At 43.9% G+C, this 142,095-nt stretch overlaps 4 protein-coding genes and 1 long non-coding RNA gene across 10 annotated transcripts; 3 read left to right on the forward strand and 2 right to left on the reverse strand.

The window, feature by feature from the left end:
- Window positions 1–22,639: 22,639 nt before the first annotated feature.
- LOC104142031 (uncharacterized) lies at window positions 22,640–30,635 on the reverse strand. 3 transcript variants are annotated; one of them, XR_011136437.1, is made up of 4 exons: window positions 30,481–30,635; window positions 25,079–25,199; window positions 23,993–24,237; window positions 22,640–23,107 (listed from the first exon to the last, which is right to left on the reverse strand). It is a non-coding gene; the product is annotated as an uncharacterized lncRNA (long non-coding RNA). The 3 variants fall into 3 exon arrangements; XR_011136438.1 differs by having other exon boundaries at window positions 23,993–24,218; window positions 30,481–30,617; XR_011136436.1 differs by lacking the exon at window positions 22,640–23,107 and having other exon boundaries at window positions 23,386–24,237; window positions 30,481–30,631.
- On the forward strand, window positions 30,573–94,892 carry RANBP3 (RAN binding protein 3). 4 transcript variants are annotated; one of them, XM_068920419.1, is made up of 18 exons: window positions 30,573–30,861; window positions 48,054–48,109; window positions 58,759–58,962; window positions 64,987–65,023; window positions 65,113–65,199; window positions 71,171–71,242; window positions 72,506–72,571; window positions 74,102–74,194; window positions 75,420–75,523; window positions 80,740–80,859; window positions 81,475–81,578; window positions 87,063–87,141; window positions 88,057–88,159; window positions 89,101–89,210; window positions 89,940–90,060; window positions 90,765–90,907; window positions 92,646–92,826; window positions 93,499–94,892. In XM_068920419.1, the coding sequence occupies exons 1-18, from the start codon at window positions 30,840–30,842 to the stop codon at window positions 93,540–93,542; spliced, it is 1,746 nt and encodes a 581-aa protein (XP_068776520.1). In that variant the 5' UTR covers window positions 30,573–30,839; the 3' UTR covers window positions 93,543–94,892. The 4 variants fall into 4 exon arrangements, with proteins under 4 accessions (XP_068776520.1, XP_068776521.1, XP_068776519.1 ...); XM_068920418.1 differs by having other exon boundaries at window positions 30,737–30,861; window positions 89,086–89,210; XM_068920420.1 differs by lacking the exon at window positions 58,759–58,962 and having other exon boundaries at window positions 30,707–30,861; window positions 89,086–89,210.
- A 5,058-nt stretch (window positions 94,893–99,950) lies between these two features.
- Window positions 99,951–104,138, reverse strand: VMAC (vimentin type intermediate filament associated coiled-coil protein). Its single transcript, XM_068920422.1, has 2 exons — window positions 103,933–104,138; window positions 99,951–103,827 (listed from the first exon to the last, which is right to left on the reverse strand). The coding sequence occupies exons 1-2, from the start codon at window positions 104,121–104,123 to the stop codon at window positions 103,551–103,553; spliced, it is 468 nt and encodes a 155-aa protein (XP_068776523.1). The 5' UTR covers window positions 104,124–104,138; the 3' UTR covers window positions 99,951–103,550.
- A 5-nt stretch (window positions 104,139–104,143) lies between these two features.
- On the forward strand, window positions 104,144–108,641 carry NDUFA11 (NADH:ubiquinone oxidoreductase subunit A11). Its single transcript, XM_068920423.1, has 4 exons — window positions 104,144–104,303; window positions 104,754–104,846; window positions 107,249–107,371; window positions 108,447–108,641. The coding sequence occupies exons 1-4, from the start codon at window positions 104,222–104,224 to the stop codon at window positions 108,557–108,559; spliced, it is 411 nt and encodes a 136-aa protein (XP_068776524.1). The 5' UTR covers window positions 104,144–104,221; the 3' UTR covers window positions 108,560–108,641.
- Window positions 108,642–117,292: 8,651 nt separating this feature from the next.
- KLHL33 (kelch like family member 33) lies at window positions 117,293–121,437 on the forward strand. The gene is made up of 4 exons (XM_009671719.2): window positions 117,293–117,844; window positions 118,173–119,106; window positions 119,477–119,647; window positions 120,265–121,437. The coding sequence occupies exons 1-4, from the start codon at window positions 117,325–117,327 to the stop codon at window positions 120,839–120,841; spliced, it is 2,202 nt and encodes a 733-aa protein (XP_009670014.2). The 5' UTR covers window positions 117,293–117,324; the 3' UTR covers window positions 120,842–121,437.
- The last annotated feature ends 20,658 nt before the right edge of the window (window positions 121,438–142,095 follow it).

A 142,095-nucleotide genomic window follows, 5' to 3' on the forward strand; every position in this document is an offset into this window, starting at 1 on the left:
TTTTACTCTTTGTCCAGAGCTGGCTGAGAAAGGAAGAGGTGAAGTGAGTGGTCTGGACCTTGGATACAGAGCAGCAGTCTAAAGCTATTGAGGAGCTAAAGAGCTCCGTTCCCTCAAGACAGAGTTACCTGACACCCTCACAGACATTTTTTTCTGGTTAGAACAATTCCTTGAGGAATCAACTCCACAATGAACTAAAACCCCTGAGTCTCTCCTCCTTCCGCAAGTACCAGGCACACTTTATCATCCACAACACACAGAGGGCACGTGGTGCTCTAAATCTTTAACAACAGGTAAGAAGGAAACTTCTTCACAATGTCATCTTTGTGAGAGGAAGTGAGAAAAGACCTAACAACTGCTTCTCACCTCACTTAATGACCTTATAAAGGGTGCTCTAGTGCCATCCCTGCACAGCTATTTGCTACTGAAGGTAGAGGGGGGGCTTACTGATATGGAGAAACAGCCCAAAATAGCTTTTGCAAATCAGCTCACTGGTGATTTTCTCACAAAGTCCTGTTCAAAATGATTTAAGCTATTCTTATAAGTAGTCTAAAAATGTCGATATAGGGTTGGGGCAGTTCTTTTTGCACCCACTCCTTTTTAAACATGCCCTCAGCCTGTATTTCAGCCCAACTTGTAAAGGCTGCTGTCCTAAATGAGTTAAGTTCTGTGCACGGGACTCTCGAGACCGATTTTTACACAGGTTTGTGTCTCTCTAAAAGAGAAATTTGCAGGACGAATAGAACAACGACTTCTTTATCATCTGTTTGTCTTTTAAAAAAGACATTGATTATTTATTTGATCTTTAAAAAAAGAAACACCTAAAGATAGGTTAAGTATTGATTCGTAATATAATGATAAGGAAAACCCCACACTTGAATCTCTGTTAGCATGCAGTTATGGCACATTCCGATTGCTATATACAGCTGGGATGAGACATTCAGACTGCAGGGACAAGTCAGAAAACCCTTAGGAGATGGTTGTATCCACCATCACATGATCTTCACTGCCTTCCAAAAAGCACTTATTGTGTTAGCATTCTGAAAGAGCTCAGTTAGTCTGAACTGCTGAAAAAATGTTAGGCAGTATGCTGTAATGAATCATCCACCTTTTCTTCAATGACAGTGCAGCAAGCACAAGAGGAGGTGCCAACAGTCACAGGTGTGAGTGTGTGCTCCACTACCACCTGAGCATGCTGACAGTTGGGGGGATGTGCATGACCTGTCCTTAATAGGAACATGGATGTTTTATTCAGGGAGGATAGAAAGACATGGAGACATTCCCAATTGCTAATTGCCGTGGGGAAAGATGTGTTTTTCCTGCATGTGAAGCAATCCTTCAACTTTTTCCTTCCCTGGATTTTGCAATTCCGTGCTCTGATTCTCTTTGTTACAGTAACCTTAATTTGGGGGCTGGGATTAATTTTTTTAGCCTGTGCTGCTCACTTGGCCCAGGGAGCAGAGTCCAATTATGCAGTTTTGTCCTTCATTCCAAGTTAGCAGAGTTCCTGCAAATGAATCTCCTTTGTGTTTCACAGAGCTGATCAAATAATGGCATTTCCTTCCTATGGGAAATGCCAATATTTCAACATTTATTTTTGTCATCTCTTGGAACAAAAAGTCAAAATTTTAACTCTTGCAACACATGAAGTTCAGAAAAACTTGAACAGAAATGTTAAGAAATGTTCTGCTTTGGATCAGACTGATGTAAATCTGCTTCCACTTGGGCTGCAATATTTCTTCATATGAGTGCCTCACATGGTCCTATTTCTCCTTAGCTGGATGGACTATATCACTCAGGACACATCTAGTGTTCCCCTGTAACACAGCTGCTATGGATCATCATCCTAGATGCAGCCTAGAGAGTGAGCAAAGGCCAGGGGGAATAGAGCCAGAAGGGCTAAAAGAGAATGAGCATGTGATGCAGTTCTAGGTGACTGATAACATATTTTGGTTAGAATTTCTGACTGGACAGCAAAGAAAGTGATAGTTTCACAACAGTATTTCAGATGAGAAAATTTATCACACTAAACTTTTGACTGGTTAGTTTCAACTGATGAGTGAGATAAACTTTTGAGAGCTACTGAAGCGTCTGTCATTCAAAAGTGTCTTCATTTTACTCTTGGTTCTGCTGAGAGCAGAGGTAGTTGAGGGGTTTCAACTATTTTGAATCCTATCATCTCATGCTCCCTGCATGACAGGTGGTGGGGTGCACAGGGAACTTGTGCTGCACACTTTGACAGGGGAGTTCTGCTTCAGGAGTCTCTGGTTTGTTTTGTACAATTTTTCAGAAATCTCTGTATATCACTACACAGCCCCAGACAATGTGAACTGCAAACACCTGAGCTAGCTGTTTTGGTCATGCCTGAAGTCTTGAAAACACCATTTTGTCAAACTATTTCAGGACCTTTTCTAATGACAGTTCCATTTGAGAAGGAATCCCCTGTTCCTTCTCCTAAAGGTTCCCTGGCAGGAACTCACCCAAATTTGTCTAGCATGACAATGGATGTGGAGAAGCCATTTAGCTTTTCTTCTCTGGCCTAATTACCTCTGACTGCTCCTTTTGCAACATGCTTTTCTACAAACCGTGTAGCAGGTAATCTGCCCAATGTGCTTGAAAGAGGTTTGATTTGGGTTTCATGCCATAAACAAGTTATTCCTAAAGATAATTTTTGGCCTGCCTTACTGCATTTTTATGTTTAACTTTACCTAATTTTATATTTTCTGAAGGACTTAAGCATGTGACTTTTGTGACATTGTTTGTGCAACATAGAGACATTTCTAATTTGCATGTGGCATTGCTTATTCAAAAGTATATATTTTTTCATTTCTTTTCTTCCATGATAGGACTACACTTGCCCTTCCTTCCTACAGCTTCTTGGCCTCCTGCGGTCTGTGGTTGGCCATGCTTGGTATGTTCCAACTTTCCTAATTCTTATACTTTCAGGTGTTGCAGTTCTCTCTCTACTCATTATTGCACTGTCTGTGAGCAATAATTGAGTTGCAGCAAGGAAGCTGACAGCCATCGGCTGCCTTGTTGGCTATTAGTGTGGAGTTTGCATTCTTTGTTAAGATGGCTGCAAAAAGCGCTTTTTTGCTTCTGCAACAGATTAGTCATAAAACACAAAGAACCAGGTTGCTCTACTGTTCTGTGGCCTACTGGCATCTTAGCTATTAATCAGCTCTTTAAATATACTCTGAGATGTTTCTTTTTGTACTGGACAGTTCTCTCATAGTCACTTCCTTGTAAATTTTGGCAGCTGAGTTCCGGACATGCCCAATTGCCCTACTGCAACCTCATACGTGAATTCACAGCATTTAGAAGCATTTCTCAGGACCCTGTCTTTATGCACCATTTGAAGGACTATGAAGCACATCCTGCCAGAATGACAGATGACGTCACCCCAAGAGACTGCCCTTTGAAAGAGATAATTTGCTGTTGAAACTACCACATGTAAATTCATTCAATGAAAATACTTCCTGCTGTGGGGAAGGTTAGTGCTCAAAATCGTGAGCAGCTCTGCAGCTTCCTCTCAGCCCAACTGTTATTTCAGTTTTGGCCGTATCCATCCAGCACAGGATGGATATGCCTTGCCATAGCTGCTCTGGGAGTAGAGAAGCCAGGGAAGGTTTGAAGTCTGGGCCTTTCCCTGTCCCTTTTTCTACCCCTTTGTTTCAGAAAACAGCTATCTGCCATAGCAAGAGGCAATTCAGACTCGCAGGCTAGCCAAATGCCCACAAGAGAGTGAAATGGATGTGACCTGTTCTCCCTTCATCTTGTCTGATCTCCATTTTGTCTGAGTGGTGCTTTTCATATGAGCTCGTATTTTAGGCTCATACTCTTCCATGGATGGCCCAGGGTCTTTCTTGGGAATATACACCTACACATAGTCTTTCTCACTTTGCCTTTTCTCTGCCCTAGCCCCTCCCCAGCATTTCTTTCCTGCTTCCCTTTCACCTGCTCCCCAGCCTTCCTGCTGCTATGGTTGGGTGACAATGGTAGGATCAAGAATGAATGGGGAAAAGGGAATCACATCCAGGTTTCAGTATAAAAGTTGGGCTGTAAGGAAGCACAGGTTATTAGGTTGGAAGCAATTGCTCTGAACAGTCTCTGACTTGAGTGATATGAGCAGTCCGCATGGGACCTGGCACCAGTAAAATGCAAGTTTTCTCTTCAGTGCAGGGAGATGTCATCCCACAGGACAGCATGGTGACAGGAAGGTCAAAACTGAAATACCAGTTGGGCTGAGAGGAAGCTGCAGAGCTGCATGTAGGGTATATCATTTTGTTTGACTGCATTTTTTCTGTAGTCAAGCAATACAAAAATACTAAACAATGTAGCTTGGCAGCATCAGCAGCAGTTCACTGAACACTAGCAGACACAGTTGTTATTTGCTCTGAGCATGGTTCATTTCTGTGGATGAGACACTGTGATACAGCACCTTTGTGTACACCCTGCTCTGTATTAATAGCCTGAAATGCCTGGAATGACAATTCATTACTTCAGGGGAAGGAAGACAGAGACGTCCTTTTTGGCATCCTGTACTAGTATGTTGTACAAACTAGAGAAGGTCAAAAAGCCTTACTGTCATTTCAGGTAACTTAGTCTCATACTACTATAGGCTAAGTCTACCTTCTGTGAGCTGAGAAAACAGGATGGAAGTACTTTACTTCTGCTGATGATATATTGATCCAAATTTAACTTGACCCATTTTCTCTGGCATTCTCCACATGGTATTCTATTGGCATTGTGTTGTTCTCCATCAGCCCCCAACACTGTAAGTGTGTATATGTATTACAAGGGCGAAAGGGACCAGTTGTGATCATCTAGTTTGACCTCCTTTTCCAGGACAGGAATAGCCCTGTGTTAATTAATTTTCTTTTAAGTAGAATATACTATTTAGAAAAATTTCTGAAGCTGCATTCCTTTTTTCTGGTAGTGATGAATTCACCACAATTCCAGGCAAATTATATAAGCTTGGGTCTACCTGACCCTAGAAATTATGCATGACAATTAGGAAGATGCAGTCAGCTGCTGCTGTGGTTGAGCTGAACTGAGCTTAATAATTTTGATCCTGACATTGACACACTAAGAGGTGGTAGTTCACCTTAACCAGCGTGGACTGCCAACACTCATGCATACAGCAGTCACAGGCACAGTCTCAGAGACCGAAGTACAAATGAGATCTGGTGTATAAAAAGCCTAGTCATGGTGGATGATCCTGCAGCAGTTACTGGGACAGTAGTACATCCAAGTTTCTTCCAAATGCCCCCCTCAAACCATTGCTTCCCTTAGGGTAGATTCATGTGGTACCCTCCCTCCTCCTCCCAAGTGAGATCTTAGACCACAGACCTAAGTGCTATTTGTGTTGACTTTTGGGGTCTGATTTTGCAATTTGCTTTCCATTAGGAGTCTATGCAGTTATCTACTAGCTTTCTTGAAGGAGAATTCAAAACTACAATACTTCAGAGTAAGCAGAGGCCTAGAGCAATAAGCAGTGTACATACTTGGCTGCCCATCACTGAATAGTAGAATACCTTAAAATCAACTGCTTTGATGGAGTAGACTTTCTTTCACTCCCACTAGTTCCCTCTAGGAAAAGCATGTTCTACCTTTATCTTCTCCAGAGACTTTTTCACTCTTTTTTATGACATCTTTCTGTCTTGCTTCTTAGGCTCTTAATTTTGGCAAAACACCTCTTTGACCTGGGATAGAGCCTTGCTGTAAGAGCCCTGAGTGAAGAACTCAAAGGTTCCCAGATCCAGCATCAGTAAGAATATCTAAACCTCCCCTGCTGTCGAACGTCTCCCAGAAGGTGAATCAGAAAGATACAGAATCTTCTCTTAAGGATTACAGGTGTTATTAAATGCATCTCCTTTCCCTTCTCACTTGTAGGCAGGGAATGGTATCTTTTATAAAGGTCATATTTAACTATCTTCTTATCTTTGGATCTTGTCCAGACAGCAAGATCCCTGCGAGATCACACTTTTCTAGCCATTCTAAGTCATTAAACCAGCTTCCACATTAACAGTTGAATAGGTTGAGCTTCATAAGCCTTCTCCCTCCTGCTGCATCCTTGACCACTTTGAGGTTTTTCAGGTGACAGTATATCCTGCCCTTTGTACAGTCCTCCAGAGCTGGTGCCTCAGAGATAATTTTGGCCCTTAGGGTGCTCCAGAAAGGTCTGCTGGGCACCATCCACCCACTGAAACTGTATTGATTTGTAGTCTGGGTCTCCCTAGAACACGCAGGAAGCATTGTGGGTGTACAGACATTACTGGATTGTGATTCACAAGGTCACCGTATGCGTGGAAGGTGCCATGAGCTTGCTTTCCTTGTAGCCTGTCCAAGAATACAGCAAAACATTGTAAGAACAATCACACTGTATGAGATCTCTTGTTCCTTTAACCAAACATCCTTGGTGATTTCCCAAACGGAGTTTTTTTCCAATCGCAATATCGGTATCCCAGTATCATGGACCATTAATCAGATGGGTGAAGTGGTAGCTCCAGATGCCTGTGGATGTCAGACTGAACTCAGGCAGGCGAACAGGGCCTGAATCATTGCACAGAGAAGCTTTGAGTGGTACCGGCTGCACACTGTCAACAGAGGCAACTCAAACTGCTCATTAAAGAAGCTCATTAAAAAAACTGAGCCAAAGGGAAAGCACATTCCCAGCTTATCAGGCCACCTCCTCTGTGAGCTCTCTGATCTACTTTTCCAGTGATTGTTCCTGACCCAGGATAAGCCCCTGAGAAATCTCACAGCTCATAGCCTGCAGCAAATGGGCATCAGCAAGCAGCCGTGTTGGACCCGGGAGTGTGGCATACTCAGTCTGACTAACCAGCTGGAAAATTCCACTCCTCTTCACCACAGCAGACCGTGGTGATGCACTTGGGAAGGAGACCTTGCCAGCAGTGTGTTTATCTGCTTGCTGGACTGCTGCTCTGCTTTGCACCTGTGAATTGTGCCACATTTGCCAGGAAACTTGCACTATGTTCTCAGCCCTCTTTTAGCAACGTGATAAGAAGTAGCTATGAAACAGTATCCTGCCTCCTCTGCTGTTTTTCCTTATTACTTTTATTTTTGAGTGCTGCAGTCAATACAGATTGACATGAAGAGTGAGCCTCCTGTTGACAGAACAGGGATAGGAGCAGAACTAACTTCCCCTCTGGAACCTCCAGCTCTGGCCAAGCTGAGCACAAGAAAGCCGTTTCTCTGATGCTTTCACTCCTTGCACTGCTGCTAAGGGGTGAGCTACAGACACCCATCCTCCCCACCCTTCCTGAATTAAGCTGACACCTGCTGATTTGTGCGGAATTTGTCAAATAGCCTTAACAGTCCCTTCATGCTTGAAGACTATCAAACAATGAATAATAAAGTAATACTAATAAATTGTTAGAACATTTTGCTTTTCACTTCTATGTCTGGCTGAGAATCTGAAAGCTTTCAGATGCTCCCAGCCCCCATCTCTCACTTTGCCTTATTTGTGCACATTTTTTCCCCTCACTCCATGTAATATTCATCCTCTTCCCACCCCCTTCCTCTCCTTACCTTCTGGATTTGCAGATATGCTCAGCGTAGGTATGCTTAATGCCCTGTTATGAGTTAGGAAAAGCTTGCAAGTGTCTGGGCAGAAAGCCTTATGTTACAATGTCACTCAGGTCATCAGCCTACACTGGGTACTAACCAATGGGAATAAATCTCATGGGAATTAGACAGCTGGAAATCCTGGGAACTATGTTTCATGCTTTGAATGGACTATTGCTAACTTCCTTTCAATGCTACACAATGAAATAAGACACAAGGCTTCTCAGAAACCTATATATGTAAGCAGCAAATCAAGACATAAAAGTTATTCAGACATTTTTCTGGAATATTTCTAAAATACATGCAGTGTCTAGGTGTCTAGCCTGCTAGTGGACACCAGGTGCCTAGCTGCTTCAGATAAGAGGAGACACAAAGAAACTCAGAGTAAGCATCTCCACAGTTACCCAAGGGACTGAATGTGCACCTTGCAGCAATAATGTGCTCTTGGTGCTGACAGAAGGGGAGCAAGGTGCAGGCAGGGAGTGCTCTCTGAAGGATTTTACTTAGATACTCAGTAACAAGGTTATTTACTAAGGCTTCAACTCCAAAATATCCCTCTCCTTAGACAGGAATTTGAAACAGACATAGTTTCATCCACATGGCTAAAGCACTGTCTCAAAAATGAATTTATGAGAGAGGTCTGTTAGCACTTTCCAGGTCAGCTAATTTAAAATGAGGCATCAGAAGAGGGACAGGAATTTAAAGAAGTGATGCTTGCTCAGTCTAACCAACGCTTCCAGGGTTCTGGCACAGAAATGAATACTTGACGTTTGTTTAAACTAGGTAACTTGCATCTCAGAAAGAATTTGGTAGACAATGTAAAAGAGGAAGCTAGACAGAGTCTAATATCCTACATTTACTTACATGAAGCCCAAAAGAAAATTAGTTTCTTGAAGGTCAGAGGTGTGTGAGCTTCTGTTCAGGAAACCTGGATTTGGGTAAGTTTTGTAAGAAGAACAAATAATTTTAGAGAGAGCCTCATCACCCATGCCTACTCACGTGGGAAATGGAACAATATCTCTGAAAACCAGAAAGAAGATGGTCTTTGCAAGTTTCTCTGCAACTTCAATGCCTTCCTGGATGAAGAGTCACATCCAAATACAGGGCCTCCTATATGAATAAAAAAGTCTTCATATAAAATTGAGTAGCATTCTGAATATTGCCTTTATAGGGTTCTCATCATACCTTCACACTTTAGACCTGAAGCAAAGCCTGAGAAGGGTTTGTGAGGCAGAGAGGGGCACTGATTTGCTCAAGGGCCATTCTCAGCTTGCTCAGGCAAAGCTACCACAGCTGCAAACTCCCAGCTGCAGAAAAAACTGGACACCAGGCTTTTAAAAAAGAATAGAAAGTCTTTGGAGAGCAGCAGTTATCCACAAGCCCCATAGACCATCACATCCATGGTGTGCTCTTTATTCCTTTTTGTGCCTGCAACTTACGTTGGCCCCAGCTCTTGCCCACCCAGCCCTAAGCAACTGCCCTTTGTCAGTGTGGGCTGTGAGCCAGGGTCAGCATGTGGTATTGTGGTGCACAGACATTTCTCGGGCTGAGCATTATGCATGGCTAACAGCAAGTCAAGAGCAGTTTGTTAGCAGGATTCAAACCCCGCTAGCTTGCTGCAGGAAGATGCTAGGCAATAGTTGCCACTGGCGATATGAGCTGCTAGAGAAGGATAGCAGAAAGGAGCCAGTAGGCCTGAGGTCAGGTATGACGTAGAACATTGTACCCCCGAGAGCTGAGGGAGACAAAGTTTGTCCTGAGGATAAAAGTAACCGCAAACTGACAGTAATGCTGTCTGATATTAATTATGCACAATTTGCAAAGTGAGAGCAGAGGAGGCCCTTCTCAGAGCACACAACCATGCACAAGGATACACACGCAAGGCCAAATGAGCTCCTTCCTGAGCCTTGAACAGTATAGGTGTTGCCTGCAGCACCACGACCCCACTGGCACCATGTTCACTGACATACCTTCTGAGCCAGGCCAATACAGCTGCTTACCAAATGGTTGCTTTTGCATGGTGTTGCATGGCACCCTGCAGACATACTGGCTTACTGGGAATGCACTCCTGGATTTCTAAAGTTACGATGCATTGTGTGGTGCATACATGTCCCACATCCAATGCATTAGGATGTTGCTTATTTTTCTTTCAAAGGATTTACCACTGCTCTCTACAGATACTGCTACAGAATCATGGCGGCATCGCAGCTCGGAGGAGGAAATTGGGCAAGATATAAACAAATCCTAACAGTTTGGAAGCCCTGTTGCATGACTGTGCAACACATTGAGTTGGCTAGTGCAAAGAATCATGAATCTCCAAAATCTTTCATTAAGTGAGAGATTAAGGCCTAAAGTGTGCTTTCATACAATACATTCTTCAAGAACTTCATCAGATAGTAAATAAGCAAGCGGAGAAATAAGTGGAGATAAAGATGACTCAAATATTACCCAAACTTATGATAAAATTGATAAATTCATATGAGAAACATATATACTTACTTATATGGCAGTTAGACCCAGACATTCAGTTCTCATTTCCTTTTAAGCTGTAATTGACTGGTTAAATTTCCCATATCTCACTAGAAATAAGTGCCTATGCGTTGCAAAATGTTCACATGGTATCTAACACTTCTACAAAGCACCGCAAGCCCATAGCCTTGTGCAGTTAGTTCATATAAGCAGGCACGTCTGACACACTGAGGAATGTGCATGGCTCCATTGCCCTGAAAGTGCTGTACATTCACAGCACTCCTATAGTTCTCCAGAAATCCCAGATTTGATCACAGTATGTATGCTATGATTATTTAGGCTCCATTTATTCCATCTATGAAGAAAAGCTTAAGAGATGGCTTGACAACAGTGAAGTGCCATCAGACGAGACTGAAGAGAAGGCACATTAAAAGAAATGCAGAATAAAATTCTATAATTGGGAGCTTAAGCTAGACGTATTCAAACAAGATGCAGACCTTTAAGGGTGAAAGTTATTAATTGATATACCACCTCAGGGTATGAAATAATTTCTTTAATTCAGCATGTTTTATGTCAAAATTGGATTTCACCTTTCAAAGATATGTTCTAATTCAATCCTGAAGCTCACTGCAGAAAGGCTGAGAAAAATCCTCACTTTTGCTACACAAGAGGACTAGAGTGGATAATGTCACTTTTGCTTTTAAAAGTTACGACTTACAGTAGATGACATATATCCGGTTTTAACAGAACACTTGATTCCTTGACATGAGAGAAGATGGGGATCAATTGCAGACTTATAGAATAGATAGACAAAGCAATGGATGAAGGGAAAATAGCAATTGGAAAAAAAGTAAATACGATCCTAGAAGGTAAGCAAATGGATTGAGTGCTGTTGTACGGGGCATCTCTGAAATGTCAGCTCTAGCTGCTGGGTTCAGCAATTGAATTCAGGTTGGTGCAAATGAATAGAAAGGCTACGAAGATGATCGGAGCCAGTCTCATGAAATAGATGGGAAACACCCGATTTGTAAAAGCTGAAAACCATGCCCAATTTCTATCTGTAAATATGATGAAGTGAAGTAAACAACATGGAGGGAAGAAAGCCATTTAAGCTAAAAAAACAACTTTGGCTCAGGAACGAACAGATATAAATGAGACATGACCAGATTGGATATTAGAACTGTTTCCAGCCACCAGATGAAGAGAGTTTGAGAACAACCTTTCAAAAAAAGCCAAAAGGAAATCTGACCTAACTTCTTATAGTGTGGTATATACAACACTTGTGGCCTGCTACAGCCCTTTCCGGGCTTGATAACTTTCTTCCTTGACAGGTCAGTCAATAGGATCTCATGATCTGAGCAGTGCCACCAGCCAGCAAGGTCCTTCTACAACTATATTTTTCCTTCTTAGGACTTGTAGAGACGCAAGATAGTAACAGTAGAGATCCTAGATGGTAGCAGTGGGAAGCAGGCATGGAACTATGGGAATTATGTCCCAACACACATGAGCCAGCTGGTCCCAGCAGAGTCCTACAGCCTGGGATATTCCTAACCCAAGCTCAATATGTCTGTGTTCACTTACACTTCCCTTAGGTCAGGCTGCCTTGGCACACAAAGGCCTTGCTAAAGACTATGATGGGAACCTTCTAGGAAAGCTCTTGCTGTCCATCAGTGGAGGCAGATAGCAAATCTGGCCTCCAGCCCAGTGTCCTGTACTACAGTTTTAACACTGGCTCTGCAACCAACAGCCACGACACAAACTCCCACACACAGTAACACAGGGTGCTGCACACATAAATGCTTTTCAGCAAGTGTTTTGTTTTGTAATCCTTTTTAATTACAAAAAACTCTATATTCTCTATTCTATATAAAATCCGTTCTATATCTATAGAAAATTGTGACCTTAGGAAAAATACAAAATCCACCTCTTAACAGAGCAAAGGTTGGAAGTGCCCTCCCACTCTTCAATGAATACAATCATGAGAGCTAGGGAAGAGCTGGATTCAAGTCTCTGCTCTAGCTTGGCAGGATTGAAATCCACATTTTAGGGGTGTGATCTACCTAGCAAACTATTCCAAGTGGTGAATACCCTGTGTCTCTTGTTGGGTCCAATCAGTTTGTGTAGATACTACATGGTAAAGAAGACCTAGAGGATAAAATAGAGGTGCGCTGGCAGGTGCCTGCAGAACACTGACTCAGCAATGCTGAACATGCACAGATGAGGAAGAGGGGCTGAAAGGATGTGCCAGGGCACAGGACCTGTGGGCACCATCCTAGAAATGCCATGATGGAATCACTGAAGCAGCCCATCTGGGAAGAGTGGGTATTTTGTTTCAGAGGAAGAAAGGTGGGCCACTTCAAAATGTGGCTCACTTCCAGCAAAGTGCTGGAAAGCCCACTCACAAACACAAAGAAATGCCTTAGAAGGATTTGCAGTCTTTAGTTCACATCTCTAATTCACTCGAGTTTAGTTCACATCTCTAATTCACTTGAGTCCAGCCCTTGAACTTTCACTTTCTGGACACACCAGTCCAGAGCTCAAATCAGCATGTTGGTGGTCCTCAGCTCTGGGTGCGTCCGACAGAACAATTGGGGCTGAACCTGTGAGAAAGGCTTTCAGTAATGGGGCTGCTCAGGGATAGAACTCCAGAGGTCCCTTCCAACCTCAGCCATTCTGTGATTCTGTGACTCTAAGTGCATTTTGGGTAGTACCAGGAAGGCATGTGAGAAGCCTGTGCTGACCTGTAGCTGCCCAGGAGGAGTCAGGGCTGGGTTGCTGTAGCTGCTGGCCAACATGGGTACAGTGCCCTGCTCAGCACAGCCAGGGAGCTAGATGCTTATCCTGAGCTGAGGTCAGCACTGAACATGCAGGACCCCTCTGGAGTTGTGTTTAGCCAAAGGTCTGTTTGTCTGTGAGCCTCACGTTGAAGCCCTGCTTAGTTCAGATTTTTCTCTGACATCTGAAGTCTAGGAAGATGCCATTTAGCATAAAGAGTGGAATTCACATAATCAGATATTTCCAAGGTCTCTGACAGGAAGAAAACATGCTAAATGCCTAATCACAACACTGTTGTGGTAAAAGTCATGATGGCTGATAACCCCAATCTCATAGATGCATCAGCACCACATCCTAAAGCTTTTATTTTCTCCTTAATATAGACTATAGCTTTGAATGTTCACAGTCTATACTTCTAATTCTACCAACTGTTTTAGATGCTATTTTTAAATGCTAGGTTTTGATGCCAAGATAGGCCTTGACTTCTTTATTATAGACAAAAATATTCCAGACTGCTGGGGAATCACAGAGGTAAAGAAGACAGAAGAAGAGACCAAAAGTGTTGACTGTTTTCAGGTGTATCTGCAAACTTTTTTGTTAAATCATTTCACTTCCCTTGAAGAGCCTCCCTTCTGCTATGCGGTCATTGCAGACTTGAACCCATGCACTAGGTGCCTCCAGATTTATGGCCTTTCTTTCACGGCCTAGTGCAGCACTTCTAAACTTAGGTGGGCTGAAATCCCGTCATCTGACACTGGAGCACAGGGTACCTCTAGAGTAGCTAGTCCTTTAGGAATGATAGACAGAAAGGCGAGAATGCAGTGAATTGGGACATTATATGAGTAAAGCCAAAATCAAGGAAGTGAAAACTTTGAGTAAGATATTGTGAAAAATGCAGTGCTTACTTTCTCCATCTAGTGGGGAAAATCAGCTGCTGGTCTCTGGAGGCTGGGCCTATATCTGTATGAATGTACCTTCGGGAGTGAACTCTAGGATCAAACACCATAAATGTGCCTCCAGATCTTATGTGTTTTTGTACTCTCATCCTACTCAAATGGACAGGCTGTTCTAGTGATAACAGTCCACTTTCTTTTCCCTTCTACTGGCACAGCTAATTTCAGACAGTCATTTAAGAATAGAAGAGATCAACTGTATCACAGAATCATAGAAAGGTGTAGATTGGGCAGGACATTTGGAGGTTTGTAGTCTAACCTCTTCATTGGAAAAAGGCTGGCTTTAAAGTTAGATCAGGTTACTCAGGATCTTGTCTAGCCAAATTTGAAAATATCCAAGGATAGAGATTCACCACCTCACTGGTCCATGTCTCCATACTGCATCACTGTCCTGGGAAAGCACTTCAAGAAAACAAAGTCCTGGAAAAAAAATTACCCTCCAGCCCTGTCACAGAAGGTGTGCAAAATTGCTGTTTGCAAGGCTTTTTGCTCACACCGGATGCTAGCTCTGTGCTGGATGCAGAGAAAGGTACTGTTTTCACCTAGACTGTGCCAAGGTCCAAACTGCCAGGGGCTCCCAGGAGTGTAGGGAGGTCAGTGATATTTCTAGCCTTTTAGTTCTGTCCCTGAGCAGCCCCATTATTGAAAGCCTTTCTCACAGTTTCAGCCTGCTCTTCCCGGAAGGGCTGCTTCAGTGATCCCCTCATGGCATTTCTAGGATGGTGCCCACAGATCCTGTGCTCTAGCACATCCTTTCAGACCTTCATGCCAAGCATGAGACCCACTGTTCTTAAGGCATAAGAAGCTTCCTTCCTGTTATCCTAGACCACCACCTAGTGGGTACTGGCAATCATATCAGACATGGTCAGCGGAGCCCAGGTTGCTGTTGTGAGCTGACCCAAGAGCAATGCCCACGTGGGCAGGTTGTGTGCCAGGAGGAAGCAGGACAGTACCACATAAGCCCAAGAAGATGAAAGCTGCTTCTCGGCATGCTGGAGATGCCAACAATTCAGTGCAGCTGCCCCTCCAGTGCTGAGCTGCACCTTAGTGTTGGAAGGCAGTGCTCTAGAGAGCCTTGAGATATTTCTTCCTTCAAGCCAGGAACAGGATGGCAGCCTGGCCTTCACTCCTCCTGCCTGGCCTGCCCCTAGTCTAGAGAGAAGGGGCTTTAGGAAGGGCAAGTACCTTGCCTGTGTGACCCCCTATTCCCTCTACCCCTAGCCTTTCAGAGACCTGGCATGGCTGACAGGTCATGCAGGACATGAGGAACACAAATCAGGTGGAGAATGGGTCTGGCATGGCAGCAGCAATCTCTGCCAAGTCTCCTACAGCTCTTGCTGCAGAAGTGCAGCAGAGCTTGGCGATCCCTTCTGCATTGCCACTACACATCCCCACCTCCCTCACTGTTGAAGCACGGCTTGGAATTGTGTGTAATGACCAAGGGTGGCATTCGCTGGCACCTGGCCATGCCCAGCCCCCGCAGAGCAGGACATGGTGTCACTTTCAAAGCCAGAAATATGAGCCTGACCCTTCCATGCATTGCAGCAGCAAGAGCCACAAGTGCCAGCAGTGAGCTTCATTATCTTCCTACTGCCCGCCACATATGAAGTAGTGCAACACCACCCTGCAACAACAGCTCTCAGCTCTATCTGCCTCTATGGCAATCCTAATTTGTGTCTTTCCACCATGGCTCCAAAGCCACGGACATCCCTGAAGCAATAGGCTCCCCTTCCTTGTCCTGATGGCCACCTGCTCCTGGTGCTCAGGGAAAAATCACTGCACCATCTTCCTGTTTCTGACCTTGGGGGAATCAATGCACAGCTGCATACCAGGAACAGGGGGCCCTGGACATGATCAGGGATACTGGGTGAGGCAGATACCAGGCATCTGTATATGCAGGGATAGCTCTGACTAGTAGTGAGAAAAGTGAAGCTGATCAGGAAGAAGTAGTAGATGTGGCCTTCTTCAGACAATTGGAAGCAGCTTCACGTTCACAGGCCCTGGTATTCATGGGTGCCTTCAACCACCCTGATATCTGCTGGTGGGACAATACAGCAGGGCACAAGCAATTCAGGAAGTTTCTGGAGTGCGTTGATGATGACTTCCTAACTCAAGTTACTGAGGAGCCAACAAGGGGGAGTGATCTGAGTGCTGAGGAAGCTGGCGGATGTTATTGCTAGGCCACTCTCCATCATCTTGGAAAGGTCCTGGAGATCAGGAGAGGTGCCTGAGGCCTGGAAGAAAGCCAGTCTCACCCCAGCCTTCCAAAAGGGCAAGAAGGAGGAGCCAGGAAACTCCAGGCCTGTCAGCCTCCCCTCCTTCCCGGGAAAGGTGATGGAACAGCTCCTCCTGAAGGTCATCACTAAGCATTTGGAGGACAAGAAGGTGATCAGGAGTAGTCAGCGTGGATTCACCAAAGGGAAATCATGCTGGACCAATCGGATAGCCTTCTCTGATGGAATGACTGGCTGGGTAGATGAGGGCAGAGCAGTGGATGTGGTCTCCCTGGCCTTCAGCAAGGCTTCCAACACTGTCTCCCATCACATCCTCCTAGGCAAGCTCAGGAAGTGTGGGTTGGATGAGTGGTTGGTGAGGTGGATTGAGAAGTGGCTAGACAGTAGACCTCAGAGGGTGGTGATCAGTGCCACAGAGTCTAGTTGGAGGTGTGTAGTTAGCGGTGTCCCCCAGGGGTCAGTCCTGGGTCCAGTCTTGTTCAACGTATTCATCAATGACCTGGAGGAAGGGACAGAGTGCACCCTCAGCAAGTTTGCTGATGATATGAAAGTGGGGGGAGAGGCTAACACACCAGAAGGCTGTGCTGCCATTCAGAGGGACCTGGACAGGCTGGAGAGGTGGGCAGAGAGGAACCTCCTGAAGTTCAACAAAGGCAAGTGCAGGGTCCTGCCCCTAGGGAGGAAGAATCCCCTGCGCCAGTACAGGCTGGGGGTTGACCTGCTGGAAAGCAGCCCTGCAGAGAAGGAGCTGGGAGTGCTGGTGGACAACAAGTTAAGCATGAGGCAGCAGTGTGCCCTTGTGGCCAAGAAGGCCAATGGTCTCCTGGGGTGCATGAGGCAGAGTGTTGCCAGCAGGTGTAGGGAGGTGATCCTGCCCCTCTCCTCAGCCCTGGTGAGGCCTCACCTGGAGTACTGTATCCACTTCTGGGCTCCCCTGTCCAAGAGAGACTTGGCACTCCTGGAGAGAGTCCAGTGGAGGGCTGCAAAGATGATGAGGGGACTGGAGCATCTCTCCTATGAGGAAAGGCTGAGAGAGATGGGCCTGTTCAGCCTGGAGAAGAGAAGACTTAAGGAGGCTTTTATTAATGTGTATAAGTATCTGAAGAGGGAAGTGTAACGAGGATGGGGCCAGACTCTTTTCAGTGCTACTCAGTGACAGGACAGGAGGCAATGGGCATAAACCGAAACACAGGAAGTTCTATCTGAACATAAGGAAAAGCTTCTTGACTGTGAGGGTGACAGAGCACTGGAACAGGTTACCCAAAGAGCTTGTGGAGTCTCCATCCTTGGAAATATTCAAAAATCATGTGGACAAAGGCAATGTGCTCTAGGTGACCCTGCTTGAGCAGGGGTGTTGGACTAGATGATCTCTAGAGGTCCCTTCCAACTTCAGCCATTCTGCGATTCTGTGATTTTTCTTGGTGCTTTGGTGCCATCACTGTGTCAAGTAACATGCTTGAGAGGTCAGAGATGTAGCTAGGAGCCATTCAGTCCAGTCTGTCTCTCTTCGATGCCTTCCAATTTTCTTCCTGTTAAAGCTCATTCTCGTCTGAAGCCTGAGAACTCCCCACAGCAGCTGGGAGCCTCAGCTGCAAAAGCAAAGGGTTTTACAGAAAAACTAGAAGAAATAAGAAGGGGGACTGGCAAGCTATCTTGAATTTAAAAATACTTTTATCAGTAGAGTGCAGTTCATAAAATCTTACTAAGCGGCTTTGTCTTAGGCCAATCAATTTTGATATGATGTCAGATAGGCAGCCAATTGTCCGGGAAAGATTGATTTGTACCTCTCAACCTTCAAATTTCAATCAGAGCATCGCTTGAGTGATATCTTTCTTCATGGGGGACAGGACCACTGCTAGCACGATGGCCTCCCACAGCACAGCAGTGTAGGCACTAGGGTCTACTGCCTTGAGACAGAACAGGAATTTTCCCATATTTTTGACCGGAAAACTATTGACAGTAGTGAAGTGGACATCACAGTGATGGAGATGGCAGTGTTGGTGAGGTGGGCACTGTGGTGATGGGTTAGTGGTGAGCATTGATTTTAGTGAAATGGACATCATGGTGACCAGATCAGGATGCCCCTCACAGTGAGGAAATTGACACTGAGGTGATGGGATGGCCATGGGAGTGTGTGCAGCAAGAGTGAAGAGTGCATCATGATGAAGAAGAAGATCTCATCACTATGGCTAATGGCAGTGGTGAAGTGGATGTTGCAGTGATGGGGTGGCAGTGGCTGGAGCAGCTGTGAAATCAATATCGTGGTGATGGGATGGGATGGGATGGGATGGATAGGCTAGCAGTGAAGTGTGATATGGTGATAGGGCAGCAGATGGTAAAGCAGACATGATGGTCATGGGTGCTGTGTGGGTGTGTCAGCTATGGTGGGAAGGAAATTGTGGTGACAGGCTGTGGGTGGAGGGGTCGGTGGTGAAATGGATGTGACAGTGATAGGTTGGGGTGGTGGTGTTTTGAAGCAGACATTGGGGTGGGGATGTGGGGCTGTGTTAGTGGCTACTAGTGTGTAGTATGTTTTCTCTCCAGAAGGTAATCTTTAGGGAACTGTGAATTACTGAACACAAGAAGGGGTTAAATACATGAATTTTACAGGATTTTTGATATGCAAAAGGTCTCTTCTGGCCTTACAGTCTCTCAAGATGCCTGTCCATAGGTCTCAGTTAAAACTAATCAAAGAAGAAAAGAAATAAGAAATCTGATCTTAAAATAACTTTGCCTAGAAGGAAACAGGATTGTGCCTTTTCTTTTGCTCTTTCAAGAAGATATAAAGAGAAAATTGCTCCTTTCTTCTCATCTTTTCCCCTCACACACACATATTTGCCTTTAACCTCACTCATGTGCAGATAATTATTAATGATAAAATTACTTAGTCATGGGATCTGCTCATCAAGTGGCTTTTGATATCTGGCCATATGCATAATACACATGCAAGCACATTAGTTTAAATCTCCTTGGCTAGAACTCAGTGGCATCTTTGCAATTGATTTTTCCTAGCGGATTTGATAAGTATAGTTGACTGGAAGCTCTTTGTACTCCAGATGTGGACCATGTGCAGATGCAGTTTAAAGTCTGAAGATTTTCACCCAGCTGTTGCTGGGCTGTTTATTACATGCAGAGTAAAAACATAAAACTTTCCCCTTCATGCCAGTGGCTCATGACTCCATCCTGTGACATGATCTGCAATTGAACTTGCATAAGGTCCATGGAAATGCTGAATAAGCCTCACATTCTTCCCTTCTTTTTATAATACAGGTTCAGTTCTGCAGTGCATTGAGTATGCAAGTAGCTTCACTCATGAGAATCAATCCACAGATATGACTTCTATTGATCCTTTCACCGCAGCAAGTATCTGCTCTGTAGATGGTCCCACTGAAATCATTGTGAATCCCTGCAGACAAGGACATTAGAAGTAACTGAATTTAATAGCGGCCCAAAAGCTTTGTGAAACTGTACCAGATGCTAGACAAAAGAGAAGTAAATGTGCAGCATAGGTGGTTGGTTCCTGGTTCTCATATAGGCCTCCTCAAAACTGTCAGGAGATGATGCCTTTCCTTCTGGAGCTGGAGAAAGACTGCTGGCCTTTTTTCCTCAGGGAAATATCCTATGGGTTACTGTGTTCCCTAAAGGGGAAATAAATATTTCATAAGAAATCATCTGCTGAGTCAGAACCTCTGAAAACACTCATGGTGGTAACCAATGTCCACTATCACAGCCTTAAAGATTCCCACAGTATTATGTGCCCAAGTAGTTTTCAGTGATGAACCACTGCCTTTACAGTTGTAGGTGCTTTGAAATCAGGCAAACAGATGTGTTTTCTTTATTGTTATCTATTCCAGTAAGTAAATGCTTGTAAATCTGTGGCTCAGCAGCCGTTCAGTAACCCAATATCATTAGCACAGCAGTTTCTGGCTGAAGGTCACAAAGCCATAGGAGGTCCCAGCAGTCACAAGTGAAATCAGGACTCTAACAAAACATCATTCTGAAGTGAATCCAGAAGACCCACAGAAATGGTGCTGGCAGCTGAGAAAGCATGTGAACTGCTGCCGTTCACCATGACTTTGGCATAAACCCATGCTGCTGTTGAAAAGGGCAGTCCTGTCCTTCCTGAGGTTGCTTGTTCTCACCAGCTCCCATGTGCCATGAGGAATCAACCCTCTGAAAAATAACCCCACAGCAGAGAGACAAGTTAAAAAAATAAGTTTTCAGCTGGATCAGTTCCAGCCAAACCTGACTTGTACACACTCTTGGATATGCTTCCCAATTCATAATGGTGACTGCATCTCTGAGAATCATAGAAGTGCTGGTAGAAGGGACCTTTGGAGGACTCTAGTACAACTTCCTGCTTCAACAAGGTCTACCACCAACACTAGACAAAGTGGTGCATCTTCTGACCTACATGGTGTGTACATCCAGTGACTACCTTCTTGTCCATTGCACTAATAATGACGTAGAGTTGGAGAAGGGTGACCAAGATTACCTATGGTGCTGTCTTCACTTTAGAGACTCTGTTTCTTTAGCTGTGGTTGAAAGCTTACACCTATGGATCAAAATGGCAGTGATATTGTTACTAGCATGCTAAGAACAACATTGTATAAATCCTTCAAGGACTGAGCGCCTCAAATTACAAAATCTCAGACGTAGAAAGCCTTCAGATAGGGATTTCTTTCTTTCTTTTTTTCTTTTCTTTTCTTTTTTTTTTTTTTTTCTGGATAGCTCTGCCATGGAAAAATATTTAATTTGTCAAAGTCATAGTGACTTTTAGGCCATGTCCCTTTAGAAATGCTGACCTAACAATAGTACTAATCAGAAGGCAAGGCATTTATAGTATCTTAATGGCATGTACCCAAAATAGATTCCAGTTAGATCAGCAAGTTGACAGGCTCACAGGGTACAGATAACTCTTGTAATTAATTTCTAAAAGTCACAGGAACTGTAAAGTTGGTGTGGGTGGAGTTTTCTTTTTTTTTTGAAATAATAAAGTGCCAGGCTCACATTTATGCTTATATTATTCTAGATTTACTTTATGGTAAATTAAATCAGAATCTGGGCTCCAAACTCTGGTATGTTAATGATGCCAGAGAAGTTTGGGCTCTAATTAGAACATGATTAGAGAACACACTGTGACCTGCTGGCTCTGAAAGTCTAGTGAGTATAACTTTATGGGGTAAATTTCTTGCTAAATCACTTCCCTGAACTAGGTCACACCACCCACTATGCTACTACCATATATTCATTAGAGAAGCATGGTACTATCACCTGGTAGTGGTAGTTGTGAAGAAATGCACCACAGAAAGACTGCTCATTAAAACATTTTTGAAGGCTTAAAAGATATTGGTAGAATGATTATTTGGAGACAATATTCACACATCTCAATAGTGATGAAGACAATAGAGTAGGAGACACTAGAACCTAGAAAGTAAAAATAACTGATATATTGTTTAAAAAGGAGAAACTGATGAATGAATTGAAACAAAGAGGTGCTATAGTACAAGCGCCACTAAAGTGGTGCCTGTAATTGATGTTGCCTGACATTTCCATGATAAGAGCATGTTTGAAGTTGCTTCTAGATTTAATAGACTTTAATACTCTGAACTGAAATTTTCCATGATGGATATCTGCATCAGAATGAGGGTTTAAGTTCAAAATGTAATTATTATTTTTTAGATACTCATATAATGGGTAATTATTATCACCCCTTTTCAATACGAGTGTTTTGCTGAGTTTGTAGGACATGTCTGCTTTGGGACAGGGGCTTAATTCCATGAAAATTGGAGCTAACTCGGGCACATTATATATCCCTGAAAATTATGGTTTTCAAGTTATTAGAAACATGCTAAAGTTTTCAACCAAATTCTCTGGAAAGTGTCTGCACCAAACATGATCCAGTTCCCCAGTGATGAGGTACAGCCAAGTTCTAGACCCACACAGACAGACTTAGACTGTCATTTGGACATCACACAGCTGCCAGCACTACTGCTTAGCTCTTTAAGCTGTTGGAGGACATGTACAAAATAACATCTTACAAATCTGTTCAAAGATTTGTTCCTCTGATCTTAGGCCAAGATCAGAGGAGATGACAAAATCAGCTTTAAGTCAACTGTGATCAAATCAAAACTGCTGCAGCCTAATGCACAAAGTTTCTGCTCTAGCATAAATTGACCTTGTGGATAAAATTCAGGCATTTTTTTCTAGGGCTAATGCTGATCTGGCACTACGGTGGTCCTCCATAGGCTCACCCTGGCAACAGGCATTCAGAGACCTGTCCTAAAGCACTGTCTGCCTGCTTACTCCTTGCTTTTGGTCTTTCCACTCTAAGATTCCAGTACCTGCACCCTGCTTTACACATAGTCTCAGGCCTCCTACTGTCCTATTCACTTACACACTTGCTGGGTGTTTTCGTGGCTGTTGTTATTTCTTTGAGTCTGTATCAGACACTCATTTCATTCAGATGCTTTTAACAGAAAACCTTCGCTTCTGAATAGAGGTCTCTCTTTATCTTCTCTGAGTGATAAAGTTAGTTCTATTGCTTTCCAGGCTGAGAGAGCTCCTAAGGTATCTCTGAGAATTATATTCATAATCCAAATAATACTTCCAAACAAGTAACCAAAAGTGATTTTAATTATGACAATCCAGATAGATAGGAAATAAAAACATATTTTCACTTGAAAAGGAATCCCAATATCCATGTTGCAAAACATCCATTAAAATGGAAGACGAGGTGAAGAAACAGAATGTAGCATTTGGAAAGGATTTGCATCTACCACAGGAATTTCATAAAATTGGATTGACAGTACCTTTGACGTCTCCATTTCCAGTTTCATGGGATTGTCTCACTTTCTACACCTCCTTCACAAGAACTAAAGCTCTCTTGGCTCTTGGATTGACTCCAGCCATAGGGGTTAAAGCATTACCTCTATAAAAGGACATGTGTTTGTCATCTTTTCCCTCCATTAGCTATGGAAAAGGCCTCAAGTTTAATGCATGTTTAGTTGCTACAGGGAGTCCACTTGTGAAGTCAGTACTGTTCCTCCACTAAACATCCCACTCATGAAGAATAGATTTTATTCTCTGTGGAGAAGAAAGTAAAAAGTCACACTTAGTCCCCAAAGACCTCCATCTTCTGTACATCGCACTCACCCTTATTCTTGGCTCAGCCAGAGATTTTCCTTGGAGAATCTTAGTGGTTTGGAAAGCATAATGAATGCCAGAAACTTTTGCCTGGGTGGGCCATGGTCTGTCATTTCAGCTTTGGCATAGTTAGTGCAGTTGCAGCTTTATGCATCAGGAGGAAAATTCTGTTCCTACGTATAAAATTACTTCTCAAAATTTTACATGCAAAGGGCATTAAGGTTGCTCAGCTTTAATTCAGTTACTTCGTGAATAGGAACTTTGACAGACAGTAACAATAGCCCAGTGTCCCGGTCCATAGCAGAGGAGCTCCCACGCCAGTTAAAGGGCATTTTGGAAAACTGATTATTCTCTTTGGGACTTATCAAATATTGGAATACTAATTGGAATTGGGTTCGTTTAGGTGGTATAGGGTTACAGTATTTGGATCAATGGACTTACAAATAATGTAACTTTACTGATTTCAGCTAAACAATCAATACAGACCTACAGTAACTATATATAATGATATTTAGTGGAGGCTTCTGGGAAAAATAACAACAAGGCAAATGAGGTTCCACAGTAAATAAAATTATGAACGATACTGACATGTCTATATAAAAAAAAAAGGTGTGCGGGGGCAGGGGGGGAACAACTGCCCTGATCAGGTAGCGCTGGGCAGGCGTGCCCATCCCCGGAAACAAAAAGAAGTGATCTAGCCACACCAGTGGGGGTGTGCTGATCCTCGGTATAAAACCATGTTTGGGTACAACCCATATCCGTGATCCGGTCACACCGATGGGGTATGCCAATCTCCAGGAGCAAAGCCTGTAGTGATTAACTCACAGCATCTCGTGCAGTTGCTCAGGAGTGGTGGACTCCAGTAGGCTTGCCCTGGCCTGGCGTCCCATACGAGGAGGGAGTTGAGGGGGAGGCACTGAAGTAGCGCTGGTCTTCCTATCCGGTGCTTTCGTTCCCGACGATGGCTGTCCCGCAGCCATGGTCCCTCTTGGTTCTTCTCTTCTTTCTTCTGTTACCACCACCAACTCCAGCAGCCCTCCAGCAGCCAAGCCTGTAGTGCCAGCGGCAACCTTTTATAGTCAAGGCGCAATTGTGAGCATAGTCAGGCAGAGCCTGGTTTCCGCCTCCCTTCTGGAAAGTTCCCTGTGATGGACAGCCAAGGACCCTAGCAACATGTGACCTCTCCTCACCAGTGAATTTAAATGGACACTGGCGGGAATCCCGATTACGGCTGGGCAGTCCGATGGGGGTCAAATAAAGGTTAACTGCAAACTGTAACACCCAGCTCTTTCAAAGTTTTTCCCTGTTCAGTGAACAGATGAGATGGCGCTCACTGAATGGTTAACTGGTGAGCCTTCTTTTTCAGTCTCCTTACAGGCATTATGCATCAGGTTTTGCATTCAAAGACTTCATATTCAGACTTTGCACCAAAACCAGCATTATTAATTATTAACATTATTATTAATTTCCTTCAGCGGTTTTCTCCGTTGTGTTCATTTTATTGTACGACTAAGATCCTCATCAGAATTTAGATGCTTAAATCCCACCAAAGTCAGCAAGTTGAACAAATTTGAGGATTCGAGACTTTTTCTAGACAAATATTAATTTTCCAAATCTCTTTTCAATTCTAAGCCCTAGAAAGGAAAGGTACCTGCTCAGGGGTAACCCAGGAATTTCCAAAGCCTTGCTATTTGTCCTCCAGGTTTGTCAGCCCCTGCTCTGGGGGCATGGTCCTACAGTCCCTGCAGGACACCCCTAGAGGGGCCCATGAGGATGCTGTCAGCATGGTTCCCCTCTAGGGGTTAATGGCAAACTGGCTGCAAAAAGACTTGGCTTATTCAACCTTGACTACTGAGTCCCTTCTAAGTGTGTGTAAGACGTGAAAAAACATGAGATCAGAAGTTAGCTCACCTTGGTGATCCTCTGTCATTAGTTTTCGTGTCTTCTGGTCACAGCACCTGAAACAACCATTCCTTGTCTCTCAGTGAACGGACAGGAGCCAGATGCGGGCATTGACTGCATGTCTGATGCACTGTTGTCAAAGCAAGAATTTGAACATAAGCCTCTGGGAGGTAGAGGGGGAAAGACCCTTCCCTTAAGAAATAAAATGTAAGGAAAAAACCTTGTAACACTAGATGTGCCGTCACTCTTTCAAAGTACATGTAACATGGAATTTGGGAGCTCAGCTTTGATCTTCTACGGTACAATGTTTTCTTCTGTCATTGCCAGTGCAGTAAAGGCCAGTAAATGACTGGTGTTATTTCCTGACAGATACAGGCAGGTAACTTTCCATATAGTTGCTTTGCATTTAGACTGTTACCTGTTGAAGGATATCAGATGTAGCTGAATAAAAAATTCTTTGATAACAGAAGTATCTCAGCATGGCTGAATTCTAACTTCTGCTAGAATTATTTGCATTTGGACTTGCCTGTAGTTAAATTTGTCAGTTGATTTCTAAAATCCTGGTTTAAACTGCTTGTAACTGTCAAAGCAGATTATGATGGTGGCTGTTTTGCCCATCTAGAGGTCAAGATCTTTCTAAGTTTATGGAACTCGGGTAGCAAGTAGGAGACTCAACAAACTTGTCAGGATGACTTCTTGGACTTCTTGGACTTGGACATAAAATAGTCCAACCTGATCCAATACAAGAAATCAGAAATGGGTAGGAACCTGATCCAATACAAGAAATCAGAAATGGGTAGGATAAAGGCTTCCATTGCTTGCACTGTGTCTACTCCAGCTGTGTCCAGCGCTGGGACAGGGACTCAGAGAGATGGTGGGATTTCCATCCTTGGAGATATTCAAAACTCAGCTGGAAGGCCCTCTGAGGAACCTGATCCAACTTTGAATTTGGCCCTGTGTGAGCAAGAGTTTGGACTAGAAACCCCCAGAGGTCCCTCCCAGCATTAATTTTTCTACTATTGTATGATTCTTTTTCAGAGTAGTGCTACTCTACCCTACGTAATCGCTTGTTACATAGAACAGTTCAATTCCTGTAATAACCCTTCTTCCTTTTCCCTGCAGTTCTGCTAGTTTTACTGTATCTTTTGGTGGGGGGCGGGGGACAGGGGGGTGTTAAGTAGAACTGTACATAGTTTTCAACACATAGACACAAAATGAAATTATACATCTACATACTGATGTTTCTTGTTTGCATTTACTCTTGCCTCATAATTTCTAGTAGTCTCTTTGTGTCTTTACTGCTAATCACTGAGCAGATTTTTTCAGAGAACCACTCAACTCTAGTGTGTTTGCAACTGGTTGTTATAGGGGTATGTGTATACATACACACATACACACACACACACGCGCTCATATATACATACATAAATATAAATCATTGCTATATACAGTTAGGTTTGGTTTTCCCCATGTACATTACTTTCAATTTTTCAGTATTGTGAGGTTCTTCCTAAACCCTTCATTAGTTTCACTAATTAATATTAATTTAGTATAACAGGCAATGTTCCTGCTCTTTTCCCACTGGACTTTTTTGATGGCTTCTCAGTGATGTGCAAACAGACCAGGTATTAATTTCCTGTCATTTAACCAGTCAATAAGAGGACTTTCTGATCACCTGACTCATGAACACCTTGTGATCACACCAGAATACTCTTATGACAGGCATCTTGTTCCATACAAATCTCCAGGGTCTTCTTTTGCAGTGTTGCAATGTATGTGCTGCCTAATGTTTCTGTAACTGCCACAGGCAAGGCAACCAACATAGAAGACTGTTTCAGGGCCATTTTCACCCCAGGGACAAGAGTGTTCAGGGAGTGATGGGCAGATACCAGCTTCCTTGATGGAGCTGTGTTGCAAGACCGGGAGAAAAGGCAGGTCTAACTCAGCTGTGACATTCTCCCTCCCTTACAGGAACTGATTGCACTGGTGGCTGCAGTCTACACACTGTCCCCCTCAGACTATAATGTGAGAGTACAAAATACACACTAGTGGAACAAAATTATCCTCCAGAACTTTAATGACTGGCAATGGGTGCAAAATTTCCCCATGCAGAAGGTCATATTTCAGGTCATCTAGTGGAACTGGTGCTCACCATACAGTACTAAGAAACTATCTCTAGAATCCCATGACTGTTGAAAAGAGGGTTGTTTTCACCACTAGAGCCTAGTAAGCACCCACTGTTTGGATTGCTTTTATTAGATAGGCATGACTATTTTAAGAATGTATAACAATGTGTACAACAGTGTAAGAAACTATTCTAAGAATCAGTTATCTATCTCAGACATCACAGCCAACATCCTCACAGTTGCAGAGTTTCAGCTGACATGAATTTTTTAACTGAAGAAGGGCAACAGATGGGACATGCAATCCCTTATATCATCCACTCTGTAGTACATATGGTTACATGAATCACAAGAGGTTTCACGTATTTCAGGGCTTCAGCCATTGGGTTCATTACGCCAGAGTCTCAAGGTAGGAACTGTGACCACAGAGCTCCCAGCAGTGTTATCAGTCCCAGGTCTTTTATTGCCTAGTTGCTCCAGGGATTTCTTGTGCAGCTGGTCCAGGAAAAGACATTCCCTGTTCTGTCCTCCAGCTTTGGTCTACCCTGAAGCCAGTGTTAGAGCAGGATTTCTTTCCTCTTTCTCTCCATCTTTTGAGTACTGTTATCCACAACCTTTCAACAAGCAGGTGATACGCTACGTTCCAGAAGCTGGAGTAGGAGGTAGCTTTCTCATCTCAGGCATGTCCATCCTTTAGAATGTCTACACTACACTAGCGCCATGCCCTTCCCCTGCCCCCTGAGGCAACTTTGGGGATACCATGACCCTTCCCTCCAAGGCCCTGGGACTGATTTGCTCAGGACACGATGGCACACCACACAGGGGCAAGTTTATTTAAGTCAAGGAAAGATGGCAGGACCTTTCTCTGATATTTGAAAAGCATCACGCTTAATTGTATTTTCCCTCTGCCTTTGTAGTCTACTCTGAATAATGGATTGAGTAGAGTCTTAAAGTATCCCCTTCAATGTGGATTTGGCCTCCCTTGATCTCCATGACCTTCTAAAGATAACAGAGAGTGGCTGCTCAGTGACATCAGCCAGCTCTCTCAGCCCCCTGTGATGCAACCCTTTCGGTACCATGGGCTTGCGGGGGCTGAGTGTTCTCAAGAGATTCTTGACTTGATCCTCTTCCACTACAGATAGTTCTTCTCCTTGAACCCTACCTCTGGGCACAGAAGCCTAGACGACCTCCTTAGAAGAGGCTGTGGCAAAGGCAGCATTGAGTCCCTCAAGTTTATCTGTGTCTACTGTCACGAAATCATCCATACAATTCAGTAACAGTCCCATATTTTGCTTACTTATTGTTAACATAGCAGTAGAAGCGTTTCTTGTTTCCTTTGACATCCCTTGCCAGTTTCGAATCTAACTGAGCTTTAGCTTTCCTAACACCATGCCTGTAAGACCAAGCAATGTTTCTGTATCTCTCTTTTGTAGCACATGCTTGTTTCTGTCTCCAGTATATGTATTTTTTGTTCAGTCATGAGTTCCCTGTTTAGCTAAGTTTATCTCCTGATACACCTACTCATTTTCCTGATTGCTGGGATAGACTGTTCCTGTGCTTGGAGGAAGCTGTCCTGAAAGACCTGCCTGCTCTCTTGAGCTACTCTGACCTTCAGAGCTGCCTCCCACAGAATCCCATCTACCATTTCCCTGAATAACCCAAAATCTATTCTTCTGAAGTCCAGGATCTGTTACTTTGCTACTTGCCTTCTTCACTCCCCGCAGGATCCTGAATGCTACTATTTCATGCTTGCTACAGCCAACACTGCCCTTGATTACCACATCCCCAAACAATCCTTCCTTGGTCATGAGTACCAGATCCAGAACAGCATCTAGTCCAACTAGATGGCCCATCCAGCAAGGGTGTTAAGAATTTATCCCTAACACCCTTCAGAAATAACCTGGATTACTTGTGCCCACTGTGTTGTCCATTCAGCAGATAATACAGCTCCTACTAGTAGTCAAACAGCTCCAAATAGTACTGTCCATTCTTCAGAAAAGTTTCACTAAATGCTGACATCTGCTACTGGTTAAAGATAGGTTATCTTTTCTAATTTAAATTAGTGCCATTCATTTACTCTTACTAACTTTTGCCAGTTCTGCTGTCATCTACTGTCATATTCCTGATGAAAATTCTCCTAGCAGCAAAACCACATATACATACCTGGTACTTGGATGAGTGATTAGGGGCCTGGCCCTGATCACAGACTCTATTCCGTGCTCATGTGATGGCTTGTAAGTGATATATTCTAATGATTTTGGTTTTATAGTGTGCCACTGAGCTTTTCCGTAAAGCAATCACTAAAGGTAGGATTTATGTCATGTAATTCTAGGAGTCCACCTCTGAGCTATTTGCTGTTGGCTCCCTTTCTAATGAGTAGAGATCTAGTCAACGCAGTCAGTGGACTGGCCAAAGAAGCCAACAAAATATGGGGCACCATCAAGAACATTGAGAACACAACAGAATGTCACTAAATAATATACTGTATCTTTACTCTCTCTCTCTCTCTCTATGTGTATATATACACCATATATATATATTACACTGTATCAATTTGTGGCTATATAAAACGTTGGTGCACCTACATTTTGAGTAACATGTACAGTTCTGGTCTCTACATCTCAAGTGGGAGGCAGTGAAGTGAAGTCACAGAGCATAGGCAAAAATTGATCTAGGGGGTGGAGAAGCTTAGAAGGTGGAACTAAAATGCTTTGAATTCTTCAGTTTGGAGAAAAGGCTAGGGAAGAGATGGTCAAGGCTGATACAATCACAAAGTAACTTGCGGAATGCAGAATTATTGTCCAGTTAAATCCCACAAGACAACAACTGTGGAGCACTAAGGAAAGTAGTAAATAGAAAGTAATGAAAGGAGATTGGTTTAACTCAGGTGGTGAAATTCTGCATCTTGCAGCCATTAGAGGCTATGGGGGCTGACAGGAGTGCACAGCAAAATAGGAAACAGAAAGAACTGCGGACAACACGTCCAAAAGACCCCAATCCAACGACTGCAAACGCTGGAGGAAAGCAAGGGGAGCAGACTGAAGAGAGTAACTGGACTCAAGGGGGTGACCTGTTGGCACTGTGGCGAACCCAGCCAGGCTAGCCGGCCAGGCCCGACCCAGCCGGCACTGCGGACACCGCTCCGCGGAGGCCGGGCTCAGCCGGGCCGCACGGCCGGGCCGCAAGTGGCACACGGAGTACGGCCGACACCAGAGGCCTGCGCCGCTGCACCGCAACCGGTCGCGAAGTGCCCTCCTAGGCAGCCCAGCCCAGCCCCGCGGACGCCACCTGCCAACACAGCGGAGCTGCCGCTCGCGTCCCCCGACGGGCCCGGCCGGCCCTCCCTCGCGCTGCCGTCGCGCCGCGCATCCGGCAGCAGCGGCCGACGGCGCGCTCGCTCCTGCCCCTGCAGGCCTCCCACGGGGGCGCGCCCCTGCGCACGCGCGGCAGGGACCCCACGCGCCGGGGCAGCTCCCAGCACCTACGTGAGCACCCTTCCTGCCAGACTGCCGGCACTGGCCGTCGGCACATGCGTAGTGACTCAACGGAGCAGCTGTCCCTTTGCGCATGCGCTGCCCCGCTGGGCCCCCTGTAAGTGGAGGCCGTCCGGCTGCGTGATGCATTGTGGGCGTGATTGAGGAAGTAAAATGGCGGACCTAGCGAACGAAGGTAGGGGGACGCTGGTGGCGTGTGGGGGGTGTTGGTCGCGGCTTCTGTCGGTTCGGTCTCCGGGCGGTGGCGGCACTGACCCCGAGCTGGCCGAGCCTGTCCCTGTCATCTGGGCGCAGAGGAGCGCCCAGGCGCGGGTCCGCCCGCGGAAGCGCCCCCTTCCCGCGGCCTCTCCGCACCTCGGCTCCTCTGGGGCGAGTGGCCGGACAAAGGGAGCGACCGGCCGCAGCGGCGGAGCCGCCGCGCTCCTCTTCGGCCTTGCTCTGTCCCGTGCCGTAGCGCCTGCAGGGCTGGCGGCCCGCCGGGAGTGGGTGTCCTCGCTACCGCCGGCCCTGCGGGGGCTCAGGGGTGGCTGCGAGCGCGGGAGCGGTGGCCTCGGGCAGCGCTGGTAAATGTCTCCCGGCCAGGAGGTGGTACAGGGCTCACCGTGAGGCGGGGCGGCTCCCGGGGGCGGCGGCCGGCCCCAGGTCCCTGCTCCCGCACTTCCTGCGCGCAGAAAACGTGCACTGGTGTCCCCGCAGCGCTCGCCTGCCCTCCGGGGGAGGGTCGAGTCACCGCCGAAAGGAGCAATCGCCTAATGCTTAAACGTGGCAGTGAGCGCTGTTCTTCTTGTCCAGCAGAGTCGGTGGCCTCTTCGCATCTCCTTTTCTAGTTGTTCTTCGGGGTCATCGTCCCTAACTTTTGGACTATTGTAAATCTTCCTTAACTCCCGCTCATGTTAATTCTGCCTCTGGAGAAGGGAAGCTGTTATAGAAAGCTAGGTGAAGTCTAATAATTTTTTGCTTAGCTTGAAAGCTCTGTAAATAAAGAAACAGGACTTTTATTTCACTCTGAAAGGTATTAGTGAAATATCACTGTATCAATGTAGGGTTTGGAAATGCTGCTCCAAGGTGGATGGTGTGTAGAATGCTGTTTAACTGATGCAGCACATCAGTAGTCATTTGAGAATGAGTAATTTCCCTGGAAATCTCAGTAAACACAAGTTCATCCCCAGTGGTCTGTGTTGTTCTTCATCATTCTTCTCAGGCTAATGAAAGAGGGAAAATATGTTCAAGGAGGAGAATGAAAGTGTGTATGATGAAGCCCCTTCTTTTGAGAGCATTTCTGACACCGGAACAGTGGCTCTGATGTTAACATGAAACAACAGAAAGCAAACATCTATTGTAGATTTTGAGGATGCATCCTTCAATCAGCTAACCATACAATTACATTTAAATTATTTGACAAATCCTGAGATACGATGCATCTTTGGCTGTTGGTTCCCAAACTGAAGTGGAGTTGTCAGTGCCCAGGGACACATGATAATTGGTTTCAGGAACAGTAGTAAACAGTCAAATTGGTAAGTGGTTATTGATGGCAGTATATCAGACCTTCGATAATGAGCTTTGATGGCCTGTTGGATTCTTTTAGTACCAGAAGTTTGGGAATAACTATCTGAAGTCGTGCAAGCTCTCCACTTTAACTTCTAACTCTAAAGAGAAACATTAAGCTCAAAGGTAAATTACACATTACCAATGTTTATTATGTATTTTCATGTGGACTTGTCATGTGTTTCTATTCCTCCTTCTCTATCTTTCTGCAGAATGTTGTATACTTTTTCTGGAGGACAAAAAAGGTACAATCTTTACTTTTTCATCAGGACTTCCTTTTTCTCTCTTTCTTTCTCTTTGGACCCTTCCTTGACTCCAGTAGCGTCACTCACCAGCTAATCTCTTTTAGTTTGTGCTTGTATCTCCTTCTGCACTTGTCATCCTCATGCCCTGCTATTCTGTTTCTTCTTGCCATGAGAAAGTTTTTCTTAAGATCAAGCAAGATCAGTTTGCTTCTGAACTGTTGTCTTTTCTGCTCTTTCTGGTATCACTGGGTGCACTGCCTAGTGTTAGTTTTCTTTCCTCCAGATTCATTTTGGACTTATCTGTTCTTTGTATACTAGTGCAAGTATATGTACTTTATGGAGTTGGCTTCCTTCTGCTGAAAAGCCAGTGGCTTCCGTAGCCTTCCTACTTCCCCTGTTTGCTGTCTCTGACATTGCAATGATGTTCTCAGGTGACTTTGATTGTTGTCTCCTCATTCTTAAGCATATTTGTCTGTCAACTTTGGATTGTCACAGTATTGTAGATGAAATATTCATTTCCTGTGTCTGGGTATTCACATTTGCAAACATGAAATGACTGTTTCTTTACAGATAATTCTTTGATCTTCTACTCTGTATCAGTCTTTTCCTGTTTAAGGTATTTGACAGCTAAATGTTCATAGGGAGACAAATGAAGCAAGGTTAAAACAGAGCTCTTAATCTCCCTCAATCTTGATCAGTCTGTATAACAATGCTATCTTGATCATACCTCGTTATGAAGTACGAAGCTAATTATTCTTTGACTGAAACCTCTTTCTAGGTACTTGTATCTACTGCGTGTCATTCTCGCAGATTTTTTTATGCTTAGCATGTTTAAACAATAGTTTGCCTTGTGTGTTCATGCAAGTGAAACTCTTTGGCTCTTAATCCCTTGATTGCTGCATCAAACCTTCTGGCCTTGAAAGTTCTCTTTGTTCTGCTTGTGTCCTTTCAGCTTACTAATACAAAACTTATTTTAACCCATCACTTGTACTATAGCACCTCTTTGTTTCAATTCATTCATCAGTTTCTCCTTTTTAAACAATATATCAGTTATTTTTACTTTCTAGGTTCTAGTGTCTCCTACTCTATTGTCTTCATCACTATTGAGATGTGAATATTGTCTCCAAATAATCATTCTACCAATATCTTTTAAGCCTTCAAAAATGTTTTAATGAGCAGTCTTTCTGTGGTGCATTTCTTCACAACTACAAGCATGTCCTTTAATAGTCTCATAAATACTTTATTTTCCATTTTCTAATCCTTCCTTAAAGTTTTATTTTCACTTGTCTTTCCTCTTTTTCTCAATTGAACTGTTGAAACTGTAAAATTCTGTATGTAGTGGTTTGATGGCAAACTTTATCTTGGTGGAAGGTTGCTGTCCTCTACTGCAGAGTGGCAGGTGAAAAATGAGGTGATTCAAATGCCACCTCCTAAGGAAGCTTGTACTGTGAAGTTTCCTAGAAGCAGGTCCTGGTTCCTGGCCTTTCCCCTCTCTTTCTGAGAGCAGAACAGCTGGTGAGTGGTAGAGCTGATGAACAGATTGGCTTCTCACCAGCTGTCTGAAGTTTCACTGACTTTTTCACAAAGATTTAATGAAATTGTGATAAAGGTTTTGAGGATTGGCATTATGAGAAGTTTGACTGTTGATTTGATTTGTGCCATCGTTGGAGACAGGTTGGGAATGGTAGGCACAACAGTTATTGCTACTATTGTATAACAATAGTTATTAAACAGCATTAGAAATTTTCTGTGAAGTCTGTGGTTTGGTATTCTTTGTAGGTATTCTAGCTGGATCCCGAGTTAAAAATTGACACTTCAAATCCACAAATTAGGCAGCAAAGTATCATGGAGAACTAGGGAACTTTCTATCAGTCATATATTTGCATAAGCCTGAAGGCTTTTCTCATTAACTTGCTGTTAATATACAACTAGTGGTTTGTCTGTATGTAACTCCTGAAAACGCTCCAGGTGATGCTCACTAGGTGGTAGGATCTCTTCATGTTGAGCATGAATTATTTTATCACCTTTCAGGTCAGCTGGAATACTTCATGTTTTTCTCAAGTGTAAAATTTGGTATTTTTTTCTTCACGTTTCTCTTTCAGTACTGGATGCCTACACTACCCTATGCTGGCATACTCTCTTCTTAGGCACTTGGTTAGGAAGTAAACACACTTTTTGCTTTATGAAATTGCTGGGTCTAGAGATCAAGATCATAACAAGATCACTATATCTAGCTGCCTTAAACTTGCATGAGGCCAGGAAAATGAAGTAGTTCCTTTCAGAGCTAAAGATAGGAATCCTTTGCTGAACTTGCATGGTGCTGAAATTGCTTTTGTGCCCTGCCCCCCCTCCCTCCCATTTTAGAATTCAATTTACTTTTCTGTAGCTGTTGGGAAAAGGAAGATCTGTTGTTATTTTGAGAGGAAAACTTGGCACTCCAGCTTTTCATCTTTTTAAATATTCAAGATTCTGTTACTGGAATGCTGAGGAGATCACAAACACTTGTAGACCTGTATACAACATCATCTTTACATGTTAATTTTCTTCAGGTAAGCTAGTAGACACAAAGACCGGATGATTTGTTTTTTTGTGAAGTGCTAATAATTCACACCCAAATGCCATAAACTACTATTGTTTGTAGGATTAAACTGTCTAAATATTTTAATATAATCTATTGTTAACACTCTTTGGAGTTCTTTGTAAATATTTTATTTAACTGCAAAGTAGTTTGATGCCTCATGGTTTTCTTCTTCCTGTAAGGTGAAAATAAGCTACTTTTTTTTTTCTTTTTGATTTGTAACATTTGCTTCATATGAGGTACCAGAACAGAAACAGTAAAATTACTTAATGCAGAGGGTAACATATTTCATTTCCCAACCCCTTATGGCATTAATAGAAATAATATGTTCCACAACCCCAGAAAGTTTGTGCTTTAAACATGGTATGTGGAAGTTTTATTTCATTTAAAAAAAAATGTAAAAGGTATTCTGTATTCCCATGCTATCGATGGAAGTAGTGTCTAGAAGTAGCCTGCTTACACATATTACAGGAGACAAAATATAAAATGATTTGAAGATGAAACAGAGCATCAGATGTTTTAATTTATAAAATGCATGTTATCAAAGTTTTGAAAATACAACAGAAGTGTGCGGGGTTTTTTTTTTTTCTGATGTCTATTACATTCACTGTCACAACATTTGTGAAACCTGGACATAAATGACCTAGCGATAGTCTTTGTACTTTCTGCCATTAGGTATGGTTGGAAATCAGCCATTGGCTTGGTATCTTGTTCATCTCTTCAAATCTATTGATAGCTGTTGGAAGAGTCTTATTTTGTCATTATCTGGTTTAGTATCTTACAATATTACAAATATCCTTTTTATTCTACTCTTTTTCACCTTGATAATGTTTAAGTTATAGAGAACAGTTGCTGCATAAACTGTTCAAACAAACATAACTTTAACTTTGAAACTTTGTTGTTGTTTATTTTTGCTCAAACTTTAGTCGGAGGTACTTGTCTTGCTGCTCTGTGTTGGTACCCCTCATAAGCAGAAGATTACTTCTGAGTTTGTAGTGGTTGGAAAGTCCTGGGTAAAGCCATATATGTAAGCACATATGGAAGAGCATTTTTCTTCCACTGATGTGGATTTTTTTACCTAAGCCAGAGCACCCCTAAACTTGAAACAAATTTAATAGACTAAATGTTAACTATATTTGGTTCCATGCAGACATTTTTTTTTCTTTTTAAGGAGGAGAAAAGAACAAATATATTGGCTAGTTACTTTTTAATATGTATTTATTTTGCCAAACAATATTTTATCAGGGAATGTTATAAAGACCTTTATTTTTGTAACACGACATGGCTATATTGTAACTGATTTTGCATATTTATATTCTTTAAAGAATATAAATTATGTGGTTATGTTCTTAGTCAAATGTTTTCTGGTTAGCTGAATGCTTCTTTTTACAGTATTTTCTCAATAAGCTATTGCAATCCAATGTGCTTTGGCTGGTACAGATTTTATTTGTGCCCATTGTTTTTTTTTTTTTTTTTCCTCTCCAGAGTGCAGTATGAAGAAAATGCATGCAGTTCCATTTAAGTATTGATACCAAGCGGTCTTGAATACCTGTAGAATTCACGGGCTATTCTACAACTGTTTTGAGTGGTACCAAAACAAATGGGAAGAACAACTTGTGCCGTAAGCACACTGTATGTGCTGAGAAAGCTCTTATAATTCATGCAATCAGCACTTAATAGTTGTAACTAATAGGCTGTTTTCATATCACCTAATTTTTTTTATTTTTCAAAAATTTTAATCTATACTAGTTTTTGCTGATATATTATTGAAGGATAACGAAAACTCCCATAAGATATACATAAATATCTTATTTTCCTTCTGACCTTAGCAACACTGTGTTACCTTTCAACTTTTCCGTTACTATAAGGGCACAACCTGATTTCCCTCCCCCGCCCCTCTTTGAGTCCTATTAGGTACCATTGACACTCTCCGGCCGTTTTCTTCTTGCATCTCCATCCCAGTCTCCATCCTTCTCCGTTCCTTAGTGTGAGTTGGTTTGGGGGTTTTCCTTTCCACCCTTTCTTCTTTCATCCTTCACCTGTATCTTTTTTGGTGAATTTTTGTCCTCCGGTTTCAGTGTTCATTTGTATATTGGTTTTATCACATCTTGGTTTGTATTCTGCTTCTACTGATTCAGCCAGAAAGGGTAGGAGTATGTGGGTTAGGCTCTGTGGCATTGCACTACGTGGCAGTTGCTGGAAGAGGAAGCATTTAGAAGAGGTGCTACATCTGTCTTCTGAGCTTTTTAGTAGTCCCTTATTGTGTTATTTTTCTTAAAAGATAAAAACATATGAATTGACTCTATGTACTAGCAGTGTTCTTGGTGTTACTAAACTAGCAGTTAGTATATTTTGTGATGGTATAAGGATGCAAATAAGACATGGTTTATGGAGAAAGAAGATAGGCCAGGTGATCAAGCTTGGAAAAAACAGACTGGCTTTGGGGCATACAGGTTCCTCTTCCAACCAAAAATAAAAGTAGTTATCTTTAAAGCTAAAGATTTTGAGAACTAAAAGGATCTGAGTTTAACTTGGTTATGTTAATCAGTTAAGCCATCTGAGAGAAAAGGTTATAGGTAGCGCTGAGTCTGAGAAGGAACTATAAGTAAAGGGAGGAATTGATAAGGCTGTCTCCTGCTGCTAAAAATAGTTTAATTGTTCTTTAGAATTTGGACTGTTTTGAAGGGGGAAAATAGAAATAAATTATAACATGCTCCTGACAACCAGTGTTTTCAGAACTAGAAAATGTGTTTCAATGACTTCAGGTGTCAGGCTGCAGGGAGTGCCTGGGGCCTCTCCATGAGGCCTATACTGACGTTCAGCTCTCCTGCAGAAGGTATGTTGTGGTTGATCAGCTGTATCGCCAGGTAAAGGAGTTATGGGAGGAAGTCAGTAGGCTGCGTAGCATCCGAGAAGATGAGCAGGAGAGGGTATTCTCGGAGACTGTTCAGCTCCAGGAGTCCCCAGCCCCCACTGTAGCGGAGTTGTCAGAAGGCTCAGTACCGTGTGTAAAGGTGCATCATACCAGTGTTGAAGAGGGCTGGAAGCTGGTGACCTCTCGCAGAAGGAGAAAGGCTCTTGCTCCTCCTCAAGACTTACCCTTGAAGAACAAGTTTAGCGCCCTCCAAGCCGAGGAGGAGCTGGACATGGCTTCAAGGGAGGCAACTGGCCTGGCAGACCCTGTGCTGTGCAGGAACACCTGGAAGAAGCAGCCAGTGATTGTTGTGGGTGACTCCCTGCTGCAGGGGACAGAGGCACCTCTCTGCCGACCTGACCTCTTGCCCAGAGAAGTTTGCTGCCTGCCAGGGGCTCGAATAAGAGATGTCGTGGAAAGACTGCCAAGGCTTGTCCATGCATCGGACTACTACCCTCTGCTGATCTTCCATGTGGGCGCTAATGACACGAAAGGCAAACTGGAAACCATCAAACAGGACTTCAGAGCTCTGGAGATGGTGGTGAAGGGTCTGGGAGCCCAGGTTGTTTTCTCCTCAATCTTGCCTGTGAGGGGAAAGGATGGGAGGAGGAGTAGACGCGTTTTCCAAGTTAACAACTGGCTGTGCCGCTGGTGTTGGCAGCAGGGCTTTGGTTTCTATTACCATGGGACCCTGTTTGAAGATCAACAGCTGATGGGGAGCGATGGGATCCACCTTACCAAGCAGGGCATGCAGCCAACAGATTGGCCAGCCTGGTACGGAGGGCTTTAAACTAGGCAAGATGGGGGAAGGGGAGTGGTATAGTGGCAGGAGAGTCAGTAAAACACCGCTCAAGTCAGGATGCTTCCAGTGGGTGCATACAGCCAGGGGAGACAGCATGGAACATGGCTATGGAGGATCCTCTTGCACCTCTCCTGGGAAGCTTGCATGCTCGACTGGCTCTCTGAAATGCCTGTACACCAATGCACGCAGCTTGGGGAATAAGCAGGAAGAGTTAGAGATCTGTGTGCAGTTGCAGGGCCATGATCTCATTGCAGTGACAGAGACATGGTGGGATAGTTCACATGACTGGGATGCTGTCAGGGATGGCTATGTGCTTTTTAGGCAAGACAGGCCAGGAAGGCGAGGTGGTGGAGTTGCTCTTTATGTGAGGGAGCAACTAGAATGTGTGGAGCTCTGCCTTGGGGTGGATGGAGAGCAAGTTGAGAGCCTATAGGTAAGGATCAAAGGGCAGGCTAACATGGGTGACACTGTTGTGGGGGTTTACTACAGGCCACCTGATCAGGAAGAGGAAGTCGATGAGACCTTCTACAGACACCTGGGAGTAGCCTCACAATCACAGGCGCTGGTTCTCCTGGGGGGCTTCAACCACCCTGACATCTGTTGGGAAGACAGCACAGCTAGGCACAAACAGTCGAGGAGGTTCCTGCAGAGGACTGATGATAATTTCTTGACCCAGGTGGTGGAGACGCCAACGAGGAGAGGTGCAATGCTAGACCTTGTACTAACAAACAAAGAAGGTCTGGTTGGAGAGGTAAAGGTTGGGGGCAGCCTTGGCTGCAGTGAGCGTGAGATGGTGGAGTTGAGGATCCTGTGAGGAGGGAGCAGGGCAATGAGTAGGATTGCAACGCTGGACTTGAGGAGAGCTGACTTTGGCCTCTTCGGGGACCTGCTTGGAGGAATCTCATGGGGTGGGGCCCTGGAAGGAAGGAAGAGGGGTCCAGGAAAGCTGGTTAATATTCAAGCATCACCTCCTCCAGGCTCAAGATCGGTGCATCCCTCTGAGTAAGAAGCCGAACAAAGCGGGCAGGAGACAAATCAATACAAAAGGAAGACTAGGGAAAACGTCGGCCTGCTGCTGAATGGTGTGGGTGCCCTGGGGTGATGAAGGATACAGAGGAGGCAGAGTTGCTGTATGCCTTCTTTGCTTCAGTCTTTACTGCTAAGGCCAGTCCTCGGGGATTCCAGACCCTGGGGGCAAGAGAGAACGTCTGGAGAAAGGAAGACTCTGCCTTGGTGGAGGAGGATCAGGTTAGAGATCATTTGGGCAAACATGACATCCACAAATCCATGGGTCCTGATGGGATGCACCCACGAGTGCTGAGGGAGCTGGCAGATGTTACTGCCCCTCTACTCAGTCCTGGTGAGGCCACACCTGGAGTACTGTGCCCAGTTCTGGGCTCCCCAGTACAAGGGAGACAAGGCACTACTGGAGAGAGTGCAGTGGAGGGCTACCAAGATGATGAGGGGACTGGAGCATCTCTCCTGTGAAGAAAGGCTGAGAGAGCTGGGCCTGTTTAGCCTGGAGATAAGAAGATTGAGAAGATGAGATCTGATCAACGTGTACAAGTATGTGAAGGGAGGGTGTCAAGAGGATGGGGCCAGACTCTTCTCCGTGGTGCCCAGCAACAGCATGAAAGGCAACAAGCACAAACCGGAACACAGGAAGTTCTGTTGGAACATAAGGAAAAGCTTCTTGACTGTGAGGGTGACTGAGCACTGGAACAGGTTGCCCAGGGAGGTAGTGGAGTCTCCTTCCCTGGAGATATTCAAAACCCGTCTGGATGTAACCCTGGGCAATATGCTCTAGAGGATCTTGCTTGAGCAGGGGTGTTGGACTAGATGATCTCTAGAGGTTCCTTCCAACCTTGACCTTTCTTTGTTTCTGAGTTTTGGAATGTTAGCACTGGCCTTCTCAAATAAGTGTCTTGCTGATCTCCCTTAAAGAACGGGAACTGAGAGGTTCGACATGGTGTGGATGTTTTCCAAAAAGTGTTCTTTCACTGCTAGTGGCATGTTTGCTTTTTTCAGTCCTGTAAGAAGAGAAATGGATCACATTTTCAAATGAATTTGTTTCATCCTTTCTTCCCTCCAGTTGATTGCTTATCTCTCTCATGTATTCCTGTAGTCTGCAACCAGCATAGCAAAGTATTAAGCAACCAGAACATATGCAGGAAGAAGATTGTTTAGAAAGAGTTTTTCCAAAGAGACCTTTCCTTTCATACTGTCCTCAACCTCAGTAACCTGAGAAGAAAATGTACCCGTGTACTGAGCGGAACCAGGCTGTACCTGAGGAACAGACAACAATCTTAAACACTGCAGTATATCCTCACTTCAGCAGAGTTCTCCAAAATTCCTAGATTTTTATAGATGCACTACAGACTGCAGTGTTCTTCCAGTGCACCAAACAGCTCTAGAGGGCTGTGAACATAAACAATTGTGCATCAGATTGAACTCTTACTGGACAATCAGTAAAGGAGGGAAACCTGATTTCTCACAGAAAACATTGAGGGAATCTCAAAAACTGCTGCTCTGTCTCTGTCCTCTCCTATTCTCTTCCTCAATGTTGCCCCCAGAAAATATCTTGTGAAGGATGTTTGGGAGTTAAAATTCAGAGAATCTATTAAATGTTGAGAATCACAGATAAAAACAGTTTTTGTGGTGCATTACTGTTCATGTCTTGATCCCCCAGTTCAGCCTCTCACAGGCAATAAATTACTACTTGGTCTTTTTCATGAGTTAACCTAATTGTTCTCCTTTTCAACAATTCTTTATTCACAGGTATCTTTTTTTTTTTTCTTTTTTTTCCCCTCCCCCTCAATGGTCTATTATAATGTGTAAGTCAGGGCAGTTCTAAATTTGTAAGTATTTAACTTCAAAGATTATTACATATCCAGATCTAAGGAAGGATTTGCTTTCCTGGAAGTTTGTTTCTCTCTCTCTCTCTCTCTTTTCTTCTTTGAAATCTATACGATAGGTTAAAATGTAATCGGGCAGTAGTACACTTTCAACTTATTCCAAATTACATTAACAAAAAATGTTGGTATCACTATAGTTCTTAGATTTTAAAAAAAACCTTTGTAGTCAGTTGGCTACAGAGGGTCGTGTGGTGAGGGCTTAAGAGTTGCCATGGCGTAGAACCTGGGGTCCTAATATCTGAAGAGTAATTTTTGATTTAGGGTCACCAAGATGATCAAGGGGTTTGGTGCATGTGTCCTGTGAGGAGAGGCTGAAGGAACTGAGCTCCTAGAGGAGAGAAAGCTTCAGGGAGACCTATTTGGAGAATTTCAGGATCTTTGTGGAAGTAATCAAAAAGACACAGGCTCTTCACAATGGTGCATGTTGGAAGGACAGAAGACGGTATAAGTTGGAACAACAGGTTCAGACTGGATATGGGGGAAAACTTTTTCACTGTAAGAGCAGTCAAATAATAGAAGAGATTACCCAGGGAGACTGCAGTCTTTATATTGGAGGTTTTTAAGACCAGGCTGGATAAAGCCTTACATAACTTGGTCTGTCCTAATAGCTGAACTTGCTTTGAGGAAGAGGTTGGACTGCAGTCCCTTCCAACCTGCATTTTCCTGTGATCCTAAGACAGAGACATAATGGTCTCTGTGGCAAAGGAGAATAGTGCTTTCCTGACCTTTATCAGTTCTTTGCCATGGGATTTACTCCGAGTCTGGTAGCAGTACAGAGAAGTGGAGCTATGCAGAGTACCTTTTTTTTTTTTGTCTTTTGTATTGTTTTATCTTGATTTTTTTTTTCTTTGTGCTTGTGTGGCCTTCAAAAGTGGATTCGAAAGGGTCATGGTTTTTGTGTATACATAAAGTCATGTCTGTTGGATTTTTCAGTAATGAGACATTTCATGCTGCAGTAAATATCTAAAATTTTGTATTACAAAAATATTGTGGCTGCTAGAGTACCTTCAACTGCCATGGTTGCATTGGTTTGGACTGTTGAACAGGTAGAACAAAGTTTATATCTTAGTTGCTGGAAACATTTGTATCTTAGTTCAGTACAGCTACATATAGTTGTGTACCTGAGTTAATTCTAGTGTTAAAGAGTATGTATAACTTGAAAATGCTGTAGCTCTGCCTGAACGGTTGAGCTAGTAGCTTCTGTTTTGTGTTCTGATTTCTAAGGCTTGTGAAGCAAGCTGAGAGGGTGTAATAGTAGATGTATTTTTATGGCAGCACATATATTGATAATGTCTCAGCTATGAAATATCTCAAGTCTGTGAAAACCAGCACTTGAGGCTTTTGTAATTATTCATGTAGTTTAAAGTCTTTGAAGCTTATAAATAAACTGCAGGAAGGAGTTATGGGGATTCAACCATTCTTCAGGCTAGTTTGATAGTATCTTCTGAATGGTGGCAGAAGAACCTTTACTGCAATTGAAAATTGACATCATTTCTGCATCTTCACCTCCCTGTGTTGCCGTGTTTCTGTCTGCTTGTCTGAAGAAGAAATAAGCCTGTTCCATGATTTTTAGGAACTTACATTCTGTATTTCTTCTTACCTTAGGTGAAGGAGAAGATCTTGTGTTCTCTTACTGTGTATTGTAGGTTAAGTTTGGGAGCCTTTTTTAGTCTTCCTTTATTCTATTATTGTTTTTTCCCTTTAATTTCATGACAGTTCTCTGGAGCCGACAGATCCGTTTTACTTTCAGTACACCTTGGTGGAGTGGGTGCTTGCTTGCTAAGTGAGAACTTGACCATCCACCTATGATGTCTATTAGTACAAAGGACAGTGTAATTCTCATTTTGGAGTAGCATTTCATTTCTCACATGGTGACTGTGGTAGCTTATTATGGCCTAGCATGTACTTTTCTGTTCTACAAAAATAAAATCTCCTGTCTCTTGTGCTGGTTCTTAAGTTGATTTGAAAGTTTGACTGGAAAAATATTTTGGATACTGACAAACTAAGCAAAGTGATCTTGATGGGGAGGAAGAAGGAGGAATAAGGTGATTCTTGAATCTAGTATGTCAGAATCGGAGGATTCTTGCAGTATACTTTTTTGTGAAATTGGTAGTGAAATACTGGGTGAAGTTTGGTATCTGTTATTTATGTTTAAAAAAAAAAAATAGACATCTTCAGCAAGACAGAAGGATTGAGGACAGACCCTCCTACTGAGAATTGGTTTTATTTGCCCTGTTTACTGAAAAGAAGTATGGGTGGTGATGGGTACAATGTACAACTACCTTCACAGAGAAAACATTAAGTACTAGAGTATTTTCTGAAAATGACTCTCCAAAACAATTAGGCTCAGAAAAATGTGCAATGGTTTGTGAAATAATAGGGGGTCAAATTAGATGATGTAGTGATCCTTTCTTGCCTTAAGTTAGAATGAGGCAGATGCTTCTCTTCTGGCATTGTGGCCTTCTCTTCTGGCATTGTGGCCTTCTCTTCTGGCATTGTGGCCTTCTCTTCTGGCATTGTGGCCTTCTCTTCTGGCATTGTGGCCTTCTCTTCTGGCATTGTGGCCTTCTCTTCTGGCATTGTGGCCTTCTCTTCTGGCATTGTGGCCTTCTCTTCTGGCATTGTGGCCTTCTCTTCTGGCATTGTGGCCTTCTCTTCTGGCATTGTGGCCTTCTCTTCTGGCATTGTGGCCTTCTCTTCTGGCATTGTGGCCTTCTCTTCTGGCATTGTGGCCTTCTCTTCTGGCATTGTGGCCTTCTTAGAGACTTTAGAAGGCACGTGATGAACAAGTAGAAGAATGTCCTTTGTAGAACTTCCAAAGCTACTTATTTTTTTTCCATATAGCGAACAAATCCCTCCTGTGCTTCCTGAAGGAGGTAAGGGTCTGGAGAGAAATGTGATCATATACTTAAAGGCTTTATATATATGTACCAGAAACTGAATTAAGATTGTGTGGACAGCATTGTGCAACCTCTTGCTAGGTGTGCAAAGTCAGCTTCTGAAAAACTGACGTTTCATTAGTGGCAGTAATTTTCTGAAAGTATCTTTCTTAGACAAAATATCCATTCTGTAATGTTACAGTAGTATGTGCACACATCCTCAGCACTACTGTAAATTTTGGATCTGTTAAAAATGCCATATTAGGCAAAGGGATATACTGATTGTTTGCTGTCTCCTTATTGTTACTGCTGGATGGCATCTTATCAATTGGTTGATTGATAAGCAGCAAGAGGAATAATGAGATTCCTAAATCTCAAGTGCTGGAGCTTGGAGGAGGGTGTTCTCTCAGTGGATGGAAACTTTCCTATCCTGCACGAGTGTTTCTTCCACCTCCTCTGTGTCTCATCACAGTTTGTTTTCGCTTCTTCTCCCAGTCTTGTTTCTCTGAGCTGGCCATAATCTCCAATACCTAAGATTTTCATTCTTTATTTTTGGGGTGGGTGGGTTGGTAGGTTGGTTGGTTTTTTTTTTTTTTTTTTTGTTCCTCATCTCATCAAACATTTCCTTCCGTGAGCTTTCTGCTGTTCCTGGCATCTGTGTTCTCTCTCTTTCCCCTTACCCCTGCCCCAGGTACTCAGTTTTCCATCACCAGACTCCATTTCTCATTTTGTCTGGTTCCTTTGCGTCTGCTCCTTTGGATCCCCATTCTGTTTTTTTTTTTTTTTTGCCAGCCAGGCCACGTCTATCCCCTGCCCCCAGTTTTTGTTGCTGCTGGATCTGTTTTTTATATTCATTGCCTTTTTTTCCCCTCAGGGCTTTGATTCTGTATTAAATACTAAATAGATGAGTAGTTCTTCCCTGTTAGATCCCTCTGGTATCTTTGGAACTTGTTATAGGAATGCTGTGCCTTGCGAGGTTTAGTCCTGATTTCTGGCAAATCTCTGAAAGAGAAGAACAATAATACAGCATTTTATTGCCTGGGATGGCAGTCTTAGTTAAAAGTAGTTTGGTCAAAGCTTACTAGTTGTTACTGTAGTTATAGCACTAGCGAATATTCGACTATACCAAGCACAGTAAAAAGAAATGAAAATCTCTTTGAAGAAAAAGTTTGAATTTGAAACCTGGGTAGCCTCCCACAAGCAGGTTATACTGAAGCCAAGGGAATAGCAAGGGATCCCATGACCTATAGTGATTTAAATGTTGGAGTGCTGGGCCTTTGGACTATCTTTTAAAGTAACCTGAAGATCTTGTTACATTTCAACAAACTCTTTCTTTAACAAAAAATAGCTGTTACATTTTTCACAGTGACTGTACTTTTTTTTTTTGTTGTTTTGAAATAGATTGCATAGCCCTCTATTTCAATTAAACATCATTTTTGAGCTTCAGTGGTATTTGATGCCGAGCACTGTCAGAGAAGAATTTGGAAAATAGAGGAAAAAAGAGCAGGACAGATTGTGTAATAAGGATCTATATTTCAAGTGTATTTTTAACTTCTGTTGAACAAGTTATGCCAGTCTCGTGGTATTTTTGCTGGGTTATTGGTCTGGGTGAGACCTGCAAAAGGGTGAGAAAAGGCTTTTCCACCCTCACAAACACACGCAATTCTTAGGATGTTTCTTTTGTCATTGTCAGGTGCAGTGCTTTTTGTCGTCTTTCTGCTAAAGCAATCTAATAGCTAGCAGTCTCATCCCCTTTTCCTTTCATGGTGTGTACTCTTGTGCTGACCGAGCTGCTTTAGTGACCTCGCAGTCTGCCGGTTCAGAGAGCTGAAATGATTTAACTCACAAATGTGTGTGTGTGTGGGGGGTTGTTTGTCGCTAGTTCACTTTGTGTGGTAGCGCTTGTGTAAAAGGAAAGAGGTGGGAGTGCGTTGGACAGCTCCAGTTGAGCTACCTTCTTTGGTGGCAGCTAGCCGTTAGATTGTTTTAGCTGTAGCGTGAAGCAGCACACTTAGTTTATAACATTTGAAATGCATGTTAATAGAGTTTTTCTCTGTTTCCATTTACCTTTTTTATTGTTGTTGTTTCATGACACTGTGATTCCACTGGCTGATCAGGGTAAGGTGGTCAGGGAGGATCCTTTTGTTTGTGAAGTCATTCTGTAAAAAGAGAAGGTATAATTTGATATTTATAGCTGGTTTTTCTGCCAAGAGTAAACTTTTAATTAAAATATTGAAGCAACTTTGTGTCAGAAAAGTGCCCATGTTATACAGTTAGGGCATCACATTTTCTTTGGCAAGATCACACTGCAACTGATTTAAGAAGGATTTTGTGATCCTATCCTTTTTTTTTTTTTTTTTTTTTTTTTTTTTTTACAAGCAAGGTAGTTCTTCCCAGTTGGCTTTATATTTCTCTTTTATAGTAGTCTTTCAAGTTCTAGAAAGTCTTTAAAGTTTTGATTCCTTTTCTTTAACATCTAGTTTTGTTTTTGTGATTGAATAATTGCAACAGTGGAACTTTCACAAGGAGATTAGCCAAAAAAAAACCCCCAGCTCTCAGCGAGTTCCCTTGTTCCCCAAGTCTCATTCTGAAAACAGGCTTAAACGTTGAACTCATCCTTTGCCCTACAAGCGTATAGGAAGGTTACTGACAGCATACTGTACGTGCAGGTTTTTCTTCAAATATAACTCACGCACAATGCCTCAGTTTCTTAAATGCTCAGAAGGGCTCATTTCTGCTTAGTTCCCTTTTTTTTGAGGTCATTAAGGACAACAGAAAAGATGCATTCACTGTAGAAATTCATTCTGTACTTCAAGACTAAATGTTTGTGTGCTTATTTAGAAAAGTCCCCTTCCTCGTAATGTTTGAATCGGAGCTTCAAGCAGTAAGTAGACTTACTCTTCAATTATGTGAAGACGACTGATGCCTCTGTAATAGCATACAAGGGATACTTGATGTAAATCAAAGACTTGGAAATGTGTGGAAGACTGAAACTTTAAAAAGCTCCTGAATTATCTGAAATACAGGTATCATTGGAAGTCATTAAGACCCCTTTAAGAAGGGAGCGTTTGAGCAAAACTCTTTGATACATCACTGTAGGAAAGGAAAAGCTTTTGTCGGCACAGCTTGTATGTGCTCAAAAAAATAAAATATCCCAGCAAAGGGCGTTTCCTGCTCATGTGCCCAGGCTGATTGGAAAGCTTTTAATATGATGAAAGTATTGGCTTAAAATAGTTAGGTCTGCAGGTGAAAGAATATGAAACAGTTTTCAGATATCAGTTGTACTGCTTTTCTTAAAACACTTTCTTTTTGAAAATCAAGTCCTCAATAATTATTGTAGCTTACCAGGAACTGATGGAACCAATTTGTGTAACTCAGACTTAACTGGTTTTGGGATTCACTGTTTGTAAAAGCATCATAGAACATAACATTTTAATATTAATAAATAATTAATGCGCTTGGAAAAAACAACGATTTCTCTTTTTGCAGAAAAACCTGCCATTGCTCCACCTGTCTTTGTATTTCAGAAGGATAAAGCACAGAAGGTAAGGAGATGTTGATAACGTGTATGACACTTGTGTTCTGCTGCCCTCGCACATATTCCGTGGTGGGCAGCTGTTTGTATATGTTGTTTTGGAAGTTGAAGATGGGTAATAGAGCATTAATATTTTAAATGCGTGTAAGGTGAAGAAGTAGTAGAGGGAGAAAGGTGGGAAATAGTGTGATGATGGCATGAAATGTATAGCTTTTCAGACAGCGGATAGATCAAATCTGGGACAAACCACAGGTGCTTTTAAAGCTGTACCTTGAAAGGATCAGGTGGCAAAGGAGTACTGACGATTGCAGTTACATAAGAGAATATTAAAAATTCTTTCCTCTGGTAATGGAATCAAGACAAAGCAAACGAAAAATGTGATCTAAATTATGGCTTTTCACATCAAAATATTTAAATATATTTTATTATATCTTCATTTATTAAGCTCTGAAGTGTTTAATCACCTTTGAAAGTGGTAATCTTGTTCCCTTACCCATCCCTCTACCTCCTGCCGTTTGTTGCTGTCCCTTCCGTTTGGATCTAAGGTTGCAATTATATGGTGTTGAGGTAAGTTGGAGCTATGCACTAATCTGATGGAAAGTCTTCTGTGAGTCAGCTTGCTTTGAATCAGGAGGCTGATCCAACTCATCCTGTGCCAGTATGAAGAGTAGAACTCATGAGAGAAGTAACAGTGTTGAAAGGCGGAGCAGGACCTTCTCATGAAGGGAACCTGCTATTACATTGAATCAGGTATAATGGAAATATAATGGAAACCATGCCTATATAGACTGAATGCAGTATAACTTACGTTCCTTTAGCCTTTGAAAGAGGCATGCAAAATGTTTTAGATGAGTGCTAAGACATAGTTTTTGTTATGCCTTTTTTGTTCAAACAGTAAACCCTCTAGGTTCTTATATTGTTAAAATTTTAGTAAGATAAATTGTGAAGAATCTCAAAAAACTGCATTTAATTATGTCTCGTCAGTAGCGAGTAAAAGATGTTAACAGTTTTAAAAAAAAAATAAAGTTGTCCTTGTTTCATGTGAAACTATAGGACTAACAGAAGTGTTCATATTTGTTTCCCCTTTCCCCGCTAAGGGTAGTTAGTATAGCTGCCTAATTGCTCTGGTACCACTTGGGTGTGGAATAGGTTGCCCAGAGAGGTGATGTAGTCTCTATCCTTGGAAATTGGTCCTAGGCAACCTGCTCTAGCTGACCCTGCTTGAGCAGGGCGGTTGGACTAGATGATCTCCAGGGATCCCCTCTTCACACCATGGTGAGCTTTCTTCTCCCAGTATCCCTTAACCTGACAGTACTTCCACAGTTAGATTAGAACAGTGATCATAACCACCTATAAAATAAGGAGAACAACATAATACTGTTTGGTTCCTTTGCTGACCTAGTCCGTCAGCACTAACCTAGCAGAACTGGTGCTCTGATGTTTTTTCATGTTGTATGTTCTGCAAGCAGTATTATGTTATACGAGCTCATGTGCTGGTCTGTGGGACAGAGCAGTCACACAATCAAATATGTTACAAGAGAATATTTATAAAGAATCTTAAAGAACTGTAGGGCTGATGGAGAGGATCCAGGATTCCAGGGAGGAGGATTTGTGATTTAAGTCTCCCTAGCTGCCTGTGAGGATGCTGTAGGTATCTCTTGATGCTGAGTAGGTAGCGCTGCTCAGGACAGCCTCTGTTAAGGCACAGCATGAAAGGTGTGCATAGAGGCCTGAGGAGGAACCAAGCAGCTTGAAGGCACAGGGAGGAGTAGAAATGAGTTACGAGTTGATCTAAATGCTATGTAGTGTTTAATGCAATCATACTGCCTGACAAGGGACTAGTCATGATCAGTGTGGATGTGGAATAGCTGTATAGCTTGACCAGGGAACAAGGTTCTTTTATTGAAGCAGGTTATGAAAGTCTGTCAGTGGTATCTGTCACTTGATACCTAATTTCCGAAGTGTAAATCTAGTGTAATCTAAATTAGTTGTAATAAGATGTAATTATTACATATAACGAACTTAAGTGTTTATGTTAAACTGTGTAAATGTGTGGAGATGTACAGTTTTCTTAAGGACATTTAATAATAATTGTAGCTTATGTGGAGGATGTGTATGTGTGTATTTGAGAGACTGGAGAAAACGAAGGAGAGGTGTATCAGTGCTGTGCTCCCTGCCTTTATAATAAACGAAGAGCAAAAGCCTGTTTCTGTTATTTGTGCCAGTAGCTGTTCTTTGTGGAGTTGCTATAATAGTAATACACTAAAAATATGGTGCTGTCAGCCAAATGTTATGACCACTTGATATATGTTTGTATGTATCAAAGCCTACTACTTAGGACAGTTGAGTGTCTCATCTTAATCAGGAAAAGGTGATCCTTAGGTTACATGATGTTTGAGACCTTTCACTGTGATTTTTGGAAAGATTAATAGCTGTTATAAGTAGTACAGTTACCAGTTGGCTCCACTATTGTTTCCATAGATGGCATCTGGTGAAGTAAATTGCCTGCCAAAAAAGATGATCCTTATTAAAACTAACATGAGAAAAGCTATTGAAAGAGGAGCTTTTTTAGAGGAAAATTTTGAAGAAAGGACAGTAGACAGCTTACTGGAAAAGGAAATAGTTGGAAAAGGCCACACTTCTAAGATACGTAATTTGTCTATTTGAATTACAGTATTCCTTTAGCAAGCTGTCTGTCTAGTCAAGTTTGCTTTCCTCTGGAGCCATAAGCAAGATATTTGTGGAGGGTCTTCTCTTCGGTCCCAGCACAGCTATCTGACACTAAGCTGAGAGCGAGGAAAAGGCGTTGCATCGTGTATTCAAATTAAGTTTTAGCTGTCTATGATGGTTGTTTAGATGTTTGTCTAGTGCTGTTCTGCATGAAGCAGGACATCCTGAGCAGATTGATTTATTTATTTTTTTCCCAGCTTTTATAAGCCCTCTTAGTATTAAGGCTGCTTTGATATTGTTTAATGCTCTTAACTGACTTTTCTAAAGCTAACATTGTCTATTAACTTAGAGAACGTTATTTTTCTAGAGATCTCTACTTAAGCTTGTTTTCATAAGGTGTCACACATCTGTGACTGCCTTAGGGGTTGGGAAAGACTCATCGTGTTGCAGGACAAAATGCATACTATCCTGGAAACTAATTTTTAAATTGGTTGTTCCAGCTAAGTTTGTATGCAGCTTAGTAAAACATCAGAGCATACGGTTTGTTGCGCTTACGTCAAGAAAATACCTGGTGGTTCAACATGATGTTGTGATGTGCCACTAGAGGCACGTCAGGGATTCTTTCAGATTCCGGGGTTAGTTGCACAAAACTTGAGAGCACCGTTTGTCAAGTATAAGAATTTATTAGAGTTAAGCAGTTCTACGCATATGACGGACACTGGACAACACTAAACCGTTAACGCTAAATAATCTACAAAAGTAAAAATAGAATACACATATCCGAGTTCTATGGTTAAGCCTCGGATGCACGGTACAATGACCATTCTTGGATGCACCATACGGTGACCGTCCTCGCCCTTTCCTTGTCCTTATGCGCCACCCCTCCGGTCTAACTTTCCTCGGACTGTTCTCACCACACTCAAGTTGCGCCAAGGTGGTTTGGGTTCTGACAGTTGACATCAGGAGCATCCCTGATGATAGGTGGGTTATTGGGTCCGCAGGCGAGCTGACAGTGAGTCTGAGTCCACACTGAGGTATGTGGCTTGCTTTCTTTTATCCTTCCCAGGCTTAATTCATTATCCAATTGAACAATGCTGGACCACAGTTACACAGTAGAACAGATGGCCTCAATCGATAACAGTACGCATACCAGCAAAGAACAGTACGGATGTTCAACAGATAGCAGTACGCATATCAACGGGTATCAGTATGGGTGTTCAACAGATAAGCCAGTGCAAAATTTCATAGTACCTAGATGCTTACGGTGCGAGTCTGCAGTGTCCCTTCTCCTTTGCTGATTGTGTTTGCTCAGCACTCTTTGGGTCGTTGGAGGGCTACAGCAACCTCACAGTGTGGTGACTGGCTGTGGTGCACCTGGGGTTCCTCAAGTCTTGGGGAGCACCCCAGAGCAAAAACCCTCTTCTATGGGCTGCACCATCCTGAGTCCCATGCTCGCCTGTGTGGCACCTATCAAATGTCTCTTGACTTTGTTTTTGTTAAGGAGATTCTAGTTGTTTTCTTTTACAGTGAAATAGGCAGGATTAGCCTACCTATTCCAGCTCTTTTCGTTAGAGCTCTCAATGGTAGATGTAAACTTGGCTGCCCATGACTAGTACACAGTTCCTCTGAAGTCTTTTTCTTTCATTAGGCAGTTACTTACCCTTCGTGGGAGGAGGAATGGATTTTTGTGCTGTGACTTTTTACAGTTATTCTAGATGCTCTGAGGAGTTTGGTGCAAACAGTAGACTAAATATCTGTTAGCAAATATATTTGTCAATGTAGTCTTGCTGTATATACTTCTTGAGAGATGGTCTTGCATTTCAAAGTCTTTTATTACTCATCTTGTGTTAGTTTCTGAACTGTGGTCTTGATGGTGGTTTATGCTATCTTGTTCAGGCATGCCGTTTTTCCCCTTGAGAGTGCTGTGACTGTTGAGTCATATTTTAGGGTCTACATTTTCAGTCCTTTCCAGACTTTAAGTTTAGGACTTGTTTCTTTCATTTACTGCTGTCCCATCAGTTTCCACATTTGTTGGGTGAGAGAGTCTGCATTTTCATTATTTTTCTGCCTCCTTGGCTCCTTATAACAACTATTTTTCCCTTGTTCACTCAGTTTCCTATATTACTGAGTGAAATGGATAAAGTTCTGGCAAATATTTGACTAATGGTGTCCAAACTTAATTAGAAATATCTTATTTGTTTCTTTATGTACTGGTGTTCATTTTTCTGACAAGCAGACTTCTTACTACTGACAGTAATTCTGGAAAGTTGCATCAGTTTATGAAGATGTAGCTTTTAAGATCAGAAGGCAACGTAGAGTCCTAGCTTCACTATATAAAGCAGAGACTATTACTTTTTTATTTCATTATCTGTCCCAAAAACTCATACATAAAGTAGACCACACTTTTCAGAGCACTTTTTGAATTCAAGATTTCAAGTGGTAGAAACAACTTTTTCCTCTATGATTCATTTTTCTCACTTTTAAAGAACTTGACTTATTGCTCTAGAAACTATTTTTAACTTCTCCCAGAAAGCTGTTGCAAGAGTTTCTGGTCACAGTTTACTTGAAGTTGTTATAGGAAGTTAACTGTTAACATGCATTCCTGAGATCAGGTTATTCTCAAATCTTTCCTGCGCTTTACATTTTTAAATACGTGTATTATCTAAAAGAAATGGAACCAGTGATGGGCTCATGAACATTGAGGACAGCTTTCTTCTTTTAGTGTCTGTTGCCTGAGTTTTTTAAGGCTGTATTTACTCAGTACTGCTATATCACACTTGGAGTTATTATTAACTTATGTTTATGTTTCCTAGAAACTATTTATCCAGACATATTTTAAGGTATTGTTCTTTGTTCTGCAAGTGTGAGCTGTGGTTGTTGATCCTGACAATGTTAAGAACGTCTTGAAAGTGGTAGTCATGAGTAGTACAGAAGGGAGATACTCTACCCAGATTTAAAATAATTTTTAAACTTTAAAGCAAGCTATTGCCTATTAAGTGGCTTAGCAGCTGTACTTCCCCCCCCCCCCCCCCCTTCTCCGCAGCCTGTGAAGGATGATGGTAGAATATGGGCAAGAACACTTTATTTCTGGCTTGTTACCTGCCTAGTCTTGGTGAGTGTACTGCCTTTTATGGGTGAGATGATAGTAGCAAGCTTTTAATTTTGCCTCTGAAGGAAGATAAATTACATATTTGGATTTATCCCATGCCTAAATGGGACTGCAGAATGGTGCAAAGAGCTTAGGGGGTAACTGACAACTGGATTGTAAAGGCTAATTAGGTAGTTGTGGAGTGAATAAAAATTCAGGTCCTTAGGTTATTAGAATTGCTAAGATGGTCTTAGTTGTGGAGCATTACGAGTAGAAGGTGTGGAGTTGTAAAGGTGACTTATGTGATTAGAATGACAGGGTTTTCACGTAGTCTGGAGAGCAAAATTGTGCATTTGAGTTGAGAAAGTTATATTAGACAATAAACGAAGTAGTAAGGGATTGGTTTAGGTCTTGATTTAATTTAGCATGATTTGAAAATGCCTGATGATCTGATGATTTGGAGAGGTGGCTGATTAAAAGATGTTATTTATGCTATGGGCATGACTTGTAATGATTAGGATAGTGGGAGAGAAAGAAGAACAGTGGGGGAAGTAAGTTGTGTAGGGAGAGGCAACAATGTATCTTTTTCCAGGCTATCAGCAGGGTTAGAGGATAGCTGCTGAGATATTTTATCGGAGAAGGCTAGCTGAACCGCGCTGTAAGTCAACAGCATGCTTAAGAGTTCACAACATCCTGAATGTTTTGCGACACTTGAAGGATGTTCATAGATGTATTAGGAGAGGACAACTGTGCAGGGCAAAACGAAGAGAATTATGGACAGGTGGTTGCTCCAAAAGCCATTGAGAATACCAAGAAAAACAGTAGTGCGACTCTGAGCTCTAACCAGGAAAAGATTGTGGGGAAAAAATATACTGAAAATAGTCTTACTGGACCATTGGGTATGGATACTAAGTTGGGAAGAATGAAGATAAACATATCACAGCATACGAACTGAGACGGGAATAAAAGCTGATTCAAGAGTGTTTGTGCTAATGTCTATTTAAATGTAATATTTTCCTGCGTTATTTCTCACATCACATTAATCTTAGCTTCTGCATGTTTCTTTGTCTCTTTCATTAACTGTTTCCACTGTGATGCACAGGGCACCAAACCTTCAAATAGACTTGTAGATATTTTATCTAGATAGGTTATTTTTGGATTTATTTTAATAAAATAGATTTTGTTTGATCCTGGCTGAGCAAGGTAGGTTTATGCAGGTGGCCTCCTCATGTTATTTATCTCTCCATTGATCTTTGTCTTATCTGGAGATACTGTTAATAGCTTCACTTTGTGGATGGTTTTCAGATAAAGAAGTAATAATTAACAGTTAGAAGCAGATTTCTGCGAAGCTCTCCCTAGAGCTGTACTTAAAGGAATGCGTCCTCTAAAGAAGAGGAGGCTCCAGGAGAGAGACATATCTTCAAACATAAAACATTACTGCAAAAAGGAAGTAAGCTGTACCTTACAAGCGCCAAAGAACTTAAAACAAGTGAATGGAATGAAAGGAAGTTCAAATTTAATGAAATTAAGGGATTAAGCCTAACAAGAAATTCTTATTATAGCATCAATTTGTTCTGCGTAAGAGTGGCGAATAGCATTAATTAGGGTTTTTTTGTTAACTTTTTTGAGTCTTAGAGCAGATATCCTGGTTTTGTTTAGCTGGTAATCAGATTCATACTAGAAGGTTACCGTGTTTGTTTGTGTATGTTTGTTTGTTTAAATACTGATGCTTACTGGATGTTACAAGAATTACTTGGCATGTTAACTGGACTTACTTTGAAACATTTCAAACTACGTTGATATGAACTAGTTGGAAAATACAAACAGAAATGACAATAAACAGTTTTAAAGTATCTAGTAGAAATGTATGTGGAATGTTCTAGCCTCTTCTTGAGCTGTTGGCAATTTTGTGATCCAGGTTCTGCAGGATAAACGTTTATCTCCTTTACAGTTTTGTGTGTGTGTGTGGTGGTGGTGGTGGTGTGGTGGGTTTTTTTTTTTTTTTTTTTGACCTGTCATCCTCTAGTTTAATTTCATGCCTTCCAGCTCTTGTACGCTGAGAATCACTGCCTTGTTCTCTATGCCACTCAGTGATTTTCTAGATTTGTATTCCCGCTCCCTCCCTGCCTGCCAAATGCTGTTTATCCAGGCTGAGGAATGCTTAGTTGTTTTGCATATGGAAACACTTCCGTACCCTCTTCCTGCTTATTACTTGTTTCTTACAGATGCTGGATCTTCCTGCTCATCTTCATCCCCAGTATCTGTCATGTTTGCCCACCCATCCCCTGTTACCTTCCAGAGCCCTAGTGATAGTTAGCTCACCTTGAGATTTGTTCTGGTCATTGGCAAGGACTGTTGCTCCAGCCCCATTTCCTGGTAGTGACTATAGCTTTCAGCATCTTCCCCCTTATCAGTTTTAGGGTTTCCTCTCTCCCCTCTGCCCTGTTTTTCAAGGCCATGTAAGAAACGGAAGGGTTGTCTCCTTTATTAATATGGTGATTGGATGCAGTCTCAGTGATCTGTTGAGTCCTACTGCAGTCATCTATTCAGTAACTTCTTAACTTCTGTTTTGGGAGGTGGAGGAAGTCTTTTAACTTATTCTCCTATGAAGTAAAGCTGAGGTGGTTATTCATCTGCGCTCTTCTGATAAATTCTCCATAATAACTTAAGAAAGCTTGCTAATTTTGGTAACTATAGACAAAAGGGCAGTGTTTTAAATGATACCAAATTTCTGCATGTTTCCTGAAAATCGAAAAATTGACTGGAGCTGGGAGACTCAAATTGCCTCCTTTGTAGAGAGAGAGGCTCAACATGAGGTCAGCTGTTATTTCACATTTTGGCTTGCTATCGCTGGCTAGTGCAGGAGTGACTTAGAAACAGGCAGGAGATGAATTGCCCCATGCTCTGTCAATAGTCAAAAAAGGTTTGATGGGAATGAAGAGGCATGGGAGAGGGTGGTTTGTGTTGTGAGGAATTTGGGGAGGACTTGGAGTAGTGATGTGAGAGGACCAGAGGACCCATGAGATATAAACCATGAGAAAATTGGGTCTTTGGTGTCGCTGCTCACATCGTTGTTTCTGTAGTTAGTGTGATGCAGTTAATTTGTGACTTAATTCTTATTCTCTTTTAATGGCTATTTTACCAAGAAAGAAAAACAACCTGTTTAAAAATTTGACAGTATTCCATACTTCACTTGTAAAGTGAGGCTTAACTTAAGAAGGGGGCTAGGAATAACAGATATAAAATGACAAGCGGAAGGTAGAGGCATCTACCCCGTGTCTCTGTATACAAATAACATATGTCGTGAGTGCTGTGGCCCATTCTAGATAGCTTTTTCATACTCTTGTTCTGAGGCAAAAAGGTAAGAATAGCAAAGTGCTAGAATTTCTGTTCAATTTTGGTACCAGACAAACTGTTTCTTAAACTCTTCTTTCTCATTGTTTGGAGTCTTAAAATTAGTCTTCAGGTTTGTCAGTAACAATTTTTTATATATATAATGCTTTTATATAGATTATGTACATGTATGTGTGTATGTGTATATATATAAAAAATATAAAACTTTTTTGAAAATACGAAAACCCAGCATCTTCAGCTTCACCTGAAAAATAGGTTACTCCCTGTAGAATTAATATTTTGACCATTTTGGTCCTTAATGATAGGAATTTCTAAAATTTAAAAATTTTAACTTGAGTAACCAATACCTGAACTTGTCTGAAATGAAGCCTAGTGTTAAAATTACATGTATTGATGTCCTTTAATAATTACTTCTTAAGGACAGACCAAATCGTAGCTGTTTTAGCGGGTGATATTTGTGGAAAAGCTGTGGGCCCTTTAGGTTTAAAAGCTGCTGTTTAATTTTAAGGTTGTGGTTTGCTCTTTACTGCATGGACCTGGGCTGTGAGCACTCTTCAATCTCTTGTTCTACTGAATGCTATGTGAGCAAGCCAAGGCTGTGTGCTTCTTTAATGACATCATCTAACTGCTTGATTCTCCAGATACTTCACCACAGGTCACCAGGAAGCATGGTCCACAGACAGCAGCTGGGAGAACTTCCCTGGTTCGCAGAAGTCTGTGTTATTCATGGGCTAACGTCCTGTATCACGATATAGTTGTTCAGGCTCAAAGCCTTTAACTTTTTCCTTCTGCAAATGTGTACAGGATATGGTAATGTTTAATTTTTGTTCCACAAAAGTGGGGACCTGAGGCAGTAAATAATCTGAGGAAAAGTAAAGTCTGTAGCAGAAGTGGGAATTTCAAGCAAACATTGAATCCCACTCTTATGCACTAGCTTCATCTGGCCCTCCCCTTTGAAAAGGGTATGCAGACCTCTAATTTACAAAAGAAATCATTGGTTTTGCCTTTCCGAGAATTCACTGTCACATGAATTTAAAGGGTTATTGACTTGTGTGAATGTTATTACAGTGAATTTGTGTGGAGCTTTTTTTATAATCAAACCCAGCTCCCCCAAACTCAGCCTGCAGGACCAGCAAAGAAGGACAACTATTTCCAGTAACTGTCTGTTTAATTCTTATGCCTAAATCTGAGGAAGCTGTTTGTTAGGCCTTGAGTGGAGGAGGAATTAAACCCCAGCAATCCTGTGGCCACTTATGGCTGACAGAAATGCCCTTTTGAGAGGGGCACTGACACTTTTAGCTAACACTTGAAAAAGTGAATTTACTCCAATTGATGTCTTTCATGGGGAGGGGAAGCTAATTCAGTGTGCAGGTTCTCTTATTTGTTTTAAGCATATTTTAATTGGTATCTCAGCAGTGAGCAATTCCTTCTGCCATACTGTGAAAATAGAGAAAGGTAAGAAGGGATTAGCAGATCCTCTCACTAGGACAACTGCTCTATCATATTGCAGCCTTGCATTGAAGGGACATTGTCTTTTTTGCTCCCAGTCCCCTGCAGAGCAAAAAGATTTGTCGGATTCAGGCGAGGACCGACAGGGAGAGGTTGAGCCCCCTCACCATGGTCTGGGTCACACAGAATCAGCTGGTGAGCGCGACTTTGAGCTTCCTGCTCCCGCTGTTGCCTCAGTCAGTGCTACTGTGAGTCCCGCTTCTGAAGCCCAGCTTGCTCCTATTCAACAAGAACTGGCAGGGGTAAGTGTGAACCTACCAAGTACTTCTGCTGAGGGGATTTAAGGAAAAATCCCTTCGACTAAAAGAAGTTGGTTACTGTTAACTTTAGGTAGTATACCTCATTATGTGTCTAGTTTTTGATCTCGAGTGTTAGTTCCCTCTAAGCCATTGTTTCAATTAGTAGAAATGAAATTTGTTTGGGACTTTCTAGTGGGAGTAATTGTAGAAGGCATAACCAGTGTTAATTTCTAAAGCTTAGTGTGTAAACTGAGCATTTGCTAGGGGTAAGAACTCCTCTAAATGAGTGACAAAGTTGGTGTGTATGAGAGAGTTGCATAAAACTGTTAGCATTTTTTCTCCTTTCTGCCTCTAAACCATAATCCTGCAGTGCAACAAAGTGAGCAGCTAATGCTGTATTCTCACTAGATAAATGCAGTAGTTTATGCCAATCTGTAATGTACTTAACAGATTAAAAGCAGTAGGAAAGATGTTAAAGCAAAATTTTGAAGTTAGGTATTTGAAAATTTTCTACTTGAAAAAATTTAAGTACCTCGAGGTAAAGAAGGCTATCACTGCTGTTAACTAAAGATCTTTTTCTACTGATGGTGCAGGAAAATACTTTTGGAAATGACTGATATCACGTAGTTTTCCAAAGCAATTTTAGGAGCGATCTTAATCTTTCTATCTTGATGGACCATATTTTCTTGCTGCAGGTGAGTGTTGCTCATTGTGACCACACATACTAGGCGTGTACACTTTGATAGAGGCTTGCTTGTTAAGGCCACTCCATGCAATACGTGAATTCTTTTCTTACGCTAGCTTTTTCAAGAAAGGGTCTTTTGAAGCAATCCCAGTGCCAAATGGGTTGTCCTGGCAAGGTACAAATGACTACAGGTTAAGCAACTTTAGGCATTCAGACTGTCAGATTTTGCCTGATGACCTGCTGCAGAAGTTTTCTTATTTCAAAATTGTTTTGAAAGTTAAGTTTTTCAGGGGTTAATACTTTAAAATGTAGCTGTTAAATGTAACCACTGGCTTTTATGTCAGTTTTCTATCACTTAAAATTGCTTGTATTGCTACAGCTGGCCAAGAAAACCATATTCGGCAGACCTGCGAGAAAACCACAGCAAGTGATCAGTCTGTCGTACTCATTATTTAAGAGATGAAATTGCAACACCTGTTAACCCAGGTCTGAAAGAAATTTAAGTATTGTATGCTTACAAGAACAAAAAATGCCTGGGGAGTGCATGTGGGAATTCTTCTCTGTAAGCACAGATATCCACACAGATATCCACACATCCTTGAACTGTACTGCATTTGCTGAAATTTATGGGGTAGTGCAGTAGTCAGTAGAGGTGTGTAGTAGGCCTTCATTAACATGTGCTGTTAGGCATTCTAAGAATTATCCTACTTTCTTACAAGAGTAAAATTGTCTCTTGCCTTGAAATATACAGAAGGTTAATGAATCTTTAGCAGGCCCATACTGGTTTGTTGGATCAGGACACTTCATGACCTCTTCCCTGGCTCTTGGAAGACAGAATTTAAGACCAAGCTCTGAAAAAGAGACTTTGCAAAACTGTCAGTACTCCTTGTTTACTCAGTAATGTTTGTAATGTGCGCAACCAAGTATGACCAGGGATATAGCCTGTTAGAGAGCTGGTTATAATGCCTTGACTTTTAGTTACCTAACCCAAGTCAGCATATATAAGCTATAGCTTTGCCAGCAGGATTCTGTTGATTAAGAAGTGAGATTCTGGAGCAGCTTTTCAGTAACAGCCATGGCAGTTCAATTATAATTGTCTGTGGGCAGAGTATGCAGATTGCAAACTTACTGTACCATGCTCAGAGATCCTTGATCCTTGTTACTTTACTGCGTTTTAGTTCTGTTTTTCAAAGGTGAACTCTATTTAGAGTATACTGCTGTAGCTTTCACCTATTTCTGTTGTCCATACTTGTTTTTACCTGGATTCTCCCTTTCCTTTCCTATGCCTTCTTATTGTGAATAATTGAAAACTGGCTGCAATTTGTTGAAGTTTGGATAAGTTTTTCTGTACTAGTTTCTTGTAACAACTGCAGAATGTATTTAATAACCCAGGGCATCACTTACAATTCTTCTGAAATAGTGTAAGGAACTAAGGGGTAAAGAAGCAGTGATTGTATGTGGGTGGTTAATACGTTTTCATTTTCTCTTTTAAAAAGCAGTTGGTCACCTTTAAAAAGGTGATTTAGTTAATTTGAAATGTATGTCAAAACTGTAGGAGCCTCTCTATAGAAAAAAACGTAATTTTTCCTGTAGCTGGGTCCCTAAAAGTAGGGGGAGAAAGGAATAGGGGAGAAGTGGCTTCCATTCTCATATGAAGAGTAAATTGTAGATCCTATTTTGATATTTACTGGTTTAAGTGTCTCTTCTTTGGTTTCAAAGAACAAAATGCAGAGAAATTGAGTCACCTTAATAGTTTCTCATAGGGTGAAATAGTCTCAGCTTTCAGTTCTCCTGTGGAAAACACACTTTTTTTCCTACTTTTTTCTACACACTTGTTTCTACTTCCAAAATACATATCTTGCTGTAAAGTGCAGGTTAATGAGTAGCCTGCAAAGGTGGGCCTATAACTGAAAGGTTATACTGCTGTTTGTTATCAGTAATTGTAAATTCTGATATTTCTTTCAGCTCAGTCAAGTAATGCAGTCCTAAACTGCTTGTCATGCATACATTCCCCTGATTTATTTGTCCAGTCTCCAGATCCTCCACAGTAAGCCACACTGCTAAGCAACTTCAGGCTGCACTAGTGTCTTACTACTTAGTATGGCTTTGTACAGGAATGAAACTTTGGCTTGCCCTGATCTGCCTTGAACTGTTTCAGGTTTGACCAAAGATGATAGAGGTTTGGAGGTCTTGGAGTTGGATTCCTATGCAGTTTGTGGAAAGAGGCAGTCTACTAGAGAAGCGGAATACTCCCACTGTCTCAAGCATTTGACCTCTCGCTGCAGGTTACTCCACTTTGTAGGCCATCAGTGTAGGATTCGTGGGAAATCAAGCTTCATTAGCTCATATGCTTAAAGCTTTATTTAAAATCTGTCTTCTCAAAATAAAAGTGACAGTTTAGAGTATTACAGAATGGAGTTTAACTTTGCATGGAGTTCGAGTGGCATATATTTGACTATTAACTACTTCAGGAACCTCAGTTTAAGATATAATTGTCACTTTGTACTCAACAAAAATACAGGGCTGTCTTCTAGATTATATATATGTGTTGGATTTTCAAGTGCTGGTTTGCAATAGATGATCGAGCTTTGGGAATATTTTTTTTCAGGATCTTTAAGTGAATTGGTTATTAATGAGAGGATTATTTATTACAGTCTTTTCTAAGGTTGAGAACGCTTGACTGGTGTGTGCCCAAGCACAGCAAGAAAGGGAGTGAATATTGACAGCGAGTTTCCTAATAAAAGCAGGGAAAAAGAGTGATATTTTACTGGAAGTTAAACATAAAGTTGAGAACTTCTTTTAACAGTGTTGGTGAGTCTGCACTTGTGTAACTCATGCATATCTTCAATCATTTGAAAATAAAAAATCAAACCTGGATGTCTTAGATGCTCACACAGAAGTTTCGGTACTGAGGTAGACAGAGGAGAGGTTATTTGGCCTGTCTGTGCAGGAGGTAATCCTAAAACGTTAAGATGTTTTTTCTTCCTTGGCTTCTAAATTCCTGAGTCTATGAAAGACTTAAATCTCTTGCTGGATTTTTCTGGTTGGAGTTACCGATTGCTAACTCTACCCCAAGCAATAATTGACAGTGTGAGTACTCTGAATGGATAAGGATAGGAGGTAGCATTCTAAATGATCTAGCTATTTAGATGCCCATGTAGGAAAAAAACACATTTGAAAGAAATTATTCTACCTTTGAATAAGGTTGACAACGTCATTAACGACTGTAACACTTGCCATGTATACTTCTGCATGGCTTTAGTCTCCAAAAGCTTTTGGACTAGGAAGCATGGAAATAATTCTGAGTAGATACTTAGCTTTGTTTTGTCCTCAGTAGGATATAGACTTGGATTTGGATATTGATGCTCAATGCCCACTAAACGTAGTGACAGAATACTTATTTGTCCTTTCATCAGTAATAGATGACAAAGATGTGATAATCTTAAGCTTATATCATACAGATTTGACTCTGTTTTGTATCTGTATGTTACTTGATCAGTGAAAATATATTATGCAACATTTCTGGAAGTTGTTGACGTTTAGGGGGAATATCTTGTTGATTTTTAAGGAATGCTGCCAAATTCGCACCTATGGATCTGTAAATTTCTTTCGTGCAAATTTCTGTTATTAAATGATTTTCTTTTGCTTTTACGGATTTTGCTAACAGTTGAAACAAATCGGGGGTATGTGTTGCTTTCTATACTTTCAATACAAAATAGAGTTTTTTTTGTTTTTTTTTTTTATCTCGCTTTGGGTATTGATGACTGAAATTGCTAGTTGGCTTCGTGTGCACTGAAAATGGAGATGCCTAAAAATATCATTTGTAAATAATGTAGGTTACTTGGCCAATTATGTAGGGACAGTATAAGTCATAAAGCAGTGTGATAGTGGTTAGGCAGGTAAATATATATATAGTGTGTGGGGGGGAAGGGTATTCTAAAACAAAAAATACTTTATTCCCTGTGTCAGAGGTTTCAAAGGTACCTAACTAGGATGCCAGTGAAGTAGCTATACTGACTTTAAAAAACAAACAAGCAAGCAAAACCTTATTGCATAGGTAAAATTGCTTACCCTTGCAAGTAGGTATATTTTTATTTGCATTGGGTGAAATACTGATAGCACAGTAGTATCTAGATTCAAAGTATAAGTAGCACTAAATACTGTTTTTTTCCCTTTCCATTATTGCTGTATTCACTGTATGTCTTTTCAATGATAGTCCTGTGCAGCCTTAGCCAGTCTTTTGTATTGCCCAATCTTTGTGTGTCTACCCATCCTCCAAACCAAAGTACTAGCAGCAGTGGGGAAACAAAAGCTCTGGAGCTGCAGTGGGCTTTGTCCATGAGCACTTTTGGGGGGTGGGGAGGGGGGGGTGTCTGATGCGCCATGCCTCCCCCCCCCCCCCCCCCCAAACTGTGTGTGAGAGGTATCAGTAGGGGGGTGTGTGTCCTGAGTCAATGGATGAAAGGGTAACGTTCGGCTAGGAAAAACGTCCGTGGTATTGGGAGGTTTTGGAATGACAAGAGGGTGCTAATGCTGTTCCTGTAATCTTCCATATCAGAGGGAATCCATCAGGAGATTGTTTTGCGGGAACAAGAGAAATTAGATCAGCTAAAGTATTGACAGCAAGTAAGAGGGGAGAGACCTCAGCCTTCAGAAAACATGTGGAAACTTGTTTAAGACTTGTTAACATTGTGACGGTTGGTAGTGTGTGATACTTTGTTGTTTTTTTTTTTTTTTTTTTTTTTTTTACTATGTACTATGGAAGATGCTAAGGAAACTACCCATTACTAGTTCCTATAAGAGCATTGTAGTTTAGCTTTGTAGAGAGTGCTTTGAAAGACATCCCTCCAACACTATGTTGAATGAACCAATGTTAGTTATGTTTATTAGCAAAACTGCTTTGGAATAAAATTCCAAATAATTCATAGGTTCGCGGTGAAACTAAAAACTTCTGTGTGTGTGTTTTGGTTTTTGTTGTTGGTGGTTTTTTTTAATTGAAACCAAATTTGAAAATGTCATTTTCAGGTTTTCAAATGCAGGAAACTGGCTGTAATTGCTGAATAGTGTGTAATAAGGATGTTAGTGCTTGGATATGAATTTTTAGATACTCTTAGGTATCTTATTTGTAACTGAAATGGTTTGAATTCACGTGACTTTTAAGAGTCTCTAGGTAAAATTCAGTATGGCTATATGTGGTTCATAAGAATAATGCTTTGCCTTGAATATATATCACTGACACTAAAGAAAGTCTCTGAACTGATTAGAGCATTCAGATGTATCCAAACAGACTGAAATATTGTTCAGTATGTGATTATCACTTCATCACTGTCATCTGATTTCAGAGATCAGCAGATGGATCAAGTCCAGAAGATGGAGATGGTAAGAGATTTGATCATAAAACTAAAAAACCTTAGTACATGTCTCTCCAGAATTTTGTGCATTTTCTCTAACTGCCTTTTTGTCTGCAGAATCTGATCGAGAGGATGGAAGCTACTGTCCACCTGTAAAGCGTGAGAGAACTTCATCTTTAACTCAGTTCCCTCCTTCCCAGTCAGGTAAATGTGAATTATTACAATATTGGTATATGGGAGATGTGGGTTTCCTTTTTCTACTTTTTTTTTTTTTTCTTATTACTATCTCCTGTGTCTTGCCTTAAAAGACCATGTAATCTAACTTTTTCTATGGTCTGTATTAGCAAATTCAGTTAACCCCGAAAGAGCTAATGTATTTTTTAATATTTTAAATTATAAATAAGTTGATATATCAACTTTGCAGTTTCTGCTTTTAATCTTATGCTGTTAAACTGAAGAATTTAGAACTCTTCTTTCCCTGCTGTGATCAGGTCACTTAAGTAATTACATAAATGCTTGCTTTTCTAGTTTCTGCTACCAAGCAGCTCTTCCAGGAGTTATGCTTTAGGTCATGCTTACTGGTTCTTCTCCTCCCCCCCCCCCCCCCCCCCCCCCCCCCAGTCCTCTCAAAGGAGAGAGAATCCAATGCATTTCAGTAATGTTCTTGCCTGGTGTGTGGCAGAGACGATGAAACCTCCACAGTCAGTCTAGTTGAAGGCACGTAGGGTCAAGACAACAGCAAAATCACTGGGAAGTGCATGGATAAATTGTTGCAATTCATATACCCTGTAATGGTGATGTCATCTGTATTGCCCACAGGAACCACCTCTAAAAAATTATGCCTTCTCTCTTCATACATAATATAATGTCTTTAGCTGAGGATTATTTTAGTTAAGATATTTCAGTGTTTGGGGGTGGATTTGAAGACTTTGGTCCTTCATTTCTGCCATCTCAGTTGGGAAAGGAGACTAGAAGCAACAGCAGAAGAGAGAACAGTACAAAATATTCCTCTAAACAAGCAGCACATTCAGGAAGCAGTGGCCAAAAAGGTATTTTGCTAGGTGTTTTGTTCTCTTGTAATTTTAAATAAGTCAATACGGAATTAAGAATGGAGTTGCTGATTGCTTATAGGCACAGTATTCTCATTTCATATTTCTAGTGCTAGTGAGGGGTGAATTCCCTCCCTCAAGATCTAGATTTTTTTTGACCTGCAGTTTAGCTGGCTTTAAGGTGCAGTCCTGTTAAGTGAAAACCAGTTTCAATGCCTCAGTGTTACTGCTCCTGTTTCCTGGTCATTCTTAGTAAAAGAACACTCTCCTGACAAAAATAATAAAATAGGTTTTTTTAATATATATAAATCTACTTACTTTCTACTTTTCTACTATAGTCTTTAACTTCTTACTTTTGTAACTTCTATTCATAGTTTCCACATAATTACTACCGACTCTTTCAGTTTGTAATATGTTTTTCTTTCTCCTGTGAGGGTGCACTCTCTAAAGTATTTTAGATTTTGCTCAGTGCCAGCATTTGTTAAGAAGTGGAGGTAAACAATTTAGCTCTTTTGTGGTTAAACACACAATGTTTCAAGGGTTCATCATTGATTCTCAGCCTCTGCTTGACTAATGTACTTTGAGTATGGTCATTTCTTCTCTGTTTGACTCTCCCCGTTCTCTTCTGATGTGCATTGTTCTCATGTAGTGACAAACTTTATTGGAATGGCAACTTTTATAAAGCTTTTTTGAATATTGCTGATAAATAGGTGTGGTTTCCAGAAAATCTTTCCCCTTCCAGACCTCTTTACATTTTCCTTGTGGGGTTATGTTTTTCTTAAGGGTAGGGTAATTATGTTTATATGAAATAATCTGCATTGTTTTTAATCTTAAGGCAGAGAAGATGCAATTAAAGAGATTAAAGCAATTAAAGCTTAAAGATAAAAGGCAAGTGCTGCATCTTTTAGTATAACAGTATTCAGAGATCAGTTTCCTTTCTCTATTCAGCATGCGTAGCTTTTCTGAGACTGTGCAAGAAGCTTAAAAGAGCTGATAAATATTGTCAAACTTTACCTCAAGCAAGATGGTCTGTTGAGGACAAGAAAACCTCTATTATTGACTAGAGACTCTTGATGCTTTTAATCGCTGGCTCTGTTTATCATCTTTCATTACCTACAATGTCTGACTGCAACCTTTTTTTTTTTTTTTTTTTTTTTAATATCAGAAGTACTTTTCTCCCTCAAAGTTGAATTACTGAAAGGGGCCTAGGCCTCTATCCCTCACTTGTCTAGGTGCCCTGCAAAGGGTGGAAAAAGAATGCTGTCCTTTGCCTGCTTCTTTCAAATATTTTTTTTGCCCTTTTGTTGACTGTTATGCTTAAGTGTGATGTCTATAAATACCTTGGAGCGCTCTCCTATGTGTGTGCAGTGTGTTTATCCTTTTAAGTCTGTTCAAACAGTTCCCATAGCATTAAGGCAATAATCTCTCTGAGCAGATCCAACCTTACTCTCTTTGATTTTTGTATTGATGTTTGACCCTCTCTACTGTTCCTTTATGAGCGTTGTGTTCTACACGGGCTTTAAAAGCTGAACTCTTACTGTTTTGTCTTCGTTATCAGAACACTGTTCGTTATCCCATCTAGGCGGAACTTTTCTTTTCTCCCATTTCCAAGGGCTATTTCCCAGATCTCCAAGTCTCTTCATTCTCTCTTTTCTATTCCTATGTGGCTTACTTTTTATTGTACAGCTTAGGTAGTGTTAGCTTGTATTTCTATTCTAACCATACAAAGCTTTAAAGGCTTATTTTCTTCTGTATGGCATTCAGGGTCTACTGTGTATGTTTTCTATCACAGCGTCTTTCCTAGCTGTGAAAACAACCTCATTATTTCCTTAGGTCTACTCAGAATGCTGCTCATAAGCTTATCTCCCTAGTTCGTTGCTTGAAATTTGTCTACCCTGCTATCCCCCTCCAGCTTCCAGTGATTTGGTTGTTTCTACCACATCAAACAGAAGCTCTTTGCCTTCTGTTTTAGGGCTTCTTTCTGTTTAGTTCTATCTGATAGATTAGATTCAAATTGATTCGCAGGTTCTCTAAAGCAGTGATAATATGAATCTTTTGCAAGTATGCTGCCCCCCTCAACAGTGGCATCCTTTCCCCTACCTTGATGAGGAAACTACCTCAACATCATTTATAAACATACTGTGTTTCATCAGCTTCTAAGATCACTGCATAAAATAGCTACTGGTGCCACTTGCTGTTGATATTAAACAAGAGATGTGTTAAGACTTTTTCTTTTTTTGCCAGTTTTATCACATTACCCTGATGCCCTGACCTTTATTGTGTCAGGCTTAGGTTTTTATGTCTGACCATTGTGCAGGAGTTAATTGTGTTGTAGGTTCTCTCACAGTGTTTAAATTCCTAATCATGTTTTGTTTACTCAGTTTGATGCAGCTTTGGAGGTAGGGCTTGATTTTTCACTTTGACCTTAGTAGCCATCTGTTGATGATCTTCTGCTTGCTGTCCTTTAGATGGAAGTGTGTGTGAGGATGGATCTTTGGCATCTTGCTGCCAAAGCACTTGGAGCTTTAAAGGTGACTTAAGCTAACCTTTAACTTTTAATTGAATTGTCTGGTTCTTAGTTCCAGCCCATCAGTTAGAGTCTGATTCTCAGCTGGACTTCAGTCTGAGTCACAGAAGCACGCTAATTTACTCTGTGGTGGTTATTTTGCAGGTTGCAGACATAGGAATGCAGCATTTTACCTCTGCACTCAATTTAAGAACGCTCCCATTACCTGAGAACAGATATTTTCTGTTTAACCAAAGTAGAATACCTGATGGGATTTACTGTTCAGATGGCAGTAATTCTGTGCTGGTGTTTGGTTAGTTGACCAGCTCCAGAAGTCTGAGTGCATTTTAGAATAATCATTTCTGTCAGCTTTTTAAAATCTTTGGCATTCAACTAACATTTGTTTCTCATGTTATTAATGAAGACTCATCAACTGACAAGTTGTGTTGACTTACCAGTTCATCATTGACCTCTTGGATCACTCTTTTTTTAAAAGACAGCGCTCTATCACAAATTCAACAGAGTTTTGATCTTGAATTAAATTACATAGGAGCACTAATGGACTTGCAAATGCTCACCTTCTCTTTGAAAAGATTCTAACGCTGAAGATCTATTAAAGAATAAGTGTCTGGAAGTCATTAAAGGATGTGCTTTGGTAGCCCTAATTGAACACGTCTAGATATCTCCAAAGTGACTTATTTGTATGCAAGACAGTGTTTTGGTGTATGCTTTTTCAAAACTGACTTTTAAAATTCTGTTTAGCAATAAGAAATAGCAGAAATATGTAGGTGAGCAGATTGGGCATAGGACTCAACGTACTTGTTTGCTTCAGCAGCAACAACAGGTACTTCAGAATTGGTTTGAATGCCCTACATACATTGAAGAACCACTCTAAGGGCCAGATCCATAAACTGATTTATTTGGAGTGAACCATGATGCTAAAAGCTGTTCTGCCTCACATGCTGAAAGAGTGGACTTTTCCAGCTAAAGGGAAGGAGCACCATAAATTTGTTTTGTTAAGTGATCTTCACAAGAAAACTCGTAAACAGGTCCAGAGATAGCAAAGTCTCTGAAGACTGGAGGTGATTTGATTTGATAGTGTTTTAGTAATTCTGTGCAGACTTATCATGGATCTGCATTCAATTTGGTTACTCCTGACTGAGGATCTAGTAACGTAGGATCAATTGCAGTTCTCATCCTAATTAGCTGTAGGGTTCTAAACGTAAAACTGTGTGAAACAGAGAATTTAGGGATGTTACATAGTCAAGCTTTGACTCTAATTTGAGCCCCCATTTGGGGTATGTTGCCTGAACATAGATGTTCTTGGGGTTGTATTGATCTGTGACTTTGAGGTTCAGCACAGCACTCATCTCATTGTTGTGTGTAACTCATGGCAGCAGTCCTGTGGGGTTCCTCTCTGGGCATACTGTGTTGGGTTTGAGTCTCTTCACCCCTCCCCCCCCTCCAGTTTGACTAATAACCCTGGAAGCAGTTTAATAAACTGGGGAAAGCAGTCCAAGCTCAAAAATAATGTTCCACTGTAACCATGTGCATGGAAATTTGCAATGAGCTTCCTTTGGAATTATTCTGTTTGATATCACCTCTTAGACTGTGAGAGTTGCCTCTATGTGAGGTGGGCTAACTTTTACGACTTTTTGTAAGTTCTGATTCTGTTGGTAAGATGGCCTTACTCCTCTGTCAGAAAAACTGTATTTTTTGTGGACAGCCAGTTCTGTGTTTGGTATGTAGTGGCTCTGGGAGAGCTTGCCTACTTCTTACTTTCTCCATCTAAGGTATTCTTCCCTCAGCTTTATGTTTTTACTGCCTTGGCTTGGGGAGGACTGTCCTACTTCCACCCCTGGATTACCAGCTTTTATTCTGTTTCTAGGTTTTGTTCCTTTGTAGGACAGTTTCTGCAATGATAATGCAGAAACTTCTACCACCTGATGTTCTTATTTCTTCCAAGATAATTGAGATCTGAGGGAAAATTACATTAGAAGTGCAACTTATTTATTTATTTTTGAATGGGACATGTCTGAAGAGTTATTTACAGTTGGTGTGATTTGGGTGCATTTCCTACCTGACATGAATGCTAAGTAAGAGCTCAAGTGGGCAGGTATGTTATAAAGTTTGCTGAAGTGTAGAAGCTAGTGTACACAAGTTATCTTGCTCTTAGCACAAACTGTATTGTCAGTCATAAGCCTTTTGTGGAGCCCAAGTGTTAGTTTTCACCATTTAGCATTTGCTACGCTGCTTTCTGTCCTCTCTGCAGAGGCCTTTTGAAATATATTTTACATATTTTGTGATTATACGCCACATTCTAACATCTCTTTAATTCCTAATTCAGATAAAATTAAACCAGTAATCCGTGTTTATTTTCCCTCCTGAAGAAGTGAAAATTGATTCTCCTCTGTTTTAGGAGAAGCAAAGATTTTGGGCAATGAGCTGTTTACTTTTCTGACTGTAATATTAGTTTAAGAAGGAAAAAACCAAAAGACATTCATTTAAAAATCACTTTCTCTTTGCAGCTGTAATATATCAAGGGGAGGGAGTTTATAATGAGCTTAAACAACATACACAACTTGTCCTTCTTTTTCTTTTTCCTTTCCCTTGGCTGCAGTAACAAAGAACAACGTCTTTATGCCATCAAGCTTCTGTGAAACTTCTACGGGCAATTCTGACTCAGAACCAGGTGAGCTTCCTCACTTTTCTGCTTTTCTCAGCAAACTGCTGTTGGTCTGTCACAAACCAAAACCAACTATTGCATGATATTTTAAAAGTAAGCCTCTAACTGGGAGAAGGGAAGTGGTGGTTCCGATCTTGCAACTGTTATGTTCTTCACTTAATTGCTTGCTTTTGTGCTTGCTGGATGCTATTAAAATAACAATTAACAGTCATAACTCTGGGATTAGGGGAGGAGGTCTATCTAAGATGACCCTATTCACACCTCTAAACTACAAGATAAAACTTTAGGGAAATTTTCAGATATCTGCTTTAGATACTGGGGGTTTTTGTTTTTTTTTTTTGTTTTATTTTTTTATCTGAAATCAAATCAACGATGAGACTGAAACTATTGAATCTTACATGCAGTTAGTTCCTCTGTTCACAGTACTGCTTATTTTGTTAATCACCCTTGCTCTGTTATCATTGTATAGCACATTATTATCTTATGCTTAGATGGCACTTGAAAAATGTGCTCCAGGAGCGCACTGAACATAGTTTAACTATGTGGTAAGGTGCTGAGGCTCTCAGTTGACTCTTCTTCCTGAGTACAGCTGTTATGCTCCTTAAAACATAAATTTACCTTGTAAGATAATGAAATTATCTGCAAGTTCTTTAATCATTCTGGATTTAGGAAAGCTATTATTATTATTATTAAAATATTTTTTCTGAAAGCCTGAACTTCAATAAATGAGCACAACCATAGGAATTTCTATGGTCATTTTACCATAAAAGCATAAGGTAACAGCTAATGGAATTACAAGAAATTAATGTTATGTTTAACTTATTTCTGATAATTAGCAATTGGGTGCTTGTTGGCAGCTGTCGCATTCAATCATACTTTTGATTTTACCTTTTCCTACTTATTGCTGCTATTTCTTAGCCATGAATTTTTCCTTTAACTTTGTTGGAAGGAACTCTTTCACAAAAAAAAAAGAAAGAAAGAAAAAAAAGAAAAAGTTCTGTGTTTCTCCAGAAAAACAATTTTCAGTTTCTTTCTTGCAACAACTTGTGCTTCTGTCTTCATGATGTGTATTTGTTGTAATGTTCACTGGCAATTTTAACTTATTTTTAGTAGAAGGAAATCTGCTCTTTGGAAGTTTCTTATGACTTTGGGTATTTATAGAGCTTGTGAGTTGTTATAGTGTTGAAGACGAGCAATTTTATGACTGACTATCTGAAAGTATTTACTGTGTTTCATCTATGTCCTTGTAATTTTTAATTTTGCTTCTAGAGGAAAAGAGCAGTGGATTCCGGCTGAAACCACCAATACTTATCCACGGTCAGGCACCTAGTGCAGGTAAGTTCAGTGTTTTCAGCAGCAATGGAAAGGAACTATGGTAGGTCAAGCATCTTATCTAATGTAAGAATTTCCTCAAACTACTGTTGTTACTGGAGGTTGATAATACTTCTGTTTATGCAGGAAAAAAGCTTGTATCCTCCAGAGTGGTTATGTCCATATCCACCACGTAACGTGTATAGATACATTAGAATTTTAGTTTTAGCTCAGTCACACATTTCTGAAATGAATCTCCTGGTTGTCTCTGCTTAGTATGCTTTGGCTCACTACTTAGAGTAGTCCTGCACTGCATGAAATAAATTTCTTCAGTATCAGACTGGAACAAAAGATACACTCCAGGAACGCACTGAACAAGTTCCAGTCATTAATGGGCACTGAATCTGGGCCCAGGCTAGAGCCAAGTCTGAAGTACTTGTCCCTTCCCACTTCTCCCTCTCCTTGGCCAATGAGCATAGCATAGGCGTCTGGTTCTGAACCTGTTCTGCTCTACAGTTTTCTCCTGTTGAGCTTCTTATTTGCTAATGTAGACCTAGCCAGTATGGGATGGACGTTAATATTATAGCTCCATAGGAGTTTGAGGAAATAAAACTGATTTTTGTTAATGGAAGTCATTGTTTGTTATCTGTATGAAAACTGTTCATATCATTTGTGGGAAGAATAATAAATTATTTAAAAAATTATCAAATTTGACTTGCATTCTAAGGAAAAGTTGATGTATGAACATTTGGGCATAGGACAATCTGTATATTTTGGTTGTTGTCTTGTGCTTTGAATGTAGGTGGCTTTTGTTGTTACAAAATATTCAAGAGTTGCTATGGGTAACTTCTTTCACAGTATTTTAATGGATCCAGAGTTCATCTTTGGTTTTCAGTGAAGAAATCTGAAATTTTGGGGGATTTCCAAAGCTTTCTAGAGTTGATCTTAAAAAAATAAAAAATAAAATCTTAACAAGGATGTTTTAAAGGCAATTGGCTTTCTGAATTAGAGCTCTATAAAAGAATTGTAGTGCCTTATATTTTTCTACACCAAACCAAAGAGGCCAGGTTAGTTCTAAGAGCTAATACATCTGATTGTATAAGAATTAAAAAAAGAAGTTATATACCACTATCTGGAAATGACTTCATTTGAAGTAGAAAATGAGGCTTGGGGGGATGTGTAGCTGAGAATTACTTTAGTGAATAAATGGGATTGCTTTGGTACTGTTCATTTCCCTTTCATTTAAAGGCTTTTATTTCTGAGTCACTGTCATAAATTTTGCCTGTGTGCTTTTGTGGATAGGGTAGAAATTATATTTAAAAATTTATTTGAAAGCTAGGAGCAAAACAGTTGTCCTCTCTCTTTGGGACTAATTCTTTCTTGGGGTGTGCGGATGGGGCCTGGTAGTGAAGGGGGAGGAGGGGAACCCAAACCCAACTTTTCAGTTGTCTAGTGTTCCATTATATGTTCTTTTGGAACACAGAAAGGGTTAGATGAAACTAAATTTCTTGACTTTAAAGCTTTATAGCTCTTGAAAAGGCTTTCCACTTGCAGGTCTCCCAAGTCAGAAACCGAAGGAACAGCAGCGAAGTGTGCTACGTCCTGCAGTATTACAGGCACCACAGCCAAAAGCTTTCTCCCAGATAGGTAAATAATGCATTTGCTTTCCAGAATATTGCAGACCGAGAACAAAAATGCTAAATCTGTTTGGCACAGATTTACTCAGCAGCTGCCTTTATTTTTCTGAGTTTTTCATTTCAGAAAAGAAACATCTTAAATGTTAAGTATATCTGTGTTACGTAAGAAATAACACAATGGAATCTTCCGTGCTTGTATAGGATTGCTGTCTTAAACTGCCAAGGTCTGAACTTTGGTGTAGTCCGTGCTTGATTTATTTTTTGGAATAGAAATACATATAAGGGTCTTTTGGATTATAAAAAACATTTAAGATTGGCAGTTTCAAATTACAGCCTTGACCATAATGTAGTAAGGTACTGATGATCAGTTGAGCAATAGTAGCAGACTTTCACTAGCTGCAAAGTGATATAAAATGCCTGAATCACTAGAAGGCGCCTCTGGGGTGGGGATCGTGTTGAAGCTAGAACATTGAGCTTGACTTTTCATTCTTAACTTGATTATGTAGAGTATACTTATTTTATTGTTCTGGAAATTAATATAGCTAATAGAAATAGGCATGATTGGAGACTGGAACTTTAAAGCAAAAACCTGTTCAGTGTTCATGTCTCCTAAACTTCTGTTCCCTCGTCCAACCCTACCAGCCTTCCCCCTTCCATTATTTTGAAGTTTAGCTGAACTCCGAGGGGAACAGCTTCAGCTACAGTTGTATCTGGCATAGAGCCAAACATTGCCAGCTTCATTTCTGGGTGTGCCTGTTGGCACGGATTGAATCCTACAAAGCTTAAGTATTGGGGTATAAGTTTTTTGTATTCTACATAGTTTTCAACAAGAGTTTACTATGTAAAGAGATAGTTTAGTCCAAAGAGGAGCCCTGCTAGACGTGCACAGTAGGACAATATTAGATTTCTCTGTGTGTGTGTGGTTTTTTTTTTTTTGCTTGAAGTTGTATCTGTTGAAATACTTCAAGTGTTTATGCAGACTAAGTATTTTACTGACTTGTTTTTTTGCATTTGGAGTCCTGATTCTACTAAGAACTGCTGAATTCCTGTCCTCATGTATCTGTGTCACAAAACCAGTCTCTCAGAGTACTGTGCCAACACTGTGATTTACATTAGTGTTTGTGGACTTAAGAAAAAACAAAAAACAGCACGCAATTTACTATAGAAAGCTTACTTCTTCTGGGATGCTCTAAATGCCTACAGAATTAATGTCGGCTTGTTATTCCATATTTCAGTCCTGAGCAGTGGAACCAATGGCGTAAATATCTCGCCAGATTCTGCAGCCACATCAGAATCGCTAAGTAATGCAACGCTGAAGAGTTCTGACTCTGAAGACAAGGTGAGTTTGAAAAGGATTCAAAGGACACTCAATATGAAAGATTTTAAAACAAATATTCTCCTAATAGAATCGATTTGTTTTTCTAATGTGAGTCCAGTTTCATCAGTGATGGCCCCCTTACCTATCCATACATTGGTAGTGCACTTTAGAAGTGGTAGTAGGTTGCATACTGTTGTATGCTATGCTACCTTTACTAAATCAAGAAATGCAGCATAGTTCTACTGAATCAAAATACTACTGTTCAGGATGGTTTTTGTCATAACTGCCTTCCCTTTACAAAATATCAATGAGTAAGCAGTTCTACTTTTTTAAAGCTCTTCTAGCTTTCTTTCTAGTCCTACTGTAAAAGTCCTACTGCAGCAGATGCCTTCCCCTGTTCATGCCTGTTGCTGTTTCCCAGGGTTGGCATTGATTTCCTGTAATTTGAGTGTCTTGTTTCAGTGGACTGAGTCAGAAAACTGCTTTTTCCTCTGTTAAGATTGCATGAAGAAATATTACTTTCACCTGCAGGTGCATCTCAGTCTCTGTGCAGTCAGTGGAGCAGGAGAGTATGGAACTCCTCTCCTCTTGGGGGGGAAGGGGCAAAAAAGGCTATCTCCATGCCACGTCTGATTGGAGCTCCTGTCAGGCCAGAGAAACTGGGAAGCATTTATAAAACTCACGTTCCAGTCTGAATAGTTTTTTGGTTTTGAGTTGTCTTAACGTTCGTAGTCAGGATTGACCACCTGCCTGAAGTTGTCTAAAACAGCTGTAAGTAACTGAGGTCAATGTGGTAGCTGTTAAGTGCTGCAGTCTCTCTGATGCAGAAGATCAAATTGCTTGATTATACTGAATGGTCACTCCTGGGATTAGAAGTTTCATGTTAGCAATTATATGTGTAGATCTGTGGCACAGATTTGATATGCCACAGAGAAAAAACTTCCTTGGGAGGATAAGTCTATATGGTATTTTGCAGTCAGATATAAGTCTGGTTTGTCCTTATCAGAGCAGATGTGAGTAATGCTCAGGGTCATCTTTTACTGGCAGAAAAGATTTTTCTTTGAGGCCTGTATATTTTTATTACTCTGCAGTGTAGCAGAGTGGGAACACTCTCTGTCCAGCATTGTCCTGCTCTCAACATCTCTCTGGAGATCTGTGCCTATTCAGACTCGGCTCTTTCTGTCTTTCTAGAAAGCCCCTAGGAAACTGCAAAAGCCCTAAGAAACGTAGTCCCTAGATGGACGCAAGCTGCAGCCTTCTATGCAACTGCTTTTGATTGGTGGGGGGAGGATGGGGGCTGACGTTTATCAGATATGCAGGGAAGCTTGATATTCAGCTGTTCAAGCCTAACATGTAGTCCTTGCCCATTTTGGCAGCAGGGAAATACTGAGAAAAATCCTAAAGGAGGAGGACATGTTAAGGAGAACCTAGGCTAATGATTTTTCCTTTCTGGTCAACAGAATGCCCCTTCCCCTGCCTGCACCATTCATGGTGAAGGGCTATTCACAGCAGGTAATGCTGGCCCATTTCTGACTATCGGCAGACAAAGGATGCCTTTAAAATGCCAGAATTAGATTCTGAAGGCAGATGTTACATCTAGGTTATATAAAGGAAATGTCCCTTAAACATAACATTGATTTTTGAAAAGCTCCTTTGTACACAATCCAGTATGATTTTCCTACTGCACGTTTTCCCCTCTCTGTCATGTGGGGAAAGTAGCATGGCTGTGGGCCCATCTGAAGCACCTGTACACAAACACCTGTGTTTCTCTATGTGAGAAATGATTAGGAGGAATTGGAGTACTCTATCACTATCCGAGTGATAGAGTAATATCACTCGGATAGCTGGAGTACTGCATTGGATGCATATGGGCTTTTTAGGAAGTAAAGCAGAAAAAGATGGAGGGATATGCTCTGCTCTTTTCGGAGGAGCTGCTTGAATGCAGAAAGCTTTGCTTTGGGACAGGTGAGGAGTTGATCAGTTTATGCCCCTTTGATTGGAGAGGAAGCTAACAATGAGGAGATTACTTCTATTACTATAGATGAACAAGAGCTCCTGTGCTCAAGTGCAGAAAGGAAGTGTACAGAAAGTGGAAATGAAGTTGAGCTACGCAAGAGGTATACAAAGGGATTGCCTGGACGTGTAGGGACAGAATTAGGAAAGCAGAATCTCAGCTGAAGTTGGAAATGATGGGACAGAATGGCTGCCAGAAGGGCTTCTACAGGTGCATTAGCAGCAAAGGCAAGATGAAGGGAAGCGTGGGCCTGCTGCTGGATAGTGGAGGGAACCAAATGATGAAGGATGTGAAAAAGGCTGAAGTAGTCAGTGTCTTTGTCTTGTGTTGCTTTTTGGCCTTTTTTTCCATCTGGTAAGGTCTGCTGTCTGGTTTTTGAGGTCTGTTTTCCTAGTGGAAAAGTTTGGTGTTTTGGGGGGGGGGGGTTAAGTATTACTCGTGATAGAGGAAGATTCATTTATGGACCACCTGACCAATTTGACATGTACAAGTCCATGGGACCAGACAGGTTGCATCCATTGGTGGTGAAGGAGCTAGCTGGTATCTTTGTGAGACTGGTGCCTGTCATCTTTGAAAGATTGTGGTGATATGGGAAGGTCCCTGTGACTGGGGAAAAAGCAAACATCACATCTATTTTCAAGGAGGGCAAAAAAGAGAATCCAGGAAAACTACAAACTGCTTAGCCCCCTTCTTCTTTCCTCCCGGTCCCTGGGAAGGAGTCCTGCCATATGTAGTGACTGAGAACAGCCAGCATGGATTTACAAGGGATAAACAGTGCATGACCAACCAGATCCCCGCCCTGAGATGAGGTGACTGGCTGTACAGAGAACAGGAGAGCAATGGGTATCGTTTGCCTTAACTTTAGCATGTGTTTGATGTGGATGGTGTGCAGTACCATCCTTTATAGTCAAATTGGAGAGAGATATACTGGATAGAATTTAAGGTGTGTGGAGAAACTGGCTGAACCAGTGATCTTCAAGGGTAGAATTCAGTGGTTCAAAGTCTGGGCAGTCAGTCACTAGAGGTGTTCCTTTAGGCTTGATATCGAGGCTAGTACTATTTAATATTTCCATCAACAACTTGACAAGGTGGAGTGAATTTTGTTAAGTTTGTGGATGTCAGTAAATTGAGGGTGGGGGAAAACAATATGTTGGCAGGTATGGCCATTCAGAGGGATCTGAGCCAGGTTTCAAAAATGGGCCAGTAGAAATCTCCTCAAGATCAAAAAATGGGAAGTCCTATACCTGGAATAAAGTAGGCCACATGCCACAAAACGGGCTGGGGAGTGACTGGCTAGAAAGCAGCTGCACAAACAGGGATTTGGAGGTCCTGGTGTTGCACAAAGGATGTTGAGACAAATTCACATGCACAAAGATTTACTAGCAGAGTCTATAGCTAATGACATTGACTATCAGTGAACGTTAGTTTTGGGGAGAAACAAGAAAAGAGAGGGAGAAAGAAAAGGGAAGAACTCTCCGCATTGGCCAGCCAAGAAGAAAAATGATGGGAGGTCCCCAGACAAGCATCCTCTCCATCACGGCAGGTGGTCCTCCCTTTTCCCGTAGTAGCTATATATTTTTCATCAGGACCTGCTCAACTCCCTGTTGTTTGTTTCTGCTTGTGATGCTGTTAGTGCTGATTGGAGTGTGCTTTGATGAGGGGCAGGTGCTGGGTGCCGATTGATTGTTAAGCTTTGTTCATGCATATTATTGGGTTCTCTAATGTAAATAAAAAGCAGCAACTACACAGTAAGAAAATGGAGGGAAGAAGGGGTGATTCTCATGCTGGTGGCAGTTGCTTCCCCGGAGAGCTTGCCTTAACAACAGTTAAGGTGGTTCGCAGGTGCGAGACTCTGGGAATAACAGCGTGAGAACTACAGCATGAGAACAATGGAGGAAAAATATTGGCATAGCAGCTCTGGAAAACACTGCCATGGCAGGTGTGGTGAAAGGTTACAGAGCTGCTAGTAGAAGGCAGAGTCTGCAGAGTTGCGGGTAGAAGGCCTTTAGCACTACAAAGGCTTCAAACACCTAAAGCACTGTGCAATGGTGAGGAACAGCAAGTTGAGCAGGAGTGAGCAGTGCATCCTTTTATTGGTTAAGACAAACTGGGCTGCTTTATGAAGACTGTAGCCATTAGGTTAAGAAAAGTGATTATTCCCCTCCACTTGCCACTGGTAGGGCTGCATCAGGAGTACTGTGCTTTGTTTGGGACTCCCCAGTGCAAGGCAGACACTGACAAACCACCAAGATGATTAGTGGCTAGAGCACATGATATCTGATGAGAGGATGTGAAAGCTAGGTGTCTTCTGCTTGGACAAGAGAAGACTAAGGGAGGGAAATAGAATTTTTCTTCTCAGTTACCTAGTGTGACAACAAGCATAATTTACAGTGGTGCGGGGGGATTCTAAGTGGGTATTAGGACAAAACTTTCACGTTAGTGCAGTCAAACATTGAAACTGGTTACACAGAAATTGTAGGACTTTCATCCTTGGATATGTTTGAAATTTGACTGCACGAGGCCCCAGGCAGCCTAACGTAACTTTAAATTTGGCACTGCTTTGAGCATTTGGACCAAATGACATTTAGAGGTCCCTTTGAACCTTAACTATTCTGTGATTCTTTAAGAAAGGTTCTCTAAAGGAGAATAGATTTATTTGTTTTTTTTTTTTTTTTTAAATACACAAGAATAGCTCAAAACATAGCAGTCACAACTGTTACTGGCTAATCTTTACTCTTGTGCTTGGAGCATTACCATTACAGAGAAACAGTGTTTGTTTCAGTCGCTACATTTCAGACAAGTTCTCATTCTACCTGTCTTTTTAGGCATGTCGTTTAATTAGCTAGTTTCTTGTGGCTTACAATGTAGTCACTGATGAGAGGCAGGCTTGTCTAAAAGTAACTGAGAGGAGGCTTTTGGTTCAGGGGGAGCAAGTGACAGAGGGTGTTTATCCCTTTCTTTTGTTTTCAGTTATTTCTTGATTCAACAGTGATAACTGGCCTCATGTTGATTTTTTTGTTACTTGCTGAAATTGCCAGAGACTGCAAGATGTCTTATAAGATGTCCTAAAATAAGTGAATATTACATGTGTCAAATATCTAGAAGTAGTGGTAAAGGAAAAATACCCAGTGGCTTTAATATCAGTGTGGTGGTCTTGTTGTGTTGTTTTGTTTTAAGAAATTGGTCTTAATCTAGGCTAAAGTTCTCAATTCTTTTTCTTTAGGTAAGAGAATGTCAGAAAAAAGAATCTAACAACGCTTCAGATGATGACAGCTGTGAGAAGGCAGAGCTCAATGCACAGCAAGCATTTGTATTTGGGCAAAACTTAAGGGATAGAGTTAAGGTAAAAGCGTTTGTTATCTTGACTGAGAGTTGTTGAATTTAAGTGATAAGAAACAGCAGAACAGATCATTTGTTGGCATATGCATTGCATACTGTTATATTTATGAAGCTATTTTAACCCCATTATACAATGGTTTCAGGCTTCCATGTACATATCAAAAATAGGACCTGTGAACACAATTCAGTTGGCTTAGTAAAACTGGTCTTCCAGTCATTTAATAAAAAAATGCTACTGTTTAGTGTAAGAAGCTTTTTCAAAAGTAAAAGCAGCTTTTATGGTCATAGGCAATGTCTAAAACTCTGGTGAAATTTTTTTTTTTTTTTTCTTGCCTTTTGGGTCAGAGTTAAGTTGAAATGGATTTCTAAGATACTCACTTTGCAACAAAGATTTCACAGAACAGGAAAAAACACAGGGCAGCATGGGTTCAAACCTGTAGGGGTTAATGAGTTGGACCATTAGTACCTCCTGTGTAAGACCAAAAAAAGTATAATGCTGGGACGTAGACTTCTGTGGTTTTATTGCAGAAAGAGTTTGCGGATGGAACTTTGTCTTGAGAAAGAATGCTGATAATTTTATGGTTGGTAGTTAAAACTAATACATTTATTTATTTTACAGCTCGGCGATGAAAGTGATGAGACTGCTGATGTGCAAAATGCTGGCCTTCCAACGTCAGACGCACCTTCTGCAACAAATTATTTTTTACAATACATCAGTTCCAGGTGAGACTACAGCAAAACCTATATGACAGCTTTGCTTAGTTTATGTACAAAATTATTTGTGATTCTGTTTTTTACTGGATGCAGGGCTAATACTGGCTCAGTGGGAACAAAGGCTTCTGAAGAATGAGGTGATAAACTTCAGATTTTTTTTTTTTTTGGTCTTTAATTTCTCTCTAATCATGGATCAACACCCCCCCTCCCCCCAGTAAAATGCATTCATAGCATCATCTCAGCTGTGTGCTTCAGATGTCTTTTTTTGACAATGGTATGAAAGTCTTCAGGAAATTTTCTTCCTACTCGTGCCTGCAAGTGAAACGTCCAAGGAATTGGCTGTCCCAGTATGATTTTGTCTTACTTCCTATCTCTCTCTGACTTTACAGTGAAATGACAATAATAGAGCCTCTAATTTACTGTCCCATTCCTTTGAAGCACTTTCAACCTTGGCATTGGCAGTTCAGCTATGTGGAGATCCATACATACATTCAATAAACTTTATACTGTTGCTAAGGCTTTTAGGCATGACACAGTCTTGAGAATGGTGTTACTGCAGTGTTTGCATAATAACTTTGAGATCCCTCTTCATGTGCTGGGCATGTTGCAGATAATACTTGCTCAGTGTATGTATTGGATGGCAAATGTACCAAAGAGGAAGAAAAGTGGTTTTGCAAGATGTGTTGTCTCTGCTCATGCTCTGAGATACCTCCATCCAAGCACTGATTGCCAAAGAATTCTTTGTGGTTGTAGCACTCTGCCGCACAGTGGAGTGTAAGAAAAAATGATTATGGAATAAAATGGCAAAATGAGCAGAAACAGATCGTCAGAACTTGGCAATATTAGCAGAGAGTCCTAAAAGAAGTAAAGGTTGAAATAACTAAAATACTAAGTGATGTATAATTTAACAACCTAAGTAACAGGCTCAGAGAGCAGCTCTTATGACTCCAGGTCTAGTGAAGAGGTTCTAGATTCACTTTGATATATGTAGGCCTAGTAAGGTCTAAATCTATACTAGGCAATTAATAGAAATAAGAGTAAAATTATTGGACAAACAGATAAAATGTGGTATATTGATTGAGAAAGAGTCAGCAAATGTTTGTAAAGGGAAATTGTGCCTTATAAGGTCACTGGAGTCCTTTGAAGGAGTCCTCAATCGTCTTGTCATGGGAGATCCAAATGATTTCATCTACCTAATGATGATAGTATTTTAGAGAAAACACTTGACAAGCTCCTTCACCAAAACCGCTTGAGAAAACCAGCTAGCATGAGAGAAATTTTTTTTCATGAATGATAAAGTGATGGAATAAATGGAGCTACCAGTGGAATCCTGTAGAATCTGTGCTGTATTTGTATTATACATTGAATAGTATTTCATAAATGACATCGATAAGGGGGAAAATAGTGAAAAAGTGATTTGTTCATGATGCCAAGCTCTTCAGAGTAATATAGAGGACCTCTTATGAATAAATACAGGCCTAACTGCAGAAGGTCTTTGAGAGACTTTCTGATTAGGCAATTGCATTAGAAGAAACTTGAGGTAGGCACATGTAAAGTGAGGCAGCTGCAAGAAAACTATGCTTATATCACATATACAGTGATGGGCTCTGAACGCCACCAAAGGCTAACATGTTGATATTGCTCTATGAAAATGTTAGCTCAGCGCTTAGTAGTGGTCAAAAAGGAAGTAGTGTTACAAAAAGGATAGAGAACATAATTTTTTTTGCTACACAAAGCAGTGAGTGTAGTCCAAATAATAGCTGGAGAAAGCATGGAGAGGGGAGCAGGGAGACACTGAGAGCAGTGGAGTAGAACCACATTTCTGTTTCTGGAAGGACTTGAGCTGCAGATTGTTTGAGACTATGAAATAATTCTAGAAAAATATCATTGTGTGCTTGCCTTGTCCTTATGTACTTGCTTTCTTAAGAACTTATTGTTCACCTACGTTGTCTTCACTGCAAACTGGGTACTAGGCAGTTTTAAGACTATGCAGTCTTAGTCCCTTTTTGCACTGAAATCTTCCAGGGATGCGCTGGAGAGGTAGAGAACACCACAAAGTCAGTGTCTTTCCAGAGACAGACTGTCAGATATTTTATGAGATGTGGCAGACTGTAATTTCCAATACGTGGTCTTCAAACACTGGAATATTTACTTATATCTTTCAACCTGTACAACACTGACTTCCACCGCTCAAATCTTCAGTTTGGGAGCAAGGGTAAGAGTTCAGGGTAAGGCAGTTGCTAGAAACCTACTTTTGGGTCTGCCCCCAGAAAGTTTAAAAAACTTCAGTGTCATTAAATGAAGTTGGCTCTGGTTGATACCTGAGATAGCAAGACATGAGGGCAATTAACTTGTAAAAGAACTCCTCGCTTTGTATATCAGACTCTCAATCCTTCTTTAAAAATTCTAAAGGTACTAGGTTACATGGCAGATGTCAGAAGGTCATATTCAATTCCCAGTTAGCATTTGGAGCTCAGAACTGTGGTATTAAATACCCTTAGCAGGCAAAGCTTTTTTCCCCTCAGGATTTCTTCTGTTCTTTGAATCTCAATGCCTGCAGAGTTGTTCCTTCTACTCACTCTAAAGGTTTGTTTGGCTCTACTTGGATCATGTAGAGACGTGTGTGTGCCTGTTTTCCAGACTTCAGGTGAAATGCGTGTAGGCTTGATTTAAAATGATCATCACTTAGTAAGCACATTGATGTCTTTGAATCGCATTTCAGCTTGTTTTTGTGGCTGATGGTCTTGGGCAATGTTTGCAACAAGATGCCATTTAATACCCATCTATCTGCATCCTTGCCCTCAATTGTGGGATTTGCTCTTCTAGCTGGGAGGCTTGCTCTGGGGCAAATGGCTCAGCATTTGTGGATTTGATCAGGTAGGAATTGCATTTGAGAAAGCTGAGGAGGACTCCCTCTGCAAGAAAGGGCTCATCTAGAGTTTCAGCAACAGTGGCTTCTCTGAGAAACTATCCAGTCTTTTTGAAATCTTCATTTTTTTCCACTTGTAGCTCTAATGACACTTTCTTTTAAAACTACTTCTGTTGAATTTCGACAGCTAAGCTTCTGTCTGTGGCTTTTGCAGCTCACTTGCTTGGATCAGTTTGAGGAGATAGTTGGTGGACAAGAAGTTCAGGGCTATGTTATATTCTAGCAAAAGGACAGCGACTAGAATGCAAGAACAGACATTATCACTAGTTCTAAGATAAGGTGAGATTTAGTGTCACACGTGCTAGAATCTCAGTCTTTCCAAAGTATAAAGGACCCTGGTCTCCAGAGAAAACAGGAGGACTAATATTAATGCTCTGGAACTTTTTGCCATGGGAGAAGTTTGTGATTCATTCTTATGTAGCCTCTGAAACTTTATAGCATGGAACCAAAATGCACTGAGAACAAGGGAAAAATTGCTTGTTAATAGTTTGGCAGGATAATAAATTGTAACATCGTGTAAGCCTAATTACTGTGAGGTAAGATTCCCCTCTAGCTGTTACACTTTTGAAGTAGAAGTCTGTGATGAATGACTCATTGTAGAGGTCTGTTACAGAGCACTGTTTCTTTCATAGTTGGATTTATTTACCATTAAAGAAAAGACCATGAACTTATTTTGCCTAGAAGGCGTGATCCTTCAGCCTGTCACCCATAAGCTGTGGGGGATCAAATGTTTAGTGATCTAGATTTAGGTGTCCACATATAAGCACTAGTGTTTGAGTCAGTCACCCTAGACTTCCTCAACAGTCAATGAAGACTTAGTGAGTGCCTCCCCTGGTGAGTACCATAGGGCATGACTAATGTGACTGTGTGCAGGCATTCATTATAGGACCAGAGTAATTGCACCTGTGTTGCATTGGCTAGATCTAAAGGCACTGCAAAGGTTGTTTAGGCAAGAAGCTCAAATGTAGCTGCTTTACATGTAAAATTAGGTGGGGCTTCTATGTCATGCAATTTTTTTGTTGAACTGCACTGAACTTTAGGATGATATCCTTAGCCAAATGAGATGGTGGTCATTTACTTTGCAGCTCCTCAATGGTCCGGGTGCTTTTTCCTGTTTGTTGCAGATGTGTATTATGTTCGTCATACAGACCACCTTGACCTCATTATGCTCTATCCTCACAAAGGAGCGCTCCTTAATACAACTTTAATTCTCTGCTCTGGGCCCAACCACAAATCGAAAAGTTTTGATTGACCAGTGATCTTGGTATCATCTTCTAGAGCCCTTCAAGTCATGCTTTGAATCTGTTCAGAATGGATCTTGCCTGATCTTACTTACAAAAATAAGTCTGCTTAGTAGCAGTCACAGTGATCAGGGGAAGAATTTCAAGTTCTGGTAATTATCCTCTCAAAATCTTTTATAAGAAGAGGATGGTGTTGCAACCTGCAACCTCATCTGATTCAATGTTAGGACAGTTTTGAAGCTCTTTGTGAACTGAGGAATTAATTTCTTTCTTCCTCAGAAGTCCCAATCAAGTTGTTGATGATGGATGCTTTCAAATTCCTTTATAAACTGCAGCATCAGAACTGAACTGTTCGGACAGTATCTCTTTCTTTTTCTTTCTTTTTCTTCTCTTCACCTTTCCTAGCAAGCACAGAGGCTCATCTTGTTAGGGTGCATACCAGCATCTTCTACTTTTTTCAGAAGTATGTCAGTTTCTTTTTTCAGTCATTGACTGTTTCCTCTTGAACCTGAACATTAGAGCCAAACTCAACTTTTAGAAAGGTATGCCTGAAGGGAGGGTGGATGCACGATGACTTGTTAGTTGCTGTGGGAAATTGTAGAATGGTGGTAAACCTGTTGCCCTTCTTAAATTGGTTATAAAAGTTGTTAATGAAATCCACGTAGGAGAAGGATGCTTGTACTGGAAGAACTGTATATTCACTAAGGAAGATGTGAGGTTTGAGACTGATTGTGAAACTTTTTGGGGAGGCTATGACATTGCAGCTTGTCTAATAAAAGATATTACTGCTCCCTGCTACCTTTGCCTCAGTTGTGTTATTGCAAGTGTTTTAATTCTTTTCCTGACTCTCAGAGAAAATTGACCTCTTATCTCTGGGGGAAAAAAAACCCAGGGAAATCCATAAATTCTAGACAGTACTAAGAGGCAAGCCTCTTAAGATTAAATGTCTAATGTTTTGTTTACCATGCATGTGGAATACTGTTAAGAACAGTATGTAATATGATTAAACAATAAGCCCTCACCTAGCATTCTGCATTATTCAACATGTAATTAGATGTGTTTAGGGTAAAATATTTACAGTGAGAAAAATCATTTGCTCTTATTCAGAGCAAATTCTCATTCCGTAAAAATGCTTACGTGTTCTTATGTTGTCTCATGTTACCAAGTTGAATTAAATTTTGCTTTTGTTTCTTTGGAAGCCAGTAATTGATTTTTTTTTTAAAGCCAGTGACAGTTGCTCATGTTTTAGGAAGCTTATCAGCAATTGATAAATAGATAGTTTTCTGACTTAAAGTTGTGGGTTTTTGTTTGTTTTCCTTCCAGTCTAGAGAACTCTATGAACAGTGCGGATGTATCCAGCAACAAGTTTGTTTTTGGACAGAACATGAGTGAACGAGTCCTAGTGAGTAATTTTCTCAGTAGTTTGCGTTACAAATTCCCACTCTAGAAATTTAAGAAACTTTATTATTGTTACTGAAGCAGGCTATTCTGTCAGTGGTTTACCTTGTATGTAACTTTTTCAGTGTAATCTGATGGGTCTTGTTATGAGAGATTGTCTGCGTTAATTATCTGCAACTGCAGATCTCTCCAGGATTTCCTGGCCAAGCACTACCTGTGTGAGGAGATTGGATACCTTCTCCATAGCGCTCATGGTACTCAAATGCAAGCACTTCAGATATGGCACAGCTTGCTTCTCTTTTCAATGGCTTCTTTAGTATAAATATTTGAGCATACCTCATGCTTGCTGTCCTCCAAATTGAGAGAAGTTCATTAATGTGACTCCCCTAATGACGAGATTTCAAGTCCAACAGTAAGGCAGCTACCTCAGTACTGAGGTATGATTCAGGAAAGTCTATGCTTATTGTGTACCATCCCAAGGCATTATTTCTAGTGCCTTACTGCTTGCTGTTGCTGTATCGTTATGCTGGTGTAAAAGGGAAGCATTAATACTGTGCATTCATACCTATCTACCCATTGAGCAGGGAGGGTTGTTCAGTCAAGTATGCCTTGAGTAGAACTGTAGCTGAAAAATTGGTTTGATTTGTTGAACACGGCTTCAAAATGAGGGTCAAAATTCAGTTTTCTGTTAAGGGAAGAATAATTCAAACTGGTTTTTAGGTCAGGCTGCGTTTGACTCCGTGGTCAGGGCAGTAGTATAGTTTTTACTGTGGAAACATATCATTTGTGGGTTCTGCTATTGTGTGATTTATGAACACTAGGGGCTTCCTCCAGTAATTGCTCAGTAGTCTTTTTCTGTAAAACAAAAATTAATGTGTATGCTTTATTTCTTTTGTTTACCTCCTCTTATTTCACAAAGAGTCCACCAAAATCAAATGACGGTAGTACAGAGAGTAATAAGGAGAATGCTGCTACAGAGTCTGGATCTGAATCGTCTTCTCAGGAAGCCACACCAGAGAAAGGTGAACACCAAAATATACTTTTAGGAATGGTAGTTAATCCTTGTTTAAATGATATTGCTTTTTTTTTTTTTTTTCCCCAATATCTTACTGCTTTAAGAACTTCTGTGTAGCCTTTATTGTCCCCTGTAACCAACACTTAAACACTGGCTTGGGGTGGGGAGATGGCATGTTGGATGCTATAGATCCTCTGGTTCTATTGTCTTTTAACATTAAATGCATACAGGCTACGCTGGCATTTTCATTGCCGTGCTACAGTATTGGGATTGTCTTAATCAGAATGAAAGTAGCAGGAATCAACTGAGAAGCTACTTGGATCTACAGATTTTAGAAGAAATGTGGCTACCCATTTTTTTAACAGTTCTGCTACACTTCCAGTGTCTGAGTAAAATGTATATTGTGTTGTGTGGGTGCACCAAATGTAGTGTTTGAACTAGGAAGTGTCTGCTGAATTCTAGACTTCTGTGATTCTTTAAATTGGCAAGATTTTCTGGAAATTTTGTCAGTTATGAGTTTTCTCCAGCAAACTGCTTGTGAGCGAGTGTGAGTGGAAAATGAATCATGCCTTACGTGTGTAAGTCCAATTGTGTAGCTCATTGCAGTATCAATACTGCTCAAATGCCTGCAGATATGGATGTGTCTGTGTGCTAGCAAAGGTTTTGCATAGTTGTATGTAGAAAAATTGCAAGTATGTAGGGACAAAATTTTCAGTAAGTTATCTCCTGTCCTTTACAACTTCCGGTGCTTTTAAAGCAAATCTTGGAAGTCAGACAGACTGCTTTAAACTTCAGATCTACTTCTAATCTTCTATTGCTGTCTGTCTTCTGTACTGTATTTCTCTAAATTCTGGGATACTTGTGAAACCTTTATAAATCTTCAATAATTATATGCAAATTGTTCTCAAAATAAACGTTCAAAATGTTGTTCAGCTAATAATATTTCAGAATCACTGGCAGAGTCTGCAGCAGCCTATACTAAAGCAACAGCAAGGAAATGTTTACTGGCGAAGGTAGAAGTGATTACTGGAGAGGAAGCTGAAAGTAATGTGTTACAGGTAAGAAACTGGTGAAGTAGAGAGAAGCTTTGCATTTGTGGAGATTGGTATGGCCATCTAGCAAATGCGTACTACCTGATTCTCTACAACTTGGCCATCCTGTGTATCTCTAATGTGCTGCTTTCTTGTGTTAAAATGCAAACTGTGGGTGTTTATGCTCAGATCCTTGTTTTGTTCCTTCTTAACTTCCTCTTTCTGAATAAAATTCCTAGTTTGGACAATCTAGGTAGCTGTTTTACAAGTCTTAAGTGTGCTTTCCTGAAGCAATCACACAAAAGCTTCCATCTTCTGCAAAACAATTATTTATTTAAATAGAAGTATTTTATTTAGTTGACCTAAATATTCTTTAAGTACCTTAATTATTTTACTATTGCAGATTATTTTAACTCAGAATTGGCTATCGTGACTAAGCAGTCTGGTTTCTTGCATAGGAGAAACCATAAAACAGCACTCAGGAGTTAGTGTTCAGGTGCTTGTTTGAATTAGTGATCTTTTAGATGGACATTCAATCATGATTCAAAGCTTTCCAATTTCAACGATGATTTATTTTGCAATGCAGTTGTTCGTTAATTTAAATATTTTTAATAACTTAAGTATATCTTTAAGAAAAAGATTTACACCAAAGCCCTGCACATAAGAGGAATATACCCCTCCCCCTTGTCCTCCATTTATAGTTTCTTACTATTGAGTTAGTCAACTGTTATGCTATTGAGGTATTTTTTGTTACAGATTCAGTGCAAGTTGTTTGTTTTTGATAAAAACTCTCAGTCTTGGGTAGAAAGAGGTCGAGGACTTCTGAGACTCAATGATATGGCTTCAACAGATGATGGAACTTTACAGTCTCGACTGGGTAAGAGGAACTATAGGAAGCGAATTGCTGGATGATAGTCTGCGTTACTTTCACAGGATGCTTCTGTGACAGATAGTAGTAGCCACTTTGGGTTTTATCTTAGTTATAGCAGCTCAGAAAGCAGTTTGGACCTTTTCTCTTGCTTCATTTAATAACTGTTTCCTCTATAGAGAGGAACTTTTCAGATCCTCTTATTGTAGCCAGTTCCAGTTACTTCTGGAATATTCGTTTTTTCCCCTAAAAGCAAGCTGTATTTTGCATTTAGAATATTTGACTAGAAATTACAGTAATATTCTCCAGATCTGAACTCTGTGCTCTTTTGGGGGACTGGGCATTTGTGGGGGCAGTCTCTGCTTTGAATAGTGCCCAGTTGTTCAAATGGGCAGGAATTTGCATTAGCCTGAGGTTATCAGCTCAGATCAGTGAACAGTGATTAATGACTTTGATCTGTGTATTAACATATCAGATTTGGGCATGTTTAATTGTCTAAATATCTTTAGACATGTCTGATACTCTGTAGCCTGCAGTCTTCTGATTAACAGTCAAGATTCCTGTTTTAAAGTATTTTTCCTTTCCTGATATTCCTTGTAAAGAGACTTACAGACACTTACTTAAAAAAAAAAAAAAAAAAAAATCATGTTGGCTGTTTTTGAGCTTCCTGTTTTGTCTTTTTCCACCTAAGTAATCTTCTGTGTTGGCTCTAGTGATGAGGACTCAGGGGAGTCTCAGGTTAATCTTAAATACCAAGCTTTGGGCTCAGATGCAGATCGACAAAGCCAGTGAGAAAAGTATCCGGATCACAGCCATGGATACAGAGGACCAAGGAGTTAAAGTTTTTCTTATATCAGTGAGTACTTTTTTTTTTTGGCTTACCTCCTAATTTTCCCCTCCACGGCCATGTGTTTATGCGTGCACACGCATGCACACACACACACAAATGTACAAACCAGGTAACTGGCTTGACAGATTTCTCTTGTTTGAAAAGCATTACTAACTTTGAAGAAATTCCGCTTGGAAGGCTGCTCTATGCTATCCAAAGCATTGACATGGAGTTGTGGAAGCTGTTCGGTGCTCATTCAAAATGTAGATACAGTGTAAGATTAATTCTAATCCTCTTTTGTTAACAAGGAAAAGAGGAGGCATTTCATAGACTTCTATGTAATGCCTTACAAAAAATTAGATCTGCTAGAAGTTATGTAGCATGAGAGAACTGTCACTGTCTATAGCATGGATGGACATAGAATCTTCTTGACAGATATTTAATGCTTTGTTTTTAATCAGCCTCTCTATTAATAGTAAAACATAAAACATTTTAACTTTGACTTTCTTTTAAGACTGAGTATTCCGAGCAGTAACAGGCCAGTGAAATTGATTTCTGTGCCTGGTAAAAGAGGTGACAGCAATCAGAATTAGAATTACTAAAACACTTGTTGATTATATCACAATTTCTTAAGAAAGAGCAGTGATTCCCTAATATCATTAAGAAAACTTATAGAATTTGAGAGGTCTGACCACATTTTATTGACCTAGTCTGAGGAGAAGAATCAAGTGTTCTCATGGATCGGAAATTAAGAGAACAACAACAAATGGTCAGGTTTGCCTTTGACATTAGGTTTGTAGCACCAGTATCTGGAGTCCCAGAGTGGAACTAATGGTACCAAATATACATTAATGAATAAAAGAGCAAAGCAACGAGATGAGTAAATAACTCAAATTTGTTAAGTCTAGAGAAAATGCTGAGGGAAGTTAAATTGTCATCAGGTTATTCACTATTAATTTTAACATTAATAAAATGTATCTTGTATGAAATAATTCATTACAGCTTCCTTAGTGTGAGGAATTCATTGAGACAGTGAAGACCAAGTTTTGCAGTATTCAGGAAAGAGTTGTCTTTTAAATAGATAGTAATGTCTGTTAAATGCTTAGTTTGATGGGCCTAAAAATCCTTCATTTGAAGGGCTGAAGTGGCCATTAACCTTTGAGAATACAGAAAAAATATTCTGTGGAACAAGTTGTCACAAATACTTCCCTCTGAAACAGCTGGCCAGTGTAAGAGAGTGTGCAATAAATTTGAAGAATCACATCCCTGATGGCATGTTTGTTGTATTTTCTTATTATATCTTGTTATGTTAAAAATTTATGCAGTGTGTCATGAAACAGTTAAGTGACTTGATTATGATTAACAGTTTTTAACGATCTTTAAAATTAAGCTTAAGCTTTTGGGGGTATTAGGAAAGCTGCGTGACTCCTGGATGAAGAGGGTTGCATGTAATTCTTTGTAAAGTTGGCTAGTGCTGGTTTTGTTAGCCAGAGAAGTTTGGTGCTGAGCAGAGAGAAATATACTTTCATTATCAGAGTTGAATATATCTGGCATTTTACTATGTATTCTGCAACCAGTTCTGATCTAGTTTGAAAAACCCTGTATGGGAAAACTGAAAGGCAGGATGTGAAATGTTTGGCATGACTGCCTTGTATTACATAGGGAGTTGTAACAGAATAAAAAGACTGCTTACGCCTTTTTCTTGTTTTTGAAAAAAAAAATATATATATATATGTGTGTGTGTGTATATATATATAAAACGTAGGCAAGCTCTAAAGATACAGGGCAGTTGTATGCTGCGTTACACCATCGGATCTTGGCTTTGCGGAGTAGAGTGGAACAAGAGCAAGAGGTCAAGAATGTAGCACCTGAGCCAGAGGTAACACAATCAAATGAGGAAGACAGTGATGATGATGTCATTGCACCTTCAGGATCAGTTGGAAGTGGTAAGCAAGAAAGACACAAAATTTCCTGGTTCTCCATACATTTTTCTCCTTTGTCCTTTACAGCAGACTGTTCTCTCTGCAGCTGTATCCCATAGGTGTACTTCTGATCTGTTACTTCTCCCAAATGTTTCTGGAATAAGACTCGTTGCATAAATTGCCTTTTTGAATGCAAATATCTATAACTTCCAAGGACATGGAAAGTGTAATTGATTCAGTTGTATGTGAGGAGACCATAGTGATTAAAAAGGTACTAGTCATCAGTTGGAGGAAAGTTTTCTTCTGTACTCTTGACTGGAGTCATCTGTGCTTTGCCTTTCTACGGCTTAGAACATCCCACCTTTTACTGTGACTAGTCCTCCATCCTGATTTACAGCAGAAAAAAAAGGGAATAGGCATGAACAAAAGCAGTGGGTGGGCTTGGAGAGGCAGTTCTGGTGGAAACTGAGTGGCAAGGTTTTTTGGCTCTGGATGCTATTGGGATCCCAAAACCACATTGGTGAAGAATATAAATTTTTTTAGTGGACAGAACTTAGTCTGGAGAGGAAGAAATAAGAGGATAAAACTCTGCTGTTCTCATCTGACACTGAAATCCTAAATCTGAGACTTTTCTAGGCTTCTCAGAACAGGAGACAGATGCTTCTTAATGACAAAGAACTACTCTCTTTGTTTCAGGTCCTAACGATGAAGGTGACGGGCAGAATGTTGGCAGCACATAGCAGAAGTGAGCTGATCTGCTTGCAAGGCTGCTATGAACACCATCTTGCAGGCATCTCTCTGGATACCCCAGGCCAGCTATTGTTTCAGGCAGTGTTGAAAGCTCCAGGACTTGAGAACTGTGCATCCCTGTTCTGTTCGTTTGTTTTTTTGGTCTGGATCAGTAGATTCCACACAAAAAAAGCAGACTTGGAAACTACCTGAATGTGGTTTGGGATGTGAAAGCTCATCATATTGATGAGCCAAAAAAAAAAAAAAAAAGAATCCAAACATTTCCCCTCTTCCCTGTAATTGAAATGGCACATTACAGCTTGTCACAGCTTTTCATTGGGAACTTTTGACTGTTTCTTCAGTAGTTCATGTCTTGCAGGCCTCCGAGATAGAACTTTCCAGCACGATTCCAACTTGAATTCTTCTTTCTTATCCCTTATTTCCCCTTATGAGTTTTTACCACCTGCAGGGAAACCCTGTCCTCCTCAGTTCCGATTCTCAGACTGCCCTTTTGGGTTCATTCTCTTCTGGACGGCAGATGGGGCAGCTTCTGTTTTTACCTTTTAACCCCAACGTAGGTTGTGGACGCTGTTGTTCCCTGTCTAGTGGGTTTGTAAGCAGAGAGGAAAAGAACATTGTGGTTCACCAGAAAGGCTTTTTAATGTATTAATGGGAGACTCTAAAGTCCACAGGATGTTTTGCTAACTCCTTTCTTTCTTCCCGTTTCCATTATTATTATTTGGGGGTTTATATTGTGGTGATACTTTTTTATTTTAGTTTTTCAATAAGATGCTCTTGTGTGTTGAAAAAGTGAAACTATTGTTTTGTACTGTTCTTTTCTGTTACTATTTAAGGGAGAGCTAAGCCACTATATATAATAGATGTTGCATACAATTTTTCTTAGAAAATTATATGTTTCTGTGGCTACGGTAAATTGTAGGAGGCATACAGGTTAAACCTTCAGAAAAGTTGATGAGGAAACAGTTGTTTGCCCTTGGAAGAATAAAGTAGGCTCATGTGATGAGCTCGGTCAGCCATTAAAATAAATCTGTGTAAAAGCAGCTGTCATTTAATGGCTTGATTCAACAAGCTATTTAAGCACTTGTCTGACTTTACCATATGTGAATGATCTTATTGAAGTCAATGCAACTATTCATGCTTAAAGCTGAGTAAATTTTAAATATCTTGCTGAATTAATGGCCTTAAATAGAAAATAACTTTTAACTCTTCCTGTCCCTATTCTGTTTCCTGAAGTCTTGCAGCATGAATAAAAAGGTAATATTGCCAGCTTTGAATAGTTTGGGCTGAAGGATATTGTATTCTGTTCCACCAAAATAAAAGCAAGAACATGTTTTCCTGTGTGTAATTCTGAAGTACTCCTGCTGTAACCACAATTTACTTTTTTGCTTTGGATGTTTTCTAATTATTTGGGCCTTTTGTGTGAAAGTTGAGTTTTATTTTGTTATTAAAACATATGGTATATTCTTCTTATCCAGCAAAGTTGGAATTTAATAGTCACCTAAGGACAGTGACTAGGACATTTTCCTATAAATTCCCCAAACTGTTCTATTTCCTTTGTAAATAGATTATTGGTAGATAATTTTTGACTTGCTTGCTCTTTTTCTCGTAGGTTAAGGAGATCTAAAATGCACCATTAAAAGAAAAAAAAAAAAAAGTATGTGTGTTGGGGGGGTGTAATTAATGTAGCATAAGTAGAAAATGAAAACCCGGGTTGTAGTACAAAAGAAACTTTGAAATGATTCAAATGGCAAAACAGCCCTTATTGCCTTTAATGAAAAGATACTTTTCACTGGGAGTCCAGAGAACATTTAATTCTACTACTTGTCCATTGCTAACTGTTTTTGGAGACTTCAGGTATTGAGGGGTGTTGTTTTGATTTGTTTTTCCTGAGAGCCTTTTGAAGGAACATCTTGGATTACGTTTTTGGAAGTGGCTAATGATTAGCAGTGCCATTGCATTTGTGATTTATCTGGGCTGCCTGCTCATGAATTTTTTGCATTTTGCTTTTTTCTCCTCAGAGTTATGGGTGGGTTTTTTTTTTTTTTTAAACCATGCACAAACATATCGATGCACTCTTTCTCATGCAGCTCTCAAAAAATCTAGCCTGTTTCTTAATACCTACACAACTGTTCTTCTGCATCATGTGTTTTGGGGAACTTCAGTATTTTCAAACAAGTGATCTAGATTTTGGATCTTGGATCTTTTTACACTAATACTCAGATTTAAACGGCTCTTTTCAAACAATCTTTCAATATAAAGCTCTTCATTGTCAGCATAAAGATGATTACAATTAATAAGGTCTTGGTCAGCAGGGCCTAATTGTGGAAAAACGAGTGATGTTTCCTGATCCCCAACTCCATTCATTTTGGGATCTGTGTAGAGTCCCACTTTGAGGTGCTTTACCTATATGTGAAGTTGGTGCATGAAGATTCAGAAGAACAGAATAAGCATGTTTGCTTTGATGGGTTTTAGTGGTATGAGTCACCTATGGCATTCGTTTAAAACAAACAAAAAAAAAAGGCAGCTATTTACTGATACAAATTTTTCAGATGGAAACCTTGCGTATATGTTTATAGTGAAGAGAAAAATATTTCATATTAGTCTAAAATTTTATGGCTTGTAAACCGCTAACAGAATTGGCTATAAATTCAAGCCATGTCCAGCAAGATGTAGGAGTGAAAATCTAATACACTTTCTGCTTTAAGCCGTAGTAAACTAGTGACAAGTAAAGCCAGATAATGCCCATGTGTTTTGAAAGATCTATGTAAGATTGTCATATCAAAATGTACTTGGGAATTTCATTAAAACTTTTAACAAAAAACAAACAAACAAAAAAACCCAAGCCCTGTGTTGTATTTCCTATGCTTGGCAATGACTGTTAGAAGGGAGGTTGATAATGATTGGGTTTGCCTTGTTACAGCAATCACCCGCTGCACCCCTCTGCATCTTTGCCTCAAGGTCTGTTGTTAACAGATGGGTTTAGCAATTACTGCGTATCTTCTTGCTGCTGACTGATGTGGCTACAAAATCTTCAAATTTCCCAGGAAAAAAAAGACACTAAGATTGAAATAAAGTTGAACACTTGTATTGAGAAAGTGTTACAAGAATGGAGGTGTTATTGAAACCAAGAAAAAAAATACTCCTTTATCCAGTAAATAAAAAAAAAAAAACTATACCTGTGGGAAATACAAACATTAAGATGAGAAAAAGTGGAGTTAGAACATCCTTCCATAGTCCAGTTTCCATTGTTACAATGTGCAAGTTATCAGAGATAACAGGGCGGAGAAGGATCTCAATGAACTAGTCCACTGCAGTCCTCCGCTGAAACCAGGCTGGGCAGATTTCCAAGTTGTTAGAAGTCTACAGGGATAAAAATAACGTGTAATGTCTCTCTCACTTGTTCCTAGTCTGTTCCATTGCCTAGGTATTACTAGCATTAAATAGATCTTCCTAATGCATCCCTTTTTGCAGTTGGACTGGCCTTTGTCCTCTCCTAGTGAGTGCAGACGATAGTTTGTTCCTTTTCTCTGTCTTGAAACATGTTTCATGTGTGAAGATATATTTCCCTTCAATCTTATCTAGTCTGAGCAATTCCAATTATGGTAATTGACGTAACTGGTCATGCAAGATTTCATTAAACTGACTTTTCACTGTACTCTTTTTTTCTCCCCTTGTTCTTTGGTCTTCCAGTGCACTGATGCTTTCTTAGTATGTTTTGAACTCTAGGCGCTATGTAGATAGCAGATAACCCCTTTGTAACATTCCTTTTGAATTTAATTTTCCAGAGTAAGACTCCCCCTGCTCCCCTTGTGAAGATCAGGACAGAGTAACAGAGGTGCTAAGACAGAACTGCTAAGCTGAACTTGCATATTTAAGGCAATCTTAATTTCTAACTCCTAAGTTTTGGTATAGGTATAGTTTACAAACAAATACTCAAATGAAAGACAAAAGTTATAAAAGTTAAAGATAGTCTCCTTTCAAGGATTTAAAGATATTAAAGGTGAATTTGTCAGGAAAACTGGTAATTCTACTGTTGGATGCCTTTTCTAAGGGCTATCTGTGACTTGAATGTGGGATAAGTTTTAAATGAGCTATTATTGATAGAGTTTGATAGCTTAGCTTCAGCTCCTAATGAGTTTAACAGCCCTTTCTCAAACATAAAATCTAAAAAAAATAAAGCAATAATGTTGTATTTGATGTCCTCCACTGGTCCTTAAGAGACTAGGAGGTTATCAGTCAAACTGCCAGCTTGGGGACCTCTGCTGCTGGTACTGGTTATGCCAAGCAGTCCACACAAATTGTCATACTAGACCAATTGTACATGTGGGTCCAAGGACCTTGCTTTTTATACTGGTCACTGAAAAGTAGCTTATTAATTGTTACCGTTGGATTTGATCAGCCCAGGTGGAGCTCTGACATCTCTGTAAACCTTGCTCTAAAGAAGCAAGAAAAGTGCAAAACATGGGTTTTATAACCATGGTATTTCTTTCCACAGCTCTAATCTTCCAGCACTTGCACAGAAGAGTTGGTGAGAGTTTCGGTTCAAGCCTTCTGACTTTTGGGATTAAACAACTTGTGGTAATTAGCAAGACAAGACAGCTCAGTCACTGTTATAGTTTTTTATTATTATTATATTCAGGCTGCTCCTTCAGTATTTCTGTAGTGCAACATCTTGCAGAGAAGATGAAATTCCTGTTCTGAAGCATTCAGGTGGCAAGCTTAGGCAATTGATATACATACAGATAGGAGGTTTACTGAGTAAGCCCATACAAAGAGCTTTGGAAAAAAAAAAATAGGGGAGGATGGGGGAATATGTTCTGAACGTAACTTAATTGTGTGTTGGGGTGTGTGTTTGTGTCTTTATTTCTCAGAAAAATTAGAGGAAGTGGGGAAACAGCTTGCAGCTTGTAATATTATGACAAGAGATTCCTTCCCTCCCCTCCCCTCCTCCCCAGTTTCACAATTAAAGGAACTATAACTCAAAAGCCTATCTCTGTACTAAGTTAACTCTGCTGTGTAACTATGGTCTAGACTTAACCTGAGGGGTCCACAGCTTCATTCATATGCCCTCAGCCTTAAGAGTCTGTTCCTGTACAGTGCTCACTGCAGAAATGTAATGGACAGTAGCTTTTATCTTAGTATAATGAGGTAAGTTCCAGGTATAGCAACATGTAAGTCAATCTAGATAAGTAAAGGTGCTCTTAAAACATCTAACTCAAAATATTTTCTGATTGCAGAGGGTTAACCATGCAGTCTATAGGTAAAGCAAATTGAGAGCTGCACAGAACTGGGTGACTTCTATTAAGGCACATGTAGCTAATCAGAGAACAAGGAGAGAAATCAGGAAAAGTCTGTCCTACCCCACACTCAGCTGATTCATTCTGCACCTTCTACAATGTGTAATACATGTTCAGAAGGACGGAGTACTTTGAATGCAGCCAGTAAGTAAAGTGCTAAACATGACTGCACTGTCTTACCCTATGCAAGACTTGATTGCTTTCATAAGTTTGTATTGGGGCAAGCTCTTAATGGCATGTTTTGCTAATGCTATCATGGGTTTTCTAGTCCTGCTGTCCATAATGATGCTGCTGCCCTTCTTTAGATCTGCTTTAAAAGGATTTAGGTAGCCAGAGGAAAACAATGGTCTATATCTTTGTGTAAACTGCTTCCTCTAATAAACTGTGAGTAAGTGATGGCTGCCTTTGCTTTCTACTTGCAAGAACAGCCAACTTTTTGATGGGCTATCTTGCAGCAGACCTACTGTTACTATGGGACACTTGAGACTGAGATTCCCTCTATTACTAATTCACCAAAGACTACTGATTCTGTAACTGGAAGATGTTGAGACAGTTCTAGAATGAGGATGACTTGTCTTCCCCTGCCATGTCTAACTTGCACCCCACCCCCAGCAACTCCAGCTAATATTTAAGGTATGCTAAAGCCAGATGCTGAGTACAGATCTTTAAAGCATTCCAGCACCTAGGTATGCCACGTTCTCCCCTCGCTGCTGAAGAGGGGATGGGAAAGCTTATACATAATGGAAGCCTACACCATTACCAGACAGTGTTGTAGCCTTTTGCCATCTAAGCGCTGTTGTGCCAGAAGTAAGGGTAGTTGTAAGTACTTGTAACAAACCACTACTTCGAGAGATAACTTTCCCGGGGGACTAATTACTATGCAACTCCAACCTCTTTGAACACCTATCACAGAAAAGGCATGGTTTGGGTGACTCGAGAATAATTGGGAATAAACTTCTTGTATAAAAGGAGGAAAAAAAGGCAGAGAGGTCAGATGAAGCTTAATTCAGGCTTTAATCCAGTTATGGATTTTAATGCTGGGGAAAATTTAGAACTGGAAGAGCTTGGTCGGACAGGAAATTCATTGAGAGAATATCACAGTAAGTTGCTGAATATTTTTATTATCAAACTGAGAACAACTGAACAGACAGACCACAGTACTTAAATGTGTATTAAGTGTGTAAAAATCTCTCTATTTCATGAGGAAAACATAAGTAAAGATACAAGTATAACAATGTACAGACACAGCCAGAGAATTAAAATACAGAGTCCATGACATCCACAAGAAAAAAAATCAAAGTTCTATTTAGTTATAACTGTAGCCCTTGCCCAAAAATCCCAGCACTAAACAGTTAAAGGATCAGAGCTGTTAAAAGTGTACGTTCTTTCAGTTTACAGTAGAGAGCTGTCCCTGTAGGCAGGAAACATCAAAATGAGGCTTGCTGGCTCAGGTGGAGCATCATCGGAACGTAATGATACAGCTTTTAACACTAGCTTGGTTTAGGATAACAATATTTGTGCAGTATGAAGAACAAGCCTCTCCACAACAGAAATGAAGCTGCCACAAATACTGAGCTGACCCAACAACTATCCCCCAGTTTGTCCCACTGTAAGGAACTTCAGGAATCAGGGCTACGTCTAGGAACACATTCACTTTAGAAACATGTTTGCATACAAAGGCCACACAATGAATGCAGCAGACTATAAAAGATTAGTAGACAAAGTCACAAAAATCAAGAGTAGTTAAACCCTTTTTTTGTCAGAGTGCTTTGCAAGTTGGCTCTCAAGATTTCGCTTATAAAAGGACTAGACTATATCTTTGTGAACTCCACACCCAAACTGGCCCAAATAGTGCAGACCTGCTTACAGCTTCAGGGCTTCAACCAATCCTCTCAGAAAGTCTGGAGTCCCCTGGGCCCCATTATTGTGTGCCTGCGTTCTGCAGTGTCAGCAGTTACTGTCTCAGTTGTGTTCCAAGTCAAAATAACAAAGTGTGTTAACACAGAGCAGACGTGGGTTTAATTACTTTTTATCAACTGTGCCATGTTTCCTCTTGAATGAGACTAGTTTCACGCTAAAAGGTGACCCAGGACTAAACATACGTTCAAGTTGGATCTTCAGAAATCAGGACCAGGAAGCGAAACAAGTCAAACCAGTACTGAAACCACAGCCAAATCTGTCTGTATCTCTGTATCAGAATAGAATGGTGTAGTGAGATTTAATATACTAGCTACAAGGAAAAAGACTTAGGAATGGAACCAGTGCATCACACCACTGCTGATGAATGAAGAAAAAGAAGATAAATGAGGATGCTTTTATCATCTTTCTCAGTTGGTTTTAAAACTCCATGATAATCATAGAAAGCATTTAGATCAGATTGCCAGGAAGCAGACACAGCAACAGTTGAACAAAAACATTTATAGAGCTTCTTGAGTTTTACCATTTATTATTCAAACCTGTCTGACTTTGGTTGTCTTGTGTAACAGCTTTGAATGGAGTACACTGATGTTTTTCCCCTTACGTACTTCCACTGCTCCAAGCAAAGAACAGCCATTCCTCAGTATATTGAGGGTTTTATCAGTTCAGTGGTATAGGGTATATATCCCAAACACCAGTAACTAAAAGGTGCCGTTCCTTTAGGAGTACAGTGTAATGAAATACTGGATGAACTTTTGCAACAGACTGACCATATCCTTTATTTTTCTGGAATGGAAGAATGTGAAGTATACACTAATGAGAGACTGACACACTGTTTCTGCTTAATTTATATCAGTTTTGGTCTTGCCGTTACACACGCACTAATCATTTTGTGCTGCATCCTGACCAAGGAGAAGAGTAATGTCTAAATCAGTACCCTGATTTAGGTTTTAAGAAGGTGCACACTGATTAAAAGGGTCAGTCTAGTTCTGGCCTAGATTCTAGTTCCAGTTCCTCTAGCCTATCCAACAGCAACACATACTTGGGGAAAGAGGAAAATTTTTCTCCTCTGAATGCAATGTACCATCTAAAAACCTTTAACTCTGTGCAAGGAGATGCATAATTCTTATAACCATTCAGATAGAAAATACAGTATATCTTTATTGCGTTTACTTTTCCTTCAGTATAAAAATGAACATCACCCTACATCAAATGTACACCCACATGAAATTGCACATCCATTTTAGACCTGTAAAGCAAAAATATTTTATGCTCACAGACACTTGTTTGAGCCATTTTCCCAGAGTTTGTACTGAGGTCATTTCACATAAGCCATGAAGAGAATTTTCACTAGGATGTACAAGCATCTATTCCTGACCACCAACAAGGCACATACATATGATTAATAGGTAGTTAAGAATTGCTAACCTATATAAGCAGCAAGGGTAACAGAGCCAAAATACACATAACCTGAGTTACCACTTAGCCAATAGCCTATTTTGCCAGAAAATACAAAGGAGGGTCTTGGAATTATGAAAATAGAGGAAACCTCTTCTATGTGTATAAATATATTGGATTTGTTCAAAGCAGTTGCTCAAAATGAATTTTCTTTTGTATTTAAAGCATACTATCTATTCTCGTAGTTCACTTCTGACTGAAATTAAGAACATCCCATATAAGAAGAGAGATTTGTGATAGGTAGTACTTCAGCAGCTCCATAAAACTGCATATACAATCATTATCAGTCAGGTTTTCAGAATTCTATTTTGTTTAAAAATGAATTTAGAAAAATATCAATGATTTGAGTAGACCGCAGAACATTCACAAGCTGTACAAAGGCAAAGAGGTCAGGCAGAGAATCTTCACGCAGCAGCACCACCGTCATACCAAAACTGCCGTTAACGTTTTAAAGGAGAGTTCAAAGGAACTTAATGTTTTAACACATTTTGAGTTCTGAAAATTAGTAGAAAAATAATTACAGACTAGCTATATTTTAATTTTTTTCATATAAATATTCTTTAAAGTTTTATCAGCTGCACAGCGTAAGTTCTGTTGCACCATTTCTCCCTCCATGCCGCTAGGTTTAAAACACAGTCTTGAGGGAGGATTTCAGAAATGAATGCTTCTTTCCTATCTTTCCCTGCTCCTGTATCCCGCTACAAGGTGAATCTGCTTCCAGTCCCAAACTCGCTTCCTTTGGTTTTTTTCCCCCCTAAGGAAATCACAGTTCTTTTCGTTGTGTTCTTAAGCACTGATGCGCAGCTAGCAGTCGGCATGCTGCTGAAGATTCCCAAGTGCCAGTGACCATCAAGTTCATTCAGAAGCCTTTCAACTTAACCAAAAGATCGAGCTTTATGAAGAAACCAGCGACACGAACCACGTTACCACAAGTCACAATGGCAAGTCAGGAACTCAGCACGTACCCCAAATCCAGAGGCAAATATTACAAGCAAAATGGCTTTTACTAACTCGAGTTCTTTAATGAATTAGTTCTCCATGCCCAGAACCGCACAGGAGTTGAAGGGCAGCCCAGCACCAGGTACATTAAAGCCCAGCCCCGACAGAGCACTCTCGAGGAAGAGGTGCCCGAGGTCGGTCGCACCGTGGGGACGGCGTTCCCCGTCGCCAGCCCGCTCCGCGGAACCGGGTCCGAGCTGCCCGCCGCCCGCCTGCCCGCCCTGCAGCGCTCCCACTCGCTCCGCGGTCACCGAGGCTACTTACAGGAGGCGCGGGAGAAAGCGACACCCCCCAGCCTGCTGCCTCCGGCCCGGCGGCAGCGGAGCCTCAGACGGTGGTGCCAAAGGGCGTCCCGCCCAGGCCCCGCTCCCCCGGGGCCCTCTCGCCGGGGGGAGGCCCCGGTTCGGTGGCGCTGAGCCGCTCGCCCTCAGCCATGCACGCCAGCAGCCCGTCCAGGGCCGGCCGGCTCCGGCAGATCCTGGCCAGCAGCTCGCTCCCGTGCCGCAGCCGGGCGATGAGGGCATCCTTCTCCCGGGCGGCGGCCAGCAGCCGCTGAACGGTCTCCTCAGACGAGAGTAACCTCTCCCGCAGGGCGGCAATTTCTCTTGGGAAGAAACGGGAGAACAACAAGCTCGGACGGGAGCTGGGCCGCACGGCGAGCCGGAGGACGCAACCGGCCGCCCCGCTCCCGCCCCGTCTCCCGCCGTACCGGTCCTTGGCGGCCTCCAGAGCCGCCACCGCGGCGCGCAGCTCGCCGTCCTTGCGGATGAGGCTCTCGGCCTGCCCGCGCACCGTGCTTTCGGCAGCGCCCAGCCGCCGCTCCAGCTCCGCCACGCGCGCGTGCAGCGCCGCCAGGTGCGCGTTGGCCTCACGGATCTGCAGGGCCGGCGGCGCCGACATGGCGCCCGGGGCGGGGCGGGGCGGGGCCGCGCCGCGCCGCGCCGCCGCGCGCCGCCGCCGTGCTCTCGCGAGAGCGCTCCCTGTGTCCTTCCTGCGCCATGGAGAGCTACTGGGATGGCCCCGAGGGCGAGGAGTGCCCTCGCCGCACTTGGTTCACCACCCGCCTCGGCGCTGCCGCGGGTGAGGACCCGGGGGGTGTGAGGGAACGGCGGCGTCCGCTCACGGGGCCCCAGTCCCGCTCTCTGTCCTGGCGTTCCTCGTCCGGCCTGGCGGCTGTGTCCTGGCGCCCCCCCCCCCGCTAACCTTCCCCGCTTCGCTACGGCCTCAGCTTCCTTTGCCTCCCCTTTAGCGCTGCCTGTGAGAGAAGCGGCGGCATTGACGGTGTAGCCGCACCTTGACACCCGAGGCGAATACTACTTCTTCCCCTTTCATTTTTTTACCTCCTCGTGCTTAGAAAGAAGCAGTAGACGTGGAAGCTGACTGTAATTTTGTAAGTAGATTAGTGCTGCCCTGCCGGCTGCCAGGGGTCTGGAGAGGCAGTGGGTGGTTTGTGCTGGCGGTCCTGCGCTCACTGTGGGTTTCCTGAAATACTTTAACTTGCTGCTCACGAAAAGTGTTTCTTTGTTGTAGGTTTGGTTGGGTCAGCCTATCGCATTATTTTGCTTCAGCCCAACTCAGCACTTACTGCTTTACAGATGGCAGCCACAGACAGTATTACGATGGGTAAGGGGACTGGGATTCTTTCAGCCGTTGGGTGTCCGTCTTGAGTAAGCGTTAATGTTGCTGAATGAATGGGATGCTTTTAAATTTATTGGTCCACCGTGATCTGCCAGAGCAAGGATAGCTTCAAGTAAGACCTTTTAGTTCTGAGTTTAGTTTTACAATTGACTTTGTGTTTGTTATCAATTTACTTCTAGCCTGTACTTCCAAGGCATATAGTTATTTTAAGGGTGGAAGTCTAGAACCAAAATGGTAACATGACTTGAAACCTGCAAGTGCAGTGCAATAGAGTTGATATTTCCTCTTGCTGCATTCTCTTCTGCTGCTTATTTATATATCAAATCGTTGTTTACATGTGGATAATATTTTCTGCTGGCTAATGTAATACTGCTGATTACATGGGTGATGGCAGAATAAGCTTCTGGATTAAATGCTTGGGACAAAAGAACAGCCATCTCAGGTTAGGCTGAAGATACATCTGGGTCAGTCTCCTACCCCCGTGTTGAATGCTTCAGGAGCAATATAAGGTTACATATCATTTTCTTTATTTAAAGCTGATAACACATTTCTTTCAATCTAGAGTAGAAAGTACATATTTTCATTTTTTGTGTATTTGTTTACAACAGAAATACAAAATAAGCAGTTCTTGGATAAAGCTAACAGAAGCAAACACGTCTTAGCTTTCTGCTTCAGGTAGTTTAGGCATCGCGCTTTAGGAAATCACAGTTTCCATTTCTAGAGCGTGAATGCAATGCTTTTGATTGTGAAAGGAATTTTTTTTTCCCCGTTGTGCACAGGGAACTGAGGGAGCTATTCCAGCCGGAGGTGTATATCCATTAGGTATATCCCTCTTCTGTGCAAGTGCACTTTCTTCTCACTAAACTCGTCTTGGTTTTTCATTTGATGCCTTATGTCAGCTCTGTCTCTCCCCCTCCACTAGTGCTCTGAACAAGGAACTGATTCATAAGCAGTCCAGATCTGCATTTTTGAGTAGTTCAACTCTAAAACAGGAGCTGGAATCTCATGTATTGTTTCGAGCCATAAAAGGTCATTATAATGGAGCAGATAATGTAACTGGTTATTATTTTGATATTCCTAAGTCAACATACTGAATACTCTCACCAGTTTCCACTCCTGATAAAGAGGTTATTCTGCGCGCTGTTAAGGAGGCCAGATCTCATGGGCTGAAGCCATATGTTGAAAAACAGGAGGACAAAAAAAAAACAAAACTGCAGAGTAATTTGAGTCCTTGGTCCAAAACAGTGAAAGCAAGGAAGTTGAAGTGCAGTGCTTGGTCTGTAAGTTTTTTTCTTTAGTGTTCTTTTTAGTTGATTTTAGGATCAGCATGATTATATTGTCTGATGAAAAGCTGCATAGCTTTGCAACATGGATTTAATAGTTGATTCATCATTCTACAGGCTGGGATTTTTATTCTAAACATTTTTAAGTCAGTGCATTGTTCCCAAGAGAGATGAATTCAAATCTGGAGATGGCACCCAGTAGCCAACTTCACATTTCTGACCAAGAAGCTATATTCCAAACAAAAAAAAGTATTCTGTGTGTTTGCTTAACAGCTATCTGCCAAAGTTTGCAGTGACACAGATGTAGAGTCTGAGGGGATGGGACATGTAATTCTGTTGACAAGACAATGCCACTTTGCAGTTGCTTAATGATTTATTTGCAAAATCAGTCAGTTTTCTATTAGTCAGAATAATTGCAAGCCCCAGGCAAGTGGGGAGCAAATTGTGGCAACAAACTCCCTTAAGGAATGCGGAGCCATCTGAGTTTCTCTGCCAGATTCCTTGTGAGGTTGGATTCAGAGGGACTGATGAGTGCGTTTCAGCAGAGAACTCCTGTGGTGCGTTCCCACAGCTCTGCTATCTCCTACGTCCTGGGAGAATGTGCTGCAGAGAAACCTGCTCCTTTTCTCCACTTATCCCCTGACATTTTGGGGACTGCTCACATTGCCTGATCTGGAAGGGCTGTTACTAAGTTTGAGCTAATAAGCCAGCTGGGCAGGGTGGCCTTTGTCTGTAGGCATTCAAACACATTTTCCTTGTGTCCTGGGACTCATAGCAGGGTTTGTGCAGAATCAGCAAAAGGCCCAAGGAACCTACTTGTGCAGGATCTACACTGCACAAAGGTGGCTGCACTACTTCTGGACCTAGAGGAGGTACCAGAAACAATCTAATAATACTTGCACAATGCTTAGTCTAATCATAGGGGCTAGGATATGATGCCCATAGGTACTTGAAAGCAGATCTAAATGCTTCAGTTTCCTTTGTCTGCTCTCTCAGAGGAACTACTGTACAGCACCATGCTTCTTAAGTATTTTCTTCATATGTAATTCTCAGTTCCTTGAAGGATTTTGTCTTTTTACCTTTTTTTTTGTTTTTTTTTTACAGCTACGCTAGGAGCAGTGTTTGGCTTGACTACCTGCCTCAGTGCTCAAATCCGAGAGGAACCAGAGGATCCTTTGAATTATTTCATAGGAGGCTGTGCAACAGGAGCTGTCTTAGGTGCAAGAGGTAAATCTGGATAAATATAGGAGTGAAAATATTCCTACTCTCAAAGTATTCTTAACACCTTTAAATGCTGCAAAGTTACCTGCTGATTAAATCTTCATATGCAGGGGATTTAGCTCTTCGACTGTTTGGATACTTTAGGTTATATTCACTGAATATCGTTATCATGTACTCAAAAATTCATGTGCCATAGTGCTAATATTATATAATAAAATATGTAGTACAGCCATATAAAAGTGCCTGTAATGGGCAATGAAAGGAGCCATGTCCGAGTTTAAAACCTTTCTACCAGAAAAATAAAACAGTCTTGATGTCAGGCCTGTTTGGTAAAGATTCATCATATTATGTGAATCTTCTTTCATGCTAATTTCATAGGTGCTCCACTGTACTAATACAGGTCTGCTAAAATAAATACTGCTAGAGTAGGAGACCAGAGATAGCATCAAGATGATGTACAGAATAAAAAGAGAGGTGACCCAGCACTGCCAGTTGTAATTACCACTTATAACTTGAAATAATAGTAGGAATCCTTGTTTTCTTGGCAACAAACGTGATTTATTTTGCAAGGGAAAGATAGTCTAACATCTGCCTTGTGAATTCATCATGCGCTCTGAGGGACAAGCTATATCCTTCTGCTTTGTACGTTGCTCATATGACGTCATCAAGCTAGATTAGGTCCTGCAGGTATTTAGACAGCTCTTCTCTCTGGGCTTTTTCAGGATCAGATGTTAAAGGTTAGAGGGTTTTTTAAGTTTAAATTGTAGCAAAATAGAATTTATCTTTACTTTTCCTAATTGCTGAGCTGATGGGAGTTTGAAGCGGTGATGGTTATTTTAGTCACTGAAATAAGCAATTTAAGATTGCTTATGTAAGGAGGTGGGGTGGTGGAGTATAGAACTTTCATGTTTCAAACTGTAGACTAAAACCATGAGTAAATGTAAGTAAAAGAAATATACTTTTTACATTTCTGTCAGCAGCCAACATTACTCATAGTCAAGTGACCAAATTCCAGAGTCTGTCAAGATGTACTGTATAGTACTATTGCCCTAATAGATCTTTTTTGGTTTGTTTTTTCCAGCTCACAGTTACATGACCGGAACCACTGCATGTTTGGGTTTTGGACTTACAGCTGCTTTAATGAAAATAGGTAAAAAGGAGGGCTGGAGGCTGACAGGACCTCCCAAGCTGTAAATGTAGCCTTTCTTCCCTCCGAGTTATCTTTTAAATGTTCTGTGTGATAAGACATTGTGTAATAAAGATACTATCAAATCAACAGTTGTCACTAAATGTTGTCATCTTCCAGCTGGTTTTAGGGCTTTTTTATGTTGGGAGTGACATGCAAAAAAAGGTGTAGTGACTGGAAGATAAAGCTTAGCTGTGATGCTCCTGCTAAGATCTTTTGCTCATGCACAAGTCATTTTACCTCTATATTTCCGTATTGGGCAAATGAGCTTCAGAGGCAGAATAAATGTTTTCGATCTGTCTTTTTAAAAACATTTCTCATGTAATTTTGATTGGGTCCTGCAGGAATTTTTGGCAGGGGTTGGGATTGCATCTCATTGACTCCATTGGCTAGGGTTTGGAATCAAAACTTTTGAGTTTGTTTTTGAATCTATGTTGAGGATGAGACCTCTGCTTCCCCTGGTGCTAGAAATTGGGGGGAGGGGGGAAGAAGACATAAATTGCACAGACCAAGGGGTTTGGGAGCCTGGGGACTTTCACCTGTAAACATTCAAGGAAGTTCTACAACTTGAGGGTTAGAATCAGAGACTAACTGAGATTGGAAGAGACTTCTGGAGGTCTTCCTGCCCAAAGCTGGAGCAGGTTGCTCAAGGCCACATCTGGTTTAATTTTCTGTGTCCCCAAAGATGAGGATTTCACAGCCTCTCTGGGTATGTTTTCTTATCTACTCGAACTGATAAATTGTTTTCTTTCTCTCTGGTTTGCATTTCCCATAGTGCAACTTCTGCTGGTTGCTTCTCATATTTTACTTGTTCACCTGAATCTGACTCTGTCTTTTCTGTAGCCATTAAGTTGTGGAAAATGCTATTTGATCACCCCTTAACCTTCTGTTCTCCAGGCCGAACAAATCTAGTTCTCTTACCTCTCCTTGTGCATCCTGTGCCTTAACCTTCTAATCTTCCTGGGGGCTTCTGTTGGACTCACTTCAGTTTGTCAATGTCTGTCTTGTACTGGGCAGGCCAAAACTGGACACAGTACTTTAGATGTGGTCTCTCAGCGCTCAGGAGAATAATCACTTTCTATGACCCACCGGCTGCACTCTTGCTAATACAGTTCCAGTGCAAACTGCTGACTTGGGCAGTTTGACCAACTTGACCTTGGACACATGACCTACAGGACCTTTCCTGCAAAGCTGTTTTCTGTCCATTCAGCCCCCAGCCTGTCCTGTTGCTTGGGATTATTCCATCCTAGGTTCCAGATTTTGCTTTTGTCCTTAGCTGATTTTTCAGGAGATTGCTCTCAGCCTATTTCTGTAGGCCTGTCAAGGACTTTGAGTCCAGTAATCGAGCTCCTCAAGACTTGTTTGCCATGGCTTGGCTCCTCTTCACTTCATTTGGCCCTCTAGGTCTAGGGGCATGTTGACATTTCCATCCAGGACAAGGCATGTGGGGAAGATTCAAGCCCCAAAGGAATGTGGATGCATCCCGGTAAGATCACACACGCTCTAGGCCTGGTAATGGGGCATAGACGTTAACTAAGTCAATAAGTCTGTCTCTGCAGGCTTAGCACTGCAGCAGATGCCTACGATGGGACTAGAGTGCCTAGCTGCTGTGTAAACCCACTCTGCAGCCTGTAGTTTTTACTGCAGTCTTGAATACCTCACTGGAGCGGAGGGCAGAGGGATGCAGAATAGCAGAAATTCTCCAGAAAGTACTACTCATCCACCAGCACCGTGGGGGTGTTAGGCTATGGATCCTTTCCCCTCTTCCCCACTGCCCTTGCAACATAGCCTGTGGTCCTCAGTCTACCTTCTTCCCTGGCCCTGGAGGAGCAGTGTAGCTCTGTTTTCAGGCCCAGGGAGGAAGGGGCAGTAGAAGGCCTCCTTCAGGCGTGCGTCTGCTGTCCCCCCATGGTGATGGGAGCGCACCAAGGTTTGTTGGAACTCAGAGACAGATGATTATGGAGTGGCATCGCCATGATGATCATGTGGCTGAAGGATACAGGATAGGGGTGAGAACAGGCAGGGGGGTTCAGGCACCATGGCAGCAGGTCTGAATTGCTGAATTGTGCTGGGACTGTCTTTCATAGGCTCTAGGAGTAGCTGTGCCCCAGGTAACATGGATTCATGGCCTGGCTGCTAGGCACTAGTGCCTTCCTCCTGGGAGGCAGCCTTTTCCTCGTCAGGCTATGCAAGAGAGAACCAGGAGTAGGGGCCAGAGTTGTTGTCCTGAGGAGGGGAGGGAGAAAAGAGGGTGCCGCAGAGGGTGCCCTGAACACCTTAAGGGAAGCTACAGGCCCAGCAATGGCCTTCTCTTGGATCTAGCCCCCTCCACCCTGGGTGACTTCCCTGAGAGTCCTGAACGCTTTTCATGGCCATCCCTTAGATGGCCTGCTGATTCATTTGGCACCAGACTGAAAACCCGCAGCTTTTGCCAACAGTATGTGCACACATGTGCAATGTTAACTGTGCATTAGGATCTCTTTGAGTGAGGGATGAGAGCTGAGTGTGCTTGTGCACATTCTATGATTGAGGAGTTTGTGAGCGAGGAGTGCGTAGGTGCTGCCTTGCATGGGTTAGGAGTTAGGTGTGTGTGCATGCACTGCAGAGTGCATGCGTGGGTTGGCACACATTGGTGTGTGTGAGGGCGCACTGTGTGTTGTGCACATGCTGCAGCATATGCGTTTACACTGTGGAAGGTAGTGCAGATGCCTGCTGGGGTGCATGCACTGGACGCCTGTGGGTGTACACATGTTCACTGTGTGTACAGGCATGTGTGCCCATTGTGGCAGGTGTGTGCATGTGTGGGTAAGTGTGCTCACTCTGATGCCCACGTGTTTTTGACCATACAAATCCCTTATCTGGTGTCAGAAAAACCCTAGTCCCTGAGTTTGGTTCACAATGAGGCTTCAGTCCCCTAAAGACCAGTGTCCCTGGGAACTCGTGTTCCCTCATGGCCTTCATCCCTGTATGCTCATTCCCCTTGCTTGTCTCCCCATATCCCTGTGACGTGCCAGTAGAGGGGCATCCGGGATTCTTTCGGATTCCAGGATTAGCTGCACTGAACTCGAAAGATCATCATTTGTCAAGTATGAGAATTTATTAGAGAGAAGAGGTTATAACAAAGCTGAAAGTATAGTAAAGCTAGAAATAGAACAGAAAATACATATACGTATCAGAGCTCTACAATTAAATCGCACGATATGACGACTGCTCTTGCCCTTTATGGGTCACCGCTCCCCCTCCCCACTGATGGGTGGGTCCTCAGTCCGCAGGCCAGCTGATGGTGAGTCTGAGTCCCCACCAATCCATGTGGCTTACTCTCTTTTATAGCCAGTCAAAACAATGCCAGCCCACACATGTACAAAAGCTGTATGGCTCTACTCAGTGTGAACATCAACAGGTGGTTACCTAGTGCTCAGCCCACAACACTGCTCAGTTGGTAATAATATGCCCATTAACAGGTCATTCTGTGGGGAATTGCACAGCACCTAGATGTTTATGATGTGAGTCTGCAGTGTCGCTTCTCCGTTGTCTGGTTGTCTGGACTTGTCAATCATAGGGCTGTTAGAGGCTGTGCCCCTAGGGTTCAGCAACCCCACAGTGTAGTGGCTCTGTCTGTGGTGCACCTGGGGTTCATTAACTCTTGGGAAGCACCCCTCTTCTATGGCCTGCACCGTGCAGAGTCCTACAGGTGCCTGTGTGCCCCTGTCAATCCCCTATCCTACTATGCTTGTGTCCTTCAGATGGTGTGTCTTAGTATCCCTGTGCCCCCTCTCCTGTAGCAGCGATGATGGTATACTTGCAGCAGATACCAAGTGAGTATGGAAGAGAAGCAGTATGTGGGAGAACGGAGTACAAGAAAGAACTTGTAACAGGAGACTTTGTGAGGCAGATAGTAAGCTGAGCTTGAGGAACATGAGGAGAGCTGCTTACAAGTTTTGATGGGCATGTCTGTGTCATTCAGAGGAAGGGGTGTACAGGACACTCCTCACTCAGTGTTTTCTGAAGGAGGAACATGTATGCAGCACTCAGAAATACAGCTGCAAATGGTTTCTGCAGTTTGATTTTTTTTAATAAGCTTTTAGTGATTTTTTTTCTTTTTTTTTTTTTCTTTAAAAGATAGAAACCTCTTTGTGATTCCAGCTCAGCTGCTTTCACTCCACATCTGGGGTGTGCATCACTTCAGCTCAGGGTAACAAACCCCACACTGTCCCTATCCTGTACTGTGACAGAGGTTTCATGTTAATGAAGCCCTCCATGGAGAGATGGGTCTTCATGGCTCCCTCAGCAAAATTCAGATGCCCTTAGGCAGGAGGGCATTTCCAGACACTGCTGCCTCCTCTGTGGAGGTTACTAACCTTCCCTCTTGGAGTCAAAACAGTCTTTGTATGTGGAGGGAGGGCAGTGGAGGCTTAGTCTATGTATTTCTTCTTTCAGCCAGCTGGGATGGCTCTTTGACTCATAGTTTGTGTGTATGTGTGTGTGATAATGTGCTTAGGGAGTCTTCAGTAGGGGCTCTCTGCCCATTTATGATCTCCCCAGCCTCTTTAGGGGAGGGGCTCTTCACACAAAGACTGTGCCTTGAAGCCCGGGTAGGATGTGTTCCTGGCTCTCACACCAACCCATTGCACCTTACATGACAGCCCATACCTGTCGTTCCCTCCCAGAGCTACCAGGGGACCCAGGCATCTGGTCTCCTGCCATGCTTTGTGCCATCCAGGCAGCCCTCTTGCCCCTCCTTCAGCTCTGAGAGAACCCAGGCATCTGGGTTCCCTTCATCATCTTTCCCTGTAGATTCTCTTACCAGGCATATGGCTCTAGTATCATCGCTGCTGCCTGGGGCCCTTCTGTCTCCAGAAGGAACTGAAAGCACGGAGAAGCCATAGGCACTGGCAGATGGGTACATAGGGAGGCAGAGACATGGACCACAATGAAGTGGGGACACAGGGAGACATGGGGATGCATGCGTACACGGGCATACTAGGAGAGGATGATGGGAGACATGGGAACAGGAGACGCAAGGATGAAGGACAGGGAGGGGAGATACAGACCACAAGCAAATGAGGACATGGGAATACAAGGATATAGGGATAGGAATTTGGGGGTGGGGAACATGAATAAATGGAGAAAGGCAATATGGGTACCAGGGAAAACAGGGATATGAAATATGGAGACACAGGGACATATGAGGGTACAAAGACAGGAGACCGGGAACAGGAGGCATGGAGATTTGGGAACACTAGGACGGGAGAGGAGAGGACATAGCAACACATAGGGGACACACTGCCATGGTCATGGCAGGCTGTGCTGCTCCCTAGTGCACATGACCTGTGGGCAGGTGGGAGTCCCTTGGGGGGGAGGGGGCACAGGATATCCCTGGGGGCATCACCAGGCTCCAAGACACCCGGGACAGGGTTGGGACTGGCCAATTCCAGGCTACTGACCCAGTGCACAGCACTGCCACTCATCATGCCCACTGTCAGTGCCAGGATGAGAGGTGCCTTGTCTGCCCCACTCCTCTCCCACCTCAGGGACCAGCGGCCAAGCACAACCTCATCTCTCTCCCATAGGGCTTTGCATGGGACCCTGCCCTGTTAGCCCCCTTGCCATCTCCTGGTCCCTTGAGCCACCTGTGGTCAGTCCCCTCTGAATTGTGCATGGGACACCTCTGCAACTCTGGCCTATGCATTCAGGGGTCAGGGTGGCCCAAGAGGCTGGTGTCCCCACACGCTCACAGGATCACAGAATGGCAGAATCACAGAATGGTTGAGGTTGGAAGGGACCTCTGGAGATCATCTAGTCCAATCTCCCTGCTCAAGTAGGGTCCTCTAGAGCATATTGCCCAGGATCACATCCAGATGGGTTTTGAATATCTCCAGGGAAGGAGACTCCACTACCTCTCTGGGCAACCTGTTCCAGTGTTCAGTCACCCTCACAGTCAAGAAGTTTTTCCTCAGGTTCAGGTGGCACTTCTTGTGTTTCAGTTTCTACCCATTGCCTCTTGTTCTGTCATTGGGCACCACGCAGAAAAGACTGGCCTCATCCTCTCGACACCTCCCCCCTTCAGATACTTGTAGACATTGATGAAATCGCCTCTCAGTCTTCTCTTCTCACTCCCCAGCTTGAGGGCTAAGGGGCCCCAGGCTCTTTGGTGCTGGGGTCAGTACAGCTGGGCCCTGGGGCTCAGGAGTACAACAGGCTGTGGGGAGGGACTGGGCCAGCATGGCTGTGATAGTGGTGGAGTCTTGCTGCTCGTCATCCCAAACGCTATATTGGGTATGCTGGTTCACCCTGGGCTCTGGTGGAAGGACTCCAGAACTGTGAGCCAGGTCTGGGAGGTCTAATGGGCTGAAGACCCCCAACAGGACCTGCCCAGAACACTATGCCCAGGCCAGCCCAGGGTTTATGGTCCTCTGCTCCCTGTCTGCACTCTTGCTGCCTAAGAGGAGGGAAAATTCAGGCAGCTTCCTTTGCTCTCTCCCCCTGCAATTTCCCTGTCCTCAGGAAACCCAAGTGTCCAACCCACTCCCGTCATGAGGTAACCAAGGCCCTGAGCCCTCCCTCTGTCCTGGGCCTGTCTCAGCACCCACGCGCCAGGGTCACATGTCCAAGTGAGGCTATAATTACCCAGACACATTCCCTGGGGGTCATGGGAGCTTCCAGGAGCTGGGACAGGCGGTAAGGGGGAACAGAACGCATAACACAACACACCGCGCGACATACAACATAGCAAACAATGCAGCACAACATGCCACACAGCATGGCACACAATGCAGTGCAGCAGGTGACACAACCAACAACACACAAGACAACACACAGAGTGACACACAGGAAGGCACAGCACAACATAAGAAGTAACACAGCAACACAACACACAGTGTAACAGAATAACCAACACGCAATACCACAATGCAGGACACAACATACAATACATAAAATGCAACATGCAATGTGATAAAGAAAAAAAACACAAGAAAAGACACATTACTTGACACCGTGCAACACAACAAACAATACATACTGTAATATAACACACCATATGATATAACAGAGGAGACAACACAACACACAATGCAACAGTGTAACACAACATGCCACACAGAAGGTCTGACACTACAGAATGCAATAAACAATGCAAGAGGACACACAACTTGCAATGCAATAAAATAAATACAACACGCAGTGCGATACATCATAATATGCAGTGTTCAAGAAGAAATGCACAGTAAGCAACACTGCACAATAAAATAGAGAACCCACAACTCAATACACAAGATGCAAGACAACAGTCAATGTAACATAACATAATATGTAACACAACTTGCAACATCCCACACTGCCACAAAAGACTGCCCACAAAACAATTCAACAGGCAGTACAAGAAACAATAACACAATTTTGAGAGCCCCGTGTACATCAGGCAACATGACCACCAACGCACACAACAGCCAATGTCAGCACAACACACATGCAATCTTGCCACACCTACACAACGCACAGTTGAAAGGTACACATAACATGACAGGAAAAACAACACAAAACACAACATAACATGCAAAGAGAGCACAGCTCTCACCCTGACTGCACACACAAAGAGCAACATGCATGCACACACACACACACACACATACAGTCTGCCTATAACAAAACAGATGAAATAACATAAGGTACAGCATACACAACAAAACATAGGTACCACAACACAGTCAATGCAATGCAGTAGTCAGCCCAACACTCAGGATACATCACAGCAATCAACACAAGACAAAACTCTGACTGACACACAACCACAAAATACTACACACACAGCAAATGCACACACCAAGACCTATACCACAGCAGGAGAAAAAGCATAAGGTTCACTCTGCAACATGAAATGTACAGCCCAGACAATGCAACGAACAGGAGATTGATTGACACACTGAAATACACAACACAACGCACACCACAAAGAGCAACACCCTGACCACTCATACAACCACATAACACAAACTGCCTGCAGCACAAGAAACCCACATTAACAAACTACAGACACCAGAACAAACACAGCCCCCTCAATATGCAGCAGTCAGCACAGCATAGAAGAGACAGCACACAACACAGCTCCCACACTGACTGCACATGCACCCACATGACACCCACAATATGGCACACCTGGCCCACAGGAGGGTGGTGGTGGGGCTGAAACAGGGTGAGTGGAGCAGGTGGCTTCACTGTGGAACAGTGGATGGACTTCTGGAGCTGGGCTCTGGGAGGATCTGGTGGCCTGAGCTATGGGGGGGCTTTGCCTGTGGCATACCACCAGTGATTTTTGACTATGGAGCAATGGTTGGGGGCAGGGCTTTGTGCTTCAGCTTTGGTAGCAGCTTTGGTAGAAGCCTCTCTACCTTTGGCAGAGGCTTTGATGGGGTGGACACTGAGCTCAGCTGTGGGGCTGTGACTTTTAGTTGGGGCAGCAGCTTCAGCTGTGGAGCAGAGACTTTGGCTATGCATCAGTGGTTTCAGCTGTGGTGTAGTACCTTGGCTACGGCGCAGAAGGTTCAGCTATGGGGCAAAGGCTTTGGCAGTGTACATCAGACAGCTGTAGGGCAGTGGCAGGTCCTAGTGACCTCAGCTGTGGGGTAGAGACTGTGGTGATGGATCCAATGGTTTTTGCTATGGAGCAGTGCCAGCAGCAGGACCCAGTGTTGCCAGACATGACTTCTGCTATGGAGCAGAGGCTTTGGCTATAGGAATGGTACCCTGACCCCCTCAATGTGTTCCCACAGGCAAGATGTGGGTTGCAGAGGGGCCAGCCCCAAACCAGTGGCACCTTTGGGATCGGGCCCATGCTGGACGCTTCCTGGCCATGGCTGACCATCTCCGCACCACGGGACAGCTGGTGGATGTGGCTGTGGGCCCAGATGGTGATGTGGCCCATGCTGTGGTCCTGGCCTCTGTCAGCTCCTATTTCCTCCGTTTCCTGGAGGGCAAGACCAGAGAGCTGCCCCATGGCTCCCTGCCCCACATCCCCCTGCCACCAGGGACCACGCCTTGGGGCTGGCAGGCTGTGCTGGCCTTTGCCTATGGGGGAGCCCTGCCCCATGGCAAGGAGAAGGAGGTGGAAGAGGCTGCCCAGGCTCTGGGGGCCCCCCGGGTGTTGGCTGCCTGTGCCACACAGCTGGAGGGTAACCCTCAGCCAACTCCTGAGCCCCTTGAGGAGCAGTGGACGACGCTAAGGTCCATGGGGCAACTCCACACCAGAGGCTTGGGCTGTGATCTCCAACTCCAGGCAGGAGATGAGGTCATTCCAGGTGAGCTGGGTGCCTGGGTCTCCTGTGAGGGTGCTGAAGGGAGTGGGCGGATAGGGTATACCTGAACACCTGGGTCCCTTGGTGGGGATGCTGGGGGCTGGGGGCATTAATGCTGGGAATCCCCAATGATTGCTTCCAGGTGAAACCTTGGATGTTGAGCTGAAGGTAGCCAGAGGACTGGTCCCCTTGTGTGTGTGTGGGGGGGGGGGGGGTGGGTCTTGAGGATGGAGAATGTTCCCAAGGGGCAACTGTGAGGAACAAAGGGTGGTGCCAGGCAGGATACCTGGATCCCTTGCTGCCCTGACACTGTTTCCTCCCTTCCCCTTAGTTCAGCGCCTGGCCCTGAGCTGCTCCTGTGACTTCTTCCGGGCCCTCTTCACTTGCCCCATGCGGGAGGCAGCCCACGATCCTGCAACCCCACTGACCACAAGGCTGTCCCCAGCCGAGCTGCACCTCCTCCTCTCTTTCGCCTACACAGGGGCTGTGGCAGGGCCATGGCCCACAGTCCTGGAGGCAGCCGAGACATCCCTGCGCTACCAGGCCTGGGGGCTCCTCACCCTCTGCCTGGATGTTTTCACCCGTTGCCTGACCCCAGAGACTGGCCTAGATGTGCTGGCCTTTGCTGTGGCTTATGGGCTGGCCCATGTAGGCCGTATAGCTGAGGACTACATTTTGGCCACCTTCCCCAGCGTGGTGGCCACACCGGCCTTCCTGGACCTTCCTGCACACCTCCTCATCCGCCTCCTTCGCTCTGATGCCCTCAATGTCCTCCATGAACTAGAGGCCTTGGAAGCAGCATCCCAGTGGCTTGTGGCCAATGGAGGTGGACAAGGCAACCAAGCTGAGGAGGTCCTGTCCTCTGTTCGTTTTGCTCTCATGTCTGGTCAGGAGCTGAAGAAGGTCCTATCAGTGGCCGCAGGAGCAGCTAACCCAGGGCTTCTCCAGCAGCTTGTGGTTGCAAGTTTGGCCCCCATGGCCCATCTGCCATGCCGGGTGCGTTCATGGCCGGAGGTACTGGTGGTCTGCGGCGGGGACACACTGACAACCGACACGGCTGCCCGGAAGCCCAGCAAGCACCTCTGGTTTGCCCACCGCTACCTCAGTGCTGTGGGGCTGGTGAAGCAGGTGGAGTGGCGGGCTCTGGGAGACTTTCCCGATGGCCCACGCTTCCGCCATGCTGTAGCTGTGATTGGCAACGTTCTCTACATCCTGGGTGGGAAGCGCTACTACGGGGTCCGTGACACCCTGGCTAGTGTCTACAGGTGAGGGCCATGGAGGACCTAGAGGTACCATGTAGCACCAAGACATTGTAGATTCAAGAGAGGTGTTGGGAGACCTAGAGATTCCACATGGGCCCAAGACATTGTGAGATTGCCATTGATCAAGCAGCCCCAGGGCGTTCTGAGACTGGTTGGGTGTAGATTGGGAAGTTGCTGTCCTACTGGTGCTCATCTACTCTAGGACAGTATGGGATTAATTAAGGGTGGGGCAGGAAGGTTCCCACCTAGAGGCCTCAGGACATTATATCTTTGGCTGTCTGTGGGTGGGATGTTGCCCACAGCAATTTTAATATCATGTCCTGGTGTTGTGAATAATGGCTGATCTCTCCCTCGCTTTATGTCTGAACCCCAGATATCAGCCCATGGAAGACTCCTGGGAGCACCTGGCCAGCATGGCCTGTGGGAGGAGCTACTTTGCTGCTGTGGCACTTGGAGGTTTCATATATGCCCTAGGGGGCAGCTCAGATGAACTCTACTGCATGGACACTGTGGAGTGCTATGACCTGGCCACTAACACCTGGAGGTGAGGCCTTTCCACACAGACACCTGCCTTCCCCTGCCCTAGCAGCCCCTCGAGTTGGCCAGTGGTGCCCACTGAGTGATCTTTGGGTCACTGGCCAACGTTATCCCTCCGATGGAGAATGGGTAATGGGTTGTCTAACAGCAGCCTTTGGGGCCGATCCCTTGGGTTTTGACTGACTGTGTCCTTTGAGAATCATTGGGTGTTGGCCAGTGATGTCCACTGGGTCATGAATGAGTTTCTGGCCAGTGGTATTTGCTGGAAATCTCTTGGTTGTCTGTCAATGGGCAGAATCATTTGAACTTCTACCAGCGATGCCCACTGGGTCCTGGCCAGTGTTGCTCGTAGAGGGTCCACTGCATGTTGACCAATGTTGCCCTTTGGGGGAGTCTATTGTGGGTTGACCAGTGGTTAGACAACGATGCTTTTTTGGGATCCATTATGTATTAGCTAGTGTTGTGCACTGGGGGTCCATTAGCTGTTGGCTAACATTGCTCATTGATCATTTGATGGCTCCATGGCTAGCACTGCTTGCTGGGGATATCTTGGGCAGGCAGTTATGATGGGGCAGTCCTGCTTAACCTGCCCCTCCCCCCATCTCTCCTTCTCTCCTTTCCCAGGAGGTGCCAGCCACTGCCAGTGGCTCTGTGTGGGCATGCGGCCTGTGCCCTGGATGGTGCCCTCTATGTGTCGGGTGGGTGTGACAAGACATGCCGGTGCCAGGCATCCCTGCTGCGCTATGCCCCAGATGCACCTGCCATGCTCCTGGCCCCCATGAATGGTGAGCGAGCTGGCCACATCATGGAGGAGGCAGGTGGGCAGCTCTATGTGGCTGGGGGGCTGTTCCAGCGAGATGGGCAGACAGGCTACAGTGACCAGCTGGCCTTTGAGGTTTACAGCCCCAGCCTAGATTCCTGGGTTCTTCTCAGCCCCCTGCCCCATGCCCATGTAGCAGGGGGCGCGGCTGTTCTCGGAGGGGAGCTGGTCATACTTGGAGGCTACAGTCATGAGACATACCAGGACACCCACTTGATCCATGCCTACCAGCCAGGCAGCAGGCGCTGGATCACCCGAGGCACCTTGCCCCATGCCTATACTGACTTCCAGGCCTGTGTCCTCACTGTACCCCCTGCCTTGCGTGGCCCTGACCCTCTGGGGGACCCATCGAGATCATCTGGTGACCCCCAAAATATTTAGGGGGACCTAAAAAACTCCTTAACACATACTGGGGTCCCCCTGTAGCATCCATGAGCAACCCAGTGGGGCAAAAGGCCCCAGAACCCTTCCTCAGAAGTAGGGTACCATTGTGACATCTGGTGCACCCCCTCCGTTACTTGAGGGATTTCTAGGCTACCTTCCTCTGGGAGTCCCTATAGAACCCCTCCAACAATATTGCTCCACCTCTGCAGCACCTTTGGGCACTCCTATGGGGCAGAGAGACCTCTTTTTGCCACTCAGTGTCCCCCAGGATGCCTAGTATCCCCCCACTGTTGGGGAGGGACCCTAAAAAGAACCCATGGGCACTTCCATGGGGCAAGAGTCCCCCAGAGATACTTGCTTAGCACTTGAGGGACCCCCATGGTTCATCTGATGTCCTTGGAACACTAAGGGGTTCCTCCTTAGCTCTTTTTCCCAGACTGTGGGACACCATGGAGCGTGGACACCCCGCACCATTGCAACCCAGTGCCTTCAGGGATATTCATGAGGTTCCCACTCCCTGCTCAAGCCCTTTCCTGGGAGCTGGGGAGCCCCGAGTTTCCCCAGACACTTGGAATGAATAAAAGTGGCTCATGAATTGCCTAGCTGGATCTTTTTTTTACTGCTAAGGGACACAGGTGTCCAGATCAGATGCTCCTCGCAAGGACCAAAACGAGAGCAGGAGGGCACTAGATGTCTGAGTGTCCTGGACGGGCAGGGGGCAAGGGGATCAGGACTGCCTGGGTTTCTGGGTCCCCTGCCGAGTGGTTGGCAGAGGGGATTGGGGCTGCTGGATGTCTGTGCTCTTTGGGCTGGGAGGAGGTTTCTGAGGGTGGCACAGGGGATTCAGGACACCAGGCTCCCAGGGAGGATGACAGTGATTAAAGAGCAGATCTTGGACAAACACATCCCTTGTGGAGGGAGGGGCTGGAATGGAGGCTCTTGTATTCCTCAGTGCCCTCTGGTGACAGTGTGGATGATGAGGCAGGAGTCCCACCAGGCACCTGGGTTCCCTTTGTGGGAGATGGTAAAGCTGAGCTTGCCCTTTTTAGCTGGGTGGATTTCAAGTGGGTAGAAGTGGGATACTCCCACCACTGGGAGCTGGGGTGTGTCCCGGATGCCTGGATTCCACCACTGGGAGAGGATAGAGTTTCAGGGGTCCCAGATGCCTGGGTTCACAGGGAAAGGAGCCAGGAACTCACAGTACCTGTGTCCTCAGGTGCATAAGGTGTCTGTCCTAAGGGGGCCTGGGGAAACTGGAGGGGACCTGAGAGTCTCAGGGTGCATTGAGGCAGGATCTCAAGATTCTGAGGCATGTTGGGGTACTTGGAGGATTCTGAGGGAGTTTGGGGTGTTTGGGAGCAAAATGGAGAGTCCTGGGCATGCCAAAGTTTTGGGGTAGATGGGGAAGATTGGGGGATCCTGGGGGTTTTGGGTACATGAGGGCTTGGGGGATCTTGTGAGGTCTGGGCAGACTGGGGGTCCTGTGAGGTCTTGGAGACTTTGGGGAAACTTGGGGTAGCAGAATAGTCCTGGGAGACTGGAGGATCTGGAAGGCTCTTTGACAGAATCCATGTGCTTTAAGGGTTCCTAGGGTTGTAGGTAGGTCTTGGCTTCCTGAATAGGTTGGTGACCTGGAAGGGCTGTATTACATGCAGAGTTAGGAGATACTACGGGAGGTCTTGTGAGGATACATTGAAATAATGGAAGGTTCTGGGTGATCTTGGGGTGCCAGTGAGATCTTGGGGGCTTTGGTGGGAATTGAGGGCCTAGGATGTGGGGGGGGCATTGCAGCTTCTCAGGGCATCTGGGGACTTTTGGGGACCATCCAGGACTCTGGATGGGTACATAAAGAAATCGTAAAGGCTTGTGGGCTGCATGGAGGACACTGAGGTGGCCTTGGAGTATGCAGGGTATCAGAGGTGCACAGGGGAGCTGGGTGCTCTTAGTCGGGGGGTTTGGAGGAGTTTTAGTGTGTGCATGGAGGGGTGTCTGTGATGATAGAGGGGCTTGGGGGAATCCAGAAAAATATTTGGAGGGCTTTGAGAAGTCTTTTGGAGCGTCCTGGGGACTGGGTATCTCGGCAGGGGGACTGGGCTTCTGTGGAATGCTCTGGGAGGAGCTGGCCTTAGGGGTTCCAGGGCTCTGGGTGTCTCTGAGAGCTTGGGCTGAGTTTGGGGAATCTTTGAGACTGTTTGGGGCTGGGAAGTCCTGGGGCTTGAGGGACTCTGGAGGGAAGATTGGGGGCTTTTAGGGCATATTTGTGAGGTCCTGAGATTTTGAAGCGAGGAGTGGGCATTTGGAGGCTGTCTTGGGGAGGTGGAGGGGTTGAGTGGGCTTGGGAGTCTCTGGGAAGGCTGGGGATTTCAGAGTTTGTTGGTATGGTTTGAGGGGCTCTGGGCGAGAATACAGTTTTGAATAGGGACAGAGGGTTTAGTGGGTCATTGAGGTGTTTTGGGGATGTTTAGAGGAGTTGAAGGGGCTTGGGGACCTCTAGAGGGACCAAGGGGAACATGAGGCAGACCCCTGGTGCACAGATCAAGGTTCCCAACACATGAGCCCCCAGTGCTCTTGTACAGCCCAGACCTCCCTGAGGCCCCTGGCCAGCAAGAGGTGGACCTCAAGTGTCCCCTTGCAGAAGAGCCCAAGTTCCCCGGATGCATATTAAGTGGGACCTGGAAACCTGTGTTCCCAGGGGGGCTCGTAGGGTGGAGTGGGGGAACCCTGGAAGCAGGGAGGTATCTGTGGGGTGGGAGGGATGTTGCCTGAACATCTAGCTTCACTGGGGTGCATGTAGTGGGATGGAGCAGGGATTGCCAGGATGCCTGCATCGCCCAGCGATGGGAAAGGGTGTGAAACGCCCCCCCCCCCCACACACACACGTTCATCTTGACTACTTCCAATGATGGAAACTCCACAATGTCTATGGGGAAACTGTGAAGAAGTGTTTTCTTATGTTCAAATGGAATTTTCCATGTTTCAATTTGTGCCTATTGTCTACCCTCTGTTCACTGGGCACCACTGAGAAAAGTCTGCCTCCATCTTCTTTATATGGTCCAGTCAGATATTTATAAACATTACTGACATCCCCGGAGCCTTTTCTTTTCCAGGCTAAGGAGTCCCAGCTCTCTCATCCTCTGCTTGTATGAGACATGCTCCAGTTCCTTAATCATCTTTGAGTCCCTTCACTGGACTCACTCCAGTTGGTCCATGTCTTTTTGTTACGTTAGGATACTGTGGTTTGGATGAACAGACAACTAGATGGGTAAAAAACTAGTTGGAGGATGGGGCTCAGAGGGTAATGGGGCATACACTACTTGAATGCTGGTAACTAGAGGAGTACTGTAGTGGTTCATACTGGAACCTGCCCTGTTTAACATCTTAATCAATGATCTGGAAGAGGTGACTGCACTCTTGTCAAATTTGCGGATGACACTAAACTACTTGTTAACTGGAGGACTAGTTGATAAGCTTAAGGGCCTCTTGACAGCCTCCAAGAATGAAGACACAGCCTTCCTGGGCAACCTGTTCCACTGTTTGATTGTCCTTACGACAGAAGTTTTTCCTCTTATCCTCTTATTTCCTCTTATTTCCTCAGTCTGAAGCTCTCCTTTTTCAGCTTATGTCTTTCATCCTCCCACCATGCACCACAATGAAGATCCTGGCTCTGTCTTCTTGATTTCTTCAAAGATATTAGAAGCCTGACACATTCCAGCAACGACCCCTGCAATACTCCCTGTATTACCAGCATGTAGAACTTGACCCATTAAGCACCACCCTCTTGGTCTGACTACTCAATCACTTTTTTACCCACTCATTCAGATCTTAATGTCCTAACTCAGATGCCAGAGCTTTGTGGAAGATAATGTCAAAAGTCTTGCTAAAATCAAGGTAAATGACATCTACTGCTCTTCCCTTATCCACAAATCATGCCTTATGATAGAAGGCAATCAAGTTGGTCAGGCAAGATTTACCATTGGGACGGGAGCTATACTTCTGCCTTGGGCAGACCCAGGAAGATGAGAAGCAGGAGTCCGGCCAGAGCAGTGGTTTCTGAAAGCATTTGGTGACCTTGCAGTCAGAGTGCACCTGCTGCTGCCTGACAGGATTAGGGAATTAGAGGTAGCATGAGAGGTCTGTTAGCTCCAGGGTAAGCTTTAGAGTTCAGGGTTAGGGTTTTGGCCCTCACAGCTCAAGCTCTGTCTCCTGCACTCCGACCACACAAGATTCCTGAGAGATCCAAAATGCCTCCTCAGCTCAGTTGCTGTTTTGGGGAGGAGGGCCCAAGAAACCTTTCTGCCACTCTGAGGGCAGAGACCAAGCAGAGCATGAAACTGGTGCTTTTTCAATGCCACAGATCCAGAAAAACCTTCCCTAGAACAGGTTGCGGAAGAGGATACCTCACTGAAAAGGCTTTCAGCTGGACGCAGTGAGGATCAGCACAGCCTCATGCCACCCTCTGACACAGTGAAGTCCCTCCGACTTGCACCTTCCTCGGAAGTGGGACTAAGCAGAGCTAAGCAACTCCCTGTGCTGAGGCCCAGCCTCCCCTTGAGCACTCACCCCACAATGCTTTTCCTACAGGCACTCCAAGCACTTTAAGCCCTCCATACATCCCTCCTCCTGCCACCCTCCCCAGGCAGGCCACAACTCCCAGCTTCACTGGGGACATGGGGAAAGCAGAAGGTCCCCTTTGCGCTCTCAGGCAGGGAGCAGCAGCAGAGAGCTCCAGCTCTGTCTCTCACTAGCTTATTTGACAGCTACAGTCTGCACCCCCACACAGCTGTGGAAGAAACAGTTCCTGGTGGTGCTGTAGAGGGTTTCCAGCCTCTCTGGCTCTTCTCTGACCTAGGGGAAAACAGGAACAAAGTAGATCTCTGGCCAAAAGTGCCCCTCCCTTAGCCCTTAGCAAGTAGCACCATAACGGACCATGAAGTGAAGAAGAAAAAGAGCAGGTGGCTTGGAAGGACAGATGTGGCCCAGTCCCAGCCAGGTAGCACTCTAGCTCACCTCACCATGTCCTCCCACACGCCCTCTTGCTGAACCAGAGAAGGTCTGTGCAGCTTGTACAGCTCACCTTGGTACAGAGCTTGCTCACTAGATGAATGCAGATGTCATCCTGGAGCTCTGCCGTAGTCATCCTGCTGTTCACAACAATGCACTCCTGGATCCTCTTCAGCCCCCCAAAATGGTATGCACAGTTGCAGAGTGACCCTGCATGCCTGAAAAAGAGAGTTGGGCCTTGTCATTCCTTCCTGGGACTGCCAGAGTCCTTCCAAAGGATCTTGTCAAGCTGAGCTCTGCTTAGGTGTTCCTAGAAGAGCAGGGCTTCCCAAGATGCAATTCCCAGGCAGGAGGGAGGAATGCTTGCACAAGTTTCCCTTGTTTGCATGTGGCACCTGCAGCAGCCCCAGTGCCTGCCAGCTGTACCCATGAGAAAGCTGTTAACTACTGCCTCCAGGGCGAAGACCTGGATCCAGAAGGCAGGGGCAGACACAAAGGGACAAGACCCAAGAAACTTCCTTGGCTCTTATATTGGTGACTTCCAGATCTGGATCCCAGAAGCGCAGCAGGATGCTGACCCAGGTTTTCTCCACTTCTTTGGTGAAGATGTCCATCTTCCCTTGGCAGAGGAGGCCAGTTCTCCATAGAGAGTGAAGGCTGAGGAGTGAAGGCTTGCTTGCCCTTGCAACCAAGAAACCCCTGCCATTAGGTTTTTTGCCAGGATACCTCATACAAAGCTCTCGGCAATAACTCAGTGCTGCCAGTAGAGGACAACATCCTGAGAAATGACTCTTATTTACTCATCCAAGCCTCAGTGATTAATAGAATCAGGGTGCTTGGAGGTAATTCTTTTGGAAATAACATTTTGGAAAGATTTGGACACAAGCTCGCATTATCCATATTCCTTCCCTGAAACTTAACCAGCCTGTCCTTGCTTGACTCCTGAGACACGGAGTAGGTAGACTTTCAGTCTTGGAGCTGATTAGCAGCTTTTCTCACAATGATACAGAGTCAGAAGCCTCAGATACTCAGGATTCCTCAGTTCCCAAGCTCAGAGCCCCTTGGGAGCTTTGTATCCCCAAGAGCTCAGATTTTCCAGCTTGGACAGCCTGCTAAGTGCCTTAGAAGGATGTCTCAAACAGCAGTGTACAGCACTGAAAAGCCCCTTCAAAATCCTCTCCATGTCACTCTGATGGCCTCTCACACTACTTCACAGGCACCCCCAGCCTTAGAGAAGGTGGAGATGCCCCAGCTGTGTGAAACATCTACCAAGCGCAATAGACCTCAGCAAAGAACTCTTGTAGCCATGACCCGCAGGTTGGCTGACTGGGACTCCAGCCATCAGAAGAGGGTCTGTACCATGGACAGGGAGACTATTCCAGCATGGAGCAGGACACTGCACACAGAGGGCAAGGAGGTTAATTTATCCCAAATCCCACAGAGAAAAATGCAACGTACCCTTAAGTCAAACTTTATGGCCCTGTAGTCTTCAAAGCTAAAAGAACACTGGCTTTTTCATCCTTTTATATGGTGCAAATCAACTGACAGCATGAGAACCCTCCCAAGTCCCTAACTTACTCCATGCTGAAAAACAAGGGAATACCTACTGGCTTTTCTAAGAAGCATTTTAAAAACAATAACTTACAGAAAACAGACAGCGCTGATTTTCCCATATCCTTTACAAAACAGGAACATGAGCAGAGTACTGCAGCTCTACGAGGAAGGAACCTGGGGAGGGCCCCCGGGTTGGGGGCAGAGATTTTTAAGGGAAGGAATGACCATGCCATGGTGAAATCCCCAGCTGTGGGTACCTCGAGCAGACCAAGCACAGTTGTCCATGGAGGCAGCACAGAGCAAGTGGGCAGTCAGTCACACGTTGCAAGGCCACAGAGTCAAGGCCATTAGGGCGTAAACATGCAGCACCCCAAGATCTGCCAATATCTGCAGAATTCCCATGCAGGCTAGCCCAGAGCTCCTCTCATGTGAGTACAAGCTCTACTGTCACCGAGAGCCTGGCTTCCAGCAAGGTGATCAGGCTCAGAGGAAGTTTTCTCCCAAAAACGATCTACTGCTTCCTCAGAGGGCAGAAAATAGCATCACTCAGCCCAAGCCAAGGGAGTTCAACTGCATCAGTTTGAGGACACAGAAATCACTTTCCCGCTTAAATTCACCAAGAAGAAACACCTAGAGACTGTCAGTTCAGAAACATTTCCATAGGAATGAAGACAAACACTAATAAAACAAGAACTACAGCACACAAAGCCAAAGCAAAACAAACAGAGACTGGAGTGGGAAGCACATTTTCCTGGGTCAGGCCCTGACTTAACAAACATGTTTTGGCCCTACTGAAATCACCAATTCCCAGCCCTACAATAGCACAAGTTCCCACAGCCCCAAAGCCAGCCATGGCTTCTTCCATTTCTAGGGCAATGTGGCCTGGCCATTAATACTTAGTTTTATCCACAGTCCCTCCTGGTCACTTTTTGCACTGGGGACCAGCAGAGATGGAGAGGAATGAGACGCTGCAGGGAAGGGTACGCAGGCGGTGAGACTAGACCATCTGTGCAACACCGTCCAGTCTCAGAAATGAAGTTTCTCCATGGCAAAACAGTTGTTCCAACAACCATAAATATCTCTTTCCACAGGTAGAAAATAGGGCAGGCCAAAGTGCTCTCTCAGTGCCATGAACGAACACAGCTAGAATCTGTGAACTAAAGCCAATGCTGCCTTCTGCCTCTTTTGCTCCTTACCTGCAAAGGTTGTCCCCACTCCCATGCCCCTTGAGGAACACCCTTCCCCAGGTGCTCACTTCCGAAAAAGGCATCTCCTTCCCTAGCATGTTGCTCTGGAGGAGCTCTGGAAGCAGGTGCTGGACATTCTCTGTTGTCTGCAGGGCAGGCACCACCTCAGAGATGACACAGGTTATTTACAGAGAAATTTCTTAAAAAAATACATCCTGAAAACAAAGACTTTTCTCTCTAGGCCCCTGGCCTGCCTGCTGGCCTTTACAGTTATCATTTCTGCAACAGCTGGCAGGGCTGGGAACAGCAAACTCTCAGTTTTCCACACTGGGAACGCTCACAACACCCCAGCAAAGCGCTCTCTGAGTCTCCACATGCATTCCCAAAGTGCACACCATTTCCTCAGGCTAAATACTCTTGAGGAAGTCAGAGAGGAAGCTGCAGAAATGTATCTACCACTGAATGCACTGTGAGTGGCTCCAGAACAGCCAGCCTCTCATCTGACTCACAGACAGACGAGTCAGTCCCATGGCTCTTGTTTCCTGCAGTTTTCAGTTTTCCCTTAAGCATTTCAGGACCTGACTTCCAAAGAAGCTGCTCCCCAGCATCCTCCACAGCTCTGTAGTGTCACTGCAAGCCCAATTCCTCTGGTACTTGCAATGCCCCTAGGAGAGACCAAGCACGCTCATTTGCAACAGGGCTTACAATGCCTCATTCTTGACAGCGACAAAAGCACATCATCTTCCAATATATATACTTTTCTCTTCAGGTAGAAAAACAGCCTGCTTCTTAACTAAACTCCCCCTCACCCTGTCAAGCTGTGGGGTCACTGACAATAGTGGGGGAAGCGGGGAGTGCATGTACCTGTCCATAGGCAGACTTTTCTGTATGACACTATCAATTGTCTGGGAGCGCCTGTTGGTCTCCAAGCCATTTTACGGTGGTGTCACCACTTGAAATAGTATGTGAGTGGGCACAAAGTCAGTTTGATAAGAGAGAGTAATTGCAGAGGGACAGCAGTTGTTGGAGTGGAATAGGCATGCAAAGGTAGCAGTTGGGGCTGAACAGAATTTGTCTGCAAGCACTGGTTGATGGATGAGCCATTTAAGCAGGGTGGCTCTCCTCGTAGTATTCAGTTAGTAGACTCACAATTTGTGAAGAGGGAGAAATTGCAGAGGGACAGCTGTTGTGGGGGTTGGGATAGCCATGCAAAGGCAACAATATGGGGGCCAAGAGAACTTTTCTGCAAGCACAGGTCTGTGGCTGAGCCATTTAACCAGGGTGGCTATTCTTGTAGTAAACTGTTAGTAGGCACACTGTCAGTTTGAGAAAAGGGAAGACGGTTGTTGTGATAGTGGAACAGGTTTGTAAAGGCAAGCTTCAAGGCCCAAGAGAATGTATCCTCAAGCACCAGTTTGTGGCTGAGCCATTTAAGCAGGGTGCTGCTTCTGCTAGTGATAGTAGGCACGCTGTCAGTTTTGAAAGAGGGAGAAAGCACAGAAAGGCAGTGGCTGTGGTGCCAGAATATGCATGCCAAGGCCATGGTAGGGACCAACGAGTGCTTGACTGCAAGGGCTGGTAGATGGGTGAGCTGTTTTGCCCCAGTTGCACTGTTTTTGTGAAACTGCCAGCAGGAATGGTGTTAGCTTGGGATGAAGGAGAAAGTGCAAAGGGGCAGTTGTTGTGTGGTTGTGTGGTGTGTTGCCAAGGCAACAATAGACGCCCACGAGTGGCTCATGTTATCACATGTTGCTGGGTGAGTCATTTTGCTTGGATTACGTTTCTTGTGGGGAGGTGCCCATGGACATATTGTCAGTTTTGGAAGGGAGGGGAAGTGCAGAGTGGCAGTTGTTGTGCGGTTGGAATAGGCATGCCAAGGCAATGATAGAGTTCCCAGGGAACTTCTCTGTGAGCTCTTGTTTGGGATGAACAATTTGTCCACATCACATTATTTGTCCCAGTAGGAGATCTGTCCATTACAGAAGGTTGGGTAAGCACAAAGGGAAAGTTTCTGTGGGGCTGAACTAAGCATGCCAAGGTAACAATAGGTGCCAATGAGTACTTGTGTGGACAGACTGATTGGTGAGTGAGCTGTTTTGCCCCGATCACATTGTTTCTGTGAAATTCCCAGCAGGCATGGTGTCAGTCTGGAATAGCAAGTGCAGAGGGCAGTGATACAAGGGACATGATAGGATGCAGGGGACATGGAGGGGGACACAGAGACTAGTAGGGACACAGGGGGGCACAGGGGACACGAGAGCACATGGAGGCAATGTAGGCACACGGAAGGACATGAGGGGCATGGAGGGATACAGGGGATATGTATGTACAAGGGATACGGGAGGAAAGCACATGGAGGATATGTAGGGACACAGGATACATGGGAAGACACGGGGGACATGAGAGCGCATGGAAGATATGTAGGGACACAATGTACACAGGAAGGCATGGGGGACATGGGGGAACATTGAGGCTACGGAGGGATACAAGGGACGTGGGAGGGTGCAGCAGATACTGGGAGACATGGGGCATACACTAAGATGGCAATGAGACAACAGGGGGCTATGGGGCAGGAGAGGCCATGGTGCAAGAAGGGGTAAGGGGCAGGAATGACTATAACGCAGGAGGGTCAAAGGGGAGGATGGGGATTATGGTGCAGGAGGAGCTCTGGGGCAGGTGTGGCTGTAGGGCAGCAGAAGTAACTGGGCAGGAGGGGCTATGGGGCAGGAGGTGCAATGGGACAGGCCAAAGGTATGGGGCAGGAGGGAGATATAGGGCAGGAGGGTCTATGGGGCAGGGGGGGCAATAGAGCAGAAATGGCTATGAGGCAGGAGTGAGCTCTAGGGCAGGAGGGGCAGCGGGTCAGGAGAGGCAATGTAGCAGGAGAAGAGAATGGTGCAGGAGAGTTTGTGGTGCAGGAGAAGCTGTGCAGCAGGAGGGGCTATGGGGCGGGAGATCGGTGCAGCTGCAGGATAAGGCCTGGATTTCCAGGGCTGTGATTGGCAGCATTGGAGTCCCCCCAGGGCAATTAGGAGAGTTCTTTTTCCTTGCTCAATATCTCCCGCTCAGAGCAGCGCAGGACTCACAAAGAGCCTGAAGGGCCCCACTGAATCCGCTGCTGAATTTTGGTGCGTTTTCAGAAGAAATAAGCTGCTTGCTCCTGGCCCAAGACACTGTAGATATGGGCCCTTAGGGGCATTTTAGGGGAAAAAAATGAATCACATTTCAATTCCCAAGTGCAGGAGGAGAGGGTAAGGTGCAGGTGAGAGTAGAGCAGAGGATGTAAAGTGGGCTGGGCTGGGTTATTTTCTTATTTGTACTAAATGCCTCTTTCACATTTTCAAACCCAAAGTTTCAGGCTGTGAACATAAGATGAAGTGAAAAAGGGTGGATTTGGATGAATGAAAAGGAAGCTCTGAAATCCCTCTTTGCAGCTCTGCTTCCTCTTCCTGCTCTCACAGATGAGGTGGAAAGGGAAGGACTGGTTTGGTTTAGTGTAAGCTAAGGAATAACCTAGGCTGTGACTGACCACAGCTGCTGCCCACAAAGCAGACTTTATCTTAACACGAAGGAGACTGGAGGGTGGCCTTTACTTTACCTTGCCTTGACTCACTGGGCCCAGGCTGCCCTGGTGGGATGAAGCAGGGATGCTGGCAGTCTGCTGCTCTCTGTCCGCTGTGGTTTTTGTTTGCAAAGCTCTAGCCCCTCTCAAATTCCTCTCCTTCTGGAACATACATCAGGCCTACTCACAGCTTAGTACCACCACTAAAACGGATCCCGCACCAACTAGAGCTCTCATGGAAGACCACTTGAGGTACCAGTATGGCCTATGCATTCTTAGTGCAGCCCTAGCATAAGTGCCCCTCTCGGCTTCCTCCCCTCCTGCACCCACACCAGGCCTACTCACAGATTACGACCAGCACAGCCACTCTCCTAAAACAGCTCATCCACAACCAGGGCTAGCAGGGAAGATGACTTGACGTGCCAGTCTTGCCTATGCAGGCTTACTGCAGCTCCATAAAAAGTGCCCCTCTTGGCTTCCTCCCTTTCCAGAACCTACACCAGGCCCACTCACAGCTTACAATAAGCAGTGCCCCCTCCCCCCCCGCCGCTAAAACGGCTCTGTCACCAACCAGTGTTCTTAGAAAAGTGCTCTTCGTACAATTTTGCCATTGCATGCCTAGTGCAGGCCCAGCATGAGTACCCCTCTTGGATTCCTCCCCTTCCAGAACTTACACCAGGTCTACTCACAGCTTACTACCTTGTGCAAATGGCTCACCAACCTACGTGGTCTTGCATGGAAGAACTCTCGGCAGGACAATTTTGTCTTTGCATGCCTAGTGCAGCCCCAGCACAAGTGCCAGTCTTGGCTGTCTCCCCTTCCAGAACTTACATCAGGCCTAGTCATAGCTTGTTACTAGCTCTGAAACCCTGCTAAATTGGCTCACCCATAAATGAGTATTAACATGGAAGACAATGTTAACATTGGCCCACCAATCCTGGCTATGCATTTCAAGTGTACCCCCACAACAAGTGACCCTCTTGGCTTCCTGCCTTTCCAGAACTCAGATCAGGCCTACTCACAGCTTACTGCCACCCTGCTAAAATGGCTCATCCACCAACCAGGGCTCACAGGCAAGACCTCTTGGCATTCCAGTCTTCTTCTCTTTGCATGCCTAGTACAGCCCCATAGCATGTGCTCCTCTCAGCTTCCTTCCCCGATGAAACCTATACCAGGCCTACTCAAAGCTTACTATCAGTGCTGCTACCCTGCTAAAATGGCTCACAGACAAGAGCTCTTGGCATGACAATCTTGGCTTTGGCATGCCTAGTGCAGCCCCAGCACAGGTGCCCTTCCAGAACTTACACCAAGCCTATTCACAGCTTACTACCAGCACTGCCACCGTGCTAAAACTGCTCACCCACCAACCAGTGCTCAAAGATAGGATCTCTTGCCTCTGCATGCCTAGTGCAGCTCCACAACAAGTGCCCTGCTCAACTTCCTGCCCTTCTGTATCTTACACCAGGCTTACTCACAGCTTACTACCAGCAGTGCCACACAGATAAAATGGATAACCTACCTACCAGGGCTCAGAAGCAAGAACTCACGGCACAAATCTTGCCTGCACATGCCCAGTGAAGCCCCACAACATGTGCCCCTCTCGGTTTCTGTAAGGCAGAGGTAATGCCTGGATTCCTGTCAGGGACAGATGCATAAACAAAAGACACGCTGTGGTTGATATTGAATGTTTATTATCTCTGCATCTAAGCAGGGGTTCCCCAACAATTTCACGAGCAAGGCAATAATGGAGTGGGAGAGTTCCTGGCACCGCTGAGCGTCGGTCCATGGTGAGGAATGCTGGTGGTGCGGAGGCATAATATGAGGTTTTTATGGACTACAAGCCTGTGCAGCAAGCATAGTGAGCTCATTGCTAACCTACATTTAAAGTCCAGGTAGCATTACACTGCCACAGGCTTGGCTGTGTGACTATGGGTCAGCATGCCCTGTAGGTGCTCCTTTTCCCATGGAACAGTCTGGTTAGCTTCCATCGCCTATCTCCTCGACATTCTTCCACATTTACCTGTACGGCTTCCTCCCTTTCTGGAACTTACACCAGGCCTATTCACAGCTTACTACCAGCACTGCCACCCTGCTAAAATGGCTCACCACCAACCAGGACTCACAGACAGGAGCTCTTGTCATGAGAATCTTCTCTTTGCATGCCTGGTGCAGCCCCAGAAAAAGTACCCCTCTTGGCTTCCTCCCGTTCTGGAACTTGCACCAGGCCTACTCAGTTTACTGCTAGCACTGCCACCCTGTTAAAACTACTCACCCACCAACCACTTTGCACAGAGAAGAGCTTATGGTATGCCAGTCTGGCCTTGGCATGCCTAGTGCAGCTCCACAACAAGGGCCCTTCTCGGCTTCCTAACCCTTCCAGAACTTACACCAGGCCTACTCACAGCTGACTATGAGCAGTGCCTCCCTGCTAAAATGGCTCTGCCACCAACCAGGGCTCACATGGAAGAGCCCATGGCATTACAATCTTGCATGTGCATGCCTAGTGCAGCCCCAGCACAAGCACCACTCTTGGCTTTGTTCCTTTCAGGAACACACACCACGCCTACTCACAGCTTAATACCAGCAGTGTCATCCTGGTAAGAATGCTCACCCACCAAACAGGGTGCGCAGGGAATATCACTTGACGAACCAGTCTTACCCTTACATGCCTAGTGCAACCCTGCATAAAGGGGCACCTCTCAGCTTTCTGCCCTTCCAGAACTTAGACCAGGCCAATTCACAGCTTACTACTGGCAGGGATGCCCTGCTAAAATGACTTCCCCTCCAACCAGGGCTCATAGGTAAGAGCTCTTAGCCAACCAGTCTTGCCTTTGCATGCCTAATGCAGCCCTAGAAAAAGTGCCCCTCTGAGATTCCTTGCTTCCAGAAATTTTACCAGGCCTACTCACAGCTTCCTGAGTGAGGCCAGACCTCGGGTATTCCAGACTCTGGGGGCAAGAGAGAACGTCTGGAGAAAGGAAGACTCTCCCTTGGTGGAGGAGGATCAGGTTAGAGATCTTTTGTCCAAACTTGACATCCATAAATCCATGGGCCCCGATGGGATGCACCCACGAGTGCTGAGGGAGCTGGCGGATGTTATCGCTAGGCCACTCTCCATCACCTTGGAAAGGTCCTGGAGATCAGGAGAGGTGCCTGAGGACTGGAAGAAAGCCAATGTCACCCCAGCCTTCCAAAAGGGCAAGAAGGAGGAGCCAGGAAACTCCAGGCCTGTCAGCCTCCCCTCCTTCCCTGGAAAGGTGATGGAACAGCTCCTCCTGAAGGTCATCACTAAGCATCTGGAGGACAAGAAGGTGATCAGGAGTAGTCAGCATGGATTCACCAAAGGGAAATCATGCTGGACCAATCGGATAGCCTTCTGGGAGGGAACGACTGGCTGGGTAGATGAGGGCAGAGCAGTGGATGTGGTCTCCCTGGCCTTCAGCAAGGCTTCCAACACTGTCTCCCATCACATCCTCCTAGGCAAGCTCAGGAAGTGTGGGTTGGATGAGTGGTTGGCGAGGTGGATTGAGAAGTGGCAGGATGGCCAAGCTCAGAGGGTGGTGATCAAGTGCCACCAAGTCTGGTTGGAAGCGTGTAGCTAGCGGTGTGCCCCAGGGGTCAGTCCTGGGTCCAGTCTTGTTCAATGTATTTATCGATGACCTGGAGGAAGGGACAGAGTGCACCCTCAGCAAGTTTGCTGATGATACGAAAGTGGGGGGAGAGGCTGACACACCAGAAGGCTATGCTGCCATTCAGAGGGACCTGGACAGGCTGGAGAGATGGGTGGAGAGGAACCTCATGAAGTTCAACAAAGGCAAGTGCAGGGTCCTGCCCCTAGGGAGGAAGAACCCCCTGCAGCAGTACAGGCTGGGGGTTGACCTGCTGGAAAGCAGCCCTGCAGAGAAGGAGCTGGGAGTGCTGGTGGACAACAAGTTAAACATGAGGCAGCAGTGTGCCCTGGTGGCCAAGAAGGCCAATGGTCTCCTGGGGTGCATGAGGCAGAGTGTTGCCAGCAGGTGTAGGGAGGTGATCCTGCCCCTCCCCTCAGCCCTGGTGAGGCCTCACCTGGAGTACTGTGTCCACTTCTGGGCTCCCCAGTACAAGAGAGACATGGCACTCCTGGAGAGAGTCCAGCGGAGGGCTACCAAGATGATTAGAGGGCTGGAGCACCTCTCCTAGGAAGAAAGACTGCGCGAGCTGGGCCTGTTCAGCCTGGAGAAGAGAAGATTGAGAGGCGATCTCATAAATGTGTACAAGTATCTGAAGGGGGAGTGTCAAGAGGATGAGGCCAGTCTCTTCTCCGTGATGCCCAGCCACAGGACAAGAGGCAATGGGCACAAACTGAACCACAGGAAGTTCCACCTAAACCTGAGCAAAAACTTCTTTACTGTGAGGGTGACAGAGCATTGGAACAGGTTGCCCAGAGAGGTAGTGGAGTCTCCTTCGCTGGAGATATTCAAAACCCATCTGGATGTGATCCTGGGCAATATGCTCTAGAAGTCCCTGCTTGAGCAGGGAGGTTGGACTAGATGCTCTCCAGAGGTCCCTTCCAACCTAAACCATTCTGTGATTCTGTGATTCCTACCAGCAATGCCACCCTGCTAAAATGGTTCAGCCACCAACCAGGGCTCACAGAGAAGAGCACTTTGCCTGCCAGTCTTCTCCTTGTGCAGCCTCAGAACAAGCAACCCTCTCGGCTTCCTCCCCATCCTGAACTCACACCAGGCCTACTCACAGCTTACTACCAGCACTGCCACCCTGATTAAAAGGATCACCCACCAACCGCTGCATGCAGGGAAGAGCTCCTGGCACCACCATCTTCACTGTGAATGCCCTGTGCAGCCCCACAAAGCCCATCCCTCTCAGGTTCGTCACCTTCCAGAACTTTACATCAGGTCTACTCACACCTTACTACCAAAACCATCACCCTACTTAAACAGCTAAGCCCACCAATCAGGACTCACAGACAAGAGTGCTTGGCCCACCAGCATTGCCTATTGCTGGGAAGTTCTAGCTAGGTGGGGCTGCTGCTAACGAGCTCTCTGGGCTGCCCTGGTCAGAGGGAGTTAGGAGCCACCTGAAACAATAGCCCCGCTTGGGTGGGTCAAGCACCCTTGTGAGTCACTGCTAGGCAGAGGCCTAAATAAGAGCCAGGCCTAGAGCGCAGCTCCCAGAGCGCAGCCAACAGAGGCAGCAGTTTGCGCAGCAGTGTCTGGGCTCTGCCTGGGCCTTTTGTGGGCCTTTTGTGGGCCTTGTTGGAAGTTGTGGAGACTTTGTGGGGACCCCCGAGGAACTAGACGGTGCTTGCTGCTAGCAGGAAGGGAGAGCTGGGCAAGGACTCCTGCAGGGGACCTTGACTTAACTTCTGCTGGGAAGTTCTAGCTAGGTGGGGCTGCTGCTAACGAGCTCTCTGGGCTGCCCTGGTCAGAGGGAGTTGGGGCTTTTGTTTCAGGTGGCTCCTGATTGGGTGGGTCAAGCACCCTTGTGAGTCACTGCTAGGCAGAGGCCTATATAAGAGCCAGGCCTAGAGCGCAGCTCCCAGAGCGCAGCCAACAGAGGCAGCAGTTTGCGCAGCAGTGTCTGGGCTCTGCCTGGGCCTTTTGTGGGCCTTTTGTGGGCCTTGTTGGAAGTTGTGGAGACTTTGTGGGGACCCCCGAGGAACTAGACGGTGCTTGCTGCTAGCAGGAAGGGAGAGCTGGGCAAGGACTCCTGCAGGGGACCTTGACTTAACTTCTGCTGGGAAGTTCTAGCTAGGTGGGGCTGCTGCTAACGAGCTCTCTGGGCTGCCCTGGTCAGAGGGAGTTGGGGCTTTTGTTTCAGGTGGCTCCTGATTGGGTGGGTCAAGCACCCTTGTGAGTCACTGCTAGGCAGAGGCCTATATAAGAGCCAGGCCTAGAGCGCAGCCAACAGAGGCAGCCAACAGAGGCAGCAGTTTGTGCAGCAGTGTCTGGGCTCTGCCTGGGCCTTTTGTGGGCCTTGTTGGAAGTTGTGGAGACTTTGTGGGGACCCCCGAGGAACTAGACGGTGCTTGCTGCTAGCAGGAAGGGAGAGCTGGGCAAGGACTCCTGCAGGGGACCTTGACTTAACTTCTGCTGGGAAGTTCTAGCTAGGTGGGGCTGCTGCTAACGAGCTCTCTGGGCTGCCCTGGTCAGAGGGAGTTGGGGCTTTTGTTTCAGGTGGCTCCTGATTGGGTGGGTCAAGCACCCTTGTGAGTCACTGCTAGGCAGAGGCCTATATAAGAGCCAGGCCTAGAGCGCAGCCAACAGAGGCAGCCAACAGAGGCAGCAGTTTGCGCAGCAGTGTCTGGGCTCTGCCTGGGCCTTTTGTGGGCCTTGTTGGAAGTTGTGGAGACTTTGTGGGGACCCCCGAGGAACTAGATGGTGCTTGCTGCTAGCAGGAAGGGAGAGCTGGGCAAGGACTCCTGCAGGGGACCTTGACTTAACTTCTCCTGGGAAGTTCTAGCTAGGTGGGGCTGCTGCTAACGAGCTCTCTGGGCTGCCCTGGTCAGAGGGAGTTGGGGCTTTTGTTTCAGGTGGCTCCTGATTGGGTGGGTCAAGCACCCTTGTGAGTCACTGCTAGGCAGAGGCCTATATAAGAGCCAGGCCTAGAGCGCAGCTCCCAGAGCGCAGCCAACAGAGGCAGCGAACAGAGGCAGCAGTTTGCGCAGCAGTGTCTGGGCTCTGCCTGGGCCTTTTGTGGGCCTTTTGTGGGCCTTGTTGGAAGTTGTGGAGACTTTGTGGGGACCCCCGAGGAACTAGACGGTGCTTGCTGCTAGCAGGAAGGGAGAGCTGGGCAAGGACTCCTGCAGGGGACCTTGACTTAACTTCTGCTGGGAAGTTCTAGCTAGGTGGGGCTGCTGCTAACGAGCTCTCTGGGCTGCCCTGGTCAGAGGGAGTTGGGGCTTTTGTTTCAGGTGGCTCCTGATTGGGTGGGTCAAGCACCCTTGTGAGTCACTGCTAGGCAGAGGCCTATATAAGAGCCAGGCCTAGAGCGCAGCTCCCAGAGCGCAGCCAACAGAGGCAGCGAACAGAGGCAGCAGTTTGCGCAGCAGTGTCTGGGCTCTGCCTGGGCCTTTTGTGGGCCTTGTTGGAAGTTGTGGAGACTTTGTGGGGACCCCCGAGGAACTAGACGGTGCTTGCTGCTAGCAGGAAGGGAGAGCTGGGCAAGGACTCCTGCAGGGGACCTTGACTTAACTTCTCCTGGGAAGTTCTAGCTAGGTGGGGCTGCTGCTAACGAGCTCTCTGGGCTGCCCTGGTCAGAGGGAGTTGGGGCTTTTGTTTCAGGTGGCTCCTGATTGGGTGGGTCAAGCACCCTTGTGAGTCACTGCTAGGCAGAGGCCTATATAAGAGCCAGGCCTAGAGCGCAGCTCCCAGAGCGCAGCCAACAGAGGCAGCGAACAGAGGCAGCAGTTTGCGCAGCAGTGTCTGGGCTCTGCCTGGGCCTTTTGTGGGCCTTTTGTGGGCCTTGTTGGAAGTTGTGGAGACTTTGTGGGGACCCCCGAGGAACTAGACGGTGCTTGCTGCTAGCAGGAAGGGAGAGCTGGGCAAGGACTCCTGCAGGGGACCTTGACTTAACTTCTCCTGGGAAGTTCTAGCTAGGTGGGGCTGCTGCTAACGAGCTCTCTGGGCTGCCCTGGTCAGAGGGAGTTGGGGCTTTTGTTTCAGGTGGCTCCTGATTGGGTGGGTCAAGCACCCTTGTGAGTCACTGCTAGGCAGAGGCCTATATAAGAGCCAGGCCTAGAGCGCAGCTCCCAGAGCGCAGCCAACAGAGGCAGCGAACAGAGGCAGCAGTTTGCGCAGCAGTGTCTGGGCTCTGCCTGGGCCTTTTGTGGGCCTTGTTGGAAGTTGTGGAGACTTTGTGGGGACCCCCGAGGAACTAGACGGTGCTTGCTGCTAGCAGGAAGGGAGAGCTGGGCAAGGACTCCTGCAGGGGACCTTGACTTAACTTCTGCTGGGAAGTTCTAGCTAGGTGGGGCTGCTGCTAACGAGCTCTCTGGGCTGCCCTGGTCAGAGGGAGTTGGGGCTTTTGTTTCAGGTGGCTCCTGATTGGGTGGGTCAAGCACCCTTGTGAGTCACTGCTAGGCAGAGGCCTATATAAGAGCCAGGCCTAGAGCGCAGCTCCCAGAGCGCAGCCAACAGAGGCAGCAGTTTGCGCAGCAGTGTCTGGGCTCTGCCTGGGCCTTTTGTGGGCCTTTTGTGGGCCTTGTTGGAAGTTGTGGAGACTTTGTGGGGACCCCCGAGGAACTAGACGGTGCTTGCTGCTAGCAGGAAGGGAGAGCTGGGCAAGGACTCCTGCAGGGGACCTTGACTTAACTTCTGCTGGGAAGTTCTAGCTAGGTGGGGCTGCTGCTAACGAGCTCTCTGGGCTGCCCTGGTCAGAGGGAGTTGGGGCTTTTGTTTCAGGTGGCTCCTGATTGGGTGGGTCAAGCACCCTTGTGAGTCACTGCTAGGCAGAGGCCTATATAAGAGCCAGGCCTAGAGCGCAGCTCCCAGAGCGCAGCCAACAGAGGCAGCAGTTTGCGCAGCAGTGTCTGGGCTCTGCCTGGGCCTTTTGTGGGCCTTGTTGGAAGTTGTGGAGACTTTGTGGGGACCCCCGAGGAACTAGACGGTGCTTGCTGCTAGCAGGAAGGGAGAGCTGGGCAAGGACTCCTGCAGGGGACCTTGACTTAACTTCTGCTGGGAAGTTCTAGCTAGGTGGGGCTGCTGCTAACGAGCTCTCTGGGCTGCCCTGGTCAGAGGGAGTTGGGGCTTTTGTTTCAGGTGGCTCCTGATTGGGTGGGTCAAGCACCCTTGTGAGTCACTGCTAGGCAGAGGCCTATATAAGAGCCAGGCCTAGAGTGCAGCCAACAGAGGCAGCGAACAGAGGCAGCAGTTTGCGCAGCAGTGTCTGGGCTCTGCCTGGGCCTTTTGTGGGCCTTTTGTGGGCCTTGTTGGAAGTTGTGGAGACTTTGTGGGGACCCCCGAGGAACTAGACGGTGCTTGCTGCTAGCAGGAAGGGAGAGCTGGGCAAGGACTCCTGCAGGGGACCTTGACTTCACTTCTGCTGGGAAGTTCTAGCTAGGTGGGGCTGCTGCTAACGAGCTCTCTGGGCTGCCCTGGTCAGAGGGAGTTGGGGCTTTTGTTTCAGGTGGCTCCTGATTGGGTGGGTCAAGCACCCTTGTGAGTCACTGCTAGGCAGAGGCCTATATAAGAGCCAGGCCTAGAGCGCAGCCAACAGAGGCAGCCAACAGAGGCAGCAGTTTGCGCAGCAGTGTCTGGGCTCTGCCTGGGCCTTTTGTGGGCCTTTTGTGGGCCTTGTTGGAAGTTGTGGAGACTTTGTGGGGACCCCCGAGGAACTAGACGGTGCTTGCTGCTAGCAGGAAGGGAGAGCTGGGCAAGGACTCCTGCAGGGGACCTTGACTTAACTTCTGCTGGGAAGTTCTAGCTAGGTGGGGCTGCTGCTAACGAGCTCTCTGGGCTGCCCTGGTCAGAGGGAGTTGGGGCTTTTGTTTCAGGTGGCTCCTGATTGGGTGGGTCAAGCACCCTTGTGAGTCACTGCTAGGCAGAGGCCTATATAAGAGCCAGGCCTAGAGCGCAGCCAACAGAGGCAGCAGTTTGCGCAGCAGTGTCTGGGCTCTGCCTGGGCCTTTTGTGGGCCTTTTGTGGGCCTTGTTGGAAGTTGTGGAGACTTTGTGGGGACCCCCGAGGAACTAGACGGTGCTTGCTGCTAGCAGGAAGGGAGAGCTGGGCAAGGACTCCTGCAGGGGACCTTGACTTAACTTCTGCTGGGAAGTTCTAGCTAGGTGGGGCTGCTGCTAACGAGCTCTCTGGGCTGCCCTGGTCAGAGGGAGTTGGGGCTTTTGTTTCAGGTGGCTCCTGATTGGGTGGGTCAAGCACCCTTGTGAGTCACTGCTAGGCAGAGGCCTATATAAGAGCCAGGCCTAGAGCGCAGCCAACAGAGGCAGCCAA

The sequence above is a fragment of the Struthio camelus genome, chromosome 26 (assembly GCF_040807025.1).
Source record: "Struthio camelus isolate bStrCam1 chromosome 26, bStrCam1.hap1, whole genome shotgun sequence".
Taxonomy (NCBI): domain Eukaryota; kingdom Metazoa; phylum Chordata; class Aves; order Struthioniformes; family Struthionidae; genus Struthio; species Struthio camelus.

Coding starts and splice junctions, on each gene's coding strand:
- RANBP3 (XM_068920418.1), top strand. CDS start 30,840: ATGGCGGACCTAGCGAACGAAG. Junction 48,110..58,758: donor AGAAGGATAAAGCACAGAAG/GTAAGGAGATGT, acceptor TTTTGCTCCCAG/TCCCCTGCAGAGCAAAAAGA. Junction 81,579..87,062: donor TTACAATACATCAGTTCCAG/GTGAGACTACAG, acceptor TTTTCCTTCCAG/TCTAGAGAACTCTATGAACA.
- VMAC (XM_068920422.1), bottom strand. CDS start 104,123: ATGTCGGCGCCGCCGGCCCTGCAGATCCGTGAGGCCAACGCGCACCTG. Junction 103,828..103,932: donor CTGGAGGCCGCCAAGGACCG/GTACGGCGGGAG, acceptor TTTCTTCCCAAG/AGAAATTGCCGCCCTGCGGG.
- NDUFA11 (XM_068920423.1), top strand. CDS start 104,222: ATGGAGAGCTACTGGGATGGCCCCGAGGGCGAGGAGTGCCCTCGCCGC. Junction 104,304..104,753: donor CCGCCTCGGCGCTGCCGCGG/GTGAGGACCCGG, acceptor TCTTTGTTGTAG/GTTTGGTTGGGTCAGCCTAT. Junction 107,372..108,446: donor AGCTGTCTTAGGTGCAAGAG/GTAAATCTGGAT, acceptor TGTTTTTTCCAG/CTCACAGTTACATGACCGGA.
- KLHL33 (XM_009671719.2), top strand. CDS start 117,325: ATGTGGGTTGCAGAGGGGCCAGCCCCAAACCAGTGGCACCTTTGGGAT. Junction 119,107..119,476: donor ACCCTGGCTAGTGTCTACAG/GTGAGGGCCATG, acceptor TCTGAACCCCAG/ATATCAGCCCATGGAAGACT. Junction 119,648..120,264: donor CTGGCCACTAACACCTGGAG/GTGAGGCCTTTC, acceptor CTCCTTTCCCAG/GAGGTGCCAGCCACTGCCAG.